The 144,179-nt window shown below is 40.3% G+C and overlaps 5 protein-coding genes across 8 annotated transcripts in view; 2 read left to right on the top strand and 3 right to left on the bottom strand.

Annotated features, from left to right (window-relative positions):
- Positions 1 to 294, bottom strand: part of LOC105939667 (UDP-glucuronosyltransferase 2B31) — a 12,789-nt gene extending 12,495 nt beyond the window's left edge. The window contains exon 1 of one of the 2 annotated variants that reach the window (XM_021308303.2): positions 218 to 294. Coding sequence is in view for 1 of the 2 variants with exons in the window: in XM_012881929.3 (XP_012737383.2) it covers positions 22 to 124 (103 nt within the window). In the remaining variant the exon portion in view is untranslated. Of the gene's footprint in view, positions 1 to 21; positions 185 to 217 lie in introns of those variants that run through there. The other variant, XM_012881929.3, reaches the window with a different exon arrangement.
- Positions 1 to 294, bottom strand: part of LOC105939666 (UDP-glucuronosyltransferase 2B31) — a 9,861-nt gene extending 9,567 nt beyond the window's left edge. The window contains exon 1 of the mRNA XM_036144310.1: positions 218 to 294. The gene's annotated coding sequence lies outside the window, so the exon portion shown is untranslated. The remainder of the gene's footprint in view (positions 1 to 217) is intronic.
- The window catches only part of sh2d3cb (SH2 domain containing 3Cb), an 86,724-nt gene extending 77,706 nt beyond the window's left edge, over positions 1 to 9,018 (top strand). For all 3 annotated transcript variants that reach the window (XM_036144301.1, XM_036144300.1, XM_036144302.1), the window contains 6 exons: positions 2,021 to 2,475; positions 3,809 to 3,924; positions 5,423 to 5,594; positions 6,137 to 6,248; positions 6,333 to 6,539; positions 8,463 to 9,018. In XM_036144301.1, the coding sequence (XP_036000194.1) occupies positions 2,021 to 2,475; positions 3,809 to 3,924; positions 5,423 to 5,594; positions 6,137 to 6,248; positions 6,333 to 6,539; positions 8,463 to 8,632 (1,232 nt within the window). In that variant the 3' untranslated portion in view covers positions 8,633 to 9,018. The remainder of the gene's footprint in view (positions 1 to 2,020; positions 2,476 to 3,808; positions 3,925 to 5,422; positions 5,595 to 6,136; positions 6,249 to 6,332; positions 6,540 to 8,462) is intronic.
- Positions 9,019 to 26,360: 17,342 nt separating this feature from the next.
- Positions 26,361 to 119,489, bottom strand: LOC105939651 (hexokinase-2). The gene is made up of 11 exons (XM_036144299.1): positions 119,474 to 119,489; positions 110,252 to 110,317; positions 108,171 to 108,333; positions 107,120 to 107,268; positions 106,214 to 106,333; positions 44,206 to 44,301; positions 43,954 to 44,053; positions 31,083 to 31,266; positions 28,388 to 28,543; positions 28,068 to 28,286; positions 26,361 to 26,826 (listed from the first exon to the last, which is right to left on the bottom strand). Exons 2-11 carry the CDS (start codon positions 110,315 to 110,317, stop codon positions 26,682 to 26,684), a joined length of 1,398 nt encoding a protein of 465 aa, XP_036000192.1. The 5' UTR covers positions 119,474 to 119,489; the 3' UTR covers positions 26,361 to 26,681.
- An 11,086-nt stretch (positions 119,490 to 130,575) lies between these two features.
- On the top strand, positions 130,576 to 135,785 carry tor2a (torsin family 2, member A). Its single transcript, XM_036144298.1, has 5 exons — positions 130,576 to 130,794; positions 132,226 to 132,491; positions 132,580 to 132,755; positions 132,852 to 132,979; positions 134,687 to 135,785. The coding sequence occupies exons 1-5, from the start codon at positions 130,671 to 130,673 to the stop codon at positions 134,929 to 134,931; spliced, it is 939 nt and encodes a 312-aa protein (XP_036000191.1). The 5' UTR covers positions 130,576 to 130,670; the 3' UTR covers positions 134,932 to 135,785.
- The last annotated feature ends 8,394 nt before the right edge of the window (positions 135,786 to 144,179 follow it).

Genomic DNA, 144,179 nt, shown 5'->3' with positions numbered 1-144,179 from the left:
TGTCCTCGACAGCGAGCTTACCCGTTAGGTTCAGACTTGTTGTTCTGCAGAAAACATCTGGAAACCCCCAGTCTGGCTCAGTGAGACTGCAGCACCTATATGTAGCTACTCTCATTTTATTCATAAAGAATCACACAAAAGCATCTGTACTGAAGCGTCATTTGTTTCCTTTTCCCTCGCTGCTCATTGTTTTTTGCTCTCTAATGAAAAAACTCACCGGGAGCGTCGCAGCCAGCAGATACCTCTCCGTGCTTCCAGTCTCCCTCAGAGCAAAGTTCTGCAGTGACTTCCAGTTCTGACAGGCAGAGAAACTCGGTGGGTGTCAGCAGTGAGGTAACTGGACTGAAGTTCAGCATGTGAGAGGTTTACTTCAGGGGATTGGAACCGGAAGCAGGAGCCATGTGCTGAACTGTAAATGTAGTATAACACGGACCTGTATCTGAAGGTTCATGCAGAGCAAAGGCAAAGCAACCATAAAACAGTTCTGTTTTTCCCTCCTCTTATCTCCTAACATTTTTATCTTTATTCAATCTCACTGTAGATGTCATATAATTAACATTGCGACTAATTAACGTTGCGACTTCAGCTTTTACTCAGATTTAAACAGCTATTTGGATGCAAAATGTGGATGATTCAATCTGAACTTTAGCACACCCACATATTTAGCGACATTTAGAAATCTGAGCAATAAGAAACAAAAGAATTGATCAATCAGCATATTTTAGTAAAACACTAACAGTACAGTAAAAGGATTAAAACTCGGAAAAATAAAGTGGTGTAAATGAAGAAGGATTTATAGAAATATTTGTTAAAAGCAGGATTAAATTTATCCCTAACAGATGCAACACAACTTTAAAGAGATTTCAAAAATCAGTCAGTGGTTCCACACAGCAAATAAATGATGGATGACAGCATAAATTCAGGTAAAGAGCTGCAGTGCAGATGATCACCTGAACCTGTTAAATATATATTTTCATGTGACAGTTGGGTAAAAGTCGCTCTTATCAGCAGTGATTCTGTCTGGTAGGCAGTGGTGCAGCTGGCTGTGCGACAATCATTAATGAATGACACGGTGAGTGTGTCAACAAGGCATACAACAAAATCCTCTTTGTCCTAAATAGGAAATCACGCTGAAAGTGTTACGTTTTTGTCAGTAAAAGGAAACATTCTTATGAACTAAACTACTTTGTGGTTTGTCAAAACAAATCCATCTGTGAAGTGTTTGCCTTAGACTAACCTACTATGCTGTACATATAACTGCATGCAGCTATGAAAGGGTCCCAAGCCGTCCCCAGAAAGTTTGCCTGTCATGTTTTGTAGGTTGTCGGTAGACATGAACTTGGAATGAACAAGGTGAAGGATTTAATGATGACAGAAAACGCACAGAACTGAAACAAAGAGAAAAGATGAGGAGCTTGGGCAGTGCAGTGGAGGACCCAGCATGAAACAATGAAAGGCAATGAGTTTATATGCTGAGGTGAAAGTGGAGAATGACACTGAATGCAGGTAGGTTAATTACGGGATCAGGAAGGGCTGCAGAGGAGAGAAAACAGAAAGAATGAGGTAAAGGTGAATAATTAACACAAAAGAAGCTGAGCTAACACAAACAGCTGTAAACGACAAACCAGGGGAAACAATACTAAAGATAAGCTAAGAGAAAGAAATCCAAATGGACAGAACAGAAGAACAGAACACAAGATTAAACTAAGAATCTAAACACAAAGACTTGCACTGAATACGGCAAGACCTTTTGAACAATAATGCAGAGCTCAGATGTGTTACTGGGTGCCTGTAAAAGTGTCCGGTTTCCTGCTGTTTCCAACTTACAGCCTGATTTTTATTCCAAATGGTGCTTACACAACAATGTACAGGAGCATTAATTACATAAGAGGAGAGATATACTGTACCAGATTTAGCCGTATAAGTAACAAATGGGATCTCAAAATAAGCCGTACAAGTGGGTGTTCTTTGTCGGTATTTAAAAACTTTAAGTTTTATTTCTTTTTTCTCTCTCCTCCAGCCTCACAATCCAGGAGCCCTTGTTGCATTCGGGCAGCCAGTGTCACACCATCTACGTCATCATCAAACTCGTCAGACGCCCCCCGATCCTGTCCTTCTTCCAGCAGCACCTTGCTCAGACAGTGCCTGAACAGACCCAACCCTTCCCTGCAGCAGGACTCTGCGTCCCTAAACAAAGATGGCTGCACAGAGCCGTACCCTCAGAGCTACGTGGAGAGGCTGCAGGCCGAGGAAGGATCATTCAGTGCTGTAACGTCCGGTTTGGCGGACGAGAATGTGCACTTCTCACCAGTTGTGGAGACGGTCTCCTGTTTTAAACCCAGCATGTACCACTCGCCACTGATGCCAAAAGACAATAAGCCACTGGAAGTGGGCATCCTGCGGAGGGTGAAGGAGCTGATGGCTGAGGTCGACCCCAGGATGGCGGCCAAACACATCACCAAGACTGACTGCATGGTAATGCTGGAGACACGAGAATCAATAGCTGTAAACTAACAATGGTTACAAAAGTAGAAAGCATGCAGTATTTCATTTACCTTTGTTTTAGTTCGTTTGGACTTGCTGCACTACTTCCCCTATTGGAACTACGTGCATATGGTTGTTTACTTCCATCTAAGATTAGTTGCACCAACTTAAAACTTCCTGATGAAGAGGGTTATTAAATAAAATCACAACATCATCTTTTTGGGAATAAAGACTGTAGCTGAAGCCTCGCCTGCTGGGAGTGGATGTTTGATACGTTCAAATGGGTGGTTAAATTTAAAGGCGTTTTAAATCAGTATAACCATGTGAAATCTTGAGGCGCTTATAACGTTAAATACAAAATCAGCCATCACAGCAACACAATGCATGTGGGCCTCTAGATCACTGCCTCTCAGGTTTATGGGGAATGTTGTGAAAACAATATTCAGTTTACAGCCGATGTTTGGACAAAAATACCTTGTTGCTGTCAGTAGAGAATGGACAGACTGGTTCCAGATGAGAAAGACGACAGTAACTCAAATAAGTCAGTAGGACAAAGGTATGCAGAGTACCATTATTAAACGCATGTCAAACCTAGACGCTGATGGCCACACCTGTCAGCTGAGAAAAGGAAACTGAGGCTATAATTCACACAGGATCACTGAAACTGGACAGGAACCAAAGGGAAACCCAAACATCCTCCTTCCTGGTAATACGGTCCAGCTCATCAAAACGGATCCCATGTGTGAGATCTGAGAGCTGAAGGGATGTAAAAAACAGTCTTTAGACTGTGGGAGGTAGCCAGAGTGCCTTGAAAGAACCAATGCATGCACAGGGAGAACATGCAGACTCCATCTAGAAAAACCACAGGCAGGGATTTGAACCCAGGCCCTCCTTGCTTAAAGCAGCAGTGCCACCAACAGCACCACTTTGCAGCTCCAAATAAACTAATTGTATGGTATCATTATGTGTCATGTTATATTTCTAGTATTGTTATGTATTATACTATGGGGTGACATTGGCACAGGAACTCTGAGTTTGTCCTGTAACTGGTGGGTTGTTGGTCCGAACCCTCCGTCTATCTCAGTCGTATCCTTTGGAAAGAGGACCTGGGGGTGCTGATTGTTTGGCAGCCTTGCTTCTGTCAGTCTGCCCCAGGACAGCCGTGGTTACAATGTAGCTTATCTCCATCAGCTTGTGAATGTAATGCAAAGCGCTTTGGAGGCCTCAGAATTTTATAAAATGCTGTTCGAGTACGGACTATTTACCGTATGGAAGATGCAACAGGAAATAATCAACCTCCGACCAACGTGTTTGTGGTTCCTAGGTGGCGAGGATTTTGGAGGTGACACCGGAGATGAGAAGAAAGATGGGAGTGAGTTCTGGGATGGAGCTGCTAACGCTGCCGCATGGACAGCAGTTGAGACTGGACCTGCTGGAGAGGTGAGGACTGTCTCGCATCCAGGGGTTTATTTGACAGCACAAAGGAACCAAGACATTTCTGCGCTCTGTTTCATGAACTTTGCTCACATCAGCCCATCCATCTATTGTGTGTACCAGCTTATCCCCAGCTGTCCTGGGGTCCAGAGGCAGGGCAACACAGGAGCTTACAGGACAAACATCGGTCCATCAACAGACTCATATTTCAATATTTTAAACCTAACGTCAGGGTTTAGGGCTGTGAGAGGAAGGTGGAGTACCCAGTGAGAACCCACACATGCAAAGAGAGAACACGCAGACAGACCCCTGTCTGGGTTTTGAACCAAGGTTTATTTAGACCATCATCATTTAAAAGGGAGGCAACCTTAACACACCCAGAACGAAAAACAGAGGATTGAATTAACTTTTGTTGTACAACATTTAGATAAATATAATGTTGGAAATAAAATACGAGGTTAGACATATTTCTATATCTTCATAAGGTATGTGACCAACAAGTCTGAGATTGTAAGAGAACCTTACAATGTCTGTCTTGTCCTAGATCTCAGCACTGAGATCTAACAGGACAAGTACAGACACAAGTCCATTATCTGAGGCCATGAGAATATCATTAGTGACCTTCACCAGAGCTGTTTCAGTGCTATGATGAGCTCTGAAGCCTGACTGAAACTTAACTCATATAGGTCTTTACTCTGTAAATGTTCTCATGCATGATGATCAACTACATTCTCAAGAATTGTAGATAAGAAAGGAAGATAAGATATAGGTCTCTAATTTATTAAGTCATCTTGATCAAGAGAGGGTTTCTCAAATAACAGCCCATGGAACTAAACAGAGAATAATCATCTTTAAAATGGGGCCGTGATGAAAGGACATACCATTTTGTTGAGATTAGGTGTAAAACACAAGTTGAATGTTTAGCTGAAGCTAATATTTGTGGCATTTCCTTTTTGGGCTGCATGGTGGCGTGGTTGGTTGCCTTGCAGCAAGAAGGTCCTGGGTTCAAATCCCTGCCTGGAGTCTTTCTGCCTGAAGTTTGCATGTTCCCCCTTTGCATGCATTGGTTCTCTCCAGGTTCTCCGAATCCTCCCACAGTCCAACAACCTGACGGTTAAGTTATTTAGTCTCTCTAAATAGACTTTAGGTGTGAGATGTTTATGATTGTTTGTCCTGTGTCTCTGCGATGGACTGGCGACTTGTCCAGGGTATACTGCTGGAAATAAGGACCAGAAAGGGACCAACGTCTTCAGGGCAATCAGAACCACTAATAAAATATATTTTTGTCATTGTGATCACCGCTATCATTGTAGGTTGAAAAAATAAAATTTTCTAACTCTCAAAACTAACTTTTCAGACTTTTAAAAACTTTTTGAAATTTGGAAAGCAAATTTTGGAAAACCTTTAGTTTGTTAAACCAGTGCCAGATTATTGATGATTTCAGGTTTTCTCTCCTAAACTGGGTGACTCCCACTGCTGATCAGGTGCTGATGTGTTCCTGCAGGTTTCAGACCATGGCCACCATGTTGGCTGTAAATGTGTTGGGCTGCACAGGAACGACGGAGGAGAGGGCCGCCCTGCTGCATAAAATCATCCAGATCGCAGCTGAACTGAAGACCACCACGGGGAACATGTTTGGTTTTGCAGCAGTCATGAGAGCGTTGGAGCTACCGCAGGTGAGAGAAACAGACTCAGGGTTCTGTCCGGTTATCTTTATTGATAGCGGGGACAGGAGAGGGAGAGCTGACAGGCAGGCTGATATCCATCTGTGATACAGGTGAACAAGATTAATACATCACTGATAACTGAACCGCCAGTGGTCCATAAACCATGGAGTAGTTACCCCTTACACACAGAGAATAAAACATGATGAGTTCTGCTTTAATCTGACCTCATTATCTCTGGTTCTGCAGAAATTATAATTTTTATATCAGGTCTTATTTATGTCAAAGTTGGACTTTTAGTTTAGTTTAAGTTTTCGATTAGAAAAAGACAGACAAATATGTCATAGAGACACTCTTGTGTTATTTATACTTTAATATGATTCTGCATGCTAATCCCAAATCCAGCATCTTGATTCTCTGCAGGAGCAGCTGGCAGAGAGAAGGATAGGAGCTGGAAATGTTTCCAGCCTGAATTCATCACACTCCTGTGTTTCAGGGCATTTTTTTCCTGTCTTATTCTGCTTGTGTCATTTTGATGTTGCTTCGTCTCCCAGGTGTCTCGACTGGAGCAGACTTGGACAGCGTTACGGCAGCGACACACAGAGGGTGCCATTTTGTACGAGAAAACCCTGCGGCCGTTTCTGAAGAGCTTGAATGATGGACAAGGTAAAAAGGCCAATAGAGTTCAATAAAATCTATGAAACAAAGTTAGAAATGGCCACTGACTCTCTGGTTGTGTCTGTCCTGCAGAAAGCTGTCCGCTGTCCAGTACTACCTTCCCTCATGTCCTCCCCCTCCTCACCCTGCTGGAGAAGAGCTCTGCGGTGGGTGAGGGGACGGAGCCGTGGGAGACGGCAGAGGTTGGGGTGGAGGTTGTCATGCTCCACCTGGCAGCGGCGAGAACCATCGCTCAGCTGGGGGGAATCTATTGCTCCAACGCTGAGGGACGATTACAGGGTGAGAACCTGGAGGTTTGGGTTACATGGAAGAGAAGTTATGATCTTCTAATCCTTTCTATCCATAATCCGATTTAACGAAAAGCTTCATTACCCATAACAAATCAAGGGTTTTCAACCAGGAAGGTTGAATCCATCCATCCAATTTTCTTAATACATATATCCCTTGTGGGGTCGTGAGGGGTGCTGGTGTCTATCTCCACCTGTCAATGAGCGAGAGGCAGGGCACTCCCTGGACAGGTCGCCAGTCTCCAGGAAGGTTATTTCTCTTTTATTTTTATATTTATTCTGATCTCAGAGCTACATGGAGAGGCTGCATAACATCTGCATAAGGCAGTGAAGGATGTGGGTCATTAGAAGATAAAGAAACGTTAATTTCATCTACATAATCATCATAATTTATATTCTGTCAATGAAAACATCTATAGAATTAATGAATCTGGACCATGAAATCAACCTTGAGGTAAGGTATGCCAAAGGTTATGGCTCCTCTGGTAGGGGTGAAAATCACTGAGTCACAATCTGTGAGGAAGAAAAGAACAAACTCTCCCACCTACTGGCATTGAAGAGGTATTACATATAAGATGGGAATCTCAGGGTTTTAAATATCTGAAGAAAAATATCCATTTAAAATATATGTATGTAGTCCTGCACAATCTTTTTTATTGTTTTATGTAAATTTCCCAGGTCTGGTTAAGTGAAAAATTTTATATGGATGTTTCCAGAATTATTTTCTAAAGGACAAATAAAACCAGGAAGTGTGAGAAAGTCAGGAAGACAAGAAGAACCTTTTTGAAAACAAGACATGAAAGATATTTAGGGCTTCTGCTAATCTGTCTTCTATAATTAGATAAACTTTACACTGGATGAGGATTGTGCTTCAATGCATTCAACTTACTGCACTTAAACTATAGTTGGTAATCATAATCAGAAGCACTTTTTGTTATACTGGGATAAATTGTGTTTCCATCCCGAAAGTAGGATAAATACACTAGAAAATTTCTGAAGAAATTTAGAAGGGGCTTGCAAATCTCAGATTCCTATGTTCATCACAGCCCTGTAGGAAATGGAAAAGGGAACAATACTGTCTGTTTTTGTAGAAAATATTTTAATAAAGGTGCAAAAAAATCATGAAATAAAGGGGAAGTTTTACGAAAATGGCCAAACAGTCTGAACAGGGTCCCGAACAAATTGCTATGACTGAAAAAGTATAAGAGATACCAAAATAATTCTTTCACTGTCAGTATCAACCGGCTTTGGTGAACAATCGTGGTTATTTTCATGTATGTAAAAAAAAACTCGGTGTGAGTGTGCCGATGATGTAAAAAAGTGGATCATTTTGAGCAAATTTAGTTTAAACCTTTTTCAGCGATTTGCAGATTTGCTACTCCCGAACAAATTGTTCCAGCAGCAGAACAGTAAAAGTGTCTGGATATTAATCTGTGTAGGTTTCATGCCTGTACATCAGACGGTTTAGGAGTGGCAACGATGAGAAAACATGTCGTTTGGGATTTTCATGTCTGATTTTTGAAGACAGCTCCATAGAAAATTAATGGAGGGTGTTTCCACTTTTTGCCGCTCAGGGAAGATTTGTGAAAAATCTCTAAATCCCATACTAATGAGGGTTACATTTGCTGAATCCAGACAAAACTACTTACGTTTTGGTGTTTAATTTGTCCTCGTAGAGGGAAAATTGAGCGAGTAGACAGAAGTTGTTTGGAGTTGTAAAATCTTTAAAAAAGTTAAAGCGTGTCTGTCCAACCCTCTGAGAATAATTTTATATAAAAGATGGAAACCCAGAGTTACCCTCAGTGGCAGAGACTTACATGCTGGGAATCTCAAAATGGCGGTGTTAAAAACTGATGACAGTGGTGATCGTCATGAGCCGCTGCCAACATACTGACGCTGAAATGTAACGTTCCAGGTTTCCAGGAGGAGGGCGAGGTCCGGGAGATCTTCCTCACCGACTTCCAGATGAGGCTGCTGTGGGGGAGTCGGGGAGCTGAGGAGAACCAGGTTCTCAGACACTCCAAGTTCGACCAGGTGCTGAGCGCCCTGTCCAACAGGCTGGAACCGCCGACCGCAGGGCGCTGATCCCAGACCTGCATTTACAGACCCAGCTTTTAATGTTCTGTCTGTGACTGACATCACTTCACCTTAAATGTAAGGGATCCTAATTTTAAAATGGAAACATTTATTTTTATCTGAGCCTGGCTGACATAAATCTGAAGGAATCTTCTCCCAAACTGTCTGAATAAGCAGCATTGTAAAAAAAATCCATAACTTAATTAACTTTTCTTAAAGGTTCAAATTACAAATGATTTTTTTCTTGACAACATGCTTTAATGAAAAGGAACATGAAATGTTGGGGTGCTTTGTTTGTTTTCTAACAAATATTTGGGTTTTAACTCTAAAATCTTAGAAATACGCAACTGTCACACTGTAAAGAGTAGTTTGCATCCTTTTATCCTTTCTAAGCTGCAGAGAACAGCTTAGAAAGGAGTCCAGGTCTTCAGTACTTCTAGGAGGCTGTAAACACTCGTGTTGTGTGGCTTAGGTAAGGCAGCAGGTAGAAATATGGTCCAGTATCAGGTTCTGGTGGGACTACTGAAGACCAATGAGGTACTTTCTCTGAAAAATAATAATGAGGAAGAAGTTTAATCTTTGTCTGTGGGTTAATGTGTGGAAATGCCTTTATCTGCCTGAAGGCTGGACCTTCATCAAAGGCAGGACACATCCTAAATTTAAAGAACAAATAAAGTCTCTAAGTTGTTCTTTCTTTTTTCATTTTCATGTACTCATTTTATTGATAGATATTTAATATACTTTGGTAAATCTAATAAAGCAGGATCAGTGTGAGGGAACAGCTTTTGACAGCAAGAATTCAAATGTACAAATAATTTCTGTAACCTCACACTTTATTAACATCTACTATTTATCTGAATAGTGTTATAACTGTGAATAAATTATCTTTTCTTTCTTATTAAATAAAACTGGTTCTTGTTTTCTTTCTACTACAATATTATGAAACGTAAAGGAGTTATTTTGACACAAAGTGCTGCCGCACAGAAATGTATTTCAAGGATCACTGAGCTCTGAAATGTCGCTAAAACATTTAAAAAGGAGAATATTTTTGTCTTGTTCCCATTTGCATAAATGAACAGTGCAGTCGTTTGAAAATAGGACCATCTGCTGTTTTAAAAGAAATGTTCTATCATGATACCATCTGATGTATTTATTAGGGTTCCAAGCCCGCAGTGCAGAAATAATGGGCTATCCAAGGCATAGCCGTTCGTCTGCTCTGTGAGCGGACAACCTTATTGTTTCTCGTTCGTTTTTAAATTATTTATTAGGGTTCCAAGCCCGTAGTGCAGATAGAAAGGGCTATGCAAGGCATAGCCGTGCGTCTGCTCTGTGAGCAGAGAACCCTTTTGTTTTTCGTATGAGTTTTAGTTATTTATTCTTCTTCCAATTCTCCGCTAAAACGTGTTATGCGGCCCATACGAACTTGTAACGAATCCATTGAATCAGGTATTCAAGTACAGATTGTGCACCGCTAATCAAACCCAGAAATTCAGACCCCTCAACAACTAGGGGGCACTATAACAAAGGACAATGCGTTTCGGCCTATAACCACCAAACTACTGGACCCACACTCAAAAACTTAACATCACTTTGTTTATTGGATGATTCTGCAGGGGATTGGCACACCTTTTGTTTCCCAGCTACTTTTTGCGCTACATGGCTACAAAGGCAAAACCTTTGTTGTTAAACTCCTCCTACATTTTTTGTGCAATCCGCACAAAACTCCATAGATAACGTGTAATGGACAAATAAAAAAAGTTAACGCGGCGGTGACTTTTTCGAAAAGTAATGCTAAAAAAGTGATTGTTAGCTAGCTAGCTCTAAATGTAATTGCTGATTTTTCTAAAACCATAACAGAGTTTAACATGTCCTTCATAACCCATAATCCAAATAAGATTTTGCACACATGTCCCACGTTTGAGGATCGTTCATCACTATGGGGCGCTGTGATGTCAAGAAATCTTCTACGCAAGAATGGCTGATCGGATTTTTACAAAACCTTCTTTATTCCCTTCTAGTCATAGCCCTGAACTAAAGTTTTAAATATGGTAATGATTAAAACAAGTGGGCAGGGCCTATTTCCAGAAGTGTGGAAAAAAAACTTGGAACATGGATTTCAGTTTGGCAAAAATCCTGGCAATTTTGACCTATTTACAAGACATTGAAACTTACATCTACTATTAAGTTTAATATTTTTTCCCTGAAACAATTTTATCAATGACTATAAAAAAGTGCTTAGAGAAAGCCCTCTTGGACATTCATGAATATTTTCAGAATTTTAGAGCAAACCTTTAATTTTTAATGAATTTTCTTTATTTAATTTGACATAAAACATTTTGTAAAGATGGAGCTTTTCAGAAAATGAGGTGATGGCACCATCTCGTGGCATTTTTTTGCAACTACACAACTCTGACCATTCATAGTTTAAGTCCACCTTCAAAACACATGATTTATTACAAGCTTACTAACAATAACTGAAGCACCCATGTACCTATTAATTTTATTTCTATTGTTTTACTTCTTGATTTATATCGCCAATTCAATGTTATAACAGTACATTTATATAAATATAAAATTCCAACTGTTGCCAAAAATTTAACAACAGTCCACATCCCTGACCTCTTAAGTCATTGTTACCAAATGTCTATCAGGAAATACTTGAAAATTGTGGTTAACTTCTGTCAAACTGAAAAGCCAGCAACACAACCTGCTTAAACTGGACTGCATCCAGATCAGAGAACGAGGCAGAAACCAGGCCTCCAATCACGAACACATGCCTGCTCTGCTAGGCCGCAGAACCCCAGGGTTGCCCACTTTATCAAACCAACAACTTTGCTGCTTTTACTGCCTTCCTTGTATGACCAAAGTGAACTGACTCACAGGTTTGGGCAGAGCTGAGGGAAAAGTTAAAAGGTTTATTGGGAAATGTTTTGTAAATTGTTTGGACACACGGGTCTCTGAACAAAGGGCTAACGGAGGTAGCTAACACTAGCTTTCCGTTTCATGGTATTGCTATCATTCGAGTGTGTTTATATGGTTATAACAAAGGTTATCTCCACAAGAGTTTCATACATTGATGGGACATTAATGTTTACATTATCCAGCCCACTAATTATGACTAAAAATAAAGCTAAAGCTTTTATTTTATAGCGCAGAATGCCCTCTAGCCAAAATATTAGTTCCTGCTAACATCTGGTTCCAGACGTCTCAAAAGGAGCTTGTTTTAAAGCATAAAGCTTAACCGTTCTGCTCAGCCATCCTTCGATAGTGCTATGAGCCCTTTTCCCACAATTTTGATAACTTTAGACTTTAGACCAGTTTACTGAACAAATCAGTCTTTAGAATATTATTTACTCAAAATAACGTTCTAGTTAACATGGGCTTTGCATTGTGAATGGATTGAAACACATGCCAAATGTTTTTAACTCCATACCATGCTTTTTGGAATCAGATCTGCAGTGAACAAGGATTCACTGATTTATTCCGATCATGATCAACCACTTTTGTTTTGTCTTTTGTTTGTTTCTGCATGTAAATAGTTCTTTAGCTTAGCTTATTTTTATCTTCATTTCGCTTAGTAGTTTAGTTAAGTTTCACTAGCCTAGTAATGAGGATTTACTGATTGAAATATTGTGTTCAGATAAACAGCATTACATAGTGATGTTCTCTGGATGTTCCTTTTATTTCTGTTATTAAATTCTTGAACTTGAAAAGAAGTTGTCACTACTTTATTCTATGTGTGTGCAGGGCTTGCTGTTAAAAGATCGCTAGTGCTCGAATTCATCCCTTTCAACCATTGTCTTGATATAACTTTAAACAGTGTATAATTGCAAAACATGACCATGTCCTGTTGTAGCATAGCAGCCACGTATCAATGTCAATTCAAACTAGATGTTTCACATCTAGTATTGTTTAACTATCTAGATTTTTTTTTAAATCCACTGATGAGACATGCAACTTCCTCTTTAATGAGCCAGCACAATGTCCAGATTTGACCAAAAGTTGGATCTTATCTTTTCACCTAATTTTAGCATTGTGTTTTGAGGTTTTATTTATTTATTTTTTGGCGGGGGGGATGCGTAAAAAATCTTGTTTTTCTTGGGAAAACAGTCTTTAAAGACAACATGGTCTGTTGTCCATGTTGTGCTGAGGACCTTCAGATAACTTCTTTGTGATACACACCGGGCCCTGGCAGCACGTTTACCAGACATGACAGTTTCCAGCATCAGCTGGGGCCTCTTGTCGGAGAATATGGAATATCTGTGATGATACGTGGCAGAAATATGAAAAACAATAACTTAACAAACATGAACAAACACTTAAAAGTCATAAACTGTCAAATGCAACCTGCCAGAGAGACATCATCAACCACTAAGTCATATAAACTGGGTTTATTAAACATTAGATCTCTGTCAGAAAAATCTTTTTTGTCAAGAATGACTTCATTCTTGACAATGTTGATGTAATGTTTTTAACAGAAACATGGTTACATGAATTTAATGAAGCAGCTATTCAGTTAGAATTGACTCCTCCAAACTGCAAATTTCTTTGTGAGAGCAGACAGCAAAGGAAAGGTGGAGGAGTGGCTACATTGTTTATTGATTTACTAAAGTGTAAAAAGGTGTTTTTGGGAAAATTCGACTCTTTTGAACATTTGGCTCTCAAGGTATAGAGCCCGGTACAAACTATGTTTTCTGAATATTTACAGGTCTCCTAGGTCCACATCAAACTTTTTTAATGATTTCAGTGACCTGCTGTCTGTGATATGTGTTGATTATGACTATTTAATTATTGTGGAAGACTTCAACTTTCACGTTGACAACAGAACTGTGTGACACATTTAAAAACTTTGGTTTAACTTAGCATGTTAAACAGCCAACACACAAACAGGGACATATTTTAAACTTGATCATCACTAAATGTCTAAAGATTTATAAAGTCAGTGTAATTGACGTTGCCCTATCTGATTACTTTTCTGTTACCTTTGAATGCATAATTTTCAGTGACTTATTTAGCCAAAGGGACATGATAAGAAAACACACCTTTAAGGACAATGCCCTGGAAACTTTTATTCAAGCTTACTCTGCTACTTCAACCTTGGGCTGCAACTCAGTAGATGAACTAGTAGAAAACTTTAATTCTAAAGTCTCAGACATCATTGCTCCAGTTAAAGTGAAAGTTTTTTCCTGGAAGAAAAAATCTCATTGGAGAAGTGCTCCAGCAGTTAGAAGTGAAAAAAGGGAGTGTCGAAAAGCTGAACGCAGGTGGAGAAAGAACAGACAACAGGTTCACTATGAAATCTATAAAGAGAGACTTTACAGATATAACTTACAACTGAAAATGCAAGAGAATCTTTCTTCTCTGGAATCATCAAGAAAAACATTAATAATGCTCGTGTCTGATCTATTCAATTCAATTCAATTCAATTTATTTATATAGCGCCAAATCATGAAACATGTCATCTCAAGGCACTTTACAAAATCAAGTTCAATCATATTATACAGATTGGGTCAGATTATACAGATTGGTCAAAAATGTCCTATATAAGGAAACCAGTTGATTGCATCAAAGTCCCGACAAGCAGCATTCACTCCTGGGGAACCGTAGACCCACAGGGAGAGTCTTCTGCATTGTATATGGCTTTGCTGCAATCCCTCATTGTTACGGCTACTCTTGCATCAAAACAGTTTCCAAAAATTAAAAATTGCCAGAGTAGTTCTTAGGAGGAGGTTTTTCGACTCACTCAAAACAAAAAGCACTCGTGGAGAATTTCACAGTTTCAAAAGGTGTGTTTTCTTTACTTACAAAAATAACAAAAATATTCTCCGAGTTGACTTACAAAAAATTCTAATATAAACGTTAACTGGTCTGTATGTGTGTAGAAAAACTGTTTCACTCCTCACTCCTTCACCAAACAATCAGATCCACCTCAGCAGCTGCTTCTACTTGTTAATCTTAGCAGGAGGCGGACTGACAAGGAGGAGGGTCTAAGCTAAACCAATAAATAAACAAATAAACAATAACTCTATCATTCACACAACCTTAGATCTGTAACATTAATTTAGTTCTTGCTAAATTATTAATCTAATCCTTAATAGGCTCCAACATCCCGGCCCCTAATTGTTAGCCTTAGCAAAATAACAATTACAAAAATAATATACACAGGAGCCTAGTATCTAGCAAAAAAAAATAACATAAATTTAATCATTTTGTCTACAAATGTTACCTAGAGCCTCTCAACATTTCTAATGCTTAAAGCAGTCCATAGTAAAGGTTAGAAAGTCTTATTTCATCCATCTGCCTCCATTAAAAGACAGAGCTTATCTATTGGTCGCTGGATGACATTGGCTTTGGTTTTAACCAAAACGCTTCTAACAAAGCCTTTGGCATCCGGAAAAATCTTCATAACACGGCCCATTGTCCATGCGCTCCTTGGTGCCGAGTTATCTACAATAACAACCAGATCTCCGGGGCTGAAGTTCCTCTTTTTGCTGTTCCACTTGTTTCGTTCTTGCATGAGTGGGAGATACTCCCTTATCCAACGTCTCCAGAAAAGATCTGCAAGATACTGTGCTTGTTTCCATCTTCTTCTTGAATATTGATCTGTTTTCTCAAAGACTCCTGGTGGTATGGTTGGTTTTGCTTTCAGCTGGAGTAAATGGTTTGGTGTTAGTGGTTCTAAGTCATTAGGGTCATTTGACACTGAAGTTATTGGTCATTTAGTCATTTAGGATGGCTTCCACTTCACATAATGCTGTTGACAGGGTTTCATCATCCAGTGTTTGTTCCTTTAGAACTGATGTGAGGGTCTTTTTGATTAGACGTATTAGTCTTTCCCAGACTCCACCGTGGTGAGCCCCAAAGGGAGGGTTAAAAATCCATTTTATTCCCTCTATTAAAAGAGTCTTTTGGATCTTCTGATGATTTAGCTCTCTTAATGCTTCTTGTAATTCCTTTTGCGCTCCCACAAAGTTTGTCCCACAGTCTGTTCTGATGCTCATCACTGATCCTCTTCTGCAGATGAATCTGCGTATAGCATTTATGCATGAATCTGTTGTTAAGAAATTTGCCATCTCCAGGTGGACAGCTCGACTCACCAGACATGTGAATATGACGCCCCATCGTTTGACCTGAGCTCGTCCCCTTTTTACTTCAATAGGACCAAAGTAGTCAATGCCAACATGACTAAAAGGAGGTAGGTCTGGAAATACACGGTCCTCAGGAAGGTCTGACATCTTCTGTTCACCAGGTTTTGCCTGCATGCGTCTACAGAATACACAGCTCTTGATGATTTTTCTGGCTAAGGAGTTTGCATGAGGGAGCCAGAATTTCTCCCTTAGCTTGGAGAGCATGTGGCTCCTTCCTGAATGTCCAACTTGGTGATGAATTTGTTGTAAGATGAGGTTAGATAAATGTGAACCTTTAGGTAGAATGATCGGGTTTTTCTGGTGGATTGGCATTGCGCTTTTGTTTATCCTGCCACCAACTCTCAAGATGCCTTCATCAAGCATCGGATCCAGTTTGAGGATGATACTTCTTGAACTGAGAGGTTTGCCTTGTTCCAAGCAAGTAAATTCACAGTGAAAGTAACGTTTTTGTTCAAAACAAATGATAGCTTTCTCTGCATTCTGCATGTCCTCCACTGACAGGTTTTGGGTCTTGTGTTGATTTTTCAGTTTTTTCATCACTTCTGAAGACAGGTGAGTTTGACTTTTTCTTTGCTGGCTTAGCAGTAGAAGATGTCTTTTCACTTTTAGTATCCAGGCTACAGACTTCTGAAGTCGGTTCCATGATGAATGATACTTGATTATCCTGCATATTGGATGTTCATCCTCCATTATCACACTGTTAACTGTGATCTCCTTTCTCACCTCAGGATCGTTCGCTGGTATTTCTTTCAAACCTTCTGTGTGCTTCGGCCATGTTTTTTTTTTCTCTGCTGAGATATTCAGGACCGGTCAGCCATTTTGACCTTAAGAAAGATTCCACATAAAGTCCTCTTGATGCGTCGTCGGCTGGGTTGACTTTTGAATTTACGTATCTCCACTGGCTGGTGTGGGAGAGGTCATGGATTACGGCAATCCTGTTGGATACAAAAGTGTGAAATCTTTTAGTTTGATTGGAAATATATTTCAACACAGAGGTACTATCTGTCCAGAAAGTTGAATCAGAAAGTGGTAAATGCAGCTCCTTCTTTAGCATTTGATCCACCTTAACAGCCAATGTTGCTGCTGTGAGTTCCAGTCTGGGTATGGTCATCTGCTTTAGAGGTGCCACTCTAGCTTTTCCAAATATGAAGCAGATATGGATTTGACCTTGATGATTTAATAATCTGAGGTAGCTTACTGTACCATAGCCTGATTCACTTGCATCACAAAAGTGATGTAGTTCAGCAGTTTCCACAGGATCAAAGTTTTCAGGCTTCATGCATCTTGGAACTTGAAAGTCATGTAGCATATTTACCTCCTTGACCCATCTTTGCCAAGCCTTTGCAAATTCCTGGGGAATGACATGATCCCATCCATACTTGGATTTGCAGAGTTCCTGAAGTAATTGTTTGGCTTTCAAGATGAAAGGAGAAAGAAATCCTAATGGGTCGTATACTGAACTCACTGTGGAGAGTATACCTCTTCTGGTAGCAGGTCGACTCCTGATGGTGACTTTAAAGCTGAATGTATCACTGAGAATATCCCAGTGGAGTCCAAGTGCAGACTCAACTGTTATTTGTTCTTTCAGCTTTTCTTTATCCAGATCTAGTTCCTTAAAAGCTCCAGCTCTGTGATGTTCAGGGATGCTTGCCAGCACTTCATTGCTGTTGCTGACCCATTTTCTTAATGTGAAACCTCCCTCACTGCATATTTTGGTGAGATCCGTGACAAGCTTCATTGCCTGGTTCACTGTTGCCACTGATCGGAGGCAATCATCTACATAAAAGTTACTTTTAATGGTTTCAATAATTTCATCAGAATAATGTTTCTGGTTGTCAGCAGCAGTTTGACGCAGAGCAAAATTAGCAATGCTTGGGGATGATACAGCGCCAAAGAGGTGAACTTTCATCCTGTAAACCTCAAGAGGTTTGTTAATGTTCCCTTCTGGCCACAACAGAAACCTCAGGAAATCTCTGTCCTTTTCATCCACAAAGACTTGATAAAACATTGCTTCAATGTCTGCTATTACTGCGATGGGTTCTTGGCGAAACCTTAACAATACCCCAATAAGGGTGTTTGTTAAATCAGGACCTTGGAGGAGCTGCTTGTTCAGAGAGGTTCCTTGAAATGAGGATGTACAATCAAACACCACCCTCAGTTTGTGCTTTCGCTTATGGTAAACACCATGATGTGGAATGTACCAGACATGTCCATCCTCCCTGCAAAGCTGCTCAAATGGAACCTTTTCTGCATAGCCCCTTTTCAAAATGTCCTCCATGAAGGATGTGTATTCTTCTGTATACAACTTATCCTTCTTAAATTTTTTCATAAGGTGCAGTGTGCGTTCCTTAACCATTTTATAGTTATCAGGCATAACGTTGTTTTTATTTCTGAAAGGAAGTGGTAGGTGGTAGTGTCCATCTTTAATATACAATGAGCCAGAAGCAATCTCCATAAAACGCTTATCCTCAACAGACATCTCATTTTTCTCTTCATACAGGTTCTCAGAGAAATCCTGGTTATATTGTCTGATGAGCATATCCTTCAATTCAGTAACAGAAATTCTGTTACTGGACACTGCAATAGGCCCAGCATATTCTGTGGTACTATCAACACCAAGTGGTCCAATTACCACCCATCCAAGTACTGTTTCCACTGCATACGGTCCATTGTCATGACTGTTTATTATTTTCCATGGCTCTAATGCTCGAGGAACATCGGTTCCAATGAGGAGTTCAATTTCTGCCTCAATTTTCTTTAAATGGACACCCCTGAGATGAGGCCACATCTCCAGGTCAGCTTGTGTTGTGATGTTTTCTTTGGAGACAGGTATTTTATCTTGTGTGTAAACTTTCGGCAGGTCCAAGTATGTGCAGCCCTCCAAGTCTCCCACCTCTAGTCCTCTGACCTCATAGGTTCCTGCAGACTTTTCCTGTCCCATTGTTCGCAGAAGTATCTCTGTTTTGCGTCCTTTCAAATTTAATCGGTTCATCAATCTTTCGGTACAAAACGTCGCCGTGCTGCCCGGGTCAAGGAAAGCATAGGTCTGAATATATTTGTCCCCTTTTGCCACCTTAACTCGAACGGGCACAATTGCAAGTGCACATTCTCTCCCGGCCCCATCACCTGCTGAAACAAGAGCACTGCTTATGGGAGTTTCTTCAATCTCCGATTGACTATCCTCCTTTGAAACTTTTGCACTTTTGATATGGAGTACTGTTGGATGTTTCATCCGACAAACTTGACACATTAGTCTCCTCTTACAATTTTTGCTTAAATGACCTTTTAGTAGGCAACCAAAGCAATATCCATAACTTCTCAAAAATTTAACTTTATTATCATGCGACTCGGTTTTAAAACGCATACAGTCAGCCAAGTTGTGTTTGCCCTGGCAGAATCCACAGTGAGGGCTGATGGGACTGGGTTTGGATTCTGGAGGTGGTGGAGACAAAACTGATTGCTTTATTGCACATCCTGTTTTCTCAGTAACTATTGATGTTGCAAAGCTACTGTTTTTACCTCTTATTGATTTTAGTTCACCTTTGCCTCTTGGGAATGTTTTATTGGTTGATGTTTGGTCTTGAAGGTCTCCAAACAAAGGATCCAAAAGCATGTTGGCATGATTTTCTACAAACTTGACAAGATGTTTAAATCTGACTCTCCTGTTGGTTTTCTGTTGTATTTCATAAGCTGTGGTTCACCATTTTTCTCGCAGTTTGTAAGGTAGCTTGGATGCTAGCAGCCTTAAGTTTGACGGTATTTCAAGTTCCTCTAAGTACTGTAAATCTTGCATTGCATTACAACATCCTCTCAAATACATTGCATATGCATACAGCATCTTTCCATCTTCAGCCTTAATCGCTGGCCAGTTCAAGGCTTTATCCAAATAAGCTCCAGAAACTTTCATTTCATTTCCAAAGTGCTCCTTTAATAGTTGTTTAGCTTCTCTGTAGCCTTTACTTCCTTCCATATGTAAACAACTGCGAACCAAATCTCTTGGCAAACCAGATGTAAATTGTTCTAGATAATACAGTCTGTCTTTATCATTTTTAGTCTTATCTTCAATTAATTGTTCAAATGCATGAACAAAAGACTGGTATTCTAATGGGTTACCATCAAACACAGAAATATTTCTCGGAGGTAACAAAGACAGATTTTGCTGGCTGACAATAAGTTCTGCTATGTCATTTTGTCTTTGAATAACAACATTCAAATTTTCATTATCAGCAGTAACGGCCACCACTGGGTTGGCTTGTGCAGTTTCAGGTGCATTATGATCATATGTTGCAGCTTCAGTTTCACTTTCAGTGGGTTTCTTATTTCGAGGTTTATTCTCAGCTGAGCTTAAACTCCTGGGAGATGAGTTACATCTCTCCAAAATTGTCCGTTGAATTGGAGTTTTTGGTATAGCACCTAGGTGCATAAATTCCACATTGCCCTCTATCGAATGTGGTTCTTGATGAGAGCTATAATATTCATTCATGCCATCACCTAAAGACGGTTTTTGGTCCATCTCATCACTTTGCAAGGTCTTTATTTTAGCATTTGATGCGGCAAGATCAGCTTCTAGCTCAATTTGCTCCATCTTTAACTTCAATTTTGCTTCCTCCATTTGTAAAGCATGTTTTTCTTTCAAGGCAGCAACTCGTGCCAGTGCAGCAGCCTGTTCTGCTTTTGCCTTTTTTAACTCTGAAGAGACTGAGGAAGATCTGGATGTGGAAGAATATGACTTTGATTTCTGTGATACATTAGATATGCTGTCAGATGATTTGATTGTTGATTGTACAATGTCCTTTTTCCATGTTTCAACATCTTTCAAAAAATAGTTTAAGTTAGTTATTCGAGGCTCAAACCAGTCATTGTAATCATTTTCCTTTTCGTCCTCTGACAAGAGCTCTTGAACCAACTTATGAGCATGTTTAAACTCATCCACGGCTTCCTTAAATGCTTGTACTGAATCATTGACTGCATCAACATTTTCTGCATCCGTCATCAAAGCCTTTATTTCATTAATCTTTCTAGTGCAGGCTCCCAATCTGCCTCTGCGCGAAAGGACGCGCTCTTTTAACATGCCCTCAGACGCAGGCGTGGCTTTAGGGTCCAACATTGTTAATGATCACACAGATCCCTTTACTTTCAAATAAGTTCATCAAAATGCATCCTTCTTTGCCACAATCCTTTCCTTTCCTTTCCAAAATCAACAGCTTTGCTTTCTGTAGTGATCGATCTTTCTTTGTAGCGCAGCGGCGCTTTCATTCATAAACTCAATCAGCTGATTTTACTCACGGTCCGCTGGCTGCTTTCTTTGCTCGTCGGTGAGTGATCAGCTGGTGGCTCCCAATTTTGCACTCTTCTTCAAGTCATCAGTGTAGTTTTTCTACTTGTTACGGCTACTCTTGCATCAAAACAGTTTCCAAAAATTAAAAATTGCCAGAGTAGTTCTTAGGAGGAGGTTTTTCGACTCACTCAAAACAAAAAGCACTCGTGGAGAATTTCCCAGTTTCAAAAGGTGTGTTTTCTTTACTTACAAAAATAACAAAAATATTCTCCGAGTTGACTTACAAAAAATTCTAATATAAACGTTAACTGGTCTGTATGTGTGTAGAAAAACTGTTTCACTCCTTGCTCCTTCACCAAACAATCAGATCTACCTCAGCAGCTGCTTCTACTTGTTAATCTTAGCAGGAGGCGGACTGACAAGGAGGAGGGTCTAAGCTAAACCAATAAATAAACAAATAAACAATAACTCTATCATTCACACAACCTTAGATCTGTAACATTAATTTAGTTCTTGCTAAATTATTAATCTAATCCTTAATAGGCTCCAACACTCATACTGAGCAAGCATGAAGCGACAGTGGGAAGAAAAACTCCCCATTAACGGGAAGGAAAACCTCCGGCAGAACCGGGCTCAGTATGAACGGTCATCTGCCTCGACCGACTGGGGTTACAGAAGACAGAGCAGAGACACAACAAGAGAGACAAAAAAGCACAGAAGCACACATTGATCTAGTAATCTGTTCTACATTAGATGGTAGTAGCGGGTGAGCCGTCTTCTCTGGATGATGTCACAGTTAACAGAACGCCAGACCAGGTGTACCTACTATGAAGAAAAAAGAGAGAAAGCAAAAAGTTAAAAGCTGAAATGACGACAGTCATTTCAATGTAATACAATGCAAAACTGGAGAACAGTAGACTGAAGAACAGTAGAAATCAGTAGAGTGAGAAAATTAGACCCTGATGTCCTCCAGCAGCCTAGGCCTATCACAGCACAACTATAGAGATAGCTCAGGGTAACATGAGCCACTCTAACTATAAGCTTTGTCAAAAATGAAAGTTTTAAGATTATTCTTAAAAATAGACAGGGTGTCTGCCTCACGGACCAAAACTGGGAGTTGGTTCCACAGGAGAGGAGCCTGATAGCTAAAGGATCTGCCTCCCATTCTACTTTTAGAGACTCTAGGAACCACCAGCAGACCTGCAGTCTGAGAGCGAAGTGCTCTGTTAGGAACATACGGGGTAATCAGAGCTCTGATATATGATGGAGCTTGATTATTAAGGGCTTTATACGTTAGAAGGAGAATTTTAAATTCTATTCTTGATTTAACAGGAAGCCAATGAAGGGAAGCTAAAATTGGAGAAATATGATCCCTCTTGTTGATTTTCATCAGAACTCTTGCTGCATCATTTTGGATCAGCTGAAGACTTTGAACTGCATTTTGTGGACTTCCTGATAGTAAAGAATTACAATAGTCCAGCCTTGACGTAACAAATGCATGGACTAGTTTTTCAGCATCACTCCTGGACAGAATGTTTCTAATTTTGGCGATCTTCCTGAGGTGAAAAAAAGGAAACTCTGGAAACCTGTTTAATATGAGATTTAAATGACATGTCTTGGTCGAAAACAACACCAAGATTTTTAACTTTATTACCAGAGGCCAAGTTAATGCCACCCAGATTAAGTGATTGATTAAGAACTTTATTTTTTGAAGACTCTGGCCCAAAGATTACAACTTCTGTCTTGTCAGAATTTAAATGCAGGAAATTTAAAGTCATCCAGCTTTTGATGTCATCAAGACATGACTGCAGTCGAAGTAACTGATTGGATTCATCAGGATTTATGGATAAATATAGCTGAGTGTCATCAGCATAACAGTGGAAATTAATCCCATGCTGTCTGATAATTTTGCCAATTGGAAGCATATATATAGTAAATAGAATTGGTCCAAGGACTGAACCCTGAGGTACTCCACAGGTGACCCTAGAGTTTGAGGAAGATTTATTATTAACATGGACAAACTGGAATCTGTCCGACAGATAAGATTTAGCCTAATGCTTTTCCCTTAATCCCTACAGTATGCTCAAGTCTTTGTAGGAGAATATTGTGATCAACTGTATCAAATGCAGCACTGAGATCTAACAGGACAAGTATAGACACAAGTCCATTATCTGAGGCCATGAGAATATCATTGGTGACCTTCACCAGAGCTGTTTCAGTGCTATGATGAGCTCTAAAGCCTGACTGAAACTCCTCAAGTAGGTCATTATTTTGTAAATGTTCACATAGTTGATTAGCAACTACTTTCTCAAGAATTTTAGATAAGAAAAGAAGATTAGATATAGGTCTGTAATTTACTAACTCATCTTGATCAAGAGATGGTTTCTTAAGTAAAGGTTTAATAACAGCTACTTTAAAAGCCTGTGGTACATATCCATTTACCAAGGATAGATTAATCATGTCTAAAATAGGACCACTGATCAGAGGGAATACCTCCTTAAACAACTTGGTTGGGATTGGGTCTAACATACAGGTAGAAGGTTTAGATGAAGCTAAAATTTTAGATAGCTCAGAAAGCTCTACTGCTTCTAAACAGTTCAAACACTGCGCAGATTCTAAAGATTCCTCCAATGCTGCCTCACTTACTGAGGACGAGGTAATCATGTTTGGGAGGATGCCAATTATTTTATTTTAATGGAATCAATTTTATTTATGAAGAATCCCATAACATCATTAGAGCTAAGGGTATGGATCTGACTCAGATAATGAACATGTCCCTTCTGTTGAATAAAAACAAAACTGAAGTAATAATATTTGGACCAATAGAGGAGAGATCAAAAGTTAGAACACAACTTCAGCTGCTTCAACTAGAAACCACTGATCAGGTGTGTGCTGCAACTTTTAAATGGGTTCTACCCCAAGTCTAAAACACCTGGATCAAATGGGTTAATTACGTCCTCAGCGTGCAGTCATCTTCTCGTGTTTCTTTAGGGACCTACTTATTTGATTCAGTTGTGTTTAAGCAGAGAAACATCAAAATGCTGCAATACATTGGTCTCTGCTTAATAGTTTTTGTTTGTTGAGACATGGAAAATAATAGTGTGGATTAATGCTGGGTTAGGTTTTTCTTAGTGATGGCGAGATGAGGCCTTATGAGATTAATTTCACAAAGCTTTGTTTGCACACGAAACCACCTACGGCTGACTGCATAATCACAGTCAGCAATATAAACTGTGATGGTTGTCTGTATTTTCATCTGTTAGGGCCATGGGAAAAAAATATTGGTAAGTAATAACCATTCAATCCACTTATGATTATCAAACGTGTATAATAAGATAGTTAACATGGCCTATGTGTATTGTTTCTGACTAGAATATCTGGCTGGCTGTGTATCTTTTTCTGTCACTCTAGTGAAGTGGCATGTTTGTGCAACTTGGACAATTATCTGCAAAACAGGGGATCTACAACAGTTTTTGGATTTAATGGACTATTTTTTTCCCACACTACTTCTCCGGCCATTAAAAGCACCAGTTTTACTTTTTTTTTTTACTTTTTTTTTACCAACAAAAGTCTGAAAAGTAATATTTTTTAATCAAAATATATTTATGTTTTTTATTTAAAAATATGAAAACATGCAGTAAACCACACCCTATCACTTTGAATCTAGAGTTAAGGATGACCAGGGATAAGATGCTCATGGTCTGTAAAATCTGAATTATTTCTCGTAGTTGCCTGATGAAGTGGTCTCCAACTTTTAGGGACGCTAGTATTATGTGCTTCACGGAGACGTGGCTAAATTAAAATGTCCCGGACTCGGTGATCTCACAAGACGGCTTTAAGCTCATCTGCACGGACAGAACTTTGGCGGATAGTGGAAAAAAAGAGGGGAGAGGGGCTGGCAGTGTTTGTGAATGAGCGATGGTGCAGCGCGGCTCACGTTCACGTGAAGCACCAGACATGCTGCTCAGATGTCGAACTTCTGGCAGTAGCTTTAAGACCTTATTACCTGCCGCGAGAGTTTGGCCACGTGATCGTGCTGTGTGTTCACTTCATCACTCTCTACAATCTCAAGCTCACCTAAACTTTACAAACTCTATATAGACTCTACTGTCCAAGCTATTAAAATTATATCCAAAACCTGAACGGAATGCAACTCTCTAACAAACACCCACATTTTGATTGAATATTCTCCTGGAAATCTGAACCGCTTCCAGAAGCTACCTAGTGAGGTCAAAATAAAGCAAGCCTCCACATACGCTTTGTGTAATCACCCTGTCCATTACACAACATGCTTCAAAGCCTCGGCTCTTCTCATAACAGCGCTAGTTATTCTTTAATTTTATAGTTTCCTTTATGAGAAATAGTAGAAAATGTGTCTACAGTGGTCATATTTGCACTATATTTAGCGGCTCTGTGGACGTCAAAACCAGAGCCTCAGTACACCTCAGAGAAAGACATTGTCTGGCATCACAGTCTGCCCCTTTGTAGGCTGAAAGTTAGACATGGAAAAATGTCTTAGAAAAGATGCCTTTTTGACATTGCGTCAATGTAAACAAAAGGTTACAGGACCCATCGACTGTGGGGAAATAGCAGCGTGGTATTTGGGGCAATGTTCTGGTTGGAAACCTTGGAATAAAAGAACCACTTACATAGACATTAATACTGACCTGGGACACTCGTTCACAGAAACTGTTCCCTAATGGTTACAGACTTTTTAGCAGGATAACACGCACTGCCATCATGCAAAAATGTTTCAGGAATGGTAGGAAGAGCACAACAATCCGTGGAGGCTGCGACTTTACTTGCAAAATTTAAAGGATCTGCTGCTAACATGTTTCCGGATGCTTGTTGGGTCAGGGCTGGTTTTGTGGCAAAAAGGGGGCTAACACATGACAAGACATAATTGTATGCCTCATATGTATATATTGTACTGATTCCCAGTTCTCAACAACTCAACCCTGTTGGAAACTAAATATTGTCTGACCCAACTCTTTTGTTGCTGGCCTGTCACTCTTTAGCTGACAACAGAAAGCAGGATAAAAAAAGTTTAAAACAGAAACATTTATGGGATTAATGATGGCATAATATTTCACAGATGGAAATAGGAGCCTGTACCTGATATATATATATATAAAAAAGCTAATATTGATGATCTTGCAGAAGTGGGATAATCAAAAGCTGATTTTGATTAATCAGCTATATTAATCAATACATCAGAAAAATTATAGGAAAAATTATTGTTATTGAGCCCATTGGAAACAGCATAGGAGAACAAAGTAACATAGAAACCAAAAATTGACAGAAAACAAACTAAAACTCAGCAACAACTTTAATACATTAAAGCTGCTTAACATCTTCCAGTACAAATCAACGTCTTCCAGAAACATTATTAGATAATTTGTTCTAAAAAACATTTGTTCTAAAGCAAAAACAAGTTGGCATTTTATTTAGGGAGTGTTTAACACAGCCGATCAGTTATCTTTACATAACATTTTAAAAATAGACAAAAAAATATAGCAGGGTTTTAAAAAAAATTCATATATGTTTGTCTTAAAAACATCTTAAACAGCCCTTTGTCATTTATCTTCCCCGTTCTGCTCCTCCTCCTCTTCGTCATCGCTGCTGGTGTCCTCTAGTTGCCTGACTTGAGAGCCAGCCTCTGAACAACAGCCGAAACAATGGCAGCACCTTTTCCACTTCCGTCCTCCACTTCTTTAAAGTCGATTTTGCATTTAGGGGCGAGGCGCTCCACCATTTTCTTGATCTTTCCGCTTATTCTAAACCCAATGAGAACCAAGATGTTAGTAGATTCAAAATGGCTGTAACTATAACACAGGAAGTCTTTCCGTTAACAGACATTTTAGGTGGTGAAGTCAGCAGTGGATGTTGACTGACTCCCATATTAGGCCAATGATTGCTGATATTCATTGGGCAAATACCTGATCCATTAGTTAAATCTCTCACTCATTTTTTTTTTACATTCAGAGCTTCCACTTAGCAAATCAAGGCATAATGTTGTCCCTTCTAAACATAAAATTGTTATTAGCTTGTGCTGCAAGTAGCAATTAGCCTAGTTTCTGAGTACACCAGTTCTCTTCCGTTTATTGGTTGGGTGTGGCTAAATTTCAAGATCTGAGTTTCAAACTTGTGATGCGACTTTGGGTCTGCTGCCGGTAGAATCTGTGTCAGAAGTCTCCCCGTAGCATTCTTTTCCAAACAATAAAGATGGATCAATGTGATGATTTCCTGTTGTTGGCAAGGCAAATGCTTAAAATTTCTTGTTTATGGCTAGCAACACTGGCGCTGGCTGCGTGCACAAACTATATGTGCGATACATCACTCCCCCCAATTTGCAAAGCTGGCTTTTCCCTCACAAGTCAGCTGATGCAGGGCACACTCAGAAGACGATGGATAGAAGATTGAAGGCCTGATCTAATCTGTTGAAACCTTTTACTGTTTTCTGTGCGTTGCCCTAGGATGACTTGGACAGGTGATACCACCAGGTTTCTTGGGTAACTTGTGCGTGAAGCATAAATATTTAAACGGCAGTGGAGCTTTATGTTGAATTTTGGAGTGATGTGCTGTATTTGCCAGATGTCACAACTTTCAATTAAGACATTTTTACCTTTTAATAAATGACAACAATAATCTATATTTGTATGAAACATAGATGAATGACTTGCTAATTGAAGATGTGGTTAGCTCGATACGTGAGATGATGCAATTTTGCATCCAGTCTTTCCCGGGTAACTTTCTTTTTCTTGCAGACCAGTGTGTCAGATTATGTGCAGCAGCTGTAAATCTTTTTAAAGCCAGCTTGTAGTTTTGTGATTTGTTTCTTTCAAGAAGCAACATTCTGAGATATGCCAAAAAATGAGGTAGTGGATTTTAAAAAAACTCAATGAATAAGGAGCCAACATGGAAAGGAAAAACTTTAAAAGTTTCAGAAGGCCTGGACAGATGTTGCTTGTCGCTTTGAGAGATTACGAAAGATCAAGTGTAAGACCCTGGCTCTTACTTGGGATGGAATTTGTACACCGATCCATCAACCCCTACGGTGGTTTTGAGTTGTTCAAGCTGTCGGTTTTCACAAATACGTTTGACAATAGATGCCACTGCAGCCGCACAGAGATGAGCAGCGCGTGAGGAGATGGTGGCACAGACAAATTGCACTATGCGGGCATCAACCTCATCACAATCCAGGAGACCCATGGCATTTTCCAGACCTTTTTCCTCACTGAGCAAACAAGACAAGAAGATAAATAAAATTAAAAAACAGACGGTAGTAAGGACATAATCTAGTTGATAAGGATTTAGAAAAATTTATTGGACACTTACTGCTCAATGTCAGAGATGTACTTTGACTTAAACTTTGTTGGATCACGCAGCTTCTCCGGCACCTTTCCCTTAAACAGCAGCTTCTTCTGCGTCAGAGCCAAGAGCACCCGTCCAACAATTTCCCCCAGGTACATCCCACTGATCATCTTCTCAAAGCTGCAAGACACATCATCAAGGACGTCATGTATAAAGCGTGCCTACACACAATCACACAATCAAACGGTGTTCATACAATCACGTGTGTGATTGTATGAACACCGTTTGCCAGATCACGTCTGGGTAAACTTGATTCATATAAACGGCCTGGCGGTGCAGCCTCATTCATTACACGGACAGAGGACACGGCTCCACTGATCTAGAGCAGCAGCAGGGTTAAGTGCAGCGTTCGCAGAGCCTGGTGAAAGTAGAGCACATCACCCCAGTTCTAAAGTCCTTACACTGGCTCTCTGTATCTCAGAGAATAGACTTTAAAATACTTCTGTTAGTCTATAAATCCTTAAATGGCTTAGCACCTAAATACATCACAGACTTGTTATCAGTGTATCAACCCTCCAGACCACTAAGGTCTTCTGGCTCCAGTCTACTCCACATACCTAGAACCAGAACTAAACATGGAGAAGCAGCATTTAGTTCCTATGCTCCGCTTATCTGGAACAAACTTCCAGAAAACTGTAAAAGTGTGGAAAGCCTGAGTTCTTTTAAATCAAGATTAAAAACACATCTGTTTAAAATTGCCTTTGACTGTTCTAGTTAAACAGTTTTACTGTTTTTAATGTTCTTTTTTGTTACTACATTCTATCCCTACTTGCTTTTATTCTATTTTCTATCTACATTTTATTTTTTGGTATATCTTAATCATGTAAAGCACTTTGTATTGTCTTGTACTGAATTGTGCTATATAATTAAATTTGCCTTGCCTTGCCTTGCCTTGCCTTGGTGGGTCCGGTGGTGCAGAGCAGGTGGAAGTGGGATAAACTAGGCTGAAGTTAGCGGTAAAACCTGAATGTTGGCTCAGAGTTACCTAATTCTAAGCTAAAGCTAATTTCTCAAGGCTCCCACATACTCGGGCGTACTGTGCGCATGTTGTGAGCTGCGTGGACTCTCCGCAGAAATGTTACCCTTTTATAGTCGAGCGTGCCTATTGCCTAAACATTTCTTGAGACAAATTTTTGTAATTCCCATACTTTCTGCCAGTGGGGAGAAGCAGGAACGGACGATACAATTTTTATTACAGCTAAGCACCCAACGCTTTCTTTTCCAGTGGGCTCCCCCCGCACATCTGTCAGTGCGCACAGAGAGGGACTGTGACGCCGCGCGTCCTGGAGACCGCCTGCTTGGAGCAGCTCATTGTAACAAGCTCGGTGTCACATATAAAACATGTATGACCCTGAATTTATAGTGTGACACCGCGTACGAGGTCATAAAAATTGAGCTCTCTGCATACCTTCGTCTTATGTATGTGTGGAGTGAGTAGTGAGGGCCTTACTCAACAAGAGGTGAGGTGGGTGTGACAGGAGAGCAATAGAGTGTCATTTTCTGTTGTAAACCACAAACTGAACGGTGAAGTAACAACTCCTGGATCTGCTGCTCCCAGAACAAGGGCTGTAATTCCTGTGAACTAGTTTAACACAACACCACCAACAGCATTATTTATATCTGTTTTTTTTTTATATTTATTTTTGATATGTCACAGTCAGTCCTACATAGTGCGCTGGTTATGAGTATAATTAAAATAAATTATAAATTATTTAAGGGGCCCTGTCACTCTCACTGAGAATAAAATGGTGTCTGATTGGGTCCTAACAAGTTGGGTGTTATGAATCCTATGGTGGCGGCAGTCATACATGCAGTGAGACATGCATGCATGGCTTTTTTTTGGTTTTATTTTTCTTTGCTCCTGCAGCACATTTCAAAATGTCTTGTTTATTAACACGTTTTAATGCATGAGGCCCCAGGAAAGGAAGAGCCATCTCACTCAGTTTCTGCAGTCTGCTGCCTTCGGGTGGCAAAACACTTGACATTACAACGTTGTGCTTTACATGGTTCTAAAACTATGGTACAGGTTAGAAAGTCATTTATGTTACTCAGAGATATTAGTTTATTTTATTAAACACCTTGGCTGTAAAATGAATGACTGTTAATGAGGAACAAGTGCCAGGGGTGTCTTATGCCATCCCCTATTTATGTCTGGCGAAACCAGTGATATTAGCTGGTTGTTTTGCTCCGTGATCAGTTTAAGACTATTAGCTAAATCTGAAGTGGCTGGCTAGCAAAACATGCCAGCTCTGTTCTCTGTGCTGTAATGTTTGGTCAGTCCAGCTGTAGATGAAAATGAGGCTCTCGTTGTTGAAAACCATCAATGAAAAAATCAAACTGTTCCTGTTGTCTTCCATTGATAAGTGCCTAAGGAATGTCTTTAGCACTCATGCAGCTGTGGTGTTACAAAATAGATACACGAAGAGATGTTTAAAAAGGGAAGAAAAAGATTGTTAGGCTGCTCAAATGTCAAGGCTCCAATGATATTCTATCAACTTTTTAAATTTTAGCTGTATTGTCAGACAGTGAAAAGGACACAACTATCAATGTCTTAAATAAAACAATACTAAATGCCCAAATATTAGACAAGTTTAAAAATAAACATTAGTAATTACATTTGTTTTTATCAAGGTTTATTTGACGGAGAGCTGAAACCTACATGTGGACTCCGGAGTTGTTGGAATTCTCGTCCACCTTCTTATCGGCCTCTGTCTGGATGTCACTGAGGGAGCCGTCGTCTCCAAAGCCGCCCCACTCTGTGTTGATGCACATCTGTCCATCCTCACCCTCCATGTACTTTATGTTCTTCATCTCCTCCATGTAGCAGGCATTGGTTCCCGTTCCTGCCGAGGAAGACGAGTTGTGCAGCGAACAGAGCAGTTTAAATTTGATTTCTAAGAGTTCTAAGTCATTCTAATATTTCTGGCAGACAACATTCTGTATTTTTATCTTGGTCTTTTTGCGCTTTATTTGGACTGTGTGTGTATTGGTTCTTCCTCATTTAACTAGCAAAGCGAGGACTTTGATGTAAACTTTGATGTAAACTGAGGATGTTTTTTTTATCCTCACTTTCTTTTCTGCGCTGGGGGTTAGTCTTAAAACTAAGATGTCAGTTAGGTTTAGGTTAGGTATATACTGGTAAAGGTTAGGTTTAGGTTCAGGATTAGGCCATAGGGAAGGTTTTTGTCAGGCAATAAATGTCTTTGTTTTTATTTTTTTAATGACTCAATTTTCCAAAGTAGGCCGACAGGATAGGGGGTTTGAGAGAGGGGGTCGACATGTGGCAAAGGGCCACAGGCCGGAATCAAACCCAGGTTAACCGCGTCGAGGACAAAGGCCCCTGTACATGGGTCGTGCTCTCTACCTCTGCACCATCAGAGCACACCCCAGCTATAAATGTCTTGATGTTTTCGGATTAAGGGTTACTAAAATAAAAAAAAACTGCTTTCAATAATGAAGTGAAGAAAACTGTCTAAGGACATTATTTATTTATGTTTTAGTGTCTACTTCAAACATTTTCATCTCTTAAACTGATGAAATCCAGCTTTGATTGTCCAATAAAAATTTTAATTGCGCTCTCACACTTTCCTCCTTGACTGTTTATGTGAAATTAAAAACGTGTTGCAGAACTAATTTCGCAAATTATACAGTTGTAAAACGGAGGCTCTTTTGTTGTGAACTAAATAAAAATTTGTGATAAGTCCAGTAAATGCTGTCAACCGGTTGACAGTAGTGTTCACACTCTATCAACCTTCTATATTTTGTGATGTTCAACAACAAACTTTGTAAAGCATGCGTAAAGTATTGGATATTCATAATTGGATAAAATATTGGGTAACATTTTTCAATAAAATTGGATAATGCGTAAAGAATTGGATAATAATTGGGACATGTAGACAGCACTTCCCGTTAATGGGGAGTTTTTCTTCCCACTGTCGCTTCATGCATGCTGTTGTGCCAGTTTATACGTGACGAAAACTGCATCAATTCGGGACGTAACGGACTGCGTTACCCATGATGCAATGTGGTCAAAATGGCCACCAACTCATGTGGTCAAAATGGCCACCAACTCCCATCACGCAACACGGCAAAATGGCCGCCGATCAAGATAAGGTTGCTATGGTGATGGCTATAAAAGCCGATCACACACGACAATCTTCCTTCTTCCCTGGCTTTTAGCCAACCCGAGAAGACACACACAGCTGTCTCCGTTGGGGTAATCCCACGCCACGTGTTCGATTGCTCGCTGGACCGAGATTTTTCGACGCAACGGTTATTCCCTGCTTTTTATAACAGGAGGTCGACTAAAATAAGTACTTTTAAATTCCCTCTGATCAAAAGACTGAGAGACGCCGTATCTCCCAGTGATCGAAGAGGACCCCGCTTTGTCTGGCCAACAAAGTGACTGTGAACCCGGAGGAAGAAACGAAGGAGCTTTTTCCCCATCCCGCTGCAGCCTGCGGACAACTGCGCTCGTCAAGACGCGTCCAGAAAGCCGCCTTACTCGGAGCGCTCCGGACCAGCCCCGAGGCACCTCAAAGTAACGGGGTCTCCCCTTTTATTTCTGTCTCACCAACAGGGTGTTTAGAAGTGCCTGGGCAGGCGTTAGAACTTTGTAGGTGTTGGTTAATGCTTTTATTCCACGACGAAGTTGGAATTATTGTGCTGAACATTTTCTTTGTATGTGCATGCATTTTACAATTGATTGTGCTGTGTTGATTTGTGATCCATCAAGAACCCCGCCGTGGGTTACTGCTTCATTCCTTTCATCTTCTTCCCTGTTTCCCCCCTCTCTCTTTTCGCTTCTTCTTATCAGTTTAATCTCTTTGTCCGAGCTCAAGTCGCGGGCTTTGCTTTAAACTCCCAGTTAGCTGCGCCCTCTCGAAGCGAGGCATTATCCCATCAGCGTAAGCGTGGTTACGTCATTAGGACCTCCCCTCATACGTCATCGTAGCAGCCATCTTGGGAGGGTGACGTGTATCTTAACTGTAGGGAGCTTAGCTGAACTAGCTTTTGGTAAGACATCAAAGCGTCCAGTGAGATTCCCGAAGCTGTTCTGTCTGTCAATGCTGATACGTCAAATGCCGATGTTTCGAGGGCGGTGTTAAACAACTGCGAGTTAAGTTAAGATCTGCAAACCGCTCATTTTAATCCATTGCTTATTTTTGTTTTGTTCTTTATTTCCACATATATATTTTGCATGTTTTAGTTTAGTAATGAGTAAGAATTCCAAAGTTGTTTGAATCAGAGAATTACTGTAACAGGGAATTGCTTTTGGTTCAATAAAACCAACGACTGCGGAATAGACATTGTTTTGTGTTCAATCCAATTCACAGTTGCCTGGGTATTCAGAATTCAGAGCTAACCTCCTTTGGAGTTAACATCTGATATTAATACAGAGACAATATCATTGGATGGTGATAAGGAATAAGGATTTAAACTCTAATTGCAGTTACATTGGGGTTCTCACAGCCTGCTGGATAAACCTCGTCGGCTAACAGTCCGACCTGATCATTTATTCCAGCATAAATGAGTTCATAACAGCAAATTAACTAATGCATTAGTGGTATAAATACTTACAAGCTTATAGCTAACATCACCACCATTTGAACTATATTTGTTATAGCGGAAATTTGAGTTGAATGATTTATTATTTAAATTATAATACCAAATTATAATTAATAATAATAATAATAAGCATATTCAACCAGCTTATGGCATAACATAAATTGGCTATTTCCTGGGTGGGCATGAGTCTACTTATTGCCGTTCCTTTAGACTAAATCGAATAACCAGCAACTTATGAATTTAATGAACACAATCCATATTCCAGCATTTTGACTGGTATCATTACTAAATATATACGTGTTTGTGGTGGTTTGAGGTTGTTAACCTGAGGTTTGAATATTGATTTCTGGACTGGAAGTCAGCTAGATTGAAATAGACAGCAGCCAGCGTCTGCTACTTGTCAATCAGAGTCTGTGTCGTGTTCTGCTTTGAAAAGAGAGACCTTGCCTCCATCTGGTGGACGTTGTTTGTAATTGCAGCATAATTGTTTGAAAGAGGGACACGATTCCCCATCTGCTGGACATTGTGTGTAATTACGGCTCAGTCTTCCCAAAGTGAAGGGCACCCTGCCTCCATCTGGTGGCAAGGATAGGTAGTTGCAGTCACGGTCTTGAAGACAGCTTTTGAAAGTCAGTCTCTAAAAAAACTTGCCTTATGGTTACGCCCTTTTTGTCTTTTTAATTTTGATTCATTTTTTTTACTTATTATCATATCTTAAAAAATTTTTTTTTCCTTTTAGAATTTTTTTTATTTACTTTTATTATTATTTTATTTTGAATTTTTTTTTTCTTTCCTCCCTTATCCCCTTCTGCTCATCATAAGTGGTCAAAATTGAGCTGTGATTTTGAAACTAAGGTTGCAATTTAGCGGTTTTTAACTGTCATTCTTTGCCACCTCTGAAGCTCCAAAACACTTTGCTATTTTCCACACATGTGTAGAGCACCTGTTCTTAAATAACTTACATCACAAACAAAGTCACAGCTTTATCACTTAATTACTGGCCGAAAGGTTAGTGGTCCATGTCACTCAAAGTTAATATTCTCAAAGTTAAACAAGCATATTAACCGTTCCTAAAACATAGGAGTTGTAAGTCGCAGGGTTGATTTTTTCCTTGCGCAGCCTAATTAAACGCACGTCTTTGAATCCACTTCCTGCGGTAAAGTGAGTCATAGTGCGTGTTTGCTGTTAACAGTTAAAGTGAAGCCACTTAACAGTTGTTGTTAGCAGTTGTTGTTTAGCGCTGAGCTAAATTAAAGTGTATGCGTTGTTGCTTAGTGCTAAGCTAAAATACAGCGTTGTTATTTGTTGTCTGTCGTTTAGCGCTGAGCTAAACTACAGTGTTGTTACTTGTTGTGTTGTTATCCATAGCTGACACAGAATGGATAGTGAAGATTCCTCAGTGTTTAGGTCTGAAGGAGCTGAAGGTCCAAACCATTCCATTGGAATGGAGGCCCAGGATGTCATTAGCTCACTGCTTAAAATGACACCGGACGAACAAACCCGTCTGAATCAGTTTAACATAGAAGACTGTGAGAGGAGAATTCAGGAATTGGTGGAGGAGGTCCAGAGCAAACCTAAACATAGATTGGTAGCAGATGTTTTGGGTGAATTAACTGCGTCATACCACCGAAGGTTAACGCTAGAGACCAATCTGCGTAACAGAGAGGTTGAGATGCGGATCGCAGCTGAGGAAAGAGTTAGGGAGCTAGAACAGAGAAGTGTTCAGGGCAGCTGTCATCTCACAGAGGAGCGAGAGGAGGATCGCATTAGCTTGCAGACAGAAGGATCTGAGTGTGAGAACTCCAAAGGAAAACATGGAGATCACACCTGGAGGACATTGGATGAACTGGGCCCCCAGACACCTTCTGAGCGAAGGGTAAGCGAAGGTCAGGACAGATATAGCAGCGTGATACGAAAAGAAATGCCTAAACAACTTACGGTGGCAATCAGGACTGATCCACATGATGTAAATCATGGGAAAACACCTGCTTCCCACCTGACCCCTGACACGGCCCGCTATGATCTTTTCCCCCCACCAGGGCGACGAGAGCACCGTTCCTGGGACACAGGTGAACCCCACTCCTCTGAACTGCGTCCACAGACAAGAGTTCATGACAGGGAGGGTCCCCCGGCGTCCCACGAACGGCCGCCTCCGCCAGGTAGGTGGTCAGAACTGGAGCCTCCCTCCTATCGTGGTTACCGCAGGCAGGAGTCGTCAGGAGAGGACTCAGATGGACCAGCTCCGATCCCTGAACAGGGACTGCGGATGCGTCAACTTGAGTCCCTGGCCCGAGACATAGAGCGTTTTGATCCTAGCAATACAGAATCCACCATTGATGACTATCTCAGAGAGGTAGAGCGCTGTCTGCTAGACTTATATAGCCCCTCACCTCGAGAAAAGTTGAAGCTTATCTGGAAAACCACGTCCAGAAGTGTCCATGTTTTCATAGAAAGCCTCCCTCCAGCTACACGTGACCGTTATTCAGCTCTTTGTCAGGCTTTAAGAGAAGAATATTCTGTGTTTACAGACCCAGCTTCTGCAACTCTTGGAGCTTTTGCAATTCAGCAAAAGAGAACTGAAGCACCAAAAGAGTACTACCGTCGCTTGCGGGCTGCTTACTTTCAGGGACGAAATGCTCCCGGCTTGGAGGAAGACCACACTTTCAAATCTTTGTTCCTCCATAATCTTCATGAAAGCGTGCGTTATGAGGTTACCATGCATTGTAGAACCAAGAAACTTACCATGCAGGAAATCAGGAAAGACGCGCAGGTGGCATGGGAAACACGTGTCCGGCCCAACAAAGGAGCCGATAGTGATAAAAAGGTTCTGCAGATTCAAGCCGAACCAGAAAAGAGTTTAGGTCTGGAGGGACATGAGATGCCTCCCTTCAAACCTAAAACTAGATTTGGTCCTAAGAGGCAACATGGTTTTGAGCCGCAGCAGAAGAAAGCTTCCCAGGATAGGAGAGGTCAGCATGGCAGCATGGAAGGTGAGAGGTTTCAAAAATGGCACAGGCCGGATCCAGCTCGATACGGTAAGCAAACTGACAGGCCAGGAAAGCCGAAAAGCACACATGACAACAAAGGCTGGAACCTGCGCATGGAGGAGTCAATGAGAAAAGAGATGGAGGAGACTTTTCGCAGGTTGCTAGCCGAAACAGTGCATCAGATCGCGCCGCAGCCGTCCCAGCCATCATCCAATCCTGCCGACCCTCCAGGTAAGCCAGGCCCAAAACCCCCGCCAGCATGACTAGGCGTGGACCAGGCTCCCCCTTCTAACAGAGTGTATCTGATTAAGTGGGGGAACCAACCGAAAAATCACCAACAACCTTCTAAGATCCCATCAGCAGGTGATCAGAAAGCCCCTTTTCTAAGGTTTCTAGGTGAGCTAAACCATCATGAAAATGCACACCGCTTATACTGCTCGACAGTTATCGGAGGATGTGTAACTGCAAATGCTCTTTTAGACACGGGTTCCGAGATCAGTCTAATGCGCTCAGATTTGTTTGATGAGGTGACCAGAGCTATGGTGTCTCTTGGGAAACCGTTCCAGGTGGAGACCTGCAACGTGGGCATCACCAGCTACACTCAGGATCAGTCATGCATCACCAAACGGGCGTGGTTAGACATCACTTTCCGTGACATGACCCTGGTGCACCCCATCTACATATGTACTTTGGACACAGAACCTTTTCTTGTGGGTCAGGACCTGTTGAACAGGTTAGCCCCACTCATTGACTGCTATCATGGTCATCTTTGTGCCCAAGTGGGGACTCCCAAGCCTCTCACTTCTGGAAGTGGACTGTCCATCCCTATCAACCAGGTGACCTGCTCAGAAGAGCCCAAAGAACTTTTAGCACCATTTCTGCCTTCAACAGAGCCGATTTCGAAATCCTCTGACACACCACCGTTTCTCAGCGATCAGAGAACTTCTCTCTGCAGCCACACATCTTTCCTCTGCTCACTTAAACACTCTGGAGTTGAACCCTATAACCCCAGAGTGGCCGAAGGTGTCCACCTGGAAAGCACATCCATGCCAGACGTGCTGCTGGCTCTTTGGTCAGAGAAATCTGCGATCAGCAGAGATCTGTACAGCTCTCTGTGCCGTGAAAAGCCCCATCTGGCCGAAACAAAACACAGCCACTACTTGCTCTCAGCAGACTGGCCTCGCCGGCTTCTGAAAGCAATGGGGGTGTGCATACTTTATGCACAGATTGGCACAAGACAGCTCTCTCATCCTTTCAGCATTGTGGAGAATTTACATCCTCCAGTATTTGTTGGTGCTGATCTTCTGGTACGGCTGGGTGCACAGCTGGACACTTGTAACCAGGTCCTGTGGGCCCAAGCTCACGTGACCCCAAGTTCCTTCCTGGGCACCCCTGAAGCCATGCGATCAGGGCAGACCATCCCACAGGCTTGCCAGGTGGCTAGCGAGACAAACATGCTAATACCACCACAGACTGCAGGTGTACCTATCAGATTAGCCATCCTGAAAGGACAACAAATACAGAGCACACAGGTTTTCTTTCAACCCCTTTCCTATTTCCAGGAATCCAACCTGGTCATCCGGGGCACACCCCTGCTTGAGCTGAACAATCGCTCAGCTTACCTGTTAGTGGAGAATCCAACCCACATGCCGATCCAAGTGGTGGCGAAGAAACCTCTTGGGGTGCTCATCGAAAGCTCTTTCCACGACTTTGAGCTGAGCATTCCCGTCATCGGAGACCTGCCCTTATCCTTGACCGGCAGACAGGACTCTCCAGACACCGTCTTTACTTTTCCTTCCAACATGATCCAAATCAGGCGACATGAAGCTCTGCCTGCTGGATCCATTTGTGGTGCAGCGCTTGAAGCTGAAGGAAATCTGTTGGTGTATGCGATAGCAACCAACCCAACAGAACCAGCACCAAATCAACCAGGGGACCGGGACTCACCCACTGAGCCCTACCCTGGCTTTGAAGCAGAAATCATGCAACAGCTGGAAAAAGCTGATGCGCTGACCACTGAAACTGAGAGGACAGCACTTAAGGAGCTGTTTTATGAGTTTCAGCCCATTCAGCCCAAAGATTCAAACGAACTTGGGATCACATTGACACACGTCCATGACTCACCAGTAGGAGGACACAGAAGCTGCAAAGCTAATCTGAAAACTCCCCAACAGGTGACGTCCCGGCCTTCAACGGCCCAGAACAACCAGGAGTATGTACAAGGCTGCTTAACCTGCAGCCAGTTACAACCCACACGACCGCCAGACCGAGCCCTGCTTCAGCGAAGGGGGGTTATATTTCTGTAGTCACATGTGCAGACTGACTGGATTGGTCCAGTCCCCAAATCGTCAAGAGGTAACAGACATCTTTTGACAATAACAGGCAGTTTCACAGAATGGGTCGAATGTTTGCCGGCACCGAATGACCCCGCTGTCACCACAGCAGCCCTGCTGCTAAATCACGTTTTCAGCCGTTGGGGCCTTCCCCTGTTCATTGACTCGGACAGAGGAACGCATTTCACGTCAAACATTCTGACCGTGCTTTCTGACATGTTGGGCGTGGAAGTTAAATTCCACATCCCCTACCGCCCACAGTCATCCGGACAGGTGGAGCGAATGAACTGCACCGTGGTCAGCATGTCAAAGGAACATGCCAGCAGCCATGGCAGGAACTGGGATACAAAGCTTCCCCTGGTCCTAATGCTAATCCGCTCTACCTCACCATGCTCCACAGGGGTGACACTTTTCCAGATGATGACAGGAAGACAAAGGACACTTCCCCTGAATCTCATCTACCAGCCCGAAGACGTCAGTGTGACAACCGTCTACACGGCACACCAGTGCGTCGCTGACTTAAAAGACTGTCTCCAAACGACTTTCGCGTGGCCTCGAAAGAACCTAGAAGCCCGCGTGCAAAGTCCAGAGTACACATGGGTTCATTCGAACCGAACTAAACCGTCCACTAAACTCTCCTCACAGGGAACGGAGCCTAACTCCACCCCCGCCGAAGAGAACAATGCATAGCATTAAATAGGACAAGTGCATGTTCAATCAGGACACTTTAAACATGCACTAATAAAGCAAGTGTCCATACATAACTTCACGTCTATAATTTCACACTCAGCCATAACACCATGCATTGCTTTGGAAACGCTCACAGAAGTGGTAAAGAATGACATGATGTATACTCAGGTTGTTAGAGATTTAATGCAGGACCTCACTGGAGAGGTTAGTTCATCCATAAACAGCCTTGCTGAAGGACGGATTCCTCCGTACCTGGTACCAGTAGATTTGGTTGAAAAAGTTCTCAAATCTGCCTCTAGTGAAACACTGCAACCACCACAAACGCACCTGGCGTACAGCCTAGGTAGTGCAATTCCGATATTTGTAAATCCTGACAACTTGGAGATAGGATTTATGCTAAACCTTCCCATCATTGAAAGAGCTAATGTGTATAGGCTTAAATCAGTATTGAATGTCGGTTTTTGGCAAGGTGAGACCCACGTACACCTACAAACTCCCTCAATATTGGCCTATCATGATGCTGACCCCAAACTTTATTTAGTCCCTAATTTGGATTTGTGTACCAAAACCAAAGACATCCACTGGGTATGCCCAAGCAACCCATTTATCAGAGACGTTACCAATTACCTGTGTGGTCTAAGGAATGAATCCCCTGAACAGAACTGTCAGGCTAGAATGACCCTTAAAGATGCAGGTGTGGAAACCAAAATTGAGCGGGCAGGTAACCGCTGGCTCGTTAGCACCCCGGAGGCAGAAGCCCCGTTATCCTACGAGCAGCATGACACAGTTACTAGACTGAAACTGCCCAACCAAACCATTTTCTGTTCCCCACCTCAAGGTGCTGTAGTCCACATTGGAAACATGGTTTTGCATCACCTTGACATTGACAAATATGACTCAGAGATTGAAATAATAGATGTCTTTAAGGGATACAATTTCAGCATTAATGTCGGCATTGAAAGACAGCTTTTACTTGCAGGCACCCAGCTGATTAAATTCAGTCTCACTCCATCAGAGTTGAGCTCGGTCCCTCTGCTTCGCTTCCCCAGAGCTACAGAGTCGACCGACACTCACATTATGACCATTATTGTGGTTCTCCTTGTATTTGGATGGGCCATCACTACTGCGATGGCGTATGCAACATACAAGCAGATCAAACAGTTGCAAACCAGGATTGACGCCCTCACCTTTGTCGCTCCCAGGTTCGTAGCACCAGCTCCTCGAAGGCCATAAGCTGATTAGACTACGAACCGCTGTCTCTTTCCTTTCCCTTTTTCCCTCTCTCCTTTCTTTGGTTCAAAGTTCAAACCTGATGACCAATGAATGTATTGACAATGGTGATTGTGAAGTTTGCATTTCTTTTTTTATTATTACTTTATTGTTGCCTTATTAGCCAATATAAATGACTAGCTATAGCTTAGTCGTGCCCAGGCTAGGTCACTGACCCAGGCACAATGAATGCTTTGTTTTTCCTCCTCTTGGATGATGAACTGAACTGCATGAATCCCAATGGACTACTAGAAAGACTATTAGGTTGTTCCACTCATGCACAACGGATTTTCGTCACGCCAGAATGGACTTGGTTGTAGCTTTAAAGACTGTGACCAGCATCCCACTCTTCAAAGCTAAAGGGGGGTATGTTGTGCCAGTTCATACGTGACGAAAACTGCATCAATTCGGGACGTAACGGACTGCGTTACCCATGATGCAATGTGGTCAAAATGGCCACCAACTCATGTGGTCAAAATGGCCACCAACTCCCATCACGCAACACGGCAAAATGGCCGCCGATCAAGATAAGGTTGCTATGGTGATGGCTATAAAAGCCGATCACACATGACAATCTTCCTTCTTCCCTGGCTTTTAGCCAACCCGAGAAGACACACACAGCTGTCTCCGTTGGGGTAATCCCACGCCACGTGTTCGATTGCTCGCTGGACCGAGATTTTTCGACGCAACGGTTATTCCCTGCTTTTTATAACAGGAGGTCGACTAAAATAAGTACTTTTAAATTCCCTCTGATCAAAAGACTGAGAGACGCCGTATCTCCCAGTGATCGAAGAGGATCCCGCTTTGTCTGGCCAACAAAGCGACTGTTGAACCCGGAGGAAGAAACGAAGGAGCTTTTTCCCCATCCCGCTGCAGCCTGCGGACAACTGCGCTCGTCAAGACGCGTCCAGAAAGCCGCATACTCGGAGCGCTCCGGACCAGCCCCGAGGCACCTCAAAGTAACGGGGTCTCCCCTTTTATTTCTGTCTCACCAACATGGTGTTTAGAAGTGCCTGGGCAGGCGTTAGAACTTTGTAGGTGTTGGTTAATGCTTTTATTCCACGACGAAGTTGGAATTATTGTGCTGAACATTTTCTTTGTATGTGCATGCATTTTACAATTGATTGTGCTGTGTTGATTTGTGATCCATCAAGAACCCCGCCGTGGGTTACTGCTTCATTCCTTTCATCTTCTTCCCTGTTTCCCCCCTCTCTCTTTTCGCTTTTTCTTATCAGTTTAATCTCTTTGTCCGAGCTCAAGTCACGGGCTTTGCTTTAAACTCCCAGTTAGCTGCGCCCTCTCGAAGCGAGGCATTATCCCATCAGCGTAAGCGTGGTTACGTCATTAGGACCTCCCCTCATACGTCATCGTAGCAGCCATCTTGGGAGGGTGACGTGTATCTTAACTGTAGGGAGCTTAGCTGAACTAGCTTTTGGTAAGACATCAAAGCGTCCAGTGAGATTCCCGAAGCTGTTCTGTCTGTCAATGCTGATACGTCAAATGCCGATGTTTCGAGGGCGGTGTTAAACAACTGCGAGTTAAGTTAAGATCTGCGAACCGCTCATTTTAATCCATTGCTTATTTTTGTTTTGTTCTTTATTTCCACATATATATTTTGCATGTTTTAGTTTAGTAATGAGTAAGAATTCCAAAGTTGTTTGAATCAGAGAATTACTGTAACAGGGAATTGCTTTTGGTTCAATAAAACCAACGACTGCGGAATAGACATTGTTTTGTGTTCAGTCCAATTCACAGTTGCCTGGGTATTCAGAATTCAGAGCTAACCTCCTTTGGAGTTAACATCTGATATTAATACAGAGACAATATCATTGGATGGTGATAAGGAATAAGGATTTAAACTCTAATTGCAGTTACATTGGGGTTCTCACAGCCTGCTGGATAAACCTCGTCGGCTAACAGTCCGACCTGATCATTTATTCCAGCATAAATGAGTTCATAACAGCAAATTAACTAATGCATTAGTGGTATAAATACTTACAAGCTTATAGCTAACATCACCACCATTTGAACTATATTTGTTATAGCGGAAATTTGAGTTGAATGATTTATTATTTAAATTATAATACCAAATTATAATTAATAATAATAATAATAAGCATATTCAACCAGCTTATGGCATAACAATGCTCAGTATGAGGGATTGCTGCAAAGCCATGGACAATGCAGACGACTGTCCACTGTGGCTCTACGCTCTTTCAGGAGTGAATGCTGCTTGGAGAGACTTGATGCAATCAACTGGTTCCCTTATATAGGAGGGTTTTTTTTAACAATCTGTATAATATGATTGAACTTGACTTTGTAAAGTGCCTTGAGATGACATGTTTCATGAATTGGCACTGTATAAATAAAACTGAATTGAATTGAAAAAGCACTAAAAGCAATCCATGTGTGCAAAAAAAGTCAATTTGGGGGTTATTTTTTCTTTAAAGTTTGGTACAAGCGACATAAGGAACACAGCACAGGCAGAAAAACCCTCTCTCGTCTTATGAGAGACCAAAATGTAACTTTTAAAGCCACAACCTTTGAAATTTTAATTTATATTTTTTTAAACTGCATATTTGCACATAGTTGTAGTAGTTTGAAGTTAACATTAATGTTCTTGTGGTTTCTGACTTTTTAAATTATATTTATGTTGATGCCACCTGATCTTTTCAGTGTTTACCGATTATCATCCCAATGTCGCAGTTGGGGTAAATGTATCTGCAGCTCATCATTATACCCGCTGCGTCGTTCACCATGGTCACTGGCCCAATGTCACAGTCCTGAACAGAAAATGACATGCACTGTGTTAAACTGGGATCTGCCTCAAGAAAAGAAGCTTTAAGCATTCAGAAAAGGACAACAGTAGCAAGTTAAGCCGACTGAACAATTATTTAGAGGGATATTTAGAGATTAGAGAGCGTTGTGCACTGACCTCTTTCTTCTTCATAGCCTCTTTCAGAAGGTTTGCCACGTCCTCTCCCTCCACCCCTGAGCATTTGAAGCCTTTAACCCACCTGATCAGGATGCTCTACTCACACAAACACAAAAATGTCCTTCATTATCCAGAACCAGTCTTCATCTGGGAGGGTGGTAACAAGCAGTGATGTTTGGGATTATAAACCTTGTCAATGCTCTTCTGCTCACAGGGAAAGGAGAAGGTGAACCCCAGTGGAACATGCTTTCCTTTCAGGTCCTGCGACTTGATGATCTCTCTAATTAAGGTCGCGATGTAGTCGAACAGCTGGAAGGACACATGCACACATCTGTCTCAGGTTCACACCATTTGTAGCAAGATTTAAATCAGATTTATTTTTGGAATTCACTTTCTTTCCTCCCCTTAATCTTTACGGATACATTTGGGCCTGTTTATCAGTGTTTAGTCCTGTCTCTCTCTCATATGACTCTGCTTTCTTTCATCCTCTAGACTTAAAAACTAACCCAGAGCTTATCTGCTTAGCTTTGTTTCTCTCTTACAATGAAGCCAATAAATTAGCTAACTGAATACAAATAACCTATATTTGACCCATCTTTTCCGTGTTTCAGTACATTTCTATTTTTAAATCCTAAATTAGGGACAAAACTGAATCCAGAATCCACAGGAACTGCATCAAATGAATTCATTCTTGTGATTTTTTCCCCCTGAACCCCCTTTGATTTCAACATGAGTGGCAAAATGACTCAATTGCACTATGTAACCTTTGGCCCTGCAAAATTCAGAAATTAGTTCTGCTCACTACAAACGACACCCTTATTGGCCAAGCTTTGTCCTAGTTAATTTATGGTTTACCAGATCTCTCCACTCACAAGATGCAGCTCTGTTTCTCATCCCCAGGATTACCAAGGTAAGAGAAGGAGTCAATGATTTTTTTTTTACTACATTCACTCCTTTCAGATTTATTTCACTAGTCAAACTTTTAATCCCAAATGACTCCCATTTTGATGTGTTTCATTATTTGTGTGTCTTGGTTTTGCCTTGTACATCCTCCCCTGTCTTGAAAACATCAGACATAAATAAAGCTGTGGTGGCCATGTGGGTTACCTCTTCTCCAGGTCCATCCTTGATTTCCTGAGAGATGGGCTTTTCTGTATCGGCCTTTATTTTCAAATTATTGGCCTCCGGCAATAATTTGACGTGAAACACCCGTAAGTTTGTTCCACCCAGATCTACAGCCAGGAAGTCTCCTTGCTCTGCATGCAGGAACAAATCAGGTGATGGTTTTGTTTTAAACATTTCCTACCACAGTCACCTGGAATTTTATGAAATTTGTTTTCAGGATTCTTCAGGTCTGGTTAAATAAAGAAAAACAAACAAGGTTCATGCAAAGATATTTGCATTTCCAGCCTTTGCTCCCTACTCCAATGCTTAAATATTGGCCCTTTCACTGCCCTTTTTTCTGTCTTGTTTCCATCCTGTTTACTTTCCTTCTTTTATCCTTTCTTTCTTCTTTGCACTGGGATTTCTATTACTCTGTTTTTCCTTCCTTTGGCCCTTCTCTCTTGTGTCCTACCCCCCTCTTCTTGCTTGGTCTCTTTTCTCCAGTCATTTCTTGTATCCTTGCTTCTCCTGTTCATTCTACCCTTATCTTCCAAGGTTTCATCATCCTGGTGTCCTTCTTTTTTTAGTGTCTTAACTCTCCATTTTCTGATGTTTATTCTTTGTGTGATTAATTGCACCCTTCTTTCTATTATTCTGACCTTGTGGCATTGTTTTCTTGTCTCCTACCTCTCGCATTTCTATACTTTGTTCCTTATGTCCTACTTTCTATCCTTATGTCTAACCTTCCGTCCTTCCTTCCCTGTGTCCTAATGCCCTTCCTTCTTTTTTACTTTTCTTTCTCCCTAATTCTCTTCCTTCTTTGCTCTCTTCAGTCGTTAGGTTTGTTTTGTTTAGTAAAGCCTGCTCCCATAAATTCACAGTGAATGTCAGTCTGTAAAAGTCTTGAACTTCATCATGAAAAATGTGCAGGAGCAATGTCCTTCAGATGTTCAGCTTTTACACCCTCACCTTCAGTGGCCTACAGCCAAGTGTGTGGGTGTCCAGTTCATATGAGCTGGACTGAAGAGTGACTGACTGAGTGTGAAAGTCGTACCCGTCCCATCTGGTGTTGCCGTAACGAATGTGGGCAGCATCTTGACGGATGCATTGTCATGCATCTGTTTGTCCAGACCTTCTTTCATAGCTTCCAGTAGCCGATTAGAAACATCTTGCAGCTTCTCCACAGAAAGACAAAAAGGCTCCAGGTGCTTACGCACCTGCGCAGAGAAGTAGACAGATCAGCAGATCCTGGGACACACACAACGTACCATACCAATTTTATTTATGAAGCACTTTAAACACCCACAAGATCAAAGTGTTATACACAATCATAAAACACAAGTAATTAATCATAAAACAATAAACAAAATAGTAAACAGAATGAGTAAGTAGTAATGAAATAAAAAAGTAAAACAAAGTCAACATCTCAGATTGTGTCATAAGATAAGGAAAAGAGATGTGTCTGAAGAAGGGATTTAAAATCAGAAAGTGAAGAGGCTTGTCTCGTGCCCAAGGGAAGGTCATTCCACAGCTTGGGAAAAAGCACGGTTTCCTCTGAGCTTACGCTTCGTCTTCGTCACCCTCAGTAATAACTGGTCAGCTGATCTAAGGGAACGGGAGGGTGTGTAGGGATGCAGACAGGTAAGGTGGGGCAAAAAATGAAAAGAGGTAAAAAAAGAAAAGAGGTCAAAGAAAGAGATAAAAGGGAGAGAATGATAAAATGTCTTCAGTCTGCTTCATCACCTGCAAAGAGAGACGCAAAAAGAACTGCCCAACCAACAGATTTAGTATAACAGATCCAATAAAGTAACACCTTGATATCATTCCTGAATTATATGTATTATTATTTAGGCTGACATGTGTAATGTGATAGCTGAGAAAAAAAAGGAAATAAAGAAATTATGGGCTTTCTGTATAGAAGTGAACACTGAGTACCTGGAAACCAGCACTTGTAGGTGTTTGTCAGAGTTTTGGGTGAAATAGGTGGGATCATACCATGTTTTCATGCAAAAATAATTACTAGGAATATTAAAATCCCTTATATTAGATCTATCATTAAATACCGTCTCACCTGACTGAGGGCCATAGAATAAATGTGATTAGTTTTGTTCTTCCTTTGCAGAAATAAATCAGTTATATAATCAAGAAATCAATCAGATTTGTGTGTATCAGATGGTCAAGAATATGGAATCATTTTCATGTATGCCATACAAAGTGCTGTAGCTATGAATTAAAACACATACATTTAAAAACAAGAGTAAAAAGATGATGCATAAAAGCACTTAAAAGAAATAACAAAACCAATTTAAAACGAAAACTAAGTCTCACTAAGAATAGCTGTAGGTTCATTCTTGTGCTAACTATTATTAGCACCACATTAGTATAGATATTTTTTAGACCATTTTGATGGGGGCTTCTCAATAAAAATACATCTGCAAAGCCAGATAAATTCTTGGTTTACACAGGTTACAGAATGTTAGCATGCTAACATGCTAAGAGAGGAGGCTCAAGGTGAACCAAGTTCCCAAACAAAGTTATTTTTGGCATTAAGTGCTTACACATCTGTTGCGAACAGTAGATCATTTTCTTTTTAAGCAGCACATACCTCAGAGGATATCTCCTGAGGAACGTCTTTGAGGAGGTAAGTGTTGTCTGTTTCTGTGTTGCTCATCTGGACAAAGAAAATTAAAGACAAATTATCTTTAATAGGATTCTTTTGAGAGGTGTAACATAAAATAAAAATAAAAATCACAGTGCAATTATGTTTTCAAGCATTTTGTCATCACAGTTAGCCATAGCCATGGCCATGGGAAGGTGGGGTGCTTGGGGTGCTGCAGCACCCCCTAGTGGCGAGAGGCCGTTATTTAAAAAATGTATGAAAAATTATTTGCACAACTTCTAAAGTTCTTAAGAATATTTTGGGAAATTATTTTGACTTTTTAATTTTACTATTACATGTATTTGGATTTTAATTTAATTATTTTGAGGCCTAATCAACACAAGTTCATGGCAAGTTGTCATGGCAACGTCAAGCAAGCTAGAGGTTGCCAAGTAAAGAGATATCCCGCTCACGGCAGCAGACTAGTAATAGACCGTGGTCACTGCCTGCCCGGTCTGTCCAGTCCCTTTAACTGTGCAGCACACATAATTGTGCTGTGTGCTGTTTAACTCCACTCCCATTGGATGTGCTGCCTTAAATTCCGCCTTTCCTCTTCCTGATTGGCTGTTTTCTAGTGCGTGTGTGCCTGTGCGTGCGTTCTTGGAGCGCGAGATTTAAGTTTTGATTCATACTGGTATACTGGTTCCACAAAATATAAGTGCTATTTATTTTGCAATTTCTACTTCTCAAAATAGAATAAAGACAAATAAAACAGAGGAACACCATGTAGATTGGTTTTATTGTACATAGATTTCCACCCTGTCCATTAGTAAATTAGTACAAACCAGGGGCAGAGTTAGACATTCTCATCATCAGGGCTTAGCCCATAAACTATTTCATCATTACAAGGGTAATTTGATACACCAAAAAAGTAAGCAATTATTTAATCTGTTAAAGTGGTCGCAAAATTAATTTTATATAGGCCTTTACATGTCTTAAAGTTTAATCTGCTGTTCTTTAATAGTCGTACTAGTATATACCAATAGTATATTAATATGTTCTCATTTCCCTGATGAAATGGACAAACACTCAAATCTTGGTGTCACGAATGTTACTTAAAATACAGTATTGGGTCCTCCATGCTCCTTATGTATTAAGATTTACTGCACATTTATATATTGACAACTCACTATTGTTAGGGGAAAAATTTGTTGTCTGAGAAAATGTAGGTAAGGAGATGCTGTTATCTACACTTCAGATATATGATGTAAGAAATGTGTTTGGAATGTTAAGATAAATTACATGAAATGGGCTAAAGAGAGCAACAACAACCCAATTGTACATTTGTTGAAATTTTAATTTAATATTTGAAATGCTGTCAGTGTCAGTGACACTTCTACTTCCAGTGCAAAGTAAATACAATAAGTGTATTTGCAGTTCCTTGAATGTATAATTTTGCTGTGTTTTAGGGTGCAGACAGAGTATCTTAGATAAAAAAGAATAAGAGTGGGCTTTATCTTTGTGCATTTCTATATCTTCAAAAGAAAATACAGGATAAATCTAGACAACAGACATATTTTTACTATATTTGGTTTAATAGGCATGTTTTTACCCTCTGTCTCTGTTGCTGGTAAGTTCAAATGCAAACTTTTTCAAAGTGGAAAAAAGTCCCAATTCGACATTCATCAGATCCGGTGCTGCTTTAAAGATAAACAAACAGCATCTAGTGTGTGTTGGGCGTATAAATTTTGGATAAATGTAGGAAGAAATGCTGCTTTTTTTCTTTAGGCAGACGAAACACGTCCTGACGCTCAAGTTAAGCAACAAAAAATCAGGAGTGTGCATATTGCGTAGGATCAATGACGTCAGACCAATAAGGCTTTCGACCAATAGTGTCCCTACCAAAGTTGAAATCAAACCTACGCCCTTGGCGCATATATTCACCTGAGAACTGATGATGTCTGTGTGTTACAGACCCTGGTTGCGTGCACTGAAGTGTATATGACAATAAGGTAGTGAATCTCAATCTATTTATTTATTTTTTGTTGTATTTTAAGCATTAAAACAAGTATGGATCGTATTTTCCTTTTTAGGTGACCTTTGGACTTTTGCATCCTCTTCATTTTGCTCAGAAATTGCCTTGATGTTCAAACCAGTAAGAAGATTTCTTGTACATCCCAAGGTTTCATTGTTTTTCTCCACGGGAGGCGAAAAGAGTCTGTGTGCGGCTGAGGTTACCTGTGGGTGCTGGTGCATCTAGATGTAAAAATACGTTAAGATTTAAGTGACTTTGTGAAAAAACTAACACACCACTCCTGATGAATCAGCATAAGAATGAATGCAAGACGTGTCATAAATCCCATTGTCAAAAGATAAACCTATGGTCACCTTCCGATTAGCAGAAAATCAGCATCTGTTATATATAATAAACATGTTTCTACAGCATACAGGTAGTGGACAGCTACTAAAAAGTAAATATCTCTTTAATTCCATGGTTTCTATGGTGAAACTGCATATTAGTGTCTAGAATGCTCTCTGCTGCCACACTCCATTGTGGTAAATTCAGTACTCAGTCATTGTAACTGCAAGAGGGAGAGGGAGAAAGCAGAGCATAGCTGAAGGAGACGGAGGCCGTGGCCGTTTCTCAATTCACGAGAACGCGAGTCCGTACTCCTGTTCTCGTCAAGTCCAGTCTTGGCAAGAACATAGGAAGATCGGACTTATCGAGAACGTTAGTACGCAGCATGTATCTCTATGTATTGGAAGAGAAGCGTACTCGAGGACTCGTGACGTCATTACACTCAAAGTTCCTTAGCATTTATTTAACATTAAAAAGTATTTATACACTACACCATCATAAATTATTGAAAACATTTTGAAAAATATATTTTCAATTTCTAAAAAGCCTAAAAAATATCTAAAAAAATTACAGAACTGTGGGTATAAAAACAGTAATAGCAGGAATTTCTTTGTTGTCAGTTGTACTGGTCGTAGTTGTAGAGGTGATTGAATCTTTTTTAAAAATCAGCATTTTATAGAAGCAAAATGAGCAATATTGCTGTTGCTTTGGTCGTTGGTCAGCTTTACCAGCTGGCTGAAGAGGAGGTGCCGCAATTAAGGAGGCAAATCCGAGCAAGGAGAAGATTAATGCGGCAGAGGAGGCTCAGAAGGCAGACTTTGCTTGCCCATCTATCCCAACTGATAAGGCAAGGCAAATTTATTTGTATAGCACAATTCAGGACAAAGACAATGCAAAGTGCTTTACATGATTAAAATATAGGAAAATGAAAAGTTTAAATAGTGTTGTTTCAGAAGAATTTAACAAGAACAGTCGAAGGCAGTCTTCAACAAATGTGTTTTTAATCTTTATTTAAAGGAACTCAGGCTTTCAGCACTTTTACAGTTTTCTGGGAGTTTGTTCCAGATCAGTGGAGCATAGGAACTAAATGCTGCTTCTCCATGTCTGGTTCTGGTTCTGGTTCTGGTTCTGCAGAGCAGGCTGGAGCCAGAAGACCTGAGTGGTCTGGAGGGTTGATGCCCTGATAACAAGTCTGTGATGGATTTAGGTGCTAATTCAGGGATTTATAGACTAACAGAATGATTTTAAAGTCTATTCTCTGAGATCCAGGGAGCCATGGAAGGACTTCAGAACCGGGTCCATGTTCTCTACTTTCTTAGTCTTAGTGGAAGGACTTCAGAACTGGGTCCATGTTCTCTACGTTCTTAGTCTTAGTGAGGACTTCAGAACCGGGTCCATGGCACATCTATGCATTGATGTCTTCTAAGCATTTACTCAGGTTCTGAACTGGTTCATAGTCACCTGGTGACATGGTGATGTAGAGCTGTGTGTCGTCTGCATAGTGATGGTAGCTGATGATGTTTTTATGATCTGAGCTAGAGGAGCATGTAGATATTGAAAAGGAGGAACCCAGGATGGACCTTTGGGGAACCCTTTTTTAGCCCATAAACTATTTCATCATTACAAGGGCAAGTCATATTTCTATGTCTGGCCAACTTTACAGTGATCAATCTATAAATTATGTGCAGTTAGTTCAGCTCATTCTTTCAGTGAAATGGTAAAAACACCAGAGAAGGGAGGCCATTTGTTACATTTACTATACATTTGACCTTTTCTTTCTTGAGAACTATATTGATCTGCATGTTAAGCAGGTATAGTTTTATGCTGTGAAAAGGTGAGAATTGAAAATAAAAACAATTATGGTAACATTTGGCATTTTTTATTTACAGGAAGAAACAGAAACAAAATATGTGAGGATAAACACTTCTGTGCCAATCCTCCAAATATTTTTTAATGAAGGGGAGCTGAAATGGATGGCCACAGGAGATAGATCTTCCTACTTTGATTTTGTCTGTATTTGTATTCTTATTTTTAGTTTTTCTCATTTTCTTTTTGATCCACTGTATATATGAAGATACACTGTATATAACTGACGCACATTTTCCTACTTTTGGCACCTTCTTCTGACTATTGACTATTGAGCCGATGTGACAAGTAAATTTCTCCAATGTGAGATCAATAAAGCCCATCTTATCTTATCTTATCTTATCTTATCTTATCTTATCTTATCTTATATCTGGAGCATGTAACAAAAGTAATTTCCCTCTGGGATTATTAAACTATGTCTGATTCTGATTCTGATCTGACCTAACCTAACCTAGATCAGTTGTAGTCATGTACACATGCTGCTTCATTTCATTTTTTTCACTACCTGTAAAAATACATTAAACGATCAGTAAATGAATTTCCATTTAAACTATTTTTTAACTGTATGTTTGTAGATGTTGTCTATTTGTATAAGATGTTAATAAAAGTTATTTATTTGTTTTAAACCATGTTAGTATCTGTTAATAATTTGTTGAATATATTACACCTTCACTCTGTTCCAAAGATAAAACATTTGTCTAAAATAAATGTCTGTTTTTTTCATATACTGTTACTATTGTTTTCTTTCCCTCTTTCTCCTCTCAATTATTCGTGTCCTCACTCAGAAGAAACTCCCTTAGATAGGAAAAACATTTGTAGATTTTATTTATTTATTCATTTTAAATGCTGCTGTCGTTCTTGAGAGACTTTTACAATTTATTCCAGCAAGTATTGAGTTAATAAAGCAACACACGTCGGTCAGATAAACAAAAAACAAATAAATCATAACCAGCGGTACTACGCACACTACTAGGCCGACAGAAGTGTACTACAGACGGACTAACATCAGCCCTGGCTGCTGTTACCCTCGGACGTCTGCAGGTCACCTTGCTCCGCACAACGTTGGACTTATTTTTTTTAAATTACGTTATAACTTTGTAAACAGGCTATATAGGGAAGCTTAAAAGTATAATGTTCTCGCCTCAAATGATCTGAATACGTACTTTTAAACAACAACAGCAGCAGAAAAGGGAATTTTTAACTTACCGCTGGGATCTCTGTTTGCGCTGTCTCAAATCAAGCTGCGGCCGCAGTGCTTTCTGGGAAAGTTGTCAGTCTGAAAAACACACAAGTCTGCTCTGATGCATGCTCGATAAAGAGGGCGGGGAGAGAACAACATCCGGGGATGTGGTATGTCATCGTTCTGGTGTTCTCGGCAATTGGAACAGTGCTGGGGCTGAGGCTGATGACGTGTCACGAGAACGCGAGCACAAGACATATAGACCTATTGCCCTAACATCGCATTTATGTAAATGGATGGAAAAAATACTAGTAAGAAGACTAAATTATACTCTTGAGAAAAAGGAATATATGCACCATATCAAAGTGGGTTTAGAAAAGGACGTTCTACTATGGATGCTGTGGTGAAAGTAAGTAATGAGATGGAAAAAGCATTTAAAATGAAAGAAATAATGAGCATTGTTTTCTTAGATATAGAAAAGGCTTATGATTCAATGTGGCGGGAAGGATTATTAATTAAATTAAATATGATTAGAGGTATATTTTATAATTGGGTTCTAGATTTTCTAACAGAAAGAAGAATTAGAGTTAAGGTAGGATCTGAAATCTCAGAACAATTTGAAATAAATAATGGAATTCGACAAGGAAGTGTTATTAGTCCAGTATTATTTAATATAATGATTAATGATATTTTTATGAAATTAGATTGGATCAGCTTTATATGCTGATGACGGGGCCATTTGGACAAGAGGACGAGATTCCAAAATAGTAAGAAATAGAACCAAGGAGGCAATAGGAGAAATTGAAAAATGGTCATATAAATGGGGCTTTAAGCTATCGCCAAATAAATCTTGTAATATGATATGTACAAAAAAGAAAAAGATAGATGAATGAAATTTGGAATTATATGGTCACAAAATGGAGACAGTAAGTCATTTTAAATATTTGGGTATATGGCTAGACCAAAAAGGAACATGGAGAACACGTATATAAAAAATAGAGACGAAGTGTAAGAAAATCATAAATCTCTTGAGAGCAGTAGCAGGAAAAGATTGGGGAGCAAGTAAACAATCATTGGTGGATATTTATAAGGCGTTAATGAGATCAATAGTATTTATTTATTTACTTATAATAATAAAAATAATTATATATATATATATATATATATATATATATATATATATATATATATATATATATACACACACACATATACAAACACCTACAAACTTTAAAAATGTATAGTATAATCCTATATTCTTAACATATTTTATAACAGCTTTCTGTATTTCCTTTATCCCCTCTCCTGTTGTTCCTATTAATCCTTTCAAATTCCATTCCCTTCCTATTAGTCTTGTCCTTTGTTTTAATCTTATCCTTTCCTTATCATATTTCCTACAATATAATAAAATATGTTCTGCATTTTCTACTACTTTACATTCTATACAGTCATCTGTTTCACTTTTCTCCTTTCACATACAGTATGTTTATAATATTATTTAGTCTAATAATTTTTTTTAGCTATTTGGTCTGCTCTTTCATTTCAATTTAATCCTACATGAGCTGGAACCCAACGAAATTTTACATTTGCAAGTTTTTGTATTTTGAATAAACTTTGATGAATTTCTAATAATAAATCTTCTCTTTCTGATTTCATATTTTGGATACTATGAAGGGCTGCCAAAGAATCGACACAACAAACTACTCTATCTGGTTTTACTTCCTCTATCCATTGTAGTCCGCATATCCTCTCAATCCTTCCATGGTAGAAGATCCCAACAGGTAACAAAAAAAAGGACCTGATGATTTACAGTAACATCTAAGGAACAATATTATCAGTCTGAAATATAAAATGTTTTGTCCAATATGTAGAAAATGATGATTAACCATGTTACCAAAACGGACGTCATGCATCACCCATTAAATTTTTTTCAAACAGAGGTCATATAATTGCTTTAGTGTCTTGTAATTGTTTTGCTTATAATTCAGTGTTTTCACATTACACATAAACGCTTTTCATTTAAAATTTACATTTTAGTATATTTTGTGTATACTTTGTATAGATTGTGCAGATTAGCTGTAGTTTGTGTAACTATACTAATTATTTATATTGTAGACTTCAAACACAGCAAAGAATGAGGCAGCCTACAGAATAGTCCAAGAAAGTTCAACAAAATATGTTGAAATATTTTTAAAAGCATAAAATGAAACAATTGTTTCTTTTTTTTTTTTTTACAATAAACACTTAATGTTTTATGTTGAGTTCTCAGGCGCATGTAGTCCACTGCAATTGACATTTCTGTAACTTCATGACATAACGTTATTAAAAAAATAAATAAAAAATAACTTTGGTCATTGGTCAAGATTTTTGAGAAAGAAATCTTGACCAATGCTTCCATGATTTATGCATCAGAGGGTTAAGACAGCTCCAGAATATCAATGAATCCCACCATCTACCAAACAAATCGCCCCGCAACGCGCTAAATGGGTTTTCTGGGGGAGAAGAATCGAACAGAGAGAATCTCACCTTGGCGTCTTGCGCTGTGCCACTTCAACTCTGAGGCCCTGACTTCCCTTATAAATGAAAGGCTGAGGTGTGGGCGATACACCCATCTCATCAGCAACTGATGTTGCAACAGGATGTAGGAGTCGCACAATGACGCGCAGATCTGGAGCGGCCCGGTGGATCCGCACGGCTGATTTCTTCTAAAATACCCGACTGAATATTGCAGGAGAGCTTCAAAAAATAAATATCACCTAGATCTGGATATTATTGGGGTGGCTGAGGTAATCCGCAGAAGCTGGTGCCTCTGTGCGTAAAAACTGACTGACTTAGTGAAATCACCTTTAACAAATTCACTGCTGCTGGAAAAGTTCATGATGTTTCATTACTTCTAGTTTTAAAAGATAAACATTCTATCATCTCCCAATCAGAAAATCCGTTTGTTACTGATAAAGCCAACTAATTCTCGACTTGTTGCCAAAATTAACCGGTTGCTGTAACCATTTGCTGCAACATGCTGGTGCAAATTCAACCATCTTAAAGTTCATCTTTAAGTAAATCGATTAAAATAGTGAAAGTCTTTTTTTTTTTTACATGTATTCGTTGCGCCGAAAGAGATAGATGTTATACCGTATATTTCAAATGTTTTTTTCTGTTGATTTTGGTTGACACCAAATGAAAACACAAAACTAAATTCCTCATAGAAATAGAACAGTACGTTAAGATAAAAATTATGTTTTGATTCACAAATAGGAACTTCTGATCTGCACGTAAAGGAGGAGGACAGCTGGTGACTTTGCAGATGTCCAGCAGACAGACATTGAACCCGCATAAGGAGAATTAAGCACAAAAAGTATTTGCCACAGAGTGGAAAGAAAAAGAATAGTAAAAGATGCGCAACAAGAACCGAGGATTGCCACAGCTTTGGGAGTATAGTGAAGCAAAGTCACCTGGAAAAATAAGAAATATAATTAGGTGGGAGATGAGGGAGTGAGTAATGCAGATAAACTGAAGTTCCCTCCTGGACTTTGATGCATTGATGCAACAAGGAAAACAATGCTAAAAATTACATGGTCATACATTTCAGTAGACTAACATTTCTGTGTCAGTCATTTCTTAATTGGTCTTATATGATATTCTAATCTTTGAGAATCTGACTTTTGGTTTTTCATCAGCTGTAAGACATAATCCCCTAAATCAGCTTGAATCAATGAATGAAGACTAATTTGCTGATTAGGAGGTGAATGACTTCAGTGTGTAACAGGAATTCATAAGACATCTTGTACTAATTCATTAACTTCATGCACATCATGAGTCAGGAATAACAAAATAATTAATAAAGTTCTCAAAACCTCATTAATCAGAATTAATTATTTTAAAATAAATGAATACATGCTCCCTTATTGTGTTTTAAACTATGTTAATGATGTTTCTACTGATAAAGACAGAAGTTAGTGAATTCGGCAAGTATTAAAAAAATAAACAAAGGCATGAAGACGGTTAATTTAAGTGATTTCAGTAATTCTCCCATTAAGTAAACAAACAAACAAACAAACAAACAAACATACAGTCCAGTTAGAGTCAATAAAAATCCTGTTTCACACGGCAAAGTAGTACAAACTTGTACAAAGAACACAGACGATTTGAGAGAGAGTCTGAAACAACAGATCACTATTCACACGTAACAAGAGGAAGTGAACTGTTTGCGGTAAGGCGCAAACAGTTTAAAGAACATGTCTTAGCAGCAAAGAACAGGTCTTCCTCAAGGCTCAGCTGTCAGGCCACTTGTATTTAAAATGTATATGCTCCATCTATTTCCAGTTATCAAGTCCTACAACATATTGTACGGTGTCTTTGCTGATTGTAGACAACTTTACAATTTTATTGTCCTAAGTCTCATTTTGACTTTGGAAAGTGTCTTGTGATGACATAAGATTAAATAAGAGATAAGATAGGGCTTTATTGATCTCACAATGGAGAAATTTACTTATCACACATCGGCTTAATAGACAAAAAGAAAGGTGCTAAAGGGAGGAAAGGTGCATAAGGTATAAGGTATATACAGTGTGTCCACATATGTACAGTGTATCAAAAAATTAAATAAAATAAAAGCACAGGAGAATAAGCAGATGTTTAGGGTGACTTATATACAAAAGGAATGACGTTTTACATTAAGTGGTACCAGGTAAGAGCAACAGTGAGGAAGTGAGATATCTATGCAGCTGAAGTCACTTATTAAACAGGATTATTTAACAGTATTATTGCACAGGTTATTGCAAAGTGTCTTAAATAGGATTGCACAGTAGTTATTGCACATTACTTATTACAGTTGTGGTTACAGTTACAGTGCAGCATTGTAAAATCTGATAGCAGCAGGAATGAATGACCTGCGGTAGCGCTCCTTTTTACAGACAGGATGTCTAAGTCTGGCACTAAAGGAGCTGCACAGCTCCTCTACAGTCTGGTGCAGGGGGTGGAAGGTGTTGTCCATGATGGATGTGAGCTTGGACAACACCATCCTCTCAGCCACTTCCTTCAGTGAGTCCAGAGTGCGGCCTAGAACAGAAGTTGCCTTCCTAACCAGCTTATTCAGCCTCTTTCTGTTCCGCTCTGCGGTGGCTGGGGCCCAGCAGACGACAGCATAGAGGAGGGCCGAGGCCACCACAGAGTCATAAAAAGTTTTTAGCAGGGGCCTGCTCACACGGAAGGACCTCAACCTCCTGAGGAGGTGGAGGCGGCCCTGGCCCTTCTTGTATAGAGCGTCTGTGTTATGAGTCCAGTCCAGTTTATTGTTGATGTGAACACCCAGGTATTTGAAACTCTCCACAGCTTCTATGTCCTGCCCCTCACCATCTCCTTGGTCTTACTGGTGTTTAAACACAGATGGTTCTTCTCACACCAGCCAACAAAGTCCATGATGACCAACCGGTACTCCAGCTCGTTCCCCTCAGACACACAGCCCACAATGGCCGAGTCATCAGAGAACTTTAGAAGGTGGCAGCTGTCCGTGTTGTAGGTGAAGTCCGAGGTGTAGAGGGTGAAGAGAAACGGAGACAGGAGGGTGGCCTGGGGGCCCCCAGTAGTCAGCTAGATGTTTGTCCACCCCAGCGTCCTCCAGCATCCCCCTCAGCAGCACCGGTCTGAAAAACTAGTCCATGCATTTGTTACTTCAAGGCTGGACTGTTGTAATTCTTTACTATCAGGAAGTCCACAAAATGCAGTTCAAAGTCTTCAGCTGATCCAAAATGATGCAGCAAGAGTTCTGATGAAAATCAACAAGAGGGATCATATTTCTCCAATTTTAGCTTCCCTTCTTTGGCTTCTTTTAAATCAAGAATAGAATTTAAAATTCTTCTTCTAACGTATAAAGCCCTTAATAATCAAACTCCATCATATATCAGAGCTCTGATTACCCCGTATGTTCCTAACAGAGCACTTCGCTCTCAGACTGCAGGTCTGCTGGTGGTTCCTAGAGTCTCTAAAAGTAGAATGGGAGGCAGATCCTTTAGCTATCAGGCTCCTCTCCTGTGGAACCAACTCCCAGTTTTGGTCCGTGAGGCAGACACCCCGTCTACTTTTAAGACTAATCTTAAAACTTTCCTTTGTGACAAAGCTTCTAGTCAGAGTGGCTCATGTTACCCTCAGCTACCTCTATAGTTATGCTGCTATAGGCTTAGGCTGCTGGAGGACATCAGGGCCAATTTTTCTCATCTATAGTTCTACTGTTCTAATGTTCTTCAATTATGCATTGCTTGTCATCATTTCTGCTTATAACTTTCTGTTCTCTCTCTTTTTGTCTTCATAGAAGGTACACCTGGTCTGGCGTTCTGTTGTCTGTGACATCATCCAGGGAAGACAGATCACCCGCTATTACCATCTAATGTAGAACAGATTACTGGATAAATGTTTGCTTCTGTGCTTGTTTGTCTCTCTTGTTGTGTCTTTGCTCTGTCTTCTGTAACCCCCAGTGTGTCGAGGCAGATGACCGTTCATACTGAGCCCGGTTCTGCCGGAGGTTTTTCCTCCCGTTAATGGGGAGTTTTTCTTCCCACTGTCGCTCCATGCTTGCTCAGTATGAGGGATTGCAGCAAAGCCATGGACAATGCAGACGACTCTTCCTGTGGCTCTACGCTTCTTCAAGAGTAATGCTGCTTGTCGGGAATTTGATGCAATCAACTGGTTTCCTTATATAGGACATTTTTTTAACAATCTGTATAATCTGACCCAATCTGTATAATATGATTGAACTTGACTTTGTAAAGTGCCTTAAGATCAAATGTTTCATGAATTGGCGCTATATAAATAAAATTGAATTGAAAGCGCTGGTGAAGTCAAAGAACATGACTCTCACAGCGCTCCCAGTGGTTTCCAGGGTGGGGCTCACCACGGTGCGTAGGTGACCAAGGATGAGGCGCCTCATGGTCTTCATCAGATGGGAGGTCAGAGTGACTGGTCTGAAGTGGGCCGGTTCCCTCGCATGCGGTGTTTTGGGAACCAGTACCACACAGGAGGTCTTGCACATGTTTCATGAATTAGCGCTATATAAATAAAATTGAATTTAGGATGAAAAAACCTGGGAATGGTTATGGACTCAGACCTAAATCTTACTATCTTTATCAAGTCTATTACAAAGTCAACTCACTAGCGTCATGAAAACATGGTCACAATAAAGGGATCCCTGTCAAAATAGAATATTGAAATCACCCACATGCTTTAATTTTTAGTTGGTTGATTCTTGTACTGTTGTATTTCAAGGTGTCCTCCAGAAAATTGGTACCAGAATCTGGAACACTAAGAAAATGTAAAATGTCCCAGATGTCTTTAAATCCTTGCACATGTTGCCTGTTTGTAAAAGGATAGATTTTAAAATCTTTCTTATTTATTGGTCAATAAGGCACTGAATGGTTTTGGGCTATGTAGAAAGTACAGCCCAGTTACTTTTTAGGTATGAATCAGAATCAGAATCAAGTTTAATCGCCAAGTAGGTTTGCACTTACAAGGAATTTGACTTGGTGTTGATGGTGCAGACAAAAAATAAAATTAAAGATAAAAATACAATAAAGCGAAATGGAGATATATATATATACATATATATATATACATATATATATATATATATATATATATATATATATATATATATATATATATATATATATATATATATATATATATATATATATATACCTCCCCTCCTAAAACACAAACCAAAAGGTTAGGGTACAATATCGTACACCATGTTATTTAAACAAGCTAAATTCTTGACAAAGGGTCTGCTAACAAGTTGGCTGCACCCCGTTTGTGTTTAATGTCAAGTTTATAATCTTGTGCCATTAAGGCCCAACGCATGAGTCTTTGGTTGTGGTTGTACATCCGAGAAAGGAATACAAGTGGGTTATGGTCAGTGTACACTGTAATGGGCACAGGACTATATCCCAAGTACACCTCAAAGTGCTGAAGTGCCAGAAGCAGAGCCAGAGTTTCTTTTTCAATGATGGAGTAGTTCAGCTGACTCTTGTTAAATTTACGGGAGAAGTAACAGACGGGATGATCAGCTCCATCCTCACCTTCCTGTAATAAAACTGCTCCAGCTCCCACAGCACTAGCATCCACCTCAAGCTTGAAGGCTCTAGACATGTCTGGAGAAGAGAGCACAGGAGCATGTGATAAAAGTGATTTTATATTCTCAAATGCGACCTGACACTCTGGAGTCCACACAAAATCTACCTTTGGGCTTAACAGTGTAGTGAGAGGATTAACTACAGTTGAGAAGTTTCTACAGAAGTTTCTGTAATAACTAGCCATGCCAAGGAAACGGCGAAGGGCTTTTCGTGTGGCAGGTACCGGAAACTCAGAGATGACTGCTATCTTAACATCTACTGGACAAACCTGGCCATTACCAACCTCTCTACCGAGGTAAGTAACAGTAGCTTTTCCAAAGTCACATTTAGCTAGGTTTAGTGTAAGGGATGCCTTTGCGAGTCGGCCGAACACTTGCTTTAAAACAGTTATGTGCTCATCCCAGGTAGAAGTATACACAACAAGGTCATCAAGATAGGCATTGCAGTTTGGCAACCCAGACAGAACAGTATTGACTAGACGTTGAAAAGTAGCTGGTGCATTACACATGCCAAAAGCCATGACCGTATATTGTAAGAACTGGTCTGGTGTTACAAATGCAGAAATCTCTGATGCACGTTCAGTAAGTGGTACCTGCCAGTACCCTTTTAAAAGGTCTAACTTACTTATGAATTGAGCATTTCCAATTGCATCAATACAGTCCTCTATTCGAGGAAGAGGAAATGAGTCAATGACTGTAACAGAATTACTTTTCGGAAATCTGTTATAAAACGAGGAGAGCCATCTGACTTAGTCTCTAAGAGACATGGGGAGCTCCAGGGACTAATGCTTTGCTTAGCAATGCCATGTTCTATCATATAGTCTGTCTCACCTTTCATTAATGGCCTTTTTACTGGGTTGATTCTGTAAGGGTGCTGTTTTATGGGCTTAGCACCAGCAACATCAATATCATGTTTAATGACTGAGGTTTGTGTGGGAACATCGTTGAAAAGTTCTGGAAAATTGTCAATTAAAGTGACAATGTCATTCTTTTGCTCTTCTGATAAATGTGAGAGCTGATTAGGCAGCGTCTTTAACATCTCAGAGTTTGGCAATCGTGGAGTTTGGTAAGAGATGGAACACAGTTTCAAACCATCCTCAGCTTTGGAGGAACTTGTTACAATCAGTGCAGAGGAACCAGTGGATGGCAGTGGTGGATCAAATAGTTTTCGGCTTATATTTTGGCCTCGGGCATTGTAAGGCTTTAACATGTTGATATGACATACCCGAGTCTTCCTCCTCCGTTCAGGAGTGCCGATAACATAATCTGTGTCACTTAGTTTGTCATGAACCTCATAAGGTCCAGAAAACTTGGCAGACAGTGCAGAACAAGGCACAGGTAATAATGCCAAAACCTTGTCACCAACTACAAAAGATCGAGACTTGGCAGAGCGGTCATAATGTTTTTTCATGGTCTTTTGTGATTCACAGAGAGATTTCTTTGCAAGTTCACGGGTATGGTGGAGTCTCTCTCTGAACTGACAAACATAGTCCAGAATGTTCTGTCGAGGAGAAACAGTTTCTTCTAAAAGTTTTTCTTTAAGGGTTTTAAGAGGACCACGAAGTGTGTGTCCAAATACCAACTCCGCTGGGCTAAACCCTAGAGATTCCTGTACGGACTCTCGAGCTGCAAACAAGACAAAAGGTATGCCTTCGTCCCAGTCTTTTTCAGCTTCAGCACAATATTTCCGCAGCATGGACTTTAATGTTTGATGCCACCGTTCTAAAGCTCCCTGTGACTCAGGATGATACGCGCTGGAGACAGTATGCTGAATGTTCAACTCTTTTAGGACTTGTTTCAAGAGTTTTGACTGGAAGTTTGTTCCCTGGTCAGTTTGGACTACCTTAGGTAAACCAAAAGTAGAGAAAAACTTTAACATTGCTTTTATGACTGTGCTGGATGTAATCTTATGAAGGGGGATGGCTTCAGGGTAGCGAGTTGATGTACACATCAACGTAAGCAAAAACTTATTACCAGTCTTTGTACGAGGAAGTGGACCAACACAGTCCATAATTATGTGTTCAAATGGTTCTCTAACCACAGGTATGGGATGGAGTGGAGCTGGAGGAATTACTTGGTTGGGCTTACCAGCTATCTGACAGGTATGACAGGTGCGGCAGTACTGGCTTACATCGGTTTTTAAACCTGGCCAGTAAAAGTGCTTAAGTATATTTTGGTAAGTTTTGGTTATCCCCCAGTGTCCTGCCCAGCTCCCTTCATGTGCCAAGGCTAGAATGTGTTGGCGGTAAACAAATGGAACAACAATCTGGTGTACCACATTCCAGTCAGCATCGGAGAGGACAACAGGACACCACTTTCTCATTAGTACTCCATCATTGACATAGAATGCTACTGGCTCAACTCTAGCTCTGTCAACACTTACCACACTAGAGAAACACTTCTGAAGAGCGGGGTCCATCTTCTGAGCTACACAAAGTTGGGCACGTGTAATGGGTAGAGAATGACTCTCTTTAGTCAACAACTCATCGTTGTCACCTACATGGTGAACTGCAGGCACCAGTGCATTATCCTGTGGCATTTTGTCATCTGAAAAGATTGGCATAAACAAGCTATCAGACAAGTCAACATTCATTTCTTCAGTTTTCTTCCATTTCTGAGCTCGGGTGAGCACACAGGAAGTAGTAACATTCTTTAATGTAAGGTCTTCCTCCTTAGGAAGAAAACTAGGGACATCAGATATTTCCAGTGCAGGAGTCACCTTACCATCAGCAATATCATTACCTAGTAGAAAGGAAACACCTTTAATTGGTAATGCATTACAAACAGCAACTGGAAAAGTACCAGAAATCAGCTTTGACTGTAATTGCACTAGATGTACTGGCCGGGGGACATAGCTCATGTCAACTCCTTGCAGTACTACACTGTAGCCACAAGATGAAAACTCAGAGAAAGGTAAGGAGTCTGCCAGGATAATAGACTGTGAGCCACCAGTATCACGCAAAATGCGGACTGTACGTGGTTCTGCAGACATTCCCGGAATGGAAACCAACCCATCCAGCAAAAAAGGTTGAAAACAAGGATCCGGAGTGCAGTCAAGTTGGGCTTTTTCTGGGACCTGTGGTTTGCTTTTTATTAAACCCACACCTTTTGGTTTGGTCTCGAAAGAGTTCCGCTCTTTTTGTTTTAAAGCTAAACAGTTAGCAATAACATGACCGGTTTTGCGACAGTAGCGACACTCTTTTCCAAAAAAGGTCCACTTCTGGTTTTCCCCCTCAACTTTAGCAGACACACTGTTAGCGGACATAGATTGGAAGGAAGACTTATGTGTGAGTACATATTCATCTGCTGAAACAGCAGCAGAGGACAAAGAGTCTACCTTTTGTTCGTTTAAATGCACAACCCGCTCAGGCAAACCGTTTTTAAACTCCTCTAACAAAATTAGTTCTCTCAGAGAACTAAAGCTTGTTGCTTTATTAGAAGCACACCATTTGTCAAAGAGGCTTCCTTTCTCCCTGGCAAATTCTACATAGGTCTGAGTGGGACGCTTTTTAAAAGACCTAAATTTTTGCCAGTAAGCCTCAGGAACAAGCTCATAGGCTTTCAAAATGGCAGCTTTAACCACCTCATACTTTAAGGTGTCTTCAAGAGATAGGGCAGCTACAACCTCTTGTGCTTTACCAAGTATTTTACACTGTACAAGTAAGGCCCAAACATCAGGTGGCCACTGCAAAGCTTGCGCTATTCTTTCAAAAGCAGAAAAATAAGAGTCAACCTCTGTCTCTCGAAACTCTGGTACTAAAGCCACATATTTTGTGATGTCAAAGGGGCTGATTGTAGGGGACCCACAAGAACCATTAGTGGGGCTCACAGTTCTTGAAGGTACATTGAACCTTTGGGATTCAAGCTCCAACTGACGAAGCCTCACAACCTTGTCTGCTTCAACTTTCTCAGCTTCAACTTCCAACCGTTTAAGTTCAAGTTGAAATTGTCTGAGATGTGCTTTCTTCTCGGCCTCCATTTTCAATCGGGCAAGACGAACCTTTAAACGAGCATCCAGCTGGGAACTAGCTGATCCAGTAGAAACCGAAAGGGGATCAAACCGGGGAAGTGTGACAGGAGTCTTAATCCCACCAACCACCTCAGGATCAACCTCTGGTGTCTTCCACTTAGGTTCTTTTGCAACCGTTTCAGAGGGGCCAGCCGAAGATAACACTGCAGGAGGTACGGCAGCTGTTGGTTGATCGGCTGAAGAAGCAGGAATGAGGTTCAACTCAACCAACTTATGCACAATCAGATCCCTTAACTCCCTCTTGACAATCTGCTTTGAATAAGAAATTGAAAAGTGACTAGCTATCTGGGCTAAGTCAACTTTACGACAGCTAGTAAGCTGCTCAAGAGAGGGGTGTTCCAAAAACTGAACAATGTGAAACTGAGCCATCTTAAAGCAATAGCGCAAACTTCACAGGTGCACCTTTAACAGAAACAACTTAAATTGCAGTCAAAGGATTGTTGTAATTCAGCTCCCGGACGAGCCCCCATTAAATGTTACGCCCCAACTTGTCTAGGGGAGGGGAAGTAGCATTTAAATATCACAACCAGGAAGGTTTTTTATAAAAAGGTAATTTATTGTCCAGTTTGGGGTATGAACAAAAGAGGTTGAAACAATAAATACACCCCCAAGGGACACAACACAAATGACAAAAGAAAAACCCACAATGACTTAAGGCCACAAAACCTAGTCCTGATGCTGCAAACAGCATCAAGGCTTAAGCAAAATAAAAAGGGCAAAAGCCAAAATAAACAAAGCCTACACAAAGCCTTCAAGAGACAGCTACGAATAAGACCTTGTAGCACAACCGTCAGCAGGTTCACAAAGTATCACATACAAACAATATTGTTCTGACAGTCAACAGGCTAAACCACCCAGCAAAGAGGCAAGCTGCTCTAAAACACAGCTGCCCTGTCTGTGTGGGAGAGCTGGGTTTAAATAAAAAGGTCTCTCCACAGATTGGTGGGGCAATCAGGTCACATCCAATCCAAATGAGGATATTTGCAATAGGGAGTGGCTGAAGGCAGACCAGGAAGCGACACATGAAGGCTGGAGGTCTGGAGGTAGGCAGACCAGGAAGCGACACATGAAGGTTGGAGGTCTGGAGGTTCCCACAGTGGCACCAGCTGGCAGGAAGATGCACCTACACCTGCAAACTTGCACCAAGAAAGAAACACAAAACAAAACAGACAAAGGCCACTGGCCGTAACAAGAAGCTATATACACTCAGTAAACTAAACTGTGCATTAATGTAACGCAGAAGCTTATAAGTCCTGAAGGGGGGAGAGCCAGTGTCCAGTGTCACGGGCGGCTCTTGGCCTTGTTGATAAAGCTGGTAGCAGATGGGAAAAAACTGTTCTTGTGGCGTGAGGTTTTGGTCCTGATGGACCGCAGCCTCCTGCCAGAGGGAAGTGACTGAAATAGTCTGTGACTGGGGTGCGAGGGATCAGCCACAATCTTCCTGCTGCCTCAGAGTCCTGGAGGCGTACAGGTCCTGGAGAGATGGAAGAATACAGCCAATCACCAGACCGGATGACACTCTGCAGTCTGGTCTTGTCCTTGGTGGTGGCACCAGCGTACGAGATGGTGATGGAGGAGGTGAGGATGGACTCAATGATGGAGGAGTAGAAGTGCACCATCATTGTCTTTGGCAGGTTGAATTTCTTCAGCTGCTGCAGGAAGTACATCTTTCTTGGTGAGGGAGTTGATGTTCAGCTCCCACTTTAGGTCCTGTGAGATGATAGTTCCCAGGAAGCGGAAAGACTCCACAGTGTCAATGGTGGAGTCCCAGAGGGTGATGGGGGTAGCTGGGGCTGAGTTCTTCCTGAAGTCCACAACCATCTTCACTATTTTTAGAGCGTTGAGCTCCAGGTTGTTCTCCCTGCACCAGGTCACCAGATGGTCAGACTCCCACCTGTAGGCGGACTCGTCACCATCAGAGATAAGTCCGATGAGAGTGGTGTCGTCCGCGAACTTCAGGAGCTTGACCGTCTGGTGACTGGAGGTGCAGCTGTTGGTGTACAGGGAGAAGAGGAGAGGAGAAAGAACACAGCCCTGGGGGGAACCAGTGCTGATGAGCTGTGAGTCAGAGTCATGTTTTCCCAGCTTCACGTGCTGCTTCCTGTCGGACAGGAAGTCTGTGATCCCCCTGCAGGTGGAGTCAGGCACATTCAGCTGGGAGAGCTTCTCCTGAAGCAGAGCTGGGATGATTGTGTTGAAGGCAGAGCTGAAATCCACAAACAGGATCCTGGCGTAGGTTCGTGCAGAGTCCAGGTGCTGGAGGATGTGGTGAAGGGCCAGGTGGACAGCGTCGTCTGCAGACCTGTTGGCTCTGTAGGCAAACTGTAGGGGGTCCAGGAGGGGGTCAGTGATTTCTTTCAGGTGTGAAAGCACGAGGCGCTCAAAGGACTTCATAACCACAGAGGTCAGAGCGACGGATCTAAATTCATTAAGTCCTGTGGTCCTTGGCTTCTTGGGAACAGGGATGATAATGGAGGATTTGAAGCAGGCTGGCACGTGACATGTCACAAGTGAGGTGTTAAAAATGTCTGGTCCAGCAGCTTTCCGGGGGTTCTGTCTTCTGAAGATTTTGTTAACATCTCTCTCTTGTATGGAAAGAGTTGTCACTGAGGAGGAGGTGGAGGTGATCTGTTGGGTGGTGTCGTGGGGGGTGGAAGCAGGACTGTCCCTTTGTCTGTCGAAAGGAATTGTATAGAACCCAGGAATTCATCAGACATCTTGTATTGATTCATAAACTTCATGCACATCATGAGACAGGGAATTAATTAAAGTTCTCAATACCTCATTAATCAGAATTATTTTTTTTTAAATAAATGAATACATGCTCCCTTATTGTGTTTTAAACTATGTTAATGATGTTTCTACTGATAAAGACAGAAGTTAGTGAATTCGGCAAGTATTAAAAAAATAAACAAAGGCATGAAGACGGTCAATTTTACTGATTACAGTTATTCTCCCATTAAGTAAACAAACAAACATACAGTCCAGTCAGAGTCAATAAAAATCCTGTTTCACACGGCAAAGTAGTACAAACTTGTACAAAGAACACAGACGATTTGAGAGAGAGTCTGAAACAACAGATCACTATTCACACGTAACAAGAGGAAGTGAACTGTTTGCGGTAAGGCACAAACGGGTTAAAGAACATGTCTTAGCAGCAAAGAACAGGTCTTCCTCAAGGCTCAGCTGTCAGGCCACTTGTATTTAAAATGTATATGCTCCATCTATTTCCAGGTCCTACAACATATTGTACGGTGTCTTTGCTGATTGTAGACAGCTTTACAATTTTATTGTCCTAAGTCTCATTTTGACTTTGGAAAGTGTCTTGTGATGACATAAGATAAGATAAGAGATAAGATAGGGCTTTATTGATCTCACAATGGAGAAATTTACTTATCACACATCGGCTTAATAGACAAAAAGAAAGGTGCTAAAGGGAGGAAAGGTGCATAAGGTATAAGGTATATACAGTGTGTCCACATATGTACAGTGTATCAAAAAATTTAATAAAATAAAAGCACAGGAGAATAAGCAGATGTTTAGAGTGACTTATATACAAAAGGAATGACTTTTTACATTAAGTGGTACCAGGTAAGAGCAACAGTGAGGAAGTGAGATATCTATGCAGCTGAAGTCACTTATTAAACAGGATTATTTAACAGTATTATTGCACAGGTTATTGCAAAGTGTCTTAAATAGGATTGCACAGTAGTTATTGCACATTGGTTATTACAGTTGTAGTTACAGTTATAGTGCAGTATTGTAAAGTCTGATTGCAGCAGAGATGAATGACCTGCGGTAGCGCTCCTTTTTACAGACAGGATGTCTGAGTCTGTCACTAAAGGAGCTGCTCAGCTCCTCTACAGTCTGGTGCAGGGGGTGGAAGGTGTTGTCCATGATGGATGTGAGCTTGGACAACACCATCCTCTCAGCCACTTCCTTCAGTGAGTCCAGAATGCAGCCTAGAACAGAAGTTGCCTTCCTAAAACTTTCCTTTGTGACAAAGCTTCTAGTCAGAGTGGCTCATGTTACCCTCAGCTACCTCTATAGTTATGCTGCTATAGGCTTAGGCTGCTGGAGGACATCAGGGCCAATTTTTCTCATCTATAGTTCTACTGTTCTAATGTTCTTCCATTATGCATTGCTTGTCATCATTTCTGCTTATAACTTTCTGTTCTCTCTCTTTTTGTCCTCATAGTAAGTACACCTGGTCTGGCGTTCTGTTGTCTGTGACATCATCCAGGGAAGACAGATCACCCGCTATTACCATCTAATGTAGAACAGATTACTGGATCAATGTGTGCTTCTGTGCTTGTTTGTCTCTCTTGTTGTGTCTTTGCTCTGTCTTCTGTAACCCCCAATGTGTCGAGGCAGATGACCGTTCATACTGAGCCCGGTTCTGCCGGAGGTTTTTCCTCCCGTTAATGGGGAGTTTTTCTTCCCACTGTCGCTCCATGCTTGCTCAGTATGAGGGATTGCAGCAAAGCCATGGACAATGCAGACGACTCTTCCTGTGGCTCTACGCTTCTCCAGGAGTGAATGCTGCTTGTCGGGAATTTGATGCAATCAACTGGTTTCCTTATATAGGACATTTTTTTAACAATCTGTATAATCTGACCCAATCTGTATAATATGATTGAACTTGACTTTGTAAAGTTTCTTAAGATCAAATGTTTCATGAATTGGCGCTATATAAATAAAATTGAATTGAAAGCGCTGGAGAAGTCAAAGAACATGACTCTCACAGCGCTCCCAGTGGTTTCCAGGGTGGGGCTCACCACGGTGCGTAGGTGACCAAGGATGAGGCGCCTCATGGTCTTCATCAGATGGGAGGTCAGAGTGACTGGTCTGAAGTGGGCCGGTTCCCTCGCATGCGGTGTTTTGGGAACCAGTACCACACAGGAGGTCTTGCACATGTTTCATGAATTAGCGCTATATAAATAAAATTGAATTTAGGATGAAAAAACCTGGGAATGGTTATGGACTCAGACCTAAATCTTACCATCTTTATCAAGTCTATTACAAAGTCAACTCACTAGCGTCATGAAAACATGGTCACAATAAAGGGATCCCTGTCAAAATAGAATACTGAAATCACCCACATGCTTTAATTTTTAGTTGGTTGATTCTTGTACTGTTGTATTTCAAGGTGTCCTCCAAAAAATTGGTACCAGAATCTGGAACAATAAGAAAATGTAAAATGTCCCAGATGTCTTTAAATCCTTGCACTTGTTGCCTGTTTGTAAAAGGATAGATTTTAAAATCTTTCTTATTTATTGGTCAATAAGGCACTGAATGGTTTTGGGCTATGTAGAAAGTACAGCCCAGTTACTTTTTAGGTATGAATCAGAATCAGAATCAAGTTTAATCGCCAAGTAGGTTTGCACTTACAAGGAATTTGACTTGGTGTTGATGGTGCAGACAAAAAATAAAAATAAAGATAAAAATACAATAAAGCAAAATGGATATATATACAGAAGCTATATACACTCAGTAAACTAAACTGTGCATTAATGTAACGCAGAAGCTTATAAGTCCTGAAAGGGGGAGAGCCAGTGTCCAGTGGCACGGGCGGCTCTTGGCCTTGTTGATAAAGCTGGTAGCAGATGGGAAAAAACTGTTCTTGTGGCGTGAGGTTCTGGTCCTGATGGACCGCAGCCTCCTGCCAGAGGGAAGTGACTGAAATAGTCTGTGACTGGGGTGCGAGGGATCAGCCACAATCTTCCTGCTGCCTCAGAGTCCTGGAGGCGTACAGGTCCTGGAGAGATGGAAGAATACAGCCAATCACCAGACCGGATGACACTCTGCAGTCTGGTCTTGTCCTTGGTGGTAGCACCAGCGTACGAGATGGTGATGGAGGAGGTGAGGATGGACTCAATGATGGAGGAGTAGAAGTGCACCATCATTGTCTTTGGCAGGTTGAATTTCTTCAGCTGCTGCAGGAAGTACATCTTTCTTGGTGAGGGAGTTGATGTTCAGCTCCCACTTTAGGTCCTGGGAGATGATAGTTCCCAGGAAGCGGAAAGACTCCACAGTGTCAATGGTGGAGTCCCAGAGGCTGATGAGGGTAGCTGGGGCTGAGTTCTTCCTGAAGTCCACAACCATCTCCACTGTTTTTAGAGCGTTGAGCTCCAGGTTGTTCTCCCTGCACCAGGTCACCAGATGGTCAGCCTCCCACCTGTAGGCGGACTCGTCACCATCAGAGATAAGTCCGATGAGAGTGGTGTCGTCAGGAACTTCAGGAGCTTGACCGTCTGGTGACTGGAGGTGCAGCTGTTGGTGTACAGGGAGAAGAGCAGAGGAGAAAGAACACAGCCCTGGGGGAACCAGTGCTGATGAGCTGAGAGTCAGAGTCATGTTTTCCCAGCTTCACGTGCTGCTTCCTGTCGGACAGGAAGTCTGTGATCCCCCTGCAGGTGGAGTCAGGCACATTCAGCTGGGAGAGCTTCTCCTGAAGCAGAGCTGGGATGATTGTGTTGAAGGCAGAGCTGAAATCCACAAACAGGATCCTGGCGTAGGTTCGTGCAGAGTCCAGGTGCTGGAGGATGTGGTGAAGGGCCAGGTGGACAGCGTCGTCTGCAGACCTGTTGGCTCTGTAGGCAAACTGTAAGGGGTCCAGGAGGGGGTCAGTGATTTCTTTCAGGTGTGAAAGCACGAGGCGCTCAAAGGACTTCATAACCACAGAGGTCAGAGCGACGGGTCTAAATTCATTAAGTCCTGTGGTCCTTGGCTTCTTGGGAACAGGGATGATAATGGAGGATTTGAAGCAGGCTGGCACGTGACATGTCACCAGTGAGGTGTTAAAAATGTCTGGTCCAGCAGCTTTCCGGGGGTTCTGTCTTCTGAAGATTTTGTTAACATCTCTCTCTTGTATGGAAAGAGTTGTCACTGAGGAGGAGGTGGAGGTGATCTGTTGGGTGGTGTCGTGGGGGGTGGAAGCAGGACTGTCCCTTTGTCTGTCGAAAGGAATTGTATAGAACCCAGGAATTCATCAGACATCTTGTATTGATTCATAAACTTCATGCACATCATGAGACAGGGAATTAATTAAAGTTCTCAATACCTCATTAATCAGAATTATTTTTTTTTAAATAAATGAATACATGCTCCCTTATTGTGTTTTAAACTATGTTAATGATGTTTCTACTGATAAAGACAGAAGTTAGTGAATTCGGCAAGTATTAAAAAAATAAACAAATGCATGAAGACGGTCAATTTTACTGATTACAGTTATTCTCCCATTAAGTAAACAAACAAACATACAGTCCAGTCAGAGTCAATAAAAATCCTGTTTCACACGGCAAAGTAGTACAAACTTGTACAAAGAACACAGACGATTTGAGAGAGAGTCTGAAACAACAGATCACTATTCACACGTAACAAGAGGAAGTGAACTGTTTGCGGTAAGGCACAAACAGGTTAAAGAACATGTCTTAGCAGCAAAGAACAGGTCTTCCTCAAGGCTCAGCTGTCAGGCCACTTGTATTTAAAATGTATATGCTCCATCTATTTCCAGTTATCAAGTCCTACAACATATTGTACGGTGTCTTTGCTGATTGTAGACAACTTTACAATTTTATTGTCCTAAGTCTCATTTTGACTTTGGAAAGTGTCTTGTGATGAAATAAGATTAGATAAGAGATAAGATAGGGCTTTATTGATCTCACAATGGAGAAATTTACTTATCACACATCGGCTTAATAGACAAAAAGAAAGGTGCTAAAGGGAGGAAAGGTGCATAAGGTATAAGGTATATACAGTGTGTCCACATATGTACAGTGTATCAAAAGATTTAATAAAATAAAAGCACAGGAGAATAAGCAGATGTTTAGGGTGACTTATATACAAAAGGAATGACGTTTTACATTAAGTGGTACCAGGTAAGAGCAACAGTGAGGAAGTGAGATATCTATGCAGCTGAAGTCACTTATTAAACAGGATTATTTAACAGTATTATTGCACAGGTTATTGCAAAGTGTCTTAAATAGAATTGCAGAGTAGTTATTGCACATTGGTTATTACAGTTGTAGTTACAGTTATAGTGCAGCATTGTATAATCTGGTAGCAGCAGATTATACATAAATAAATGACCTGCGGTAGCGGTCCTTTTCACAGACAGGATGTCTGAGTCTGTCACTAAAGGAGCTGCTCAGCTCCTCTACAGTCTGGTGCAGGGGGTGGAAGGTGTTGTCCATGATGGATGTGAGCTTGGACAACACCATCCTCTCAGCCACTTCCTTCAGTGAGTCCAGAGTGCAGCCTAGAACAGAAGTTGCCTTCCTAACCAGCTTATTCAGCGTCTTTCTGTCCCGCTCTGCGGTGGCTGGGGCCCAGCAGACGACAGCATAGAGGAGGGCCGAGGCCACCACAGAGTCATAGAAAGTTTTTAGCAGGGGCCTGCTCACTCCGAAGGACCTCAGCCTCCTGAGGAGGTGGAGGCGGCCCTGGCCCTTCTTGTATAGAGCGTCTGTGTTATGAGTCCAGTCCAGTTTATTGTTGACGTGAACACCCAGGTATTTGAAACCCTCCACAGCTTCTATGTCCTGCCCCTGGATGTTCACGAGGGAGTGAGGTGGGGTCTTCTCCTGAAGTCGATCACCATCTCCTTGGTCTTACTGGTGTTTAAACACAGATGGTTCTTCTCACACCAGCCAACAAAGTCCATGATGACCAACCGGTACTCCAGCTCGTTCCCCTCAGACACACAGCCCACAATGGCCGAGTCATCAGAGAACTTTAGAAGGTGGCAGCTGTCCATGTTGTAGGTGAAGTCCGAGGTGTAGAGGGTGAAGAGAAACGGAGACAGGAGGGTGGCCTGGGGGGCCCCAGTAGTCAGCTAGATGTTTGTCCACCCCAGCGTCCTCCAGCTTCCCCCTCAGCAGCACCGGTCTGATGGTGTTGAAAGCGCTGGAGAAGTAAAAGAACATGACTCCCACAGCGCTCCCAGTACAGCCCAGTTACTTTTCAGGTTTGAATTGTATAGAACCCAGGAATTTATGAGACATCTTGTATTGATTCATAAATTTCATGCACATCATGAGTCAGGGAATTAAATAAAGTTCTCAAAACCTCACAAATCAGAAATTGTGTTTTTAAATAAATGAATACATGCTCCCTTATTGTGTTTTAAACTATGTTAATGATGTTTCTACTGATAAAGACAGAAGTTAGTGAATTCGGCAAGTATTAAAAAAATAAACAAAGGCATGAAGACGGTTAATTTAAGTGATTTCAGTAATTCTCCCATTAAGTAAACAAACAAACAAACAAACAAACAAACAGTCCAGTTAGAGTCAATAAAAATCCTGTTTCACACGGCAAAGTAGTACAAACTTGTACAAAGAACACAGACGATTTGAGAGAGAGTCTGAAACAACAGATCACTATTCACATATAACAAGAGGAAGTGAACTGTTTGCGGTAAGGCGCAAACAGGTTAAAGAACATGTCTTAGCAGCAAAGAACAGGTCTTCCTCAAGGCTCAGCTGTCAGGCCACTTGTATTTAAAATGTATATGCTCCATCTATTTCCAGTTATCAAGTCCTACAACATATTGTACGGTGTCTTTGCTGATTGTAGACAACTTTACAATTTTATTGTCCTAAGTCTCATTTTGACTTTGGAAAGTGTCTTGTGATGAAATAAGATAAGATAAGACATAAGATAGGGCTTTATTGATCTCACAATGGAGAAATTTACTTATCACACATCGGCTTAATAGACAAAAAGAAAGGTGCTAAAGGGAGGAAAGGTGCATAAGGTATAAGGTATATACAGTGTGTCCACATATGTACAGTGTATCAAAAGATTTAATAAAATAAAAGCACAGGAGAATAAGCAGATGTTAAGGGTGACTTATATACAAAAGGAATGACGTTTTACATTAAGTGGTACCAGGTAAGAGCAACAGTGAGGAAGTGAGATATCTATGCAGCTGAAGTCACTTATTAAACAGGATTATTTAACAGTATTATTGCACAGGTTATTGCAAAGTGTCTTAAATAGAATTGCAGAGTAGTTATTGCACATTGGTTATTACAGTTGTAGTTACAGTTATAGTGCAGCATTGTATAATCTGGTAGCAGCAGATTATACATAAATAAATGACCTGCGGTAGCGCTCCTTTTCACAGACAGGATGTCTGAGTCTGTCACTAAAGGAGCTGCTCAGCTCCTCTACAGTCTGGTGCAGGGGGTGGAAGGTGTTGTCCATGATGGATGTGAGCTTGGACAACACCATCCTCTCAGCCACTTCCTTCAGTGAGTCCAGAGTGCGGCCTAGAACAGAAGTTGCCTTCCTAACCAGCTTGTTCAGCGTCTTTCTGTTCCGCTCTGCGGTGGCTGGGGCCCAGCAGACGACAGCATAGAGGAGGGCTGAGGCCACCACAGAGTGGTGTTTAAACAAAGATGGTTCTTCTCACACCAGTCCACAAAGTCCATGATGACCGACCGGTACTCCACCTCGTTCCCCTCAGACACACAACCCACAATGGCCGAGTCATCAGAGAACTTCTGAAGGTGGCAGCTGTCCATGTTGTAGGTGAAGTCCGAGGTGTAAAGGGTGAAAAGAAACAGAGACAGAACGGTGCCCTGGGGGGCCCCGGTGCTGCAGAGTGCCACCTCTGACTGACAGCCGTGCAGCCGCACATACTGAGGGCGGTCAGTGAGGTAGTCCATGGTCCAGTCAGCTAGATGTTTGTCCACCCCAGCATCCTCCAGCTTCCCCTCAGCAGCACCGGTCTGACGGGGTTAAAAGCGCTGGAGAAGTCAAAGAACATGACTCTCACTATGTATCTGTTTCCAGACGAAGAAAGCCCAATAATAGCATTTTCTGGCTCCCACATGACTCCCACAGCGCTCCCAGTACAGCCCAGTTACTTTTCAGGTTTGAATTGTATAGAACCCAGGAATTTATGAGACATCTTGTATTGATTCATAAACTTCATGCACATCATGAGTCAGGGAATTAAATAAAGTTCTCAAAACCTCACAAATCAGAAATTGTGTTTTTAAATAAATGAATACATGCTCCCTTATTGTGTTTTGAACTAGGTTAATGATGTTTCTACTGATAAAGACAGAAGTTAGTGAATTTGGCAAGAAATAAAAAAACTTAAACAAAGTCATCAAGATGGTCAATTAACTGATTGTAATTCTCCCATTAAGTAAACAAACAAACAAACAAACAGTGCAGTTAGAGTCAATAAAAATCCTTTTTCACACATCAAATTAGTACAAACTTGTACAAACAACCCATACGATTTTAGAGTCTTAAACAACAGATCACAATTCACACGTAACAGAAAGTGAACTGTTTTCGGTAAGGCGCAAACAGGTTAAACAACATGTCTTAACAGAAAAGAACAGGTCTTCCTTAACGCTCAGCCCTCAGGCCAATTGTATTTGAAATTTATATGGGAAGCAGGGAAAGCAGTGATGAGTGGTAAAATAATTGAATTATCATCTTATAAAAAGAAGATAGAAAACAAAAAGATTCAGGAATTAGAGGGAAAACTGAAGTTACTAGAAACCTCTCAAGAAGAGGGAAAGTCCGTGATGTAAAATTTGAATTAAACCAATATATTGAAAAGTAAAATACATTTCTAATACAAAGACTTCGAACAAAACATTTTGAACATGGCAATAAGTCAGAAAGATTCTTAGCTAATCAGCTAAAAATAAACGAAGAAAAAAACGACTATATTTGCAGTTACAGACTCAACTGGTAATATATTACGTGATTCGGAATGGATAAACAACACTTCCGAGATTTCTACAAATCTTCTTACACATCACAGATAAATTGATCAGATAATGATATCAAGCAATTTCTGGATAAAATAATACTTCCTAAATTATCAGATAGTCAAAGAATGTCCCTGGATTCACCGCTGACAACAGTTGAAATTCAGTAAGCTCTTAATAGCCAGTGTTGGGCACGTTACTTTGAAAAAGTAATTAGTTATAGTTACTAGTTACTTCTCCCAAAAAGTAACTGAGTTACTAACTGAGTTACTCCACTATTAAAGTAAATAGTTACCAGTAAAAGTAACTATTGCGTTTCTTTTTCATTTCAGGCTTTTTTATTTATTTTTTACAACTTTTTTGCTGCCATGTCCTTTCAATGCACCCCCCCCCCCCCCACACACACACACACACACACTCCCCCTTTTGTGTTGAACAGTGAAGTGTGAGAAAGCAGCTTTAATTCTCCATCACATAACTTTCATATCGCGCATGCATTGAGTTTTTCAACAATTTTCTCTTGCGGTTTTCAGCAACAACGGCATTGTTTCTTATCGTTTAATATTGTCCATATGCCTTCTTTAAATATTTCTAATTCTACTCGCAGGACATGCGCACTTCCAAGCTTATTTCCTGTCATTGCCATGGTGAATCACGTTATTTTTGTTCCAGTGATCGGGCTTTTTTTCATGCTCGTGCTCACGTTCAATGGTTGATCGGGCGCTGTGTTTAGTTACCTGACTGATATCATCTGTTCTGAAATCGGACATGCTGAGTATGACAAAGGGAGGAAGAACTACACAGAGCAGCAGCTTTCTACTCAGTGTAGATCAGCCGTTTTTTCTGAAACGACGCTCAGAGCTAAGACGCACAGCGCAACTTGGGGACGTTCTAAAACGCTTAACGTGAAAAAGCTTAACGTGGCTTAAGGTAGGAAAACAACGAGGAATTATCACCAAATTTCTCATGGCCATATCTTGTCATGAAGACTTAAGCCTGTCAAAAAAAATAAACCAAAATCCAACGATTATAGAAGATATCTCACATTAACGTTTTCTTCTTCATTGGCGCCTATGGCGAGAAAAAGGCTTAACGTGGTTTATTGTACCTAATCAAGGATCAATGATCACCAGATTTCTCTTTCATATTGCTCCTAATAAGCACATAAAACTGTCAAAATGTCAAACCCAAAGTCCAATTATTATGGACATTATCTAACATTAAGCGTTTCTGCCTCATTGAGGCAAAGGAAAAAGCTTAACGCAATTCAATGCAACTAAACAACGCTCAGTGATCACCAAATTTCTCTCATATATTGCTCCTCATAAGTACATGAGACTATCAAAAAATCAAAACCAAAGTCCAATTATTATGGACGTTATATGACATTAAGTAATTAATAGAGGCTGGCTATATGAAAAAACTTAACGTGGTTTAATGTACCTAAACAACGTTCGGTGATCACCAAATTTCTCTCTCATATTGCTCTTCATAAGCACATAAAACTATAAAAATATCGAACACAATATGAAGAGAAATTTGGTGATCATTGATCGTTGATTAGGTACATTAAACTAGGTTAAGTTTTTTCACGTTAAGCGTTTTTCACGTTAAGCGTTTTAGAATGTCCCGCAACTTGCCCAACCATAAAGGCGTCTGCCCAACCCATCAATCAGTGGTGCGCTCCGATCAGCACCTGGCGCTCACTGAGCCGGGCCGTGGTACACCATCACACCAGAGTTGCAAAATGGTTAAAAAAAACTTGGTTTATTATTATTTTGTTTACATTTCAGCTTGGATTTTATTTACTGCGCAGCATAGCTTTGCTGTGCACGCTGAATCCAGATGCTGTGCGCGAATGCACACGAGTCCTATCATGAAGTGAAAAAAAAAAAGTTCATTGTGCGACTTGAGTAACGTGCAGTAACCGGGTGTCGGCAATGATAACGCCGTTATAGTGACAGTCAAAGTAATTAATTAGATTACTCGTTACTGAAAAAGTAACTGTGTTTATTTCAACGCCGTTATTCCCATCACTGTTAAAAGCATGCCCAATAAAAAGGCTCCAGGTCCATATGGATTCCCTGCTGAGTTTTATAAAGAGTTCTGTAATATTCTGCCACCAACGTTCCACAGAATGTTGCAGGAAATTCAGGAAAAAGGCAGATTTCCAGCTAATATGAATTCTGCCACCATCAGTCTTCTGCTTAAGCCAGGCAAAGATCCTGTTTCCCACCAGTTATCGTCCCATATCCTTAATTAACCAATATATTGTCTTTAGATGCATAAAAATAATTTGATAGAGTAAACTGGAATTTTTTATTCGCTACTCTACATACATTTGGTTTTGGCAATTTTTTAATAAATTGGTTAAAAATGTTATACAGCTTCCCAACAGCCTGTGTCAGGCTAAATAATCAAACATCCTCCAGCTTTTGTGTCCAGAGGGGCACTAGCCAAGGATGCTCGCTTTCCACATCACTTTTTGCCATTTTTATTGAACCTCTAGCAGCAACAATTAGACAAACTAATGTTGTTAAAGGTATAAAATGTATTAAAATATAGCATAAAATTAGTCTTTATGCTGATGATTTATTACTCTATCTCCAGCACTCAAACATTTCCCTCTCTCAAGTAATTAGATTACTAGAATCTTTCTCAAAAGTATCAGATTATTCTATAAACTGGTCTAAATCTACGCTACTGCCAATTAATTGCTCTTTTCAGAACCCCCTAGATTTACTATTGCAATCAGGAAATATTAAATATTTCAATTCAATTCAATTCAATTTTATTTATAAAGCGCCAAATCATGAAACATGTCATCTCAATGCACTTTACAAAATCAAGTTCAATCATATTATACAGATTGGGTCAGATTATACAGATTGGTCAAAAATGTCCTATATAAGGAAACCAGATGATTGCATCAAAGTCCCGACAAGCAGCATTCACTCCTGGGGAACCGTAGAGCCACAGGGAGAGTCGTCTGCATTGTACATGGCTTTGCTGCAATCCCTCATACTGAGCAAGCATGAAGCGACAGTGGGAAGAAAAACTCCCCATTAACGGGAAGGAAAACCTCCGGCAGAACCGGGCTCAGTATGAACGGTCATCTGCCTCGACCGACTGGGGGTTACAGAAGACAGAGCAGAGACACAACAAGACAGACAAACAAGCACAGAAGAACACATTGATCCAGTAATCGGTTCTACATCATATGGTAATAGCGGGTGAGCCGTCTTCTCTGGATGATGTCACAGTTTAACAGAACGTCAGACCAGGTGTGCCTACTATGAAGAAAAAGAGAGAGAGCAAAAAGTTAAAAGCTGAAATGACGATAGTCATTTAAATGTAATACAATGCAAAACTGGAGAACAGTAGACTGAAGAACAGTAGAAATCAGTAGAGTGAGAAAATTAGACCCTGATGTCCTCCAGTAGCCTTTGCCTATCACAGCACAACTACAGAGGTAGCTCAGGGTAACATGAGCCACTCTAACTATAAGCTTTGTCAAAAAGGAAAGTTTTAAGATTAGTCTTAAAAGTAGACAGGGTGTCTGCCTCACGGACCAAAACTGGGAGTTGGTTCCACAGGAGAGGAGCCTGATAGCTAAAGGATCTGCCTCCCATTCTACTTTTAGAGACTCTAGGAACCACCAGCAGACCTGCAGTCTGAGAGCGAAGTGCTCTGTTAGGAACATACGGGGTAATCAGAGCTCTGATATATGATAGAGCTTGATTATTAAGGGTTTTATACGTTAGAAGGAGAATTTTAAATTCTATTCTTGATTTAACAGGAAGCCAATGAAGGGAAGCTAAACTTGGAGAAATATGATCCCTCTTGTTGATTTTCATCAGAACTCTTGCTGCAGCATTTTGGATCAGCTGAAGACTTTGAACTGCATTTTGTGGACTTCCTGATAGTAAAGAATTACAATAGTCCAGCCTTGAAGTAACAAATGCATGGACTAGTTTTTCAGCATCACCCCTGCACAGAATGTTTCTAATTTTGGCGATCTTCCTGAGGTGAAAAAAGGAAACTCTGGAAACCTGTTTAATATGGGATTTAAATGACATGTCTTGGTCGAAAACAACACCAAGATTTTTAACTTGATTACCAGAGGCCAAGTTAATGCCATCCAGATTAAGTGATTGATTAAGAACTTTATTTTTTGAAGACTCTGGCCCAAAGATTACAACTTCGGTCTTGTCAGAATTTAAATGCAGGAAATTTATAGTCATCCAGCTTTTGATGTCATCAAGACATGACTGCAGTCGAAGTAACTGATTGGATTCATCAGGATTTATGGATAAATATAGCTGAGTCTCATCAGCATAACTGTGGAAATTAATCCCATGTTGTCTGATAATTTTGCCAATCGGAAAATAGAATTGGTCCAAGGACTGAACCCTGTGGTACTCCACAAGTGACCCTAGAGTTTGAGGAAGATTTATTATTAACATAAACAAACTGGAATCTGTCCGACAGATAAGATTTAAACCAGCCTAATGCTTTTCCCTTAATCCCTACAGTATGCTCAAGTCTTTGTAGGAGAATATTGTGATCAACTGTATCAAATGCAGCGCTGAGATCTAACAGGACAAGTATAGACACAAGTCCATTATCTGAGGCCATGAGAATATCATTAGTGACCTTCACCAGAGCTGTTTCAGTGCTATGATGAGCTCTAAAGCCTGACTGAAACTCCTCAAGTAGGTCATTACTTTGTAAATGTTCACATAGTTGATTAGCAACTACTTTCTCAAGAATTTTAGATAAGAAAAGAAGATTAGATATAGGTCTGTAATTTACAAACTCATCTTGATCAAGAGATGGTTTCTTAAGTAAAGGTTTAATAACAGCTACTTTAAAAGCCTGTGGTACATATCCATTTACCAAGGATAGATTAATCATGTCTAAAATAGTGCCACTGATCAAAGGGAATATGTCCTTAAACAACTTGGTTGGGATTGGGTCTAACATACAGGTAGAAGGTTTAGATGAAGCTAAAATTTTAGATAGCTCAGAAAGCTCTACTGCTTTTAAACAGTTCAGACACTGCACAGCTTCTAAAGATTCCTCCAATGCTGCCTCACTTACTGAGGACGAGGTAATCATGTTTGAGAGGATGCCAATTATTTTATTTTTAATGGCATCAATTTTATTTATGAAGAATCCCATAAAATCATTACTGCTAAGAGCTAAGGGAATGGATGGATCAACAGAGCTGTGGCTCTGGGTAAGTTTGGCAACTGTACTGAAGAGAAATCTAGGATTATTCTTATTCTCCTCAATTAATGATGAAAAATATGTTGCTCTAACTCTGCGAGGGGTCTTGTTATACAATAGACTGTCCCTCCAGATTAGGTAGGATTCCTCTTGGTGTGTAGAGCGCCATTTTCTCTCCAATTTCCTAACATTGTGCTTCAAGGAACGCAGCTCTGAATTAAACCAAGGAGCCAGCTTCCTGTGAAGAATCACCTTCTTTTTCAAGGGAGCTACATTGTCTAATGCAGAACGCAATGACGAAGTCATACCGTTTACAAAGACATCTATTTGTGAATTGGAAGAAACAACATTGCTGCCATCTACAGGGCATTTCTGCAATACGGAGGATATTAAAAAGGGGACAGACTCTTTAAGTTTTGATACAGCATTATCCGATAAAGATCTACTATAATGGAACCCTCTTTTGGGGGTGGAGAACTCAGTTAGATTAAACTCAAATGTTATTAAAAAATGATCAGATAGGGCAGGGTTGTGAGGAAATACTGTTAATTCTTCACAATCAATGCCATATGTCAGCACAAGGTCTAAAGCAGGGGTGTCAAACATACGGCCCGCGGGCCGGATCCGGCCCACCGAACAATTTAGTCCGGCCCTGTGGCTATATGCAATTTTTTTTTTCTTTTTTTTTTCCAGTGTCCTGTCTGGCAATGTGGCAATAATAATTGTTGTCTTAATGCCAAAAAGAGCTCATCAGATTTGAATTTCACAAGTGGAGCAGTACTGCTTTTGCCATAGTGCTCCGCTTGATTTATGAATGTGAATAGTTAATGATTCATGTGGGGAATATCTCAAATGATAAGGACACTACAATGGGAAAGTATGAGAGGAAAGAAAGAACAACAAGAAAAAAGAAAAGGTGATAGCAAGAGGAGATAAAAGGAAGAGAATTATAAAACAATTATTGAAAAAACATGTACTTCGTTTAATTGAAAATATGCAGTTCCTATATTGAAGATTAAGCTTCAGGTGTGGAAAAATTTAAATCATTTCTTAATTTTTATCTGTTTGATGTATTTTGTCATGTAGGACAGTGTTTTTAAGTTCCAAAAAATGTGAATAAATGTTTTTCAACATTGTATAATCACTGTGATCAGTTCTTATGCATAATGCACAAGTAAATGTTTAACTGAGTAAAAGTATTGTTGAAATTGCACATATTTTTCTTAAAAACACTGAGGTTATTCATAATATATTGTGTAAAAGTGAAATTAATTTAATATAAAAATCCAACAACAAGTCCACATTTATTAGTTCTATTTAATCTTGCAATGAGTTTACTTGTGTGGCCCTCTTGAGATCAGATAAAGCTGTATGCGGCCCCTCAACCAAAATGAGTCAGAAGGAAAAAGTTCACAGGAGTTAAAAAGCTTTTCTATACATTTTGATGGTGTTATTTTTGTTTGTGAAGGTTTTCCCACACAGCTTCGTTGATGTTCATCTTTTGGCTCTCAGAAAGTTGATCCACACACCATTGTGGTTTAAAGTCGTGTAACAATTACACAAACGTCTGGGTTCTGGATGTAAAATGCAACATAGATCAAGACATGTTTACTTCTTCTGTAGCCACATGGTCACTCATGAGGAAGGAAAACACTCGATGCAATCAGTGGCGCTTTCTTTCATAGACGTTTTCACCTGTTGGCATTATAATCTGTAGTTAAAACTGATCTGTCTTTCATTTCAGGATGAAATTGGACTCATCAATCTATATGACTGGATTGCATTGGTATTAAATAGATTTTATATGTATATTTCTGTATAAATAAAAAGGAAATTAAGCGTGTTTTTTTTCAAAAGCACATTAAGGTGATATTTGTTGTATTATGGTTATACGCGGTGTGCGATTTGCAAAAAAAACAGAGGGGGGGATCATTTCAAAAGTTAGCTAGCAGCTGCTCTTTCAGGTAGCTAGCTAGGTCCAGTAGGTTAGACTATTGTTTTTAAACTTGCGACATCTACTGTCTGGGCTCGGGAGTGGGTATTAGTTCACTTTAACTGCTTTGAGCAGAAAAAGGTAATAATACTCTTTAACAACAAACAAAAAATTAATTTACAAATGTGAAGGACACAAGACATGTATTAATGTAAATCCATAATATTCAGGGGTTAAAGCAAAAATAATCAATTTGACTGAAAATTTTTCTAGTCAGCCCATATATTCCTGGGCCGTGGACGTCATGCCACCTTAGTAACCTCATTTGCTTATTGTGCAAAGTCCTCTTTAAACAAATCTGGTAGTTCCATTGACAATTCCTGTATCTTTCCCACCTTCCAGCTTCAGAGCCTTGGCGCCATCCTGGACAGCCTTTCCATAATCTTCTTCACTTTCCACATCCATAACATCACCTGGTTAACTTTCATATTTACAGCATCAAGCAAGTTCTTCCTTCACACTTTTGCCAAACTGGTCCACAGTCCACTCACCTTTCCACTTTACAATTTCAAAACCCGTCCCTCCTTGTCCCCTGGAAAACCCTCCATAAACTGCAGCTAATTCAAAAGACAGCAGCTTGCATCATTACATCATCTTCTTCACACCTGTACATTAACTCCACTGTCACATTCAATATAAATCAATCCTATGATCATACAAGGCCAACAACAGCCATGGACAAAGAGGGACACAAAACCAACACGACACAGATCGCACATTACAATAATCAGTATCTGCTTTGCCCATTATTGCTCACCAATCAATTATCACAACTCATGAGTTAATAAAAAGGCATTAACTTTTTTTGAAATTTATAAAAACGGTTATATTTTAGCCCAGTGACCTGTCCAGGATGGACTCTGTGTCCCCACCTCTCGCTCATTGACTGCTGGAGAGTCAACAGCTCCTCCACGTCAAGCCGCGTTTTCCAATCAGATACGGCATGACGTAACACCTGTACGGAAAAGCAGGTATAGAAAATCCATGGATTGGAGGTTCCATTTTTAAAAAGTTTAATAAAATTGCTTAAAGTTTATCAGAAAAAAATGTAACTTGCTTTCAAAGAACATTAAAAAATGTTATTAAACTTCTGCAAAGTTAAATATTGTTTAAGGTAATCTTGGCTGGTTTAGCTTGTCTGTCTGGCAGGTGTTTTTGGGTTGGAGTAAAATGAGTCCATAGATTCACAGGAGTCTATTTAACATGTTTCTGGTGCGACTCGCTTCGCATCGCGCTCCACTCCGTGTAAAAATAACAAATAACTACAAAAACTCTGAGAATCTCTGGTCTCACACAGTTAGAACCCGTTCTCCAGTCCATGTTGTAGCTGCAGTTTATTTGTTTATTTTTGATGTAGTTTCCTTAATAATCTGTATGCATCAAAATCCTTGTCATTTTATTTAACGAGTGTCCTGGTTCAGCTCCTCATGAGGTGGAGGCTGCTACATACTGACTGACAGCAGCTCTGACTGCAGCTCTGCCTTCTTTGTTACAGAAAAGCTCGTCATGCTAAATTAGCCAAGCTAGAACGTTACTCTTTCAGTTTTAAATAAAACATAATAGTGAATTATGAGGAGATCCCTGGTTAGTCGCCGCATTTATCAGCCAAAGTACTGGAAGCGAGGGAATAAACACTGACAGGTGACATGGCCACAGGTGGAAATAATTCATTAATTAGCTGCAGGAGCAGCAACAGACATACTTACCGAGAGAAGTTGTTGTCAGCTGTTCTATTTACTGAACTTTCTGACCTGCTGGTTCACATAAATCCAAAGAAAATCTTTGACCATCGCTACTTTCATTCATAGCATCTGTGGTCAGTTTGAGATGTTCTTCCAAAAGTTAAAATGATTAAACACGATAAAACTCAGATGGGAGACCTCCGCGTTGCAAAGACCCGCCCTACTCTCTTTCTGATTGGCTAATGTCCTGGCTCTGCCAGATTTCATTGGTTGAGCGGAACTTCTGTTTAAAATCTTGAATAAAAAGTCTACACAGAACATTTTGCGCTCATTTTCCAAATGACGGAAATCTGTCGCAGCGACGGAGAACTTTAACCCCTGATGATATTACTCATTCAGATCAGAGGGGGGAGGAATTTATCCCCCCCAGGGATAAAACATGAACGACCGGAAAGGGGGATGTCACAACCAGAGGGGGGGGGGGGGGAAATCCCCCAATCCCCCCCAGCAAATCACACCCTGCTTTTTGTTATACTGGGAAAAATTGTGATTCCATCCTGAATATCAGATTCCTACATTCATCACAGCCCCCGCAGTGGGCGTGGAAAGGTGCCATGCCAAGCCAATGAAGCATGTCCCTGACCTGTAGTAACCTCTGGACAGCAGAGTTCCGTTGTCATGGAAACTCACTCAAACCTGCTGCTGTCTGTCCACTTCATGCACAAACTTTGCCTCTGTGTCTGTCATTGGGAAACAATGGCAACACTTCAATCTCAAACAACACCCCATATCTCCGCAATCGTAAGGGCTAGAGACGTAGTTTTTACTGCGTTTTAATTCGGAACGGAAAATATAGAGTAGAAAATATTTTAATAAAGGCGCAAAAAATCTTGAAATAACAGGGGAAATTTTAGGAAAATGGCCAAACGGTCTAAACAGGGTCCAGAACAAATTGCTATAACTGGAAAAGTGTAAGAGATATCAAAATAAATCTTTCACCGTCAGTATCAGCTGGCTTGGGTGAACAATCCTGGTTATTTTCATGTATGTACAAAAATCGGTGTAGGCGCGGCGATCATGTAAAAAAGTGGATCATTTTGAATGATTTTAGTTTGAAGCGTCTTCAGCGATTTGCGGATTTGTTACACCCGAACAATTTGTTCCCGCAGCAGAACCGTAAAAGTTATCCACAGAATTCCATTTTTGTGAGTGCCAGAAATGTCTGAATATTAATCTGTGTAAATTTCATGCCTGTACATCAGACGATTTAGGAATGGCGACGATGCAAAACATGTCGTTTGGGATTTTCAGGTCTGATTTTTGAAGACAGCTCCATAGAAAATGAATGGAGGGCGTTTCGACTTTTTGGCACTCTGGGGCAAATCTCTAAAATGTCTGAATCCCATACTAATGAGAGTTACATTTTCTGAATCCAGACAAAAAATACCTACGTTTTGGTGTTTCAATTGTTTACATAGAGTGAAAATCTAGCAAGTAGGCTGAAGTTTTTCGGAGTTGTGAAATCTTTAAGAAAGTTACAATGTGTCACTCTAACCCTCTTTTGTTATTTTATATAAAAGATGGAAAGGCAGAGTTACCCTCAGTGGCAGCGACTTACATGCTAGGAAACTCAAAGTGCCGTTGTTAAAACCGATGACAGCGGTGATCGTCATGAGCTGCTGCCAAGATACTGACAGTGAAATGTGTCATTCCAGGTTTCCAGGAGGAGGGCGAGGTCCGGGAGATCTTCCTCACCGACTTCCAGATGAGGCTGCTGTGGGGGAGCCGGGGAGCTGAGGAGAACCAGGTTCTCAGACACTACAAGTTTGACCATGTGCTGAGCGCCCTGTCCAACAGGCTGGAACCACCGACCGCAGGGCGCTGATCCCAGACCTGCTTTTAGACACCCAGCTTTTAATGCTCTGTCCGTGGCTGACATCAGTTTACCTTAAATGTAAGGGATCCTAATATTAAAATGGAAACATTGATTTTTATCTGAGGCTGGCTGACATAAATCTGAAGGAATCTTCTCCCAAACTGTCTGAATAAGCAGCATTGTAAAAAAAATCCATAACTTAATTAACTTTTCTTAAAGGTTCAAATTACAAATGATTTTTTTCTTGACAACATGCTTTAATGAAAAGGAACATGAAATGTTGGGGTGCTTTGTTTGTTTTCTAACAAATATTTGGGTTTTAACTCTAAAATCTTAGAAATACGCAACTGTCACACTGTACAGAGTAGTTTGTATCCTTTTATCCTTTCTAAGCTGCAGAGAAAACAGGAGTCCAGGTCTTCAGTACTTCTAGGAGGCTGTAAACACTCGGTTTGTGTGGCTTAGGTAAGGCAGCAGGTAGAAATATGGTCCAGTATCAGGTTCTGGTGGGACTACTGAAGACCAATGAGGTACTTTCTCTGAAAAATAATAATGAGGAAGAAGTTTAATCTTTGTCTGTGGGTTAATGTGTGGAAATGCCTTTATCTGCCTGAAGGCTGGACCTTCATCAAAGGCAGGACACATCCTAAATTTAAAGAACAAATAAAGTCTCTAAGTTGTTCTTTCTTTTTTCATTTTCATGTACTAATTTTATTGATAGATATTTAATATACTTTGGTAAATCTAATAAAGCAGGATCAGTGTGAGGGAACAGCTTTTGACAGCAAGAATTCAAATGTACAAATAATTTCTGTAACCTCACACTTTATTAACATCTACTATTTATCTGAATAGTGTTATAACTGTGAATAAATTATCTTTTCTTTCTTATTAAATAAAACTGGTTCTTGTTTTCTTTCTACAACAATATTATGAAACGTAAAGGAGTTATTTTGACACAAAGTGCTGCCGCACAGAAATGTATTTCAAGGATCACTAAAGCTCTGAAATGTCGCTAAAACATTTAAAAAGGAGAATATTTTTGTCTTGTTCCCATTTGCATAAATGGACAGTGCAGTCGTTTGAAAATAGGACCATCTGCTGTTTTAAAAGAAATGTTCTATCATGATACCATCTAATGTATTTATTAGGGTTCCAAGCCCGCAGTGCAGAAATAATGGGCTATCCAAGGCATAGCCGTTTGTCTGCTCTGTGAGCGGACAACCTTATTGTTTCTTGTTCGTTTTTAAATTATTTATTAGGGTTCCAAGCCCGTAGTGCAGATAGAAAGGGCTATGCAATGCATAGCCGTGCATCTGCTCTGTGAGCAGAGAACCCTTTTGTTTTTCGTATGAGTTTTAGTTATTTATTCTTCTTCCAATTCTCCACTAAAACGTGTTATGCGGCCCATACGAACTTGTAACGAATCCATTGAATCAGGTATTCAAGTACAGATTGTGCACCGCTACTCAAACCCAGAAATTCAGACCCCTCAACAACTAGGGGGCACTATAACAAAGGACAATGCGTTTCGGCCTATAACCACCAAATTACTGGACCCACACTCAAAAACTTAACATCACTTTGTTTATTGGATGATTCTGCAGGGGATTGGCACACCTTTCGTTTCCCAGCTACTTTTTGCGCTACATGGCTACAAAGGCAAAACCTTTGTTGTTAAACTCCTCCTACATTTTTTGTGCAATCCGCACAAAACTCCATAGATAACGTGTAATGGACAAATAAAAAAAGTTAACGCGACGGTGACTTTTTCGAAAAGTAATGCTAAAAAAAGTGATTGTTAGCTAGCTAGCTCTAAATGTAATTGCTGATTTTTCTAAAACCATAACAGAGTTTAACATGTCCTTCATAACCCATACTCCAAATAAGATTTTGCACACATGTCCCACGTTTGAGGATCGTTCATCACTAGGAGGCGCTGTGATGTCAAGAAATCTACTACGCAAGAATGGCTGATCGGATTTTTACAAAACCTTCTTTATTCCCTTCTAGTCATAGCCCTGAACTAAAGTTTTAAATATGGTAATGATTAAAACAAGTGGGCGGGGCCTATTTCCAAAAGTGTGGAAAAAAAACTTGGAACATGGATTTCAGTTTGGCAAAAATCCTGGCAATTTTGACCTATTTACAAGACATTGAAATTTACATCTACTATTAAGTTTAATATTTTTTCCCTGAAACAATTTCATCAATGACTATAAAAAAGTGCTTAGAAAAAGCCCTCTTGGACATTCGTGAATATTTTCAGAATTTTAGAGCAAACCGTTAATTTTTAATGAATTTTCTTTATTTAATTTGACATAAAACATTTTGTAAAGATGGAGCTTTTCAGAAAATGAGGTGATGGCACCATCTTGTGGCATTTTTTTGCTACTACAACAACTCTGACCATTCATAGTTTAAGTCCACCTTCAAAACACATGATTTATTACAAGCTTACTAACAATAACTGAAGCACCCATGTACCTATTAATTTTATTTCTATTGTTTTACTTCTTGATTTATATCGCCAATTCAATGTTATAACAATACATTTATATAAATATAAAATTCCAACTGTTGCTAAAAATTTAACAACAGTCCACATCCCTGACCTCTTAAGTCATTGTTACCAAATGTGTATCAGGGAATACTTGAAAATTGTGGTTAACTTCTGTCAAACTGAAAAGTCAGCAACAGAACCCACTTTAAATGCTCAGCAGAACCTGCTTAAACTGGACTGCATCCAGATCAGAGAACGAGGCAGAAACCAGGCCTCCAATCACGAACACATGCCTGCTCTGCTAGGCCGCAGAACCCCAGGGTTGCCCACTTTAACAAACCAACAACTTTGCTGCTTTTACTGCCTTCCTTGTATGACCAAAGTGAACTGACTCACAGGTTTGGGCAGAGCTGAGGGAAAAGTTAAAAGGTTTATTGGGAAATGTTTTGTAAATTGTTTGGATGGGTTATGTTTTTCTTAGTGATGGCGAGATGAGGCCTTATGAGATTAATTTCACAAAGCTTTGTTTGCACACGAAACCACCTAAGGCTGACTTCATAATCACAGTCAGCAATGTAAACTGTGATGGTTGTCTGTATTTTCATCTGTTAGGGCCCTGGGAAAAAAATATTGGTAAGTAATAACCATTCAATCCACTTATGATTATCAAACGTGTATAATAAGATAGTTAACATGGCCTATGTGTATTGTTTCTGACTAGAATATCTGGCTGGCTGTGTATGTTTTTCTGTCACACTAGTGAAGTGGCATGTTTGTGCAACATGGACAATTATCTGCAAAACAGGGGATCCACAACAGTTTTTGGGTTTAATGGATTATTTTTTTCCCCACACTACTTCTCCGGCCATTAAAAGCACCAGTTTTACTTTTTTTTTTAACTTTTTTTTTACCAACAAAAGTCTCAAAAGTAATATTTTTTAATCAAAATATATTTATGTTTTTTATTTAAAAATATGAAAACATGCAGTAAACCACACCCTATCAATATTTGAATCTAGAGTTAAGGATGACCAGGGATAAGATGCTCATGGTCTGTAAAATCTGAATTATTTCTCGTAGTTGCCTGATGAAGTGGTCTCCAACTTTTAGAGACGCTAGTATTATGTGCTTCACGGAGACGTGGCTAAATGAAAATGTCCCGGACTCGGTGATCTCACAAGACGGCTTTAAGCTCATCTGCACGGACAGAACTTTGGCGGATAGTGGAAAAAAAGAGGGGAGAGGGGCTGGCGGTGTTTGTGAATGAGCGATGGTGCAGCGCGGCTCACGTTCACGTGAAGCACCAGACATGCTGCTCAGATGTCGAACTTCTGGCAGTAGCTTTAAGACCTTATTACCTGCTGCGAGAGTTTGGCCACGTGATCGTGCTGTGTGTTCACTTCATCACTCTCTACAATCTCAAGCTCACCTAAACTTTACAAACTCTATATAGACTCTACTGTCCAAGCTATTAAAATTATATCCAAAACCTGAACGGAATGCAACTCTCTAACAAACACCCACATTTTGATTGAATATTCTCCTGGAAATCTGAACCGCTTCCAGAAGCTACCTAGTGAGGTCAAAATAAAGCAAGCCTCCACATACGCTTTGTGTAATCACCCTGTCCATTACACAACATGCTTCAAAGCCTCGGCTCTTCTCATAACAGCGCTAGTTATTCTTTAATTTTATAGTTTCTTTTATGAGAAATAGTAGAAAATGTGTCTACAGTGGTCATATTTGCACTATATTTAGCGGCCCTGTGGACGTCAAAACCAGAGCCTCAGTACACCTCAGAGAAAGACATTGTCTGGCATCACAGTCTGCCCCTTTGTAGGCTGAAAGTTAGACATGGAAAAATGTCTTAGAAAAGATGCCTTTTTGACATTGCGTCAATGTAAACAAAAGGTTACAGGACCCATCGACTGTGGGGAAATAGCAGTGTGGTATTTGGGGCAATGTTCTGGTTGGAAACCTTGGAATAAAAGAACCACTTACATAGACATTAATACTGACCTGGGACACTCGTTCACAGAAACTGTTCTCTAATGGTTACAGACTTTTTAGCAGGATAACACGCACTGCCATCATGCAAAAATGTTTCAGGAATGGTAGGAAGAGCACAACAATCCGTGGAGGCTGCGACTTTACTTGCAAAATTTAAAGGATCTGCTGCTAACATGTTTCCGGATGCTTGTTGGGTCAGGGCTGGTTTTGTGGCAAAAAAGGGGCTAACACATGACAAGACATAATTGTATGCCTCATATGTATATATTGTACTGATTCCCAGTTCTCAACAACTCAACCCTGTTGGAAACTAAATATTGTCTGACCCAACTCTTTTGTTGCTGGCCTGTCACTCTTAAGCTGACAACAGAAAGCAGGATAAAAACAGTTTAAAACAGAAACGTTTATGGGATTAATGATGGCATAATATTTCACAGATGGAAATAGGAGCCTGTGCCTGATATATATATATATATATATATATATATATATATATATATATATATATATATATATATATATATATATAAAGATATATATATATATATATATATATATATATATATATATATATATATATATATATATATATATATATATATAAAAAAAAAAGCTAATATTGATGATCTTGCAGAAGTGGGATAATCAAAAGCTGATTTTAGTAAATGTCCAACAAGGAGGCTTACGACAGGAACAGAGGAAAACAGTAAAATGTGCGAAACGTAGATATAGGAAAAATTATTGTTATTGAGCCCATTGGAAACAGCATAGGAGAACAAAGTAACATAGAAACCAAAAATTGACAGAAAACAAACTAAAACTCAGCAACAACTTTAATACACTAAAGCTGCTTAACATCTTCCAGTACAAATCAATGTCTTCCAGAAACATTATTAGATAATTTGTTCTAAAAAACATTTGTTCTAAAGCAAAAACAAGTTGGCATTTTATTTAGGGAGTGTTTAACACAGCCGATCAGTTATCTTTACATAACATTTTAAAAATAGACAAAAAAATATAGCATGGTTTTAAAAAAAATTCATATATGTTTGTCTTAAAAACATCTTAAACAGCCCTTTCTCATTTATCTTCCCCGTTCTGCTCCTCCTCCTCTTCGTCATCGCTGCTGGTGTCCTCTAGTTGCCTGACTTGAGAGCCAGCCTCTGAACAACAGCCGAAACAATGGCAGCACCTTTTCCACTTCCGTCCTCCACTTCTTTAAAGTCGATTTCGCATTTAGGGGCGAGGCGGTGAACCATTTTCTTGATCTTTCCGCTTATTCTAAACCCAATGAGAACCAAGATGTTAGGAGATTCAAAATGGCTGTAACTATAACACAGGAAGTCTTTCAGTTAACAGACATTTTAGGTGGTGAAGTCAGCAGTGGATGTTGACTGACTCCCATATTAGGCCAATGATTGCTGGTATTCATTGGGCAAATACCTGATCCATTAGTTAAATCTCTCACCCATTTTTTTTTTTACATTCAGAGCTTCCACTTAGCAAATCAAGGCATAATGTTGTCCCTTCTAAACATAAAATTGTTATTAGCTTGTGCTGCAAGTAGCAATTAGCCTAGTTTCTGAGTACACCAGTTCTCTTCCATTTATTGGTTGGGTGTGGCTAAATTTCAAGATCTGAGTTTCAAACTTGTGATGCGACTTTGGGTCTGCTGCCGGTAGAATCTGTGTCAGAAGTCTCCCCGTAGCAATCTTTTCCAAACAATAAAGATGGATCAATGTGATGATATCCTGTTGTTGGCCAGGCAAATGCTTAAAATTTCTTGTTTATGGCTAGCAACACTGGCGCTGGCTGCGTGCACAAACTATACGTGTGATACATCACTCCCCCCAATTTGCAAAGCTGGCTTTTCCCTCACAAGTCAGCTGATGCAGGGCACACTCAGAAGACAATGGATAGAAGATTGAAGGCCTGATCTAATCTGTTGAAACCTTTTACTGTTTTCTGTGCATTGCCCTAGGATGACTTGGACAGGTGATACCACCAGGTTTCTTGGGCAACTGGTGCTTGAAGCATAATCGTTTAAACCGCAGTGGAGCTTTATGTTGAATTTTGGAGTGATGTGCTGTATTTGCCAGATGTCACAACTTTCAATTAAGACATTTTTACCTTTTAATAAATGACAACAATAATCTATATTTGTATGAAACATAGATGAATGACTTGCTAATTGAAGATGTGGTTAGCTCGATATGTGAGATGATGCAATTTTGCATCCAGTCTTTCCCGGGTAACTTTCTTTTTCTTGCAGACCAGTGTGTCAGATTATGTGCAGCAGCTGTAAATCTTTTTAAAGCCAGCTTGTAGTTTTGTGATTTGTTTCTTTCAAGAAGCAACATTCTGAGATATGCCAAAAAATGAGGTAGTGGATTTTAAAAAAACTCAATGAATAAGGAGCCAACATGGAAAGGAAAAACTTTAGAAGTTTCAGAAGGCCTGGACAGATGTTGCTTGTCGCTTTGAGAGATTACGAAAGATCAAGTGTAAGACCCTGGCTCTTACTTGGGATGAATTTTGTACACCGTTCCATCAACCCCTACGGTGGTCGTGAGATGTTCAAGCTGTCGGTTTTCACAAATACGTTTGACAATAGATGCCACTGCAGCCGCACAGAGATGAGCAGCGCGTGAGGAGATGGTGGCACAGACAAATTGCACTATGCGGGCATCAACCTCATCACAATCCAGGAGACCCATGGCAATTTCCAGACCTTTTTCCTCACTGAGCAAACAAGACAAGCAGATAAATAAAATTAAAAAACAGACGGTAGTAAGGACATAATCTAGTTGATAAGGATTCAGAAAAATTTATTGGACACTTACTCCTCAATGTTAGAGATGGACTCTGACTCAAACTCTGTTGGATCACGCAGCTTCTCCGGCACCTCCCCCTTAAACAGCAGCTTCTTCTGCGTCAGAGCCAAGAGCACCCGTCCAACAATTTCCCCCAGGTACATCCCACTGATCATCTTCTCAAAGCTGCAAGACACATCATCAAGGACGTCATGTATAAAGCGTGCCTACACACAATCACACAATCAAACGGTGTTCATACAATCACGTGTGTGATTGTATGAACACCGTTTGCCAGATCACGTCTGGGTAAACTTGATTCATATAAACGGCCTGGCGGTGCAGCCTCATTCATTACACGGACAGAGGACACGGCTCCACTGATCTAGAGCAGCAGCAGGGTTAAGTGCAGCGTTCGCAGAGCCTGGTGGGTCCGGTGGTGCACAGCAGGTGGAAGTGGGATAAACTAGGCTGAAGTTAGCGGTAAAACCTGAATGTTGGCTCAGAGTTACCTAATTCTAAGCTAAAGCTAATTTCTCAAGGCTCCCACATACTCGGGCGTACTGTGCGCATGTTGTGAGCTGCGTGGACTCTTCGCAGAAATGTTACCCTTTTATAGTCGAACGTGCCTATTGCCTAAACATTTCTTGAGACAAATTTTTGTAATTCCCATACTTTCTGCCAGTGGGGAGAAGCAGGAACGGACGATACAATTTTTATTACAGCTAAGCACCCAACGCTTTCTTTTCCAGTGGGCTCCCCCCGCACATCTGTCAGTGCGCACAGAGAGGGACTGTGACGCCGCGCGTCCTGGAGACCGCCTGCTTGGAGCAGCTCATTGTAACAAGCTCGGTGTCACATATAAAACATGTATGACCCTGAATTTATAGTGTGACACCGCCTACGAGGTCATAAAAATTGAGCTCTCTGCATACCTTCGTCTTATGTATGTGTGGAGTGAGTAGTGAGGGCCTTACTCAACAAGAGGTGAGGTGGGTGTGACAGGAGAGCAATAGAGTGTAATTTTCTGTTGTAAACCACAAACTGAACGGTGAAGTAAAAACTCCTGGATCTGCTGCTCCCAGAACAAGGGCTGTAATTCCTGTGAACTAGTTTGACACAACACCACCAACAGCATTATTTCTATCTGTTTTTTTTTTTTATATTTATTTTTGATATGTCACAGTGAGTCCTACATAGTGCGCTGGTTATGAGTATAATTAAAAGCATTAAATGCATATAAATTATTTAGGGGCCCTGTCACTCTCACTGAGAATAAAATGGTGTCTGATTGGGTCCTAACAAGTTGGGTGTTATGAATCCTATGGTGGCGGCAGTCATACATGCAGTGAGACATGCACGCATGGCTTTTTTTTTTGGTTTTATTTTTCTTTGCTCCTGCAGCACATTTCAAAATGTCTTGTTTATTAACACGTTTTAATGCATGAGGCCCCAGAGAAGGAAGAGCCATCTCACTCAGTTTCTGCAGTCTGCTGCCTTCGGGTGGCAAAACACTTGACATTACAACGTTGTGCTTTACATGGTTCTAAAACTATGGTACAAGTTAGAAAGTCATTTATGTTACTCAGAGATATTAGTTTATTTTATTAAACACCTTGGCTGTAAAATGAATGACTGTTAATGAGGAACAAGTGCCAGGGGTGTCTTATGCCATCCCCTATTTATGTCTGGCGAAACCAGTGATATTAGCTGGTTGTTTTGCTCCGTGATCAGTTTAAGACTATTAGCTAAAGCTATTAGCAAAACAAGCCAGCTCCGTTCTCTCTGCTGTAATGTTTGGTCAGTCAAGCTGTAGATGAAAATGAGGCTCTCGTTGTTGAAAACCATCAATGAAAAAATCAAACTGTTCCTGTTGTCTTCCATTGATAAGTGCCTAAGGAATGTCTTTAGCACTCATGCAGCTGTGGTGTTACAAAATAGATACACGAAGAGATGTTTAAAAAGGGAAGAAAACGATTGTTAGGCTGCTCAAATGTCAAGGCTCCAATGATATTCTATCAACTTTTTAAATTTTAGCTGTATTGTCAGACAGTGAAAAGGACACAACTATCAATGTCTTAAATAAAACAATACTAAATGCCCAAATATTAGACAAGTTTAAAAATAAACATTAGTAATTACATTTGTTTTTATCAAGGTTTATTTGACTGAGAGCTGAAACCTACATGTGGACTCCGGAGTTGTTGGAATTCTCGTCCACCTCCTTATCGGCCTCTGTCTGGATGTCACTGAGGGAGCCGTCGTCTCCAAAGCCGCCCCACTCTGTGTTGATGCACATCTGTCCATCCTCACCCTCCATGTACTTTATGTTCTTCATCTCCTCCATGTAGCAGGCATTGGTTCCCGTTCCTGCCGAGGAAGACGAGTTGTGCAACGAACAGAGCAGTTTAAATTTGATTTCTAAGAGTTCTAAGTCATTCTAATATTTCTGGCAGACAACATTCTGTATTTTTATCTTGGTCTTTTTGCGCTTTATTTGGACTGTGTGTGTGTTGTTTCTTCCTCATTTAACTAGCAAAGCGAGGACTTTGATGTAAACTTTGATGTAAACTGAGGATGTTTTTTTTATCCTCACTTTTTTTTCTGCGCTGGGGGTTAGTCTTAAAACTAAGATGTCAGTTAGGTTTAGGTTAGGTATATACTGGTAAAGGTTAGGTTTAGGTTCAGGATTAGGCCACAGGGAAGGTTTTTGTCAGGCAATAAATGTCTTTGTTTTTATTTTTTTAATGACTCAATTTTCCAAAGTAGGCCGACAGGATAGGGGGTTTGAGAGAGGGGGTCGACATGTGGCAAAGGGCCACAGGTTAACCGCGTCGAGGACAAAGGCCCCTGTACACGGGTCGTGCTCTCTACCTCTGCACCATCGGAGCACACCCCAGCTATAAATGTCTTGATGTTTTCGGATTAAGGGTTACTAAAATAAAAAAAACTGCTTTCAATAATGAAGTGAAGAAAACTGTCTCAGGACATTATTTATTTATGTTTTAGTGTCTACTTCAAACATTTTCATCTCTTAAACTGATGAAATCCAGCTTTGATTGTCCAATAAAAATCTTGATTGCACTCTCAACTTTCCTCCTTGACTGTTTATGTGAAATTAAAAATGTGTTCCAGAACTAATTTTGCAAATTATACAATTGTAAAACGGAGGCTCTTTTGACGTGAACTAAAAAAAATGTAATATGTCCAGTAAATGCTGTCAACCGGTTGACAGTAGTGTTCACACTCTATCAACCTTTTATATTTTGTGATGGTCAACAACAAACTTTGTAAAGCATGCGTAAAGTATTGGATATTCATAATTGGATAAAATATTGGATAACATTATCCAATAAAATTGGATAATGAATTTCTCAGCTAGTGAAACTTTACTACAAAGAGCTTAAACTCAGATGCTAGAGTCAATCAAGGTATCTGGTATAACCAACAGTCCCAGAGTGGATTTAACTGTAAAGTTAAGCTTACTGACTGAACAAAATTTGTTGCACATTTGTCTCCAGATGATGTGACTTATCCTCATGTTTGCTTAAACCACAAGTCTTAAATGAAAGTCCACAATTATGCGCTTTCAAAATCAACTTTCAGTCCAGGAAAGTTAGATGCTCAAATATCTACTCTAAGATGCTTTGCATATTTGTCTAACAAGACATTTTAAAAGCTTACTTGTGTTGTGTAGAACGTATTTGTCTCCAGATTTAACTCCTAGTTAATCTGAGGTGCCACCCTATTTATGTGGAAAAGGGGGGTGGTGCTCTTAAAGCTAAAAGTGCTAATTTCCCTTAAAAGAAAGGTGAGAAGCATAAGCTAAAAAGTTAGTAATTGCTTAAACGGTGAAGCCTTGCGCAAAAGCTAGTAAACCCTAAAGAAAGGTAAGCAGTCGCTACAGAGCTCGTAAGTCCTAAAGGTTTAGCGTTCTTAACACTGAAAGAATAGTGTCGTCATAAGTCGCACGTTGAACAGTCAACCTGCGCAATTGTCTCTACACACACAGATAAGTATTTACAAAATGTATGTTTAAACATAAAAGCATAGCTAAGCGTGCAGACTGGATCTTATGTTATTTTGAAAGTTTGTCATAACTTGTTTTTGTTTTGTGTTAGCAAGATGGAGCCAGAACGTCTCACATCTGAAGCTGCACCTTTGGTGGACCAAGCAGATATAGAGAGACAGAAGGTTTTCACTGGCGACCTCATCAAGTTATCTGCAGATGAGTTAAATAATCTAAACAATCTTAACCTTGCTGAATGCGATAAAATGATTAAGGAACTAATGGATTTTATTGCAAAGCCAACTAAAGATGCTCTAATTACAGATGTTCTTTGCCAGATCACCCTGCTGCATCAGCAAAGATCCCAACTGAATGCTAAAAAGTTTCTTTAGTTACAGGTTGAGCATCAGATAGTTTTAGACAGTGTGAGTGCTGCCAAACTGGAGCTCTCAAAGGCCGAGGTGAGGATGGAGGAAGCTGATGCTGAGACCAAGGACCTCAAAGCTCCTGATGTCAGTGAGGCTGTCTCACCAGAGAAGTGAGTTCTCCACCCCTCAGGTGATATCTTCACACGATCAACCTCAGCAGGTTGAGTCATTGCAGGAGCTGGAATCACAGAACAGCTCTGCAGTTTCTATCGCAGCACCTAAAACAGAACCAGTCTCGCCAAAGTTTAGAACGGAATCTCTAAATTTTGAGTTTACAGGAAGTACTTCCACAGACTCCATGGGAGATGCTGGAAGTCAGACTGTCCACGATGAAGACAGACAGCCCCAAAGAGTACCAGGTAAACAACTCTGCAGACACAGGTGGTTCAGATTGGAGGGATGAGCAGACATCACACCTGACTCCATGCCGCCCCCTAAGGGCCAGAAGAGTCACACAGGTGGTCCACGCCAACCTAAACCCCCACCACATGTCAGAGTTCACACCTTGGAAAACTCTCAATTAGATTAAGGAACATTCTTCCTTACATCAAAAGTTAGTTCACAGACCTCCATCAGGTCACGAACATAGCCAGTTTGACTTCCCAGGTGGTCCAGGGCCACCTCATAATTACGGTTTCTGTTTTCGCCAACTTGAGTCCCTTGCTCACGACATAGAACAGTTCGACCCAGATAGTCATGATTCTAGCATTCATAATTATCTGGAGGAAGTCGAACGCTGTCTCTTTGACCTGCCATTTCCCTCATCTTGTGAGAAACTAAAGCTTATTTGGAAAACAACAGCTAGAAGCGTTCATGTTTTGATTAAAGCTCTACCTCCAGAGATTTGTGACAGTTATTCAGCTCTTTGCAAAGCTTTAAGAGAAGAATACTCTGTGTACAGGGATCAGGCTTCAATAACTCTTGACGCTTTCAGCATCATTCAACAGGAAAATGAAACACCCAGAGATTATTACTATCGTTTAAGGAACGTTTATTCTCAGGGATGTAATTCAGCAGGTCCCGAAGAGGACCCACTTTTCAAGTATTTGTTCCTTCAAAATTTACATGACAGTGTACGTTATGAAGTGACCATGCATCGCAGATATGCCCAGCTTGTTTGGAACACTAGTTTGCAATTTGACAGGAAACAAAGCAAGCGTAGAGTCTTAAACCTTCAGACAGGAAACAGGCCTAAGAAAAGACACAAAGTCAGTTCTCCAGTGATCCAGCAGACCGAAAGGTTTGGAGCCAGGCTGCCACGAAAGCCTAGGCAGCCAGAAGATGGTCAACTCTTTTACAATGCAAGATCCCAAGGTCATATTGGTAAAAAGTGGAACCATTCCAAAGAAATGATCACAAAGAAACACTTTGAAAGTATCTGCTGGGACTTTCTGACCGAGTTTGTCGCATGTTTAACAAGATTAAACAGCGAGCTGATCGAGTCCAAAGCAACCGCGCAACTTATCATGCCTCAGCGTGATAAGGTCAAAAATAATTTCTAGCACGGTTTACTCTGTTTTAACTTTTTCTTATTGTTCTAGGACTTAGGAAGTGGAGGTTAACCAACAGCTTACCACGGTGTTTAGAATTTGTTTTGGTTTGTTTTTGGTTTGTTTTTGTTTTTTTTCCTTGGGTTGGAATTTTGGTATGTATGTCTAAATATTTGTGGCACATCCGAGGGATGGATGTCTGAATATTTTATAGTTAGGGTCAGCTCCCTGCCCAACATGCCTCAATCCTTCCAAGAGACAAGCGTCCAATGGAACTGAACTTTCAATGACTGTCCTCTCGTTCACAGAAATCCTAGTAGGCGCTTTATCATGGCCAGATCATGCCGTATGGATTTTTGGTAAATCAGAAAATGGAGAATCGGATCTGCCACTCTCTGATTTAAAGGGGGGAATGTTGTGCCATAATATGCCATGATGATAGTTACACAGATTGAACCCAGTGGATGATTCAACAAAGAAAGTCCACTCCTGCTGCAAAGGATAAAGGGGGGCCAGGAGAAGCCTTTATCTCCCCCTCTCTCGCTCGTCCCTTCTTCTCGACAGGAGGTCAGCTGTGACCCCTCCTAACAGATAAGTAACAGCACAGACAAAGACCTCTTCACTTCAGCATTCTTCTGCAGACCTGTTCTGCTTCACAACAGCTCTCTGAGAGCAGACAAAGAAGGCCAGACCATGAGGGCCTGGTCGGCCCTCACCGACACACAAGCCAGCAGCTGAAAGATTCCCTGGACCCCCCACGTTGATCCAGGGTCTGCTAGACCCGACTGCCTGCATCAGAAGAGGACCTGACTGAATCCGGACGAACATGTCCGGGCAAATACAGAGCTAAGTTGCTGTCTTAACCCACAATCAGATGCAGAGCAAAGATCCTGCATGCGAAACAGCTCTGTGTATTTTTCCTCAGCCTGTACAGGAAAGCTAACCCAGACGGCGCGGAAAGCTGTGGAATTCTGAGGAAAAGACCCTGCTCAAATCAGACTGCAGCCAGTTCAGAGAACGTGCTCACACCAGGCCTCCGACCCGACCACGCAGTTAGCCACATGCTGCTGCAAGGCTAACGCTAGCCTGTCAAGAGCCAAGCGCTAGCCCGCTAGCGCTAGCCAACAACTTCCCTCCTTCAACGCTCCTCCCGTGAATGGCCAAAACTGGACAGGACTGACACGAAACAAAGGACAGAGGTTTGGGCAGCGGTCTGAGGGTGAAGTTAAAAAGGTTTATTGGGAAATGTCTTGTAAACCGTGTATACCTGGCGTTTTGAACAAAGGCTAGCAATATAGCATTGCTAGCATTTGGTACCATGTCACTGTCGAGTGCGTTTTAAAGTTTTACCAGAGAGGTTACCTCCACAAGGGTTTCATACGTTGATGGGACATTAATATTTATGTTATCCAGCCACTCAATATGACTAAAATTAAAGCAAAAGCTTTCATTTGTTAACGCCGAGTGTCCGCTAGCTAACAGGATATTAGCCTTGCTAACATCCGGTCTCGGACATTTCAAAAGGAGTTAGTTTTAAAGCATAAAGCGTAACTGTTCTGCCCCGCCATCCTCCGATGGTGTTATGAGCCTTATTCCCGCATCGATATGGTATATTAATGCCAGTTTTCAAGACAATTTTGATAACTATAGATTTTAACCAGGTTAGCGATGATCGCTGTAGCGCCCCCCTAGCGAGCGGAGGTAAAATCGCATAAACAAAGGCAAGCGATTCTGAATTAAATGATTTTACAGGACAAAACGGTCCTCAGAATATTATTTCAACAAATAATGTTTTGTTTGACTTGGGCTTTGCATTGTGAATGGATTGAAATTAGGGCTGGGCAACGATTAAAATATTTAATCGCGATTAATCGCATAATTTGCCTGATTAATAGCGATTAATCGCATTGTATTTACAAACTCCAAGAATGAATTCAAAAGTAGTGTAAAAAGCACTTTTATTTTAATGTTCTGCTGCCATATGAACAAATGTGTTGTAACATTTGTAGCACTTATCAGTAACACATATTTAGTGTAAAGCTCAAGTTAAACATGTAAAACAAAAAATAGCAATAATAATAAATTAAAGCTTATTGCCACTGACAGGGAATTCTCTTTATGGGGAAAAAATCTACCAAAAACAGGCAATTTCTGAGGTAACTGCAGGGAGCAGCATTACCATTTTATGTTCAATACCAAAGTTTAACTTGGCAGTGGTTACAACTAACTTGTTTCTGTCATATTCGATGCTGGAAGAACTTTAAACTGAAATGCTTGCTAACTCGATATGCTTGCATTTATTTGACGTTGACACGCGGTTTTTTGTTGTTACTTTCTCGCGTGCATATAGTGAATGGCAGGGAAAAACAGGCAAAAACACATGGATACTTTGAAACGAGAAGCGACTTCACCAACGGCGTCGATGCAGACTCCACTCCGCACAAAACTTGTTCCGTTCGCCAACTCACCGCCTCGCCTAAGCAAATTCCTGCGGGAAACACCGCCTTGCGCATGTCGGCTTAGTTTTTTTCCGGCCAACACCTTTCTTTCTCTGAATCCGAGGTTTGGCTGACAGCGAGGTTATTGGCGCATTATCGCCACCTACTGTTCTGATTCAAACCCCTGCACCGCAGCAACAGACCTTCACAAAATAAAAGCATGTGAGCAACATGCATTAATGCGCGTTAAAGAAAATATCGCCGTTAATAGTCTAATGAGTTAAGGCGAAATTAACGCGTTAACCTGTCCAGCCCTAATTGAAATACATTCAATGTTTTTGTTAATCAGATCTGCAGTGAACCAGGATTCACTGAAGTATTCTGATTATGATCAACCACTTTTGTTTGTCTTTTGTTTGTTTTGCATGTAAATAGTTCCTTAGCTTAGCTTCTTTTTATCTTCATTTTGCTTAGTAGTTTAGTTAAGTTTCAGTAGCCTAGTAGAGAGGATTTATTAATCGAAATATTGTGTTAATTCAGGTAAACAGCATTACATAGTGATGTTCTCAGGATGTTCATTTTATTTCTGTTATTAAAGGCATACTATGCAACATTTTCAGTTAATTAATGTATTCCATACCGTTTTGGATGATTAAATGAGTCATTTCAGGTCGAACAAAGGTTTTCTCGGCGCCCTGGTGGTCTGTGGGGGAAATACCGCACTTGCAATTGCAGGAGCCCTCGGCCCGCACCCACAGGCTCCGAAGTCTCGTGCAAGACAGTGAGAGTCGGTCTTGCTGTACGGCGAGAACTGCATGTGTTTTTGCCCTGCCATTCACTATATGCACGCGCGAAAGCAACACCAAAGAACCGCGTGGTAACGTCAAATAAACATGCAAGCATATCGAGTTTTATTATTATTGTTATTTTTTAATTTTTTTTTAATATTGGCGAGACGCTACCGCGGCGGCCGCGGTCGCCTCGCTAAGATAGCGCTGCGGGAAACCCTGATGTTCATACTTTAACTGTGTTAGTCATTGTTTGTACTGCCGTTTTTTTCCACTTTTCGTTGCGTTCGCCTGTCTGCTAAGCTCAAAACAACCGCACCTGGCTTGACGGAGAAAACAGCTGAGCATCTTTATGACAGTGCACTTTTACTTTCGCCCTCTGGGGGGAGCCTCGCGGGAAAATCAACCCTGGTTGCATAGTATACCTTTAAATTCTTGAACTTGAAAAGAAGTTGTCGCTCCTTTATTCTATGTGTGTGCAGGTTTTGCTGTTAAAAGATCGCTAGTGCTCGAATTCATCCCTTTCAACCGTTGTCTTGATATGAGCTTAAGAGCTGATCCTCACCAGACAATACTTAACAGACAGAGAGTTATTTATGAAACATTAAATAACATTAAACAGTGTATAATTGCACAACAGTAAAATATTGGATAATAATTGGGACATGTAGACAGCACTTCTCGTTAATGGGGAGTTTTTCTTCCCACTGTCGCTTCATGCTTGCTCAGTATGAGGGATTGCTGCAAAGCCATCAACAATGCAGACGACTCTCCCTGTAGCTCTACGCTTCTCCAGTAGTGAATGCTGCTTGTCGGGACTTTGATGCAACCAACTGGTTCCCTTTTTTTGACCAATCTGTATAATATGATTGAACTTGACTTTGTAAAGTGCCTTGAGATGACATGTTTCATGAATTGGCGCTATATAAATAAAATTTAATTGAATTGAAAAAGCACTAAAAGCAATCCATGTGTGCAAAAAAAGTCAATTTGGGGGTTATTTTTTCTTTAAAGTTTGGTACAAGCGACATAAGGAACACAGCACAGGCAGAAGAACCCTCTCTCATCTGTTGAGAGACCAAAATGTAACTTTTAAAGCCACCACCTTTGAATTTTTAATTTATATTTTTTTAAACTGCATAGTTTCACTCCCTTCTTTTTTTACAATGCTATGCTTCTTTATTGATTTTTTTTCTAAGACGGTTATTATATTATTGTCATTTAATTTTTGTTACTTTCTGTGGACTCTTAAGTTTTGAAGTTAACATTAATGTTCTTGTGGTTTCTGACTTTTTTAATTATATTTATGTTGAGGATGCCACCTGATCTTTTCAGTGTTTACCGATTATCATCCCAATGTCGCAGTTGGGGTAAAGGTATCTGCAGCTCATCATTATACCCACTGTGTCGTTCACCATGGTCACTGACTTAACTGGGATCTGTCTCAAGAAAAGAAGATTTAAACATTCAGAGAAAGACAACAGTAGCAAGTGAAGCCGACTGAACAATTATTTAGAGGGATATTTAGAGATTAGAGAGCGTTGTGCACTGACCTCTTTCTTATTCATAGCCTCTTTCAGAAGGTTTGCCACGTCCTCTCCCTCCACCCCTGAGCATTTGAAGCCTTTAACCCACCTGTTAAGGATGCTCTACTCACACAAACACAAAAATGTCCTTCATTATCCAGAACCAGTCTTCATCTGGGAGGGTGGTAACAAGCAGTGATGTTTGGGATTATAAACCTTGTCAATGCTCTTCTGCTCACAGGGAAAGGAGAAGGTGAACCCCAGTGGAACATGCTTTTCTTTCAGGTCCTTCGAGTTGAGGATCTCACTAATTAAGGTTGCGATATAGTCAAACAGCTGGAAGGACATACACACATCCATCTCAGGTTCCCACCATTTGTAGCAAGATTTAAATCAGATTTATTTTTGGAATTCGCTTTCTTACCTCCCTTTAATCTTAACGGATACATTTGGGCCTGTTTATCAGTGTTTAGTCCTGTCTCTCTCATATGACTCTGCTTTCTTTCATCCTCTAGACTTAAAAACTAACCCAGAGCTTATCTGCTTAGCTTTGTTTCTTTCCTACAATGAAGCCAATAAATTAGCTAACTGAATACAAATAACCTATATTTGACCCATCTTTTCCGTGTTTCAGTACATCTCTATTTTTAAATCCTAAATTAGGGACAAACTGAAGCCAGAATCCGCAGGAACTGCATCAAATGAATTAATTCTTGTGATTTTTTCCCCCTGAACCCCCTTTGATTTCAACATGAGTGGCAAAATGACTCAATTGCACTATGTAACCTTTGGCCCTGCAAAATTCAGAAATTAGTTCTGCTCACTACATACGACACCCTTATTGGCCAAGCTTTGTCCTAGTTAATTTATGGTTTACCAGATCTCTCCACTCACACGATGCAGCTCTGTTTCTCATCCCCAGGATTACCAAGGTAAGAGAAGGAGTCAATGATTTTTTTTTACTACATTCACTCCTTTCAGATTTATTTCACTAGTCAAACTTTTAATCCCAAATGACTCCCATTTTGATGTGTTTCATTATTTGTGTGTCTTGGTTTTGCCTTGTACATGCTCCCCTGTCTTGAAAACATCAGACAAAGCTGTGGTGGCCATATGGGTTACCTCTTCTCCAGGTCCATCCTTGATTTCCTGAGAGATGGGCCCTTCTGTCTCGGCCTTTATTTTCAAATTATTGGCCTCCGGCAATAATTTGACGTGAAACACCCGTAAGTTTGTTCCACCCAGATCTACAGCCAGGAAGTCTCCTTGCTCTGCATGCAGGAACAAATCAGGTGATGGTTTTGTTTTAAACATTTCCTACCACAGTCACCTGGAATTTTATGAAATTTGTTTTCAGGATTCTTCAGGTCTGGTTAAATAAAGAAAAACAAACAAGGTTCATGCAAAGATATTTGCATTTCCAGCCTTTGCTCCCTACTCCAATGCTTAAATATTGGCCCTTTCACTGCCCTTTTTTCTGTCTTGTTTCCATCCTGTTTACTTTCCTTCTTTTATCCTTTCTTTCTTCTTTGCACTGGGATTTCTATTACTCTGTTTTTCCTTCCTTTGGCCCTTCTCTCTTGTGTCCTACTCCGCTCTTCTTGCTTGGTCTCTTTTCTCCAGTCATTTCTTGTATCCTTGCTTCTCCTGTTCATTCTACCCTTATCTTCCAAGGTTTCATCATCCTGGTGTCCTTCTTTTTTTAGTGTCTTAACTCTCCATTTTCTGATGTTTATTCTTTGTGTGATTAATTGCACCCTTCTTTCTATTATTCTGACCTTGTGGCATTGTTTTCTTGTCTCCTACCTCTCATATTTCTATACTTTGTACCTTATGTCCTACTTTCTATCCTTATGTCTAACCTTCCGTCCTTCCTTCCCTGTGTCCTAATGCCCTTCCTTCTTTTTTACTTTTCTTCCTCCCTAATTCTCTTCCTTCTTTGCTCTCTTCAGTTGTTAGGTTTGTTTTGTTTAGTAAAGCCTGCCCCCATAAATTCACAGTGAATGTCAGTCTGTAAAAGTCTTGAACTTCAGCATGAAAAATGTGCAGGAGCAATGTCCTTCAGATGTTCAGCTTTTACACCCTCACCCTCAGTGGCTTACAGCCAAGTGTGTAAGTGTCCAGTTCACATGAGCTGGACTGAAGAGTGACTGACTGAGTGTGAAAGTCGTACCCGTCCCATCTGGTGTTGCCGTAACGAAGGTAGGCAGCATCTTGACGGGTGCATTGTCATGCATCTGTTTGTCCAGACCTTGTTTCATAGCTTCCAGTAGCCGATTAGAAACATCTTGCAGCTTCTCCACAGAAAGACAAAAAGGCTCCAGGTACTGACGCACCTGCGCAGAGAAGTAGACAGATCATCAGATCCTGGGACACACACAACGTACCATACCAATTTTATTTATGAAGCACTTTAAACACCCACAAGATCAAAGTGTTATACACAATCATAAAACACAAGTGATTAATCATAAAACAATAAACAAAATAGTAAACAGAATGAGTAAGTAGTAATGAAATAAAAAAGTAAAACAAAGTCAACATCTCAGATTGTGTCATAAGATAAGGAAAAGATGTGTCTTAAGTGTGTCATGCTGTTCCAGTACATGTTTGGCAACAAGAAGAAGCAGTGCGAAGTGTGGAAGAACGACAGAAAAAACCAATATAGATGCATCAAGTGCAAAAAGTATATCTGCAACACACACAGTAAAACTCAGCCCCTCGTGTGTTGTACAGGCCATTGGCTAAAGGTCATGGGGCTCATGTGTGTTTTTGACTAATAGATCTACTCTGTGTTCATATAGCTTGTGCTGTGCACCTGAATGGGTTAAATTTCTGAGTTCAAAAAACTAAAAGTCACTAGTTTTGGAAAAACCGTGCTTCACGTGTGAATTTGTTTCCATTCATATCATGATTTTATTATAATTAATTTGCTTTATTATGTTTTAAATAACCAAATATTTTGTTTATACAACTTGAAATTGGTATGAAGTAACATTTGTTGAGTATTTTTACATAAAAGTGTTTGATTGTGAGGCATTAAAAAGCACAAAATGCAACGGGTCCACCAGACCCACAAACACTGGCTGAGTAACAATAATATGAACACCACACAAGGGTTAAGAAGGGATTTAAAATCAGAAAGTGAAGAGAGGCTTGTCTCATGCCCAAGGGAAGGTCATTCCACAGCTTGGGAGCTGCTGCAGAAAAAGCAAAGTTTCCTCTGAGCTTACGCTTCGTCTTCGTCACCCTCAGTAATAACTGGTCAGCTGATCTAAGGGAATGGGAGGGTGTGTAGGGATGCAGACAGGTAAGGTGGGGCAAAAAATGAAAAGAGGTAAAAGAAAGAGATAAAAGGGAGAGAATGATAAAATGTCTTCAGTCTGCTTCATCACCTGCAAAAAGAACTGCCCAACCAACAGATTTAGTATAACAGATACAATAAAGTAACACCTTGGTATCATTGCTGAATTATATGTATTATTATTTAGGCTGACATGTGTAATGTGATAGCTGAGAAAAAAAAAGGAAATAAAGAAATTATGGGCTTTCTGTATAGAAGTGAACACTGAGTACCTGGAAACCAGCACCTGTAGGTGTTTGTCAGAGTTTGTTAGGCTGGGGTGAAATAGGTGGGATCATACCATGTTTTCATGCAAAAAGAATTACTAGGAATATTAAAATCCCTTATATTAGATCTATCATTAAATACCGTCTCACCTGACTGAGGGCCATAGAATAAATGTGATTAGTTTTGTTCTTCCTTTGCAGAAATAAATCAGTTATATAATCAAGAAATCAATCAGATTTGTGTGTATCAGATGGTCAAGAATATGGAATCATTTTCATGTATGCCATACAAAGTGCTGTAGCTATGAATTAAAACACATACATTTAAAAACAAGAGTAAAAAGATGATGCATAAAAGCACTTAAAAGAAATAACAAAACCAATTTAAAACGAAAACTAAGTCTCACTAAGAATAGCAGTAGGTTCATTCTTGTGCTAACTATTATTAGCACCACATTAGTATAGATATTTTTTAGACCATTTTGATGGGGGCTTCTCAATAGAAATACATCTGCAAAGCCAGATAAATTCTTGGTTTACACAGGTTACAGAATGTTAGCATGCTAACATGCTAAGAGAGGAGGCTCAGGGTGAACCAAGTTCCCAAACAAAGTTATTTTTGGCATTAATTGCTTACACATCTGTTGCAAACAGTAGATCATTTTCTTTTCAAGCAGCACATACCTCAGAGGATATCTCCTGAGGAACGTCTTTGAGGAGGAAAGTGTTGTCTGTTTCTGTGTTGCTCATCTGGACAAAGAAAATTAAAGACAAATTATCTTTAATAGGATTCTTTTGAGAGGTGTAACATAAAATAAAATAAAAAATCACAGTGCAATTATGTTTTCAAGCATTTTGTCATCACAGTTAGCCATAGCCATGGCCATGGGAAGGTGGGGTGCTTGGGGTGCTGCAGCACCCCCTAGTGGCGAGAGGCCGTTATTTAAAAAATGTATGAAAAATTATTTGCACAACTTCTAAAGTTCTTAAGAATATTTTGGGAAATTATTTTGACTTTTTAATTTTACTATTACATGTATTTGGATTTTAATTTAATTATTTTGAGGCCTAATCAACACAAGTTCATGGCAAGTTGTCATGGCAACGTCAAGCAAGCTAGAGGTTGCCAAGTAAAGAGATATCCCGCTCACGGCAGCAGACTAGTAATAGACCGTGGTCACTGCCTGCCCGGTCTGTCCAGTCCCTTTAACTCTGCAACACACATAACTGTGCTGTGTGCTGTTTAACTCCACTCCCATTGGATGTGCTGCCTTAAATTCCGCCTTTCCTCTTCCTGATTGGCTGTTTTCTAGTGCGTGTGTGCCTGTGCGTGCGTTCTTGGAGCGCGAGATTTAAGTTTTGATTCATACTGGTATACTGGTTCCACAAAATATAAGTGCTATTTATTTTGCAATTTCTACTTCTCAAAATAGAATAAAGACAAATAAAACAGAGGAACACCATGTAGATTGGTTTTATTGTACATAGATTTCCACCCTGTCCATTAGTAAATTAGTACAAACCAGGGGCAGAGTTAGACATTCTCATCATCAGGGCTTAGCCCATAAACTATTTCATCATTACAAGGGTAATTTGATACACCAAAAAAGTAAGCAATTATTTAATCTGTTAAAGTGGTCGCAAAATTAATTTTATATAGGCCTTTACATGTCTTAAAGTTTAATCTGCTGTTCTTTAATAGTCGTACTAGTATATACCAATAGTATATTAATATGTTCTCATTTCCCTGATGAAATGGACAAACACTCAAATCTTGGTGTCACGAATGTTACTTAAAATACAGTATTGGGTCCTCCATGCTCCTTATGTATTAAGATTTACTGCACATTTATATATTGACAACTCACTATTGTTAGGGGAAAAATTTGTTGTCTGAGAAAATGTAGGTAAGGAGATGCTGTTATCTACACTTCAGATATATGATGTAAGAAATGTGTTTGGAATGTTAAGATAAATTACATGAAATGGGCTAAAGAGAGCAACAACAACCCAATTGTACATTTGTTGAAATTTTAATTTAATATTTGAAATGCTGTCAGTGTCAGTGACACTTCTACTTCCAGTGCAAAGTAAATACAATAAGTGTATTTGCAGTTCCTTGAATGTATAATTTTGCTGTGTTTTAGGGTGCAGACAGAGTATCTTAGATAAAAAAGAATAAGAGTGGGCTTTATCTCTGTGCATTTCTATATCTTCAAAAGAAAATACAGGATAAATCTAGACAACAGACATATTTTTACTATATTTGGTTTAATAGGCATGTTTTTACCCTCTGTCTCTGTTGCTGGTAAGTTCAAATGCAAACTTTTTCAAAGTGGAAAAAAGTCCCAATTCGACATTCATCAGATCCGGTGCTGCTTTAAAGATAAACAAACAGCATCTAGTGTGTGTTGGGCGTATAAATTTTGGATAAATGTAGGAAGAAATGCTGCTTTTTTTCTTTAGGCAGACGAAACACGTCCTGACGCTCAAGTTAAGCAACAAAAAATAGGAGTGTGCATATTGCGTAGGATCAATGACGTCAGACCAATAAGGCTTTCGACCAATAGAGTCCCTACCAAAGTTGAAATCAAACCTATGCCCTTGGCGCATATATTCACCTGAGAACTGATGATGTCTGTGTGTTACAGACCCTGGTTGCATGCACTGAAGTGTATATGACAATAAGGTAGTGAATCTCAATCTATTTATTTATTTTTAGTTGTATTTTAAGCATTAAAACAAGTATGGACTGTATTTTCCTTTTTAGGTGACCTTTGGACTTTTGCATCCTCTTCATTTTGCTCAGAAATTGCCTTGATGTTCAAACCAAGAAGAAGATTTCTTGTACATCCCAAGGTTTCATTGTTTTTCTCCACGGGAGGCGAAAAGAGTCTGTGTACGGCTGAGGTTACCTGTGGGTGCTGGTGCATCTAGATGTAAAAATACGTTAAGATTTAAGTGACTTTGTGAAAAAACTAACACACCACTCCTGATGAATCAGCATAAGAATGAATGCAAGACGTGTCATAAATCCCATTGTCAAAAGATAAACCTATGGTCACCTTCCGATTAGCAGAAAATCAGCATCTGTTATATATAATAAACATGTTTCTACAGGTAGTGGACAGCTACTAAAAAGTAAATATCTCTTTAATTCCATGGTTTCTATAGTGAAATTGCATATTAGTGTCTAGAATGCTCTCTGCTGCCACACTCCATTGTGGTAAATTCAGTGCTCAGTCATTGTAACTGCAAGAGGGAGAGGGACAAAGCAGAGCGTAGCTGAAGGAGACGGAGGCTGTACCCGTTTCTCAATTCACGAGAACGCGAGTCCGTACTCCTGTTCTCGTCAAGTCCAGTCTTGGCAAGAACACAGGAAGATCAGACTTATCGAGAACGTTAGTACGCAGCATGTATCTCTATGTATTGGAAGAGAAGCGTACTCGAGGACTCGTGATGTCATCACACTCAAAGTTCCTTTGCATTTATTTAACATTAAAAACTATTTATACACTACACCGTCATACCTTATTGAAAACATTTTGAAAAATATATTTTCAATTTCTAAAAAGCCTAAAAAATATCTAAAAAATTACAGAACTGTGGGTATAAAAACAGTAATAGCAGGAATTTCTTTGTTGTCAGTTGTACTGGTCGTAGTTGTAGAGGTGATTGAATCTTTTTTAAAAATCAGCATTTTATAGAAGCAAAATGAGCAATATTGCTGTTGCTTTGGTCGTTGGTCAGCTTTACCAGCTGGCTGAAGAGGAGGTGCCGCAATTAAGGAGGCAAATCCGAGCAAGGAGAAGATTAATGCGGCAGAGGAGGCTCAGAAGGCAGACTTTGCTTGCCCATCTATCCCAACTGATAAGGCAAGGCAAATTTATTTGTATAGCACAATTCAGGACAAAGACAATGCAAAGTGCTTTACATGATTAAAATATAGGAAAATGAAAAGTTTAAATAGTGTTGTTTCAGAAGAATTTAACAAGAACAGTCGAAGGCAGTCTTCAACAAATGTGTTTTTAATCTTTATTTAAAGGAACTCAGGCTTTCAGCACTTTTACAGTTTTCTGGGAGTTTGTTCCAGATCAGTGGAGCATAGGAACTAAATGCTGCTTCTCCATGTCTGGTTCTGGTTCTGGTTCTGGTTCTGCAGAGCAGGCTGGAGCCAGAAGACCTGAGTGGTCTGGAGGGTTGATGCCCTGATAACAAGTCTGTGATGTATTTAGGTGCTAATTCAGGGATTTATAGACTAACAGAAGGATTTTAAAGTCTATTCTCTGAGATCCAGGGAGCCATGGAAGGACTTCAGAACCGGGTCCATGTTCTCTAGGTTCTTAGTCTTAGTGAGGACTTCAGAACCGGGTCCATGTTCTCTACGTTCTTAGTCTTAGTGAGGACTTCAGAACCGGGTCCATGTTCTCTACGTTCTTAGTCTTAGTGGAAGGACTTCAGATCCGGGTCCATGTTCTCTACGTTCTTAGTCTTAGTGGAAGGACTTCAGAACCGGGTCCATGTTCTCTACGTTCTTAGTCTTAGTGGAAGGACTTCAGAACCGGGTCCATGTTCTCTACGTTCTTAGTCTTAGTGAGGACTTCAGAACCGGGTCCATGTTCTCTATGTTCTTAGTCTTAGTGGAAGGACTTCAGAACCGGGTCCATGTTCTCTACGTTCTTAGTCTTAGTGGAAGGACTTCAGAACCGGGTCCATGTTCTCTACGTTCTTAGTCTTAGTGAGGACTTCAGAACCGGGTCCATGTTCTCTACGTTCTTAGTCTTAGTGGAAGGACTTCAGAACTGGGTCCATGTTCTCTACGTTCTTAGTCTTAGTGAGAACTTCAGAACCGGGTCCATGTTCTCTACGTTCTTAGTCTTAGTGAGGACTTCAGAACCGGGTCCATGTTCTCTAAGTTCTTAGTCTTAGTGGAAGGACTTCAGAACTGGGTCCATGTTCTCTACGTTCTTAGTCTTAGTGAGGACTTCAGAACCGGGTCCATGTCCTCTACGTTCTTAGTCTTAGTGAGAACTTCAGAACCGGGTCCATGTTCTCTACGTTCTTAGTCTTAGTGAGGACTTCAGAACCGGGTCCATGTTCTCTACGTTCTTAGTCTTAGTGAGGACTTCAGAACCGGGTCCATGTTCTCTACGTTCTTAGTCTTAGTGAGGACTTCAGAACCGGGTCCATGTTCTCTACGTTCTTAGTCTTAGTGAGAACTTCAGAACCGGGTCCATGTTCTCTACGTTCTTAGTCTTAGTGAGAACTTCAGAACCGGGTCCATGTTCTCTACGTTCTTAGTCTTAGTGAGGACTTCAGAACCGGGTCCATGTTCTCTAAGTTCTTAGTCTTAGTGGAAGGACTTCAGAACTGGGTCCATGTTCTCTACGTTCTTAGTCTTAGTGAGGACTTCAGAACCGGGTCCATGTTCTCTACGTTCTTAGTCTTAGTGAGAACTTCAGAACCGGGTCCATGTTCTCTACGTTCTTAGTCTTAGTGAGGACTTCAGAACCGGGTCCATGTTCTCTACGTTCTTAGTCTTAGTGAGGACTTCAGAACCGGGTCCATGTTCTCTACGTTCTTAGTCTTAGTGAGGACTTCAGAACCGGGTCCATGTTCTCTACGTTCTTAGTCTTAGTGAGAACTTCAGAACCGGGTCCATGTTCTCTACGTTCTTAGTCTTAGTGAGGACTTCAGAACCGGGTCCATGTTCTCTACGTTCTTAGTCTTAGTGAGGACTTCAGAACCGGGTCCATGGCACATCTATGCATTGATGTCTTCTAAACATTTACTCAGTGAACTGGTCCATAGTCACCTGGTGACATGGAGATGTAGAGCTGTGTGTCGTCTGCATAGTGATGGTAGCTGATGTTGTTGTTTTTATTATCTGAGCTAGAGGAGCATGTAGATATTGAAAAGGAGGGGACCCAGGATGGACCTTTGGGGAACCCTTTTTTAGCCCATAAACTATTTCATCATTACAAGGGCAAGTCATATTTCTATGTCTGGCCAACTTTACAGTGATCAATCTATAAATTATGTGCAGTTAGTTCAGCTCATTCTTTCAGTGAAATGATAAAAACACCAGAGAAGGGAGGCCATTTGTTACATTTACTATACATTTGACCTTTTCTTTCTTGAGAACTATATTGATCTGCATGTTAAGCAGGTATAGTTTTATGCTGTGAAAAGGTGAGAATTGAAAATAAAAACAATTATGGTAACATTTGGCATTTTTTATTTACAGGAAGAAACTGAAACAAAATATGTTAGGATAAACACTTCTGTGCCAATCCTCCAAATATTTTTTAATGAAGGGGAGCTGAAATGGATGGCCAAAGGAGATAGATCTTCCTACTTTGATTTCGTCTGTATTTGTATTCTTATTTTTAGTTTTTCTCATTTTCTTTTTGATCCACTGTATATATGAAGATACACTGTATATAACTGACGCACATTTTCCTACTTTTGGCACCTTCTTCTGACTATTGACTATTGAGCCGATGTGACAAGTAAATTTCTCCAATGTGAGATCAATAAAGCCCATCTTATCTTATCTTATCTTATCTTATCTTATCTTATATCTGGAGCATGTAACAAAAGTAATTTCCCTCTGGGATTATTAAACTATGTCTGATTCTGATTCTGATCTGACCTAACCTAACCTAGATCAGTTGTAGTCATGTACACATGCTGCTTCATTTCATTTTTTTCACTACCTGTAAAAATACATTAAACGATCAGTAAATGAATTTCCATTTAAACTATTTTTTAACTGTATGTTTGTAGATGTTGTCTATTTGTATAAGATGTTAATAAAAGTTATTTATTTGTTTTAAACCATGTTAGTATCTGTTAATAATTTGTTGAATATATTACACCTTCACTCTGTTCCAAAGATATAACATTTGTCTAAAATAAATGTCTGTTTTTTTCATATACTGTTACTATTGTTTTCTTTCCCTCTTTCTCCTCTCAATTATTCGTGTCCTCACTCAGAAGAAACTCCCTTAGATAGGAAAAACATTTGTAGATTTTATTTATTTATTCATTTTAAATGCTGCTGTCGTTCTTGAGAGACTTTTACAATTTATTCCAGCAAGTATTGAGTTAATAAAGCAACACACGTCGGTCAGATAAACAAAAAACAAATAAATCATAACCAGCGGTACTACGCACAGTACTAGGCCGACAGAAGTGTACTACAGACGGACTAACATCAGCCCTGGCTGCTGTTACCCTCGGACGTCTGCAGGTCACCTTGCTCCGCACAACGTTGGACTTATTTTTTTTAAATTACGTTATAACTTTGTAAACAGGCTATATAGGGAAGCTTAAAAGTATAATGTTCTCGCCTCAAATGATCTGAATACGTACTTTTAAACAACAACAGCAGCAGAAAAGGGAATTTTTAACTTACCGCTGTGATCTCTGTTTGCGCTGTGTCAAATCAAGCTGCGGCCGCAGTGCTTTCTGGGAAAGTTGTCAGTCTGAAAAACACACAAGTCTGCTCTGATGCATGCTCGATAAAGAGGGCGGGGAGAGAACAACATCCGGGGATGTGGTATGTCATCGGTCTGGTGTTCTCGGCAATTGGAACAGTGCTGGGGCTGATGACGTGTCACGAGAACGCGAGCACAAGACATATAGACCTATTGCCCTAACATCGCATTTATGTAAATGGATGGAAAAAATACTAGTAAGAAGACTAAATTATACTCTTGAGAAAAAGGAATATATGCACCATATCAAAGTGGGTTTAGAAAAGGACGTTCTACTATGGATGCTGTGGTGAAAGTAAGTAATGAGATGGAAAAAGCATTTAAAATGAAAGAAATAATGAGCATTGTTTTCTTAGATATAGAAAAGGCTTATGATTCAATGTGGCGGGAAGGATTATTAATTAAATTAAATATGATTAGAGGTATATTTTATAATTGGGTTCTAGATTTTCTAACAGAAAGAAGAATTAGAGTTAAGGTAGGATCTGAAATCTCAGAACAATTTGAAATAAATAATGGAATTCGACAAGGAAGTGTTATTAGTCCAGTATTATTTAATATAATGATTAATGATATTTTTATGAAATTAGATTGGATCAGCTTTATATGCTGATGACGGGGCCATTTGGACAAGAGGACGAGATTCCAAAATAGTAAGAAATAGAACCAAGGAGGCAATAGGAGAAATTGAAAAATGGTCATATAAATGGGGCTTTAAGCTATCGCCAAATAAATCTTGTAATATGATATGTACAAAAAAGAAAAAGATAGATGAATGAAATTTGGAATTATATGGTCACAAAATGGAGACAGTAAGTCATTTTAAATATTTGGGTATATGGCTAGACCAAAAAGGAACATGGAGAACACGTATATAAAAAATAGAGACGAAATGTAAGAAAATCATAAATCTCTTGAGAGCAGTAGCAGGAAAAGATTGGGGAGCAAGTAAACAATCATTGGTGGATATTTATAAGGCGTTAATGAGATCAATAGTATTTATTTATTTACTTATAATAATAAAAATAATTATATATATATATATATATATATATATATATATATATATATATATATATATATATATACACATATACAAACACCTACAAACTTTAAAAATGTATAGTATAATCCTATATTCTTAACATATTTTATAACAGCTTTCTGTATTTCCTTTATCCCCTCTCCTGTTGTTCCTATTAATCCTTTCAAATTCCATTCCCTTCCTATTAGTCTTGTCCTTTGTTTTAATCTTATCCTTTCCTTATCATATTTCCTACAATATAATAAAATATGTTCTGCATTTTCTACTACTTTACATTCTATACAGTCATCTGTTTCACTTTTCTCCTTTCACATACAGTATGTTTATAATATTATTTAGTCTAATAAATTTTTTTAGCTATTTGGTCTGCTCTTTCATTTCAATTTAATCCTACATGAGCTGGAACCCAACAAAATTTTACATTTGCAAGTTTTTGTATTTTGAATAAACTTTGATGAATTTCTAATAATAAATCTTCTCTTTCTGATTTCATATTTTGGATACTATGAAGGGCTGCCAAAGAATCGACACAACAAACTACTCTATCTGGTTTTACTTCCTCTATCCATTGTAGTCCGCATATCCTCTCAATCCTTCCATGGTAGAAGATCCCAACAGGTAACAAAAAAAAAGGACCTGATGATTTACAGTAACATCTAAGGAACAATATTATCAGTTTGAAATATAAAATGTTTTGTCCAATATGTAGAAAATGATGATTAACCATGTTACCAAAACGGACGTCATGCATCACCCATTAAATTTTTTTCAAACAGAGGTCATATAATTGCTTTAGTGTCTTGTAATTGTTTTGCTTATAATTCAGTGTTTTCACATTACACATAAAAGCTTTTCATTTAAAATTTACATTTTAGTATATTTTGTGTATACTTTGTATAGATTGTGCAGATTAGCTGTAGTTTGTGTAACTATACTAATTATTTATATTGTAGACTTCAAACACAGCAAAGAATGAGGCAGCCTACAGAATAGTCCAAGAAAGTTCAACAAAATATGTTGAAATATTTTTAAAAGCATAAAATGAAACAATTGTTTCTTTTTTTTTACAATAAATACATAATGTTTTATGTTGAGTTCTCAGGCGCATGTAGTCCACTGCAATTGTCATTTCTGTAACTTCATGACATAACGTTATTAAAAAAATTAATAAAAAATAACTTTGGTCATTGGTCAAGATTTTTGAGAAAGAAATCTTGACCAATGCTTCCATGATTCATGCATCAGAGGGTTAAAACAGCTCCAGAATATCAATGAATCCCACCATCTACCAAACAAATCGCCCCGCAACGCGCTAAATGGGTTTTCTGGGGGAGAAGAATCGAACAGAGAGAATCTCACCTTGGCGTCTTGCGCTGTGCCACTTCAACTCTGAGGCCCTGACTTCCCTTATAAATGAAAGGCTGAGGTGTGGGCGATACACCCACCTCATCAGCAACTGATGTTGTAACAGGGTGTAGGAGTTGTGCAATTATCTGGAAAATCTGGATCTGGAAAAGCTGGAAAAGTTCATGATGTGCCATTACTTCCAGTTTAAAAAAAATAAACATTCTATCATCTTCCAATCACAAAACAACTAATTCTCCACTTGTTGCCAAAATTAACCGGTTGCTGTAACCATATGCTGCAAGATGCTGGTGCAATTCAACTATATTAAAGTTCATCTTTAGGTAAATCAATTAAAAGAGTGAATGTCTTTTTTTTTTTTTTTTTTTTTTTTACATTTCATGGCGCCAAGAGAGAGATGTTATACTGTATATTTAAAATGTTTTTTTCTGTTCATTTTGGTTGACACCAAATGAAAACACAAAACTAAATTCCTCATAGAAATAGAAAAGTACATTAACAGCTTTGGGAGTATTGTGAAGCAAAGCCATCTCAAAAGTTTGAGGGAGATACACAAGGTCTGGAGCTGCAGGCATTGCTACAAGAACCACCAAACAGAGGTGTACCCATAACCAGGGCTGCAGTTGTCATGTCTTGCATTAAGCAGCTTCTGAGCTACAGACAATTACAGCAACTCACCCGGAAAAATAAGAAATATAATTAGGTGGGAGATGAGGGAGTGAGTAATGCAGATAAACTGAAGTTCCCTCCTGGACTTTGATGCATTGATGCAACAAGGAAAACAATGCTAAAAATTACATGGTCATACATTTCAGTAGACTAACATTTCTGTGTCAGTCATTTCTTAATTGGTCTTATATGATATTCTAATCTTTGAGAATCTGACTTTTGGTTTTTCATCAGCTGTAAGACATAATCCCCTAAATCAGCTTGAATCAATGAATGAAGACTAATTTGCTGATTAGGAGGTGACCATGACTTCAGTGTGTAACAGGAATTCATGAGACATCTTGTACTAATTCATTAACTTCATGCACATCATGAGTCAGGAATAACAAAAGAATAATAAAGTTCTCAATACCTCATTAATCAAAAATATATTTTTTAAATAAATGAATACATGCTCCCGTATTGTGTTTTAAACTAGGTTAACGATGTTTCTTATTGATAAAGACAGAAGTTAGTGAATTTGGCAAGAATAAAAAAAAAAACTTAAACAAAGGCATCAAGACGGTCAATTAACCGATTACAGTAATTATCCCATTAAGTAAACAAACAAACAAACAAACAAACAAACAAACAGTGCAGTTAGAGTCAATAAAAATCCTGTTTCACACAGCAAAGTAGTACAAACTTGTACAAAGAACCCAGACGGTTTGAGGGAGAGTCTTAAACAACAGATCACAATTCACATGTAAAAGGAAGTTAACTGTTTTCGGTAAGGCGCAAACAGGTTAAAGAACATGTCCTAACAGAAAAGAGCAGGTCTTCCTCAACGCTCAGCCCTCAGGCCACTTGTATTTAAAATGTGTATGCTCCATCTAGTTCCAGTGATCAAATCCTCCAACAGATTGTACAGAATCTTTGCTGATTGCACACAATTTTACAATTTTATTGTCCTTAGTCTCATTTTGACTTTGGAAAGTGCCTTGTGATGACATGTTTTATGAATTGGCGCTATATAAATAAATTTGAATTTAGGATGAAAACACCTGGGAATGGTTATGGACTCAGACCTAAATCTTACCATCTGTATCAAGTCTATTAAACAGTTTACTAGAGTCATGAAAACATGGTCACAATAAGGGGATCCTGTCAAAATAGAATACTGAAAAACAACCACATGCTTTAATTTTTCGTTGGTTGATTCTTGTATTCAAAACATTGGTACCAGAATCTGGAACACTAAGAAAATGTAAAATGTCCCAGATGTCTTTAAATCCTTGCACTGGTCGCCTGTTTGTAAAAGGATTGATTTTAAAATCTTCCTTATTTATTGGTCAATAAGGCGCTGAATGGTTTTGGGCTATGTAGAAAGTACAGCCCAGTTACTTTTCAGGTATGAATTTTATAGAACCCAGGAATTCATCAGATATCTTGTATTAATTCATAAACTTCATGCACATCATGAGTCAGGGAATTAATTAAAGTTCTCAAAACCTCACAAATCAGAAATTGTGTTTTTAAATAAATGAATACATGCTCCCTTATTGTGTTTTGAACTAGGTTAATGATGTTTCTACTGATAAAGACAGAAGTAATTGAATTTGGCAAGAATTAAAAAAAATTAAAGGCATCAAGATGGTCAATTTAACTGATTACAGTAATTCTCCCATTAAGTAAACAAACAAACAAACAGTGCAGTTAGAGTCAATAAAAATCCTGTTTCACACATCAAAGTAGTACAAACTTGTACAAAGAACCCAGACGGTTTGAGGGAGAGTCTTAAACAACAGATCACAATTCACATGTAACAGGAAGTGAACTGTTTTCGGTAAGGCGCAAACAGATTAAAGAACATGTCCTAACAGAAAAGAGCAGGTCTTCCTAAACGCTCAGCCCTCAGGCCACTTGTATTTAAAATGTGTATGCTCCATCTAGTTCCAGTGATCAAATCCTCCAACAGATTGTACGGAATCTTTGCTGATTGCACACAACTTTACAATTTTATTGTCCTTAGTCTCATTTTGACTTTGGAAAGTGCCTTGTGATGACATGTTTCATGAATTGGCGCTATATAAATAAATTTGAATTTAGGATGAAAAAACCTGGGAATGGTTATGGACTCAGACCTAAATCTTACCATCTGTATCAAGTCTATTAAACAGTCAGCTTACTAGAGTCATGAAAACATGGTCACAATAAAGGGATCCTGTCAAAATAGAATACTGAAATCACCCACATGCTTTAATTTTTAGTTGGTTGATTCTTGTACTGTTGTATTTCAAGGTGTCCTCCAAAACATTGGTACCAGAATCTGGAACACTAAGAAAATGTAAAATGTCCCAGATGTCTTTAAATCCTTGCACTGGTTGCCTGTTTGTAAAAGGATTGATTTTAAAATTTTCATTATTTATTGGTCAATAAGGCGCTGAATGGTTTTGGGCTATGTAGAAAGTACAGCCCAGTTACTTTTCAGGTATTAATTTTATAGAACCCAGGAATTCATCAGACATCTTGTATTGATTCATAAACTTCATGCACATCATGAGTCAGGGAATTAATTAAAGTTCTCAAAACCTCACAAATCAGAAATTGTGTTTTTAAATAAATGAATACATGCTCCCTTATTGTGTTTTGAACTAGGTTAATGATGTTTCTACTGATAAAGACAGAAGTTAGTGAATTTGACAAGAAATAAAAAAACTTAAACAAAGGCATCAAGATGGTCAATTAACTGATTGTAATTCTCCCATTAAGTAAACAAACAAACAAACAAACAGTGCAGTTAGAGTCAATAAAAATCCTGTTTCACACATCAAATTAGTACAAACTTGTACAAACAACCCATACGATTTTAGAGAGAGTCTTAAACAACAGATCACAATTCACACGTAAAAGGAAGTGAACTGTTTTCGGTAAGGCACAAACAGGTTAAACAACATGTCTTAACAGAAAAGAACAGGTCTTCCTTAACGCTCAGCCCTCAGGCCAATTGTATTTGAAATTTATATGGGAAGCAGGGAAAGCAGTGATGAGAGGTAAAATAATTTAATTCTCATCTTATAAAAAGAAGATAGAAAACAAAAAGATTCAGGAATTAGAGGAAAAACTGAAGTTACTAGAAACCTCTCAAGAAGAGGGAAAGTCTGTGATGTAAAATTTGAATTAAACCAATATATTGAAAAGCAAAATAGATTTCTAATACAAAGACTTCGAACAGAACATTTTGAACATGGCAATAAGTCAGGAAGATTCTTAGCTAATCAGCTAAAAATAAACGAAGAAAAAAACGACTGTATTTGCAGTTACAGACTCATCTGGTAATATATTACGTGATTCGGAATGGATAAACAACACTTCCGAGATTTCTACAAATCTTCTTACACATCACAGATAAATTGATCAGATAATGATATCAAGCAATTTCTGGATAAAATAATACTTCCTAAATTATCAGATAGTCAAAGAATGTCCCTGGATTCACCGCTGACAACAGTTGAAATTCAGTAAGCTCTTAATAGCCAGTGTTGGGCACGTTACTTTGAAAAAGTAATTAGTTATAGTTACTAGTTACTTCTCCCAAAAAGTAACTGAGTTACTAACTGAGTTACTCCACTATTAAAGTAAATAGTTACCAGTAAAGGTAACTATTGCGTTTCTTTTTCATTTCTGGCTTTTTTATTTATTTTTTTTACAACTTTTTTGCTGCCATGTCCTTTCAATGCACCCCCCCCACACACACACACACACACACACACACACACACACTCCCCCTTTTGTGTTGAACAGTGAAGTGTGAGAAAGCAGCTTTAATTCTCCATCACATAACTTTCATATCTCGCATGCATTGACTTTTTCAACAATATTCTCTTGCGGTTTTCAGCAGCAACGGCATTGTTTCTTATCGTTTAATATTGTCCATATGCCTTCTTTAAATATTTCTAATTCTACTCGCAGGACATGCGCACTTCCAAGCTTATTTCCTGTCATTGCCATGGTGAATCACGTTATTTGTGTTCCAGTGATCAGGCTTTTTTTCATGCTCGTGCTCACGTTCAATGGTTGATTGGGCGCTGTGTTTAGTTACCTGACTGATTTCATCTGTTCTGAAATCGGACATGCTGAGTGTGACAAAGGGAGGAAGAACTACACAGAGCAGCAGCTTTCTACTCAGTGTAGATCAGCCGTTTTTTCTGAAACGACGCTCAGAACTAAGACGCACAGCGCAACCCGACCAACCATAAAGGCGTCTGCCCAACCCATCAATCAGTGGTGCGCTCCGATCAGCACCTGGCGCTCACTGAGCCGGGCCGTGGTACACCATCACACCAGAGTTGCAAAATGGTTAAAAAAAACTTGGTTTATTATTATTTTGTTTACATTTCAGCTTGGATTTTATTTACTGCGCAGCATAGCTTTGCTGTGCGCGCTGAATCCAGATGCTGTGCGCGAATGCACACGAGTCCTATCATGAAGTGAAAAAAAAAAGTTCATTGTGCGACTTGAGTAACGTGCAGTAACCGGGTGTCGGCAATGATAACGCCGTTATAGTGACAGTCAAAGTAATTAATTAGATTACTCGTTACTGAAAAAAGTAACTGTGTTTATTTCAACGCCGTTATTCCCATCACTGTTAAAAGCATGCCCAATAAAAAGGCTCCAGGTCCATATGGATTCCCTGCTGAGTTTTATAAAGAGTTCTGTAATATTCTGCCACCAACGTTCCACAGAATGTTGCAGGAAATTCAGGAAAAATGCAGATTTCCAGCTAATATGAATTCTGCCACCATCAGTCTTCTGCTTAAGCCAGGCAAAGATCCTGTTTCCCACCAGTTATCGTCCCATATCCTTAATTAACCAATATATTGTCTTTAGATGCATAAAAATAATTTGATAGAGCAAACTGGAATTTTTTATTCGCTACTCTACATACATTTGGTTTTGGCAATTTTTTAATAAATTGGTTAAAAATGTTATACAGCTTCCCAACAGCCTGTGTCAGGCCAAATAATCAAACATCCTCCAGCTTTTGTGTCCAGAGGGGCACTAGCCAAGGATGCTCGCTTTCCACGTCACTTTTTGCCATTTTTATCAAACCTCTAGCAGCAACAATTAGACAAACTAATGTTGTTAAAGGTATAAAAAGTATTAAAATATAGCATAAAATTAGTCTTTATGCTGATGATTTATTACTCTATCTCCAGCACTCAAACATTTCCCTCTCTCAAGTAATTAGATTACTAGAATCTTTCTCAAAAGTATCAGATTATTCTATAAACTGGTCTAAATTTACACTACTGCCAATTAATTGCTCTTTTCAGAACCCCCTAGATTTACTATTGCAATCAGGAAATATTAAATATTTGGGTTTTACTGTGTTGTCTAAACTAGCGGATTTACCTAAATTTAATCACACTCCACCTTTAAAAAAGATAGAAGAGGACCTTGAAAGATGGAAATAGCTTCCAATTTCACTTGTGAAGTTGGACGAGTTGGTGGTTTGAGTCATCATCTGTCAATCATAGGGTTGTGGGTTCGATTCTAGCTTCCCCCTGCCACATGTCGATGTTCCCCTGTGCAAGGCACTTAACCCCAAGTTGCCTACCGAGCTGTGTCCAGTCCATTTATGGGTAGGGTAGCTTCAATTAAAATGAAGGTCTTACCTACAATTTATTACTTCCCTATCAGTAGACTCTTCCATCTCTGAATTATACAGGACACTGACTAAACTAAATGATTCAATATCTCTTCCTATTATGAAATGGGTGGAGGATTTATCATTCAGCTTTGAACAAAACTTCTAGGCTCAAATATGTCTAAGAACTTTCAAAATGACTAGAAACCCTAATTTACAACTAATACAATACAAAATCCTTCACAGAGTACACTATACAGGTCAAAGATTATTCAAGATGGGTTTTGCACAATCTAATATCTGTCCAAAGTGCACAGGCAATCATCCTGATGTCAGAGTTTTCTAAGATGAACTCTGGATATACACCACACACACGGAGCTTTTTTCAGAGAGTTTATTTAATGAAGAATGAGGAGTGGATGAAGGAAGCCAGAGAGGCTGTACCAGACTGGAACTGAGGGTGTAGATGGAAGCAGAAGCTGACGGACCGGAGAAAGGGAGAGCAGGGCAGCAGGAGATCCAGGCGACAAAGCAGTGAGCAAACTTGGAGCACAGGAGTGGCAGGAAAATCCAGCAGCTAGCAGAGGCTTAACTTGAGGCACAGAGGTGGCAGGAAATCCAGCAGCTAAACAGGGAGCAAGCTAGGCTGACAGACGTGGAGTAAGTGGAGACTGATGACGAACCGGCGGGTTTCATCTGGGGTGAGGGGTTTTGCATGGTCCGCGCAGGCTGGCTAACCAGGGTCCTTTTTTTATTTTACTTCCGGGACAGCCAGGGGGATTGGTGGGTGGGTTGAGGTGTTGGTCCTGGTGAGTGGTTGGCTAATGCTACAGTGGTGCGGTTGGCGGGGCCACCTTCTCTGGATGGGCTCTCGGGGAGCGGGGCTGCCTATTGGAGTCAGCAGGGGAGCTGGCTCCCTGGGAGTGCAGTAGGCTCCCCAGTCCTTTTCTCCCCATTCCCAGACTCCTCCCTCTGCTTTCTCCATCATGCTGCCACACATGTAGGACCTTGTGGAGGGGAGCGTTACTGGAGGGTCCCACTTTCTGATGACGTCCCTCGCCCCAATTTTATTATGCATGTTAGACACTATTATGCATGTTAGACACTTTCACTCACACTCAACATTTTCACAATGCACATATATGTAGGGCACTGTCTAGGGGTGTGGGGGGTAAGGACATCTGGGGTGGGGGCTTATTGTGTGGGCCTCATCTCCGATGGCTCCCTCCAGCCCCTCTTGCATTTAGACATTGATAGTTCTGGGTAGTTGCTTGGAAGGGGTGCGCTGGCATTAGCTACCTTCCGGAGGGGAGGTGTGCATTATGTGTGGGGCATTAGGGTGGGAAGGTGTGAATGAGATTGTGTTTTTTTTTTTTTTTTTTACTTGTCAGGTTTGGGTCCCTCTCCCAAGAACATCTAAAGTCTCTGCTAAGTGCGGAGCCCATCACCCCCATTCTGCCCCCCTTCGCTGGCTGGCGCCTTGGCCCGCTGGTGCATCGTGGTCCTCGGGTTCATCGGTGGTCCTCCTCTTGCCTTGGTGGAGGGGCCGATTTCCTGTGTTGGCCCCTCTTGGGCGCACTGCTTTGGGGGTCCCTTTGGGTGCCCTGATTTGGGGGTCCGTTTGGTGCTCTGGGGGGACGAGCCTTTGGCTCTTCACAACCACTATTGAGCATTTTTCTTTTAGACAAATTTACATACACAAGTGCACTCTCACAAACACCTAAAGGTGCTGTTTTCCAGGTACTTAGAGATTCACTTCTATACAGAAAGCCCATATTTTTTAACTTTATCTATCACATTATACATGTCAGATTAAATAGTAATACATATAATTCAGCAATGGTGTCAAGGTGTTACTTTATTGTATCTGTTATACTATATCTGTTGGTTGTGCTGTTCTTTTTACATCTCTCTTTGCAGGTGATGGAGCAGACTGAAGACATTTTATCATTCTCTCCCTCAGGGTTTCCTGCAGCGCTATCTTGGCGAGGCGGCCGCCTCGCCAAACTCACGCTACCGCCTCGCCAACATTCAAAAAAAAAAAAAATAAATAAAAAATAAAAAAATAATAATAATAATAAAAAACTTGATATGCTTGCAAGTTTATTTGACGTTAACACGCGGTTCTTTGTTGTTGCTTTCGCGCGTGCATATAGTGAATGGCAGGGCAAAAACACATGGAGTTCTCGCCGTAAAGCAAGACCGACTCTCGCGGTCTTGCACGAGACTTCTGAGCCTGTAGGTGCGGGCCGAGGGCTCTTGCTCTGGGGCTGTGGAGATAGACACTGGCACCTCGCGAACGCAGGGATAAGCGTGTTAGAAAATGAATGATGGATGTTCTGGGCTATTTCTTTTTTCTTGCCATCAAGATCTCTGCCAGCTGGCGCCAGAAAATGCTATTATTGGGCTTTCTTCGTCTGGAAACAGATACATAGTGAGAGTCATGTTCTTTGACTTCTCCAGCGCTTTCAACACCATCAGACCGGTGCTGCTGAGGGGGAAGCTGGAGGACGCTGGGGTGGACAAACATCTGGCTGACTGGACCATGGACTACCTCACTGACCGCCCTCAGTACGTGCGGCTGCACGGCTGTCAGTCAGAGGTGGCACTCTGCAGCACCGGGGCCCCCCAGGGCACCGTTCTGTCTCCGTTTCTTTTCACCCTTTACACCTCGGACTTCACCTACAACATGGACAGCTGCCACCTTCAGAAGTTCTCTGATGACTCGGCCATTGTGGGCTGTGTGTCTGAGGGGAACGAGCTGGAGTACTGGTCGGTCAACAGGGACTTTGTGGACTGGTGTGAGAAGAACCATCTGTGTTTAAACACCACTCTGTGGTGGCCTCAGCCCTCCTCTATGCTGTCGTCTGCTGGGCTCCTGGCAGCACAGAGCGGGACAGAAAGAGGCTGAATAAGCTGGTGAGGAAGGCCACTTCTATCCTGTGCTGCACTCTGGACTCTGTGGAGGAAGTGGCTGAGAGGAGGGTGTTGTCCAAGTTCACATCCATCATGGACAACACCTTCCACCCCCTACACCAGACTGTAGAGGAGCTGTGCAGCTCCTTTAGTGACAGACTTAGACATCCTGTCTGTAAAAAGGAGCGTTACCGCAGGTCATTCATTCCTGCTGATATCAGACTATACAATGCTGCAAAATAACTGTAACTGTAATCATAACTGTTATTACTAATGTGCAATGACCAAAGTGCAATAATCTATTATTTTCAATAACCTATTTAATACACTGTAGCCTACTACAACCCGTGCAATAATCCTGAAAGAAGTGACCTCTGCTGCTATCAACACCTGAACATATGTCAGTACACGTGTATGTATATATGTACAATGTATGCACGTATGTATATGCACATATATACGTGTAGGTACGTATGTATGTAGGCGTATAGGTATATGTATATATATAGGTATATACATATCTTTATGTTCATGTTTATATATATATAGACCTCTATGAATGTAAATATGACATCATATGTCCATTCCTATTTCTTTTGTATTTTTTTAGTATTCTTTTTGATCCATTGTATATATTCACTGAAGATTCACTGTATATAACTGAATGCACCTTTCCTACTCTGCACCTTCTTGTATGAGCCGATGTGACGAGTGAATTTATCCATTGTGAGATCAATAAAGACCGTCTTATCCATAGACATAATATAAGAGTAGACGCGTCATTGGGCGGGTTCTGCCTATGCTGCGATGCGTCAGAGCGTCCGCCATCTTAAATGTGGCAAATCGGCAGTTACTCAGTCACTTAAACAGTATCAGAGGGACTTTAATCTCTGAATATACTTTGTATTCGTAGTATTTCTTTTTTGTAATATTACAAGTTTATTTTCGTATCCCTTTAGCTTCATTCTCCTGAATTTATTCTCCTAAAGAATAAAAATAATTAAAATAATCTAACCTGGCCCTATTACTCCAGGAGTGAAATAATTCTGCAAACTGTGATTATTCTGGAAATGTTCCCCCTTAATTCTCATAATATGATGTTTTTATCATAACATTATCACTTTTGTGTTTGTTAGTTTATTTTTACTTTAGGACTTGTTTTTCCTCATATTATTAATTTTACCTCTTTAATACTCACCCAAAAAGTCTGTTCCTAAAGGTTCACATGTGACACGGGTTTATGAAATAATGAAGACCACAATGTTTAGATTTAACAAATTTATCCTTATATTCATAACACATAAACACACACACATACATACATACACACACACACACACACACACACACACACACACACACATATATATATATATATATATATATATATATATATATATATATATATATATATATATATATATATATATATATATATATATATGCGTGTGTGTGTGTATTTATTGCAGCACAGGAGTGAGGCATCTTTTCTGATTCACGTTCACAATAACAGAACTCGACTTTTTTCTGCCACATACAATATGGCGGTGACGTTGACGTGCGAACCTGCGCCCTATGACGCGTCTACGTATATGATGTCTATGGTCTTATCTTATACAAACATCTTACGGGCGCAGCCATGATGACGTGATAAAGTCGCTCAGCTGACAATACAGCGATCGGATTGGCTGAGCAGCAAAGATCGAATCACGTGACCTCTTGGACCGGAGCGCCACAGTTTAGATTTTTTATCGGCTATAACTTATTAATGTGCAAGTGAAAACATGGGAACATTGAGATCACTGCTATGTGTAGCAACTTTTAGCCCATGTGTGTTCTGGGAAATGTAGTCCTCTGTGTCAGTTTATTCAGTATGTTCCGTCTACTTCCGGGTTCCATGAGAAACTACAAACCGTCCAGCGGCGCTTTGGGGAGCAGGCGGATCGGTTGTTATTAGTCTGGCAGCAGGAAGCCGCCATGCTGGCCGCCCTGACTGCGCTGCTGCTGCTGCTGAGCTCCGCACCGGCCGGCTGCGTCTTCCAGAAGCTTTACTGCTCCTTCTCAGACAGCTGCGACTGCGACTTCAAGCCCCGCATCAGAGGTGGGTTTGTTCACGGCTAATGCTACATGCTAGCCGGCGGCTAGCAGGTTAGCTTCCGGAGAAGTGAGCTAACTGTAAATTCAACAGTTCTTCCAGCGCTGACGTCAGGCTGATGTTACCGATCACTGCCAGATGTGAAGGAGCAGGTGTTTTGTAAATCTGGGATAAAAATACATCAGCCCAACTAATCAGTGCATGAGAGGCAGGTATAAACAGAAGAGCTGTCATCTTTAAATTTAGTTTATAGTGCCAATTTTCACCACATGTCATCAGATTCCATCAGATCCTCCTGGTTGGTCAAAAAGTTTCCTCTCTAAGGAAACCCAGCAGGTTGCATCAAGTCTCTCCAAGCAGCATTCACTCCTCCTGAAAGAGCGTAGAGCCACAGTGGACAGTCGTCTGCATTGTTGATGGCTTTGCAGCAATCCCTCATACTGAGCATGCATGAAGTGACAGTGGAGAGGAAAACTCCCCTTTAACAGGGAGGAGAACCTCCAGCAGAACCAGAACCAGGCTCAGTGTGAACGCTCATCTGCCTCCACCCACTGGGGCTTAGAGAAGACAGAGCAGAGACACAGAAAGCACAGAAGCTCACATTGACCCAGGAGTACTTTCTATGTGGCAGAAAAGTGAAAGGGTGATGAGATAGGAGCATCAGCTCCGTTAGCGCCCTATTCTTGTTGCGTGTAAGCAGAACTTTCCACATAGTTGGGTCCAAAAACAAACAGTTTGTTACTTTTAAATGATACCAGGATGTATGTTGACTCAAACAATCGTCTTTATTCAACCATGGCTGTGCACATTAAATTAATTGTTTATGTAAAACAAATGTAAAGGCAGTTTGTGTTGCTCTGAACCATCTGTGTCGTACTGTTAGCGTAGCACCGTTATGCTTTCTGTCTAATTTAGGCGTAATTAGACCGAAACTCTCTGACGAGAACTTTCTGTGTTGCTGTTTCTGGCATGTTATGCTAATTTACTCCATTCATCCTCCCAGGTATGTTCCATGTTATTCAGCCGGTTCTGGATGCAGCTGAGTAATTTAATATGTCGTTGTATCAGTTTTTAGTCTTGAATTGTGTGAAATAAATTTCTAAATAAATGTGACTTATAGTCCGGTGCGACTTATACGTGTTTTTTTCCTCTTTATGACCCATTTTTTGACTGATGCGATTTATTGTCTGTAAAATACGGTAGTCTGGACCGGTCCTGTTTAGTTCGCCATGAAAAACATTCGTTTAGTCTTTAATCTTTTTTGCTGTGTGTGAAGTCTGTTTGCATGATGTGAACCCAGACTTCTGCTGAGCATTAATGATGATTCTGGCTCTCAGCTCTGGAAATGAATTCTGTTTAGTTTCACATTCGGTCCAGGACTAAGTTGCTTTAAGGTCCGGCGTTAATTTGTCCTCGTCTCTGTGTCCCGATGAGCAGACCTGGAGTGGGACCTCTACAAGAATGTCTTTGGTCAGCATCTGGCTCAGGACATCGTCTCAGAAGAAGTGGGCCGGTTCCTCCTCAATAAGAGCCCCGATCGGCCCCTGGTGCTGTCCTTCCACGGCTCCTCGGGGACCGGGAAGACGCTGGTCAGCTCCATGCTGGGAAACCACCTCTACGGCTCGGCCATGAGCAGCCCCTTTGTCCACCAGTTTGTCCCCACGCTTCACTTCCCTTCAGCCAAGCGGGTCGATCAGTACCGGGTGAGTCAGGGGCCTCCGGAGCGGTGCCTTTAGGGAACATCCGGAAACAGAAGTTCTTAAACAGCGTTGCGTCTTCTCTGGTTGACAGGCGGATCTGAAGAGCTGGGTGCAGGGGAACCTGACCGACTGTGCCCGCTCCATCTTCATTTTTGACGAGATGGAGAAGATGCCTCCAGGCCTGATCGACGTTCTGGAGCCCTTCCTGGGCCCCTCCCACGTTGTGTTCCGGACCAACTACCGGAAGGCCATCTACATCTTCATTAGGTCCAGAAACATCAGCTGTTCAGGCATCTGCTGCTCAGCCTGAACCCAGCAGCCACGGTTACACGCCGCTGACTTTTGGTTCCTGTTTGTCTGCAGCACGGCGGGGCAGGAGGTGATAAACCAGACGGTTCTGGAGAACCGGCAGTCCGGACGGGATAGAGATGAGCTCAAGATGTCTGATCTGCAGGAAAACCTCACACAAGCAGTTTACAGCGACAAAACCAGTAAGACACATTTCAGATGTCAGGGTTAGAAACACAACTCTGGACTGAAGCCTGTAAAGTTCTGATCAGCAGAACCTTTTTTTAGGGTTTTACAGGCTTCTTTAAACAGATGCATCTCACTAAATCAGAAAAGTAAAATGAAAAAGGGTTAGTTCCTATTATTATTTTCATCAATGTGCCTTAAGATGGATTTTTTCAACGCTAAATGCATCGGCCATCTTAAAAGGAAACTAATAAACTGAATATGTTTAGGTTAATGTTGGGTCCAAATTTTTCAGGAGCAATTAAATTCAATTAAATCTTATTTATATGGCGCCAATTCATGAAACGTGTCATCTCAAGGCACTTTCCAAAGTCAAATTCAATCAGATTATACAGATTGGGTCAGAGAGCACATCAGTAGTTCTGCCAGCAGGGGCAGCAAAGACGTTTCCTGCCATTAGAGCATCTTTTTCTGGCACCTTTTCCCCTCCATTAAACTTTCTAACCACAGACATCATATACGTAGACGCGTCATAGGGCGCAGGTTCGCACGTCAACGTCGCCGCCATATTGTATGTGGCAGAAAAAAGTTGAGTTCTGTTATTGTGAACGTGAATCAGAGAAGATGCCTCATTCCTGTGCTGCATGGAAATGTATTCTGGCTGATTTCACTACTTGTATCTGCCTTCTATAAACTAAGGCTGCACCTTGTTGCAAAACTGGACACACTAAAGCTGCAGAGTGGTAACACAGGCTATATAAGGATCAATTTGTTAAATCTAAACATTGTGGTCTTCATTAATTAATAAAACCGTGTCACATGTGAACCTTAATGAACAGACTTTTTGGGGGAGTATTAAAGAGGTAAAATGAATAATATGAGGAAAAAAAAAAGTCCTAGGTCAATGAAGTAAAAAAAAAAACAAAAAAAAAAACACAAAAGTGATAATGTTATGAGAAAACCGTCATATTATGAGAATTAAGGGGGAACATTTCCAGAATAGTCACAGTTTGCAGAATTATTTCACTCCTGGAGTAATAGGGCCAGGTTAGATTATTTTAAATATTCTTTAGAAGAATAAATTCAGGAGAATGAAGCTAAAGGGATACGAAAATAAACTTGTAATATGACAAAAACAAAAATACTACGAATACAAAGTATATTCAGAGATTAAAGTCCCTCTGATACTGTTTAAGTGACTGAGTAACTGCAGATTTGCCACATTAAAGATGGCGGACGCTCTGACGCATCGCAGCATAGGCAGAACCCGCCCAATGACGCGTCTACTCTTATATTATGTCTATGTTTCTTACAATATATTTTGTTACAACTCTTTGCTAAAAAAAAATACGACCTCTAGTGGCTGTGAAGTCACCAGTGGTCGCTATGACTGTACAGACTTTAACCTTCTCCATACTTTTTTTTTCACTGAAAGTAATTTTTTCTTTGCCCTCATGTGCGATTGTTTTTTTTTTTTTGTTTTTTTTTTACAATCAGAATTTTTGTTTTTCTTTAGCATTAAGCCATAATGTCAAAATTAAGTGGAATCAATGCTCAAAATGCATAATTTCTGTCTTATGAATCTGTCTGAATTTCACTTTTTGAATTAAATGAAGCTTTAATTCAGCTTTATTGAGATGCACCTGGAAGTTCCCCATTGGTCTCGTTGTTTTCTGATCATTCCTGTAACAGCAGAAGGTGTGAGACTGCCTCTGTCTCTACAGGTGGTCTCTACCAGTCCAGCATCATCCAGCAGAATCTCATTACTCGCTTCGTTCCCTTCCTGCCGCTGACCCGGACCCACGTGGAGCGCTGCGTTCGTGCGCAGCTCTGCCAGCGTGGCAGCTGTAACCGCAGCGACGTGGTGAAGGCGGTCGGAGCAGACATGACCTACACTCCTGCCGAGGGACGGTACTTCTCCACCACCGGCTGTAAAACGGTCTCTGCTAAGATCAGCTTCTTCCTGTGAGCCGCAGCGGGACGGCTGGAAGGTCCAGCTGTTGTTGGACGGTGAACGACGGCAGAGACGCATGCAGGAAGTGAGCCTGAGCGGGCAGGATTTGAACCGAAGACTGAATAACGATGGGGAGCAGCTCTCTGTTCTCGCTGAGAACAGAAAGGAGCTGCACCGTCAGGGTTTGCTGCGGCCGCAGACATTTTCACGGTCTGAACCAGGAGTCGTTTCTACCTCAGACCAGACTTCAGACGTCTCCAGCTCTTAAAAAGTACAAAGCTGCAGCTTGTTTTATTTATCAGATCTTAATTTATATTTGCTTCTTACAACCCGCCCGTCTGGTTTTAGGGGAGTGGAGATTTCCCCCAGAGATGTTCGGTGCCATCAATTATCAGTTGGATCACTGCAGGGATGCATACGAACCAAGGATGTTTGCTTATGTTATTATTTTTTACTGAAAGGGATCAGAGGTGTGATTGTAGCACAATGAAACTGTTTTTATGTCAGAAGGTTTTAAACTAGGAAACACGAGTCAGTCGTCTTGTAAGGAAGCTAATTAGATGAAAAATGTATTTAGATTAAGAAATTCCTCATATTTCAAGAACTCAGTATTCCTGCCAGCAGGGGGCAGCAAAGACCTTGTTTTCTATCTTTGCCAAAAGAGACTGATTAGTTGAAAGTGTTGGTTCAAAACCCTCCAGCTGCACTTTATGGAGTTTAAACTGGACCCGTTGTTTTAATTACCAGCGTGGATCTGGATAAACTAAATTATGAACTGTTGCCATGTGATTGAATTGATTCCAGCTGACCACTGATTGTAAATCATTGATTTTTCAGCACATTAAACAAACTCTTGTCAGTTGTGGAGATCAAGGTTTGCATAAATAATGGCAGGACAGAAAGCTTCATCAGCTGGTGGACCCAAGAACCCAGCAGAATTCAGCCTTTAAGCGGCTGCTCACAGGAATCTGCTTTATTCACCAGGTTTGTTGTAACACTGTAAAAGGGAACTAAAAGTAAGCAAAATCTTCTTGAAAGTGTATTTTTCCTTTATTTGAGCAGCTAAAAAAGACTTTTTGCCAATAGAATTAGTTGTTTTACCCCTAAAATAAGATAATTAGATATCCTGCACTTGAAATAAAATGATGGAGATGAATTTAAGAGCAAAAGTCTTATTCCATTGACAAATACTCTTATTTATCTGCTCAAATAAATGAAAAAATACACAAATTTCAAGAAAATGTTACTCTTAGTTCCCATTTTGCAGTGCACACGTTAGACAATTGACTTCAGTCCCACTTTACTCAATGAGCACATTTTAAATGAGAAGATTTAAAAATATATGTAGTAAATATGTTTAATATAAACTGGTTTTACTAAAGAGGAAGACATGGTTGGGCTGGTCCTCTGTTAAAATGTGGCGACTGGTTTCAGCAAACAGCGCTCTGTAGCGCCACCTGGAGGTAAACGTGTGAACATGTGTCCAGCATGTGCGGGGTCTGCAGAGATGATAGCTGCCCTTTTTCTGACCTCAGCCCTGTACAGGCCCCATATGGAGGGAAGGTCAGACCTGGTGATCCTCTCTGCAGACCCAGTTGTTGGCTCGACTTTGGACCCACAGTGATGGACGAACACAGGACAGACTGAATGATAGCGGTGGAGAAGATGACCAGCAGCTCCTGGGGAAGGCTGCACTTGCTGCCATTGGAGTTAACTAAGTGGGAGTGGTGGCCTAGTTTTTGGAGAGCTCAACAGGTTGGCGGTTTGAAACTCAGTCTGTCACTCTGGGTCCCTGAGCAAGACCTTAAACCACAGATTGCTCCCTGTGCGCCACTCGGTGTTGGCAGCGCACTTCTCCCTGAGGGATGGGTTAAAGCACAGAGACACATTTCTCCTCTGTGCTACTCTAAAGGAAAAATATTTAAAGGAGCTATAAGTAATACTGACACCTTGTGGCTCAAATCGGTACAACAGCCTGCTAATCACAACAGCCTGATAAGCCGTTTTTAAACGGTGTGTTGCTGTTGTGAATTTCTACTTCCACAGGACAGGTCTATGATGTTTTATTCTGGTCTATTTCTGGTCCGCTTCTCTTATCGGCTTCCATGTTTGCAGGTTGCTGTTCTTTTACCAAGATAAAATACCAAATGCTGCGGTCTGTGTGGGGAAACCTTGGAACTCTCATATGATTGGCTCAGGAACCAGGAAGTAAACACGGGCTACACTCTGAACCGAAGTAGTTCTGGACCGTACCTCTGGGTTTGAAAGGAGAAAAACGTGACTGAGACGTGTTGAAGGAGAGGACTGATTATTTATTGGGAATGTTACTTCCATCCTGGGTGAGAAATTACAATGATTTAGGTAGGACTGGACAATTAATCACGTTTACAATATAATCGCAATTATGAACACAATTTCCAAATTGCAGAGTTCTGCAATTTTTGGCTATATAACAATTAATGGATCAGACGCTTCCTTTATGTGTCATAATGTGTTTAAAGTGGGTTTCCTCTTCATGGAAGGGATGAGAGTAACAGCAGTGAGATAATATAATCAAGTGAGAATGCTATATAGCATTCTCACTTATTAAGTTCCTTCAGGTCTTGATTATTATTCCGTACGTTTTTCGGCATCTAACTACTCCTGCATACTTCAACCGATTTAAATTTTTTTTGTATCAAAACGTTCAGCTCGTTCACGACATTGCTGCTATGTCTTTTAGTAATTATAACTTTTATAATATTTAAAATATTTAACTTTTTGTGAGTTTTTTGCTCTCATTGAAATTGAATGGAGAATCCTTCAAATTCTTCAAATATTTCAGCTTTTTGACAGCTTACTGCTTCAGCCGACTTTCAGCTAGAAACGTCATTCAACTTTTAAAATGTTCAAATAACCTTCAACTACTTCAGCTTTTTCATATCTTCTACCATTTTCATATAGTACCTCCTTAAAATAATTTTGCATTTTCATAAAATTCAGAAAAATGAATGCGTTGCTATGGGAGTTAATTTAGAGTGGCCATTCTGCCGTTCTTATAGATTTTCCTTCTCTGAACAACTTCTTCTCACTCGCTCAATTTTCACTCTATTCAGATAAATTATACATCAAAACGTAGGAATTTTTGTCTGGATTCTGGAAATGTAACCATCATTGGTGTGGGATTTATAGATTTTTCGCAAATCACCCCAGAGCACCACGAAACCTAAAAGCTGATTTTCTATGGAGGTGTGGTGAAAAATCACACCTGACATTCCCAAGCGACACATGTTTTCACATCGTCGCTACTCCTAAACCGTTTTATGTACAGGCATGAGACTTTTCACATCCATGTCCAGACCCTTCTGGCGCTCACAAAAAAGGAATTTTATCGATAAATGTTACGGTTTTGCCGCAGGAACAATTTGTTCGGGAGTAGCGTTTTGGGAAAATGCTAAAACAGGATCAGACTTCCATTCCCCCAAATGAGGCACTTTTCTACATCATCGCTACTCCTAAACCGTTTCATGTACAGGCATGACACTTTCACACGTGAATGTCCAGACCCTTCTGGCACTCACAAAAAAGGAATTTTGTCGATAACTATTACGGGTTTGCCGCAGGAACATTTTGTTCCGGAGTAGCAAATGTGCAAAATTCTGAAAACGCTTTAGAACTGCATCCTTCTAAATGATGCACTTTTTTTCATTGTTGCCATGCCTACACTGATTTTTGTACAAACATAAATATGAGCACCACAGTCCTGAAAACCTGCTGATACTCACGCTGAAAGAATTATTTTGATATCTCTTATACTTTTTCAGCTAGAGCGATTTGTTCGGGACCGATTTTAGAGGATTTTTGAATCAATATTCCCTTTATTTCATGATTTTGTGCGCCTACATTAAAATATTTCAAGAAAAAAAACGATAGTTTTTCTTGTTCCCGTATCCGTTCCGAAATAAACGCAGAAAAAATTACGTCTCTAGCCCTTACGGTTGTTGAAAAATCCAGAGTTGTTCGAGGCAAAGTGATGCCATTTTATTCCAATTAGAGCTCATCTGACCATAAGTCTCTGCCTGCAGTAGATGGACACCTGCAGGTGTGAGTGAGTTTCCATGACAACAGAACTCTTCTGGCCAGAGGTTACTACAGGTCAGGGACAGGCTGCCTTTGCTTAGAATTATTCCGTCGGCGTCTAACTACTCCCGCATACTTTAACCGATTTTAACAATTTTGGTGTCAAAACGTTTGGCTCTTTCCCGGCATGCCTGCTATGTTATGGTTATGCTAACTTTTACACTTTTTAAAATATTTTACTTTTTGTGTGATTTTTTTTTTTTTTTGGCTGTTCCCATTGAAATCAATGCAAATTGCTTCAAATTCCTTCACATGCCTTCAAATTCTTCACATTCCTCCAAATTCTTCATATTCTTCAAATTCTTCACATTCTTCCTATACTTCCAATTCTTCTAATTGTTCTTAATCTTCAAATTTTTCAAATTTCTTCAAATTTTTCAATTTTTTCAAATTCTTTTTCTTCCAATTCTTCAAATGTTTCAAATTCGTCAAATTTCTTCAAATTCCTATTTTTTTCAAATTCTTCAAATCTGATTTCAATGTTTTCTGCATCTTCTGCTCAATCATTCTGCAGATTATCATTCTCACTTGCTGTTATGCAGGAACAGCTTTTTCTAGTTTTATTATTTGTTTTAGAGTTTATATAATCATACATTTTACCAGAAACTTTCAGTATTCTCACCATAACATTAAGTACCAGTCAGACTGTTTAATACATAGACTTTTGTTGGTTGCACTTTATCTTCAACATGGATTGATGTCCAACTCAACAAGCTTTTCTCGTGAATAATAATTAAAATAGTTACATTTCTTGTTTTAGATAGTTCTTGTTTACAAACATCTTTATCTAGAGGCCATTTTTTTCTCCTTGTGGTTAATGAATAGAAAAGTCTAAATTAAATCACAATTGTGTTTGAACTATTTTACTAGATTTAGGCTGATTTTACAGTAAATATCTTGCAGCTCCTTTTAAATAAAAGCTGAGTGCTTTTGGATGAATTAACTTTTTAACTAACCATCAGTGTGAGTACATCTATAAAAAAAAACGAGGACCATGCAGGTACCTGTGCTGCGTGTCAGCAATGAGCCCACAGGAGCAACCGTTGCTGTCAATCAGTCTGGAAGGTGGCAACGTCATTTCCTAACTAGGAATGTACCTTTAAGACGTCTGCCAGTCCTCCCAGGAGTGGACGTCCCAACAAGTTTAGGCCAAAGTTGAGAGCATAAACCCAAGAGCTCCACCTCAGCAGGTTAGAGGTTAAAGTTCACGACAAGGCGGTGGGAAAAAGACTGAAGTAGCATGTTTTGACTGGACGTGTAGGACAGGGAAACATCTGAAGATCACAGCACGACTTGGGTTTGCAAAGTTGCTTTTGAATGACTCTAAGACGGCTGGAACAACGTTTGATCGGCCAGATGAGACCAAAGTAAAGATTAGAGCTGTAGGGCGTGTCGGATTCCACCCCGCAGGTACCTGCCCACACCTGGATTATTAGACACCGAGATGCTAAAGCTCACAGAGATTAGTGACGATTTTGTGCTTCTGCTGCTGCTGCTGCTGCTGCTGCTGCTGCTGATGATGATGATGATGATGATGATGATGATGATGATGATGGAGAGGAACCGGTGGTTTCATCATATCAGATTTTTGTCCAGTTTGATGTTTAGCCCCAGTAGAGATGTACGGCATCGCTTCAACTTGGACAAACATCCCAACTGTCTGGCACGGTGGAGGAGGAGTGATGATCCGGGCTGGGTTTGCAGCCACAGGATCACTAGAGCTTAAACTGTTTCTTTAAATAAAAAAAACCCCTAAATGGTCAGAGTTAAAATGAGGCTGGTTGGGATTGCTGAGCCATTTGATTTCCAGAGCTTCTCAGTCGTCTGTGTTTTTTTTTTTTTTTTTTTTTTTTTTTTTTGGCAAATGTGTGAAACTCCGTTTTGTGGCAACCTGAAGACGCCGGAGTCTCCAGCAACACGTCCCCCGGCCAGATTTCCAGCCCGGAGTCGTCCTCCTATATATGCCACGACTCCCCGCGATCCTCCAGTGATGACTTCATCAGCCTCGGCCCGCCGCCCCGCCCACCGTCACGCAGGGCGGTGTGAGGAAGAGGAGGGGTTCAGAGGTCAGTTCGGAGGCCTCCTCGCCACAGCTGCTGTTGCTGTGTGTCGCCATCGCGGTCCACAACAATGAGACACGTGACGCCAGGACGGCCGCCTCGCTCGTCTCTGACCTCTGAGCTGATTTTCACACGCTCTCAGCAGAGGAGTCAACCTGCTTCTGGTCGTTTCTGCTACGTTTTCAGGAGAGAGAGGAGGGGGGGGGGTATTTTCTTCATCGCTTTTACTTTCTAAAACCCCCGCCCTGGTTCACATCCTCTCCACCTTCATCACTCATCCTCTTCTCCAGCTTCTCCACCTGTCCAGTGTTGAGGAAAACACAGTTTCATCGCCCAGGTTAGCCCCGCTCCATCTTTCACACCCCCCCTTCCTGTCTTCCATCAGTGGTGCTCGGGGTAGGGGGGCAACAATGGGACGCTGCTCCTTCCTCCCCCTTCAACACCCACCTTCACATCTGTGAGTGCCCCTCTGTCTCTTCATTCTTCTCCCTAACCGCTCCATTATTGGGGCTCTTTCACTTGTAAATGTGGCCAGCGATACTTCTGATGGGTCTTTTGTGCACGTGGCCCGGGTCAGGAGAAAGGTAGGGGCCAGAGGGAAGGCTGGGGGGGGGAAGGTTGGGACTGTGAGTGAGTGGGTCATGGTTGAGGGTGGCATGGGGAAGGGGGGGGGGGGCTGTTTCAGGGGTCTTGTGCTGTTTTTTCTAGCAGGACAATTGTGACAAAGAGTTAAATCCTTTTTTTGTGCGTGCAGTCATTTGGGACGGACCCGGCTCTCTCTTGAAATTCCAGCAGCCGGCCGCCCCCAGACCCCCCCCCCCCCCCCCCCACGGCGAAACAGGACAGGCCCGAGGTGGAAGGACAGTCCGAATGTGAGCTAAAACAGAAAGTGTCCCCTGAGAACCACATGTTTAAATTCATGTGTGTAGATCCCTGCATGCAGCAGCATCCTCGGTTTGCTCATGGCTCATGACCCAACACAGCTCTGAATGCTGCAAAACTAACATCTGCCAGATTTAACGACGATTTTATCACTCTTAAAATAATGAAACATTGTGTTTAAATTCAGAGGGAGCGGACGGATGTGATTTTGTTCACATGCGAACCAGTGATGAGGATGTAAATGTTCTCCAAACCTCCGGTCGTCGAGGCAGATGTTTTGTTGCAGGTTTTCCTCCCTGTTAAAGGGGAGTTTTCCTCTCCACTGTCGCTTCATGCATGCTCAGTATGAGGGATTGCTGCAAAGCCATCAACAATGCAGACGACTGTCCACTGTGGCTCTACGCTCTTTCAGGAGGAGTGAATGCTGCTTGTCAATGCCTGGATCCAGTAATTTAGGTTAAGAAAGTAAAAAGCCTGTACAGAGATTAGTTCCAACCATTTCAATCTCCACAGCAGAGGCAGGAACTAATATTTAAAGCAGCGGCCTCCAACTCCAGTCCTCGAAGGCCGTTCTCTAACTTTTAGATCCGGCTCTGCTTCAACAGACCCGACTCCAGTCTGAGCTCATTAAAGCTCTGCAGAGCTTCACTCCATAGTTCAGCCATTTGATTCTGGCGTGTAAGACAAAAGTTGCAGCAGGAGCCTCAAGGATTTGAGTTTGAGATTAAGTGACAGCATGAAGGAAAACTAGGCAGGGTTTCTGCGTTCTGAAGCCAGATTTAATACCTGTGCTCAATGCCACCTGCTGGGTTTCCTTATAAAGCTTTTGACCAGTCAGCCTGGATAATTCAATAAAATTGACCTTAAAATGATATATGTTGAATAAATCGGATTGAATTAATGCCAATGTTTTACCTGCCGGATGCTTTGGTACTGTCTAATAACAGCACTCATGACGTCACTGTTTGCGCCCCCTGCTGCCTGTTCCAGACATGATGACTTAAAAAAAATCACATTATTACATGTAAACCAGATCAACCAAACTGGAGGTTGCCACTTAATAAACACTTGTTATTATCTTTAGCTGTCACTTTATACATGTTGTATTAATTAATCCTGTATATTTTTCAGTGATGGTATCATAGTGTTGGTTGATTGTACCTGTAATACTTTATCAGCTGGTTCTGCTGTTCCTCTTATATCTCTCTTTGTAGGTGTAGAAGCAGACAAAGGATGTTATACTGCTCTCTCCCTTTCCTCTCCTTTATTTTTTCATCTTTTCTCCCTTTTGGCATTTTATCTCATCTGTTTCTCTCCTTTTTTCCCCTCTTCTACCTTCCCGTTTCAGTGTCCATTTAACATGAAATAGTCTCAGCATAAAATCTAATAAACTTCTTGCATATATATAAATCAAGCGGTAAGGCTCCACTTGTGAAAGTAAAATCTGTTGGGCTCTTTTTGGCATTAAGACAACAATGGAAAAAAATGGAAACAGAAACAAGGGCTTGAGTTGTGTGCTGATCTCTCATTCAATGCATGAACAATATAGTAGAATTGGTAAAATACAGCTGTACATCATAACCGTGCAGGCTGATGGGACCATCCATGATTCTTCCTATCAGATCGCCCTCTGTATCAGGTTAGGTGCAGAAACTTGTCGTGAGTGACCAGATAATGCATATTTGCTCTGGGTCCAAACTCTGACCAACACTCCTGTCAACTGGATGTTAATATAAAGCAGTGTTTAAATTTCTCAGTACATCTTGGTTTGGTGCTTTTAGCTGATTGTTGCTCTTTCATTTGCCAAAAAAACTTAACCCCAAACAATTTTACATAAAAAAATGTAAACTCATCAGAATTAGTATCGTTGCCAGGTTTGCAAACTTCTAGACCCTGTTGATTCCTCCCCTAACTAATCATAAAGAGAAATTGTTAAAAGCATTTTCATACATGTCTGTGGCAATCACTGAAATAACGTTATATTATTCACATAAAAAATTGGTCTGAACCATTAAATCTGATGCTGATATTTGAAGTCCAGCCTCTTTTGTCCCTTCTTGTAGAAGGTTTCGTCTCCAGTCCAGTCTGTTGTCCAGGTGAACACCGAGATATTTATACTCTTCCACTTCTCCCAGTATGGCAATAGTGTTGGACCTATTCCGCTTTCTCCTAAAATGTACAATCATGCCCTTGTTTTATCCA

Source organism: Fundulus heteroclitus, chromosome 12 (genome assembly GCF_011125445.2).
Source record: "Fundulus heteroclitus isolate FHET01 chromosome 12, MU-UCD_Fhet_4.1, whole genome shotgun sequence".
Lineage (NCBI taxonomy): Eukaryota > Metazoa > Chordata > Actinopteri > Cyprinodontiformes > Fundulidae > Fundulus > Fundulus heteroclitus.
Note: the sequence above shows the minus strand (reverse complement) of the source record. Positions and strands in the feature narration are given on the sequence as shown.

Excerpts from the sequence above, each read along its gene's own strand:
- LOC105939651 (XM_036144299.1), bottom strand. The coding sequence starts at position 110,317 with ATGAGCAACACAGAAACAGACAACACTTTCCTCCTCAAAGACGTTCCT. Across the intron at positions 106,334-107,119 it reads AGGATGGACCTGGAGAAGAG|CTGTTTGACTATATCGCAAC; the intron begins GTAACCCATATG and ends ATGTCCTTCCAG. Across the intron at positions 28,544-31,082 it reads AACAACTCCGGAGTCCACAT|CTTTGAGAAGATGATCAGTG; the intron begins GTAGGTTTCAGC and ends TGTGTCTTGCAG.
- tor2a (XM_036144298.1), top strand. The coding sequence starts at position 130,671 with ATGCTGGCCGCCCTGACTGCGCTGCTGCTGCTGCTGAGCTCCGCACCG. Across the intron at positions 130,795-132,225 it reads CTTCAAGCCCCGCATCAGAG|ACCTGGAGTGGGACCTCTAC; the intron begins GTGGGTTTGTTC and ends CCCGATGAGCAG. Across the intron at positions 132,756-132,851 it reads GCCATCTACATCTTCATTAG|CACGGCGGGGCAGGAGGTGA; the intron begins GTCCAGAAACAT and ends GTTTGTCTGCAG.